General features: G+C 43.1%; 7 protein-coding genes and 1 non-coding gene across 16 annotated transcripts; 2 read left to right on the forward strand and 6 right to left on the reverse strand.

The window, feature by feature from the left end:
* The first annotated feature begins 1,396 nt into the window (after nt 1-1,396).
* On the forward strand, nt 1,397-15,133 carry hdac6 (histone deacetylase 6). The gene is made up of 28 exons (XM_049017245.1): nt 1,397-1,485; nt 2,481-2,599; nt 2,995-3,108; nt 3,611-3,693; nt 4,142-4,229; nt 4,344-4,384; nt 4,735-4,831; nt 4,936-5,033; nt 6,199-6,303; nt 6,455-6,523; nt 7,316-7,442; nt 7,652-7,717; nt 7,818-7,877; nt 8,151-8,240; nt 8,538-8,644; nt 8,828-8,895; nt 8,979-9,123; nt 9,660-9,788; nt 10,482-10,650; nt 10,745-10,947; nt 11,632-11,824; nt 11,963-12,112; nt 12,259-12,433; nt 12,637-13,046; nt 13,148-13,288; nt 13,484-13,630; nt 13,929-14,057; nt 14,196-15,133. The coding sequence occupies exons 2-28, from the start codon at nt 2,516-2,518 to the stop codon at nt 14,271-14,273; spliced, it is 3,366 nt and encodes a 1,121-aa protein (XP_048873202.1). The 5' UTR covers nt 1,397-1,485; nt 2,481-2,515; the 3' UTR covers nt 14,274-15,133.
* A 137-nt stretch (nt 15,134-15,270) lies between these two features.
* lhfpl4b (LHFPL tetraspan subfamily member 4b) lies at nt 15,271-20,011 on the forward strand. 3 transcript variants are annotated; one of them, XM_049017243.1, is made up of 4 exons: nt 15,271-17,759; nt 18,158-18,385; nt 18,593-18,644; nt 19,952-20,011. In XM_049017243.1, exons 1-3 carry the CDS (start codon nt 17,279-17,281, stop codon nt 18,616-18,618), a joined length of 735 nt encoding a protein of 244 aa, XP_048873200.1. In that variant the 5' UTR covers nt 15,271-17,278; the 3' UTR covers nt 18,619-18,644; nt 19,952-20,011. The 3 variants fall into 3 exon arrangements, with proteins under 3 accessions (XP_048873200.1, XP_048873201.1, XP_048873199.1); XM_049017244.1 differs by lacking the exon at nt 19,952-20,011 and having other exon boundaries at nt 15,271-17,137; nt 17,334-17,759; nt 18,593-19,111; XM_049017242.1 differs by lacking the exon at nt 19,952-20,011 and having other exon boundaries at nt 18,593-19,111.
* Nucleotides 20,012-22,137: 2,126 nt separating this feature from the next.
* On the reverse strand, nt 22,138-30,290 carry pcsk1nl (proprotein convertase subtilisin/kexin type 1 inhibitor, like). The gene is made up of 3 exons (XM_049017900.1): nt 30,070-30,290; nt 23,734-24,299; nt 22,138-23,240 (listed from the first exon to the last, which is right to left on the reverse strand). The coding sequence occupies exons 1-3, from the start codon at nt 30,151-30,153 to the stop codon at nt 22,862-22,864; spliced, it is 1,029 nt and encodes a 342-aa protein (XP_048873857.1). The 5' UTR covers nt 30,154-30,290; the 3' UTR covers nt 22,138-22,861.
* Nucleotides 30,291-31,335: 1,045 nt separating this feature from the next.
* Nucleotides 31,336-31,408, reverse strand: trnak-uuu (transfer RNA lysine (anticodon UUU)). Its single transcript has one exon. It is a non-coding gene; the product is annotated as a tRNA-Lys (tRNA).
* A 3,595-nt stretch (nt 31,409-35,003) lies between these two features.
* LOC125745087 (prickle planar cell polarity protein 3-like) lies at nt 35,004-58,860 on the reverse strand. Of its 6 annotated transcripts, none has more exons than XM_049017579.1 (11): nt 58,426-58,860; nt 53,363-53,445; nt 41,937-42,120; nt 41,392-41,505; nt 41,177-41,314; nt 40,870-41,073; nt 39,984-40,170; nt 38,434-38,766; nt 37,859-38,134; nt 37,171-37,515; nt 35,004-36,299 (listed from the first exon to the last, which is right to left on the reverse strand). In XM_049017579.1, the coding sequence occupies exons 1-11, from the start codon at nt 58,465-58,467 to the stop codon at nt 35,839-35,841; spliced, it is 2,367 nt and encodes a 788-aa protein (XP_048873536.1). In that variant the 5' UTR covers nt 58,468-58,860; the 3' UTR covers nt 35,004-35,838. The 6 variants fall into 6 exon arrangements, with proteins under 6 accessions (XP_048873536.1, XP_048873535.1, XP_048873539.1 ...); XM_049017578.1 differs by having other exon boundaries at nt 53,363-53,448; nt 58,426-58,859; XM_049017582.1 differs by lacking the exons at nt 53,363-53,445; nt 58,426-58,860 and adding exons at nt 46,951-46,981; nt 47,311-47,332.
* A 3,354-nt stretch (nt 58,861-62,214) lies between these two features.
* Nucleotides 62,215-74,892, reverse strand: LOC125745093 (proteolipid protein 2-like). Its single transcript, XM_049017589.1, has 5 exons — nt 74,488-74,892; nt 64,546-64,701; nt 64,342-64,440; nt 63,897-63,992; nt 62,215-63,185 (listed from the first exon to the last, which is right to left on the reverse strand). Exons 1-5 carry the CDS (start codon nt 74,584-74,586, stop codon nt 63,177-63,179), a joined length of 459 nt encoding a protein of 152 aa, XP_048873546.1. The 5' UTR covers nt 74,587-74,892; the 3' UTR covers nt 62,215-63,176.
* A 5,415-nt stretch (nt 74,893-80,307) lies between these two features.
* On the reverse strand, nt 80,308-99,275 carry sypa (synaptophysin a). Its single transcript, XM_049017442.1, has 7 exons — nt 99,053-99,275; nt 97,390-97,455; nt 86,050-86,174; nt 85,379-85,577; nt 85,028-85,219; nt 84,009-84,344; nt 80,308-82,389 (listed from the first exon to the last, which is right to left on the reverse strand). Exons 1-6 carry the CDS (start codon nt 99,068-99,070, stop codon nt 84,039-84,041), a joined length of 906 nt encoding a protein of 301 aa, XP_048873399.1. The 5' UTR covers nt 99,071-99,275; the 3' UTR covers nt 80,308-82,389; nt 84,009-84,038.
* Nucleotides 99,276-100,253: 978 nt separating this feature from the next.
* Nucleotides 100,254-135,112, reverse strand: cacna1fb (calcium channel, voltage-dependent, L type, alpha 1F subunit). Of its 2 annotated transcripts, none has more exons than XM_049017441.1 (48): nt 134,728-135,112; nt 128,671-129,019; nt 127,736-127,841; nt 125,102-125,241; nt 124,158-124,300; nt 123,002-123,154; nt 122,276-122,472; nt 122,074-122,177; nt 121,838-121,989; nt 121,653-121,727; nt 121,043-121,124; nt 119,542-119,568; nt 118,980-119,140; nt 118,683-118,908; nt 118,316-118,523; nt 117,510-117,630; nt 117,230-117,305; nt 116,940-116,976; nt 116,781-116,841; nt 116,563-116,668; nt 116,052-116,181; nt 114,835-114,894; nt 114,418-114,524; nt 113,823-113,910; nt 112,888-112,995; nt 112,490-112,542; nt 112,088-112,234; nt 111,723-111,924; nt 111,255-111,413; nt 111,048-111,158; nt 110,759-110,842; nt 109,579-109,707; nt 109,421-109,486; nt 107,873-107,964; nt 107,593-107,752; nt 107,312-107,439; nt 107,099-107,195; nt 105,289-105,391; nt 104,964-105,065; nt 104,667-104,794; nt 104,024-104,149; nt 103,404-103,699; nt 103,165-103,191; nt 102,692-102,829; nt 102,323-102,477; nt 102,123-102,235; nt 101,699-102,034; nt 100,254-101,466 (listed from the first exon to the last, which is right to left on the reverse strand). In XM_049017441.1, exons 1-48 carry the CDS (start codon nt 134,747-134,749, stop codon nt 101,194-101,196), a joined length of 6,264 nt encoding a protein of 2,087 aa, XP_048873398.1. In that variant the 5' UTR covers nt 134,750-135,112; the 3' UTR covers nt 100,254-101,193. The 2 variants fall into 2 exon arrangements, with proteins under 2 accessions (XP_048873398.1, XP_048873397.1); XM_049017440.1 differs by having other exon boundaries at nt 103,165-103,194.
* Nucleotides 135,113-138,330: the final 3,218 nt, after the last annotated feature.

Genomic DNA, 138,330 nt, shown 5'->3' on the forward strand with positions numbered 1-138,330 from the left:
AAGACCTCCAGGACTGGTAGCTTAATTAAATCCTGTGTATCAAGTCATGCTCTTTATAATAAATTCATGTAATTAGTGCTGGTAGCTTTTGTTGGTGTTCGTGCAAGGTGTGTAATGGTTAACAATTTTGCTTCGATTTTTGAACCCTGGGGATTTATTTAAATCTACACAGGTCTTTGGAATAAAATCAAGCGGTATGTAATATAATAGGCAGGTATCATGGTCAACATTTTCAAGGGATTGGGGATTATTAAGAAGCTATTCAAGATTAGGAAAAAAAACTCCTGAATTGATCTGGATTTTACCTGAATATTTCAAAATTAGTTAGTGGTAGTGTTAGTGGTATAATATTCTAATTGACTGGTTATCAGCAAGACATCTATTAAATCATAATATTCACCATTGCCAAAATTCTTATTTGGTGTGATTTACAAATTAAGAATGTATGAATCAGAATACAATAGTGCCTATTAAAGAGAGTTTTTTTTTTTTTAAAAAAGATTATTTCATCAGCATCACTACAACATACCGAGTGAGTGGGCAATGTGACATTTCTGAGGAGGAATGAATGAAGAGTAAAGCAGTATTCACAGGCTAAAGAACACAGAATACACAAAAAACACCAAATGAAAACTTTAAAGGACACAACATCCGACACGCTGCTTGATACAGAAAGTACAGTAGGCTTGTAAATACAATCAGTGCAGATAAGAAGCATGAATAAACAGGCATGGAAACACAGACAAACTGACACAAATGAAACAATAGAGACAGGAAGACATTTACATCATATGATATCAACAAGACAGCATATATTCTAATAAAAGTGGGGGCATAAGAGATGGAGAAAAGGAACTGAAACTGAAAATTAATAATTAATGTTATATTACATTACTAAAACTGCAAAGGCCTGTTTTGGGAACACTAATGTGAGTTAGGTGGCGTACTGCATTAGCTGTTGAACACCTGAAGCTGAACTGTTCCAATACATTAATAAGTTATGCCAACCAGGGACACTAAACATACCCATGGAAATGTGGCTTGATATCAGAACTAAAACATCTGCAGGTTCCTAGTGTTTGTTAAGTCTCCGATGTTTTCCTGTAAACTCACTATTGGTGTGAACCTGTAGCAAAGTTTATTCTACTCATAATGAATTTTCCTTTTTATGTTTTAAGTCTTTCTTACATCCGTGTCATTCCGTTGTACAAATTTTTACAAATTGCCACAGTCAACAAAATTAGCGCAAGCTAATAGCCGTGGCCTCTAGAAACTACTAACTATACGTAATATAAGAGTACACATTTTTTGCAACATACCGACACATTTACCAAGTGTTGTTGAACTGTGCATATTCATAACTGCGCTCCGTCTTTTCACGTCACGTTTCGTTGACGTCATCGATAAGCGCCTTTGAGCAAAGGGGCGTATCTACTGCGACCTATTTTCAATTTGAGCGCTCGGGCAGCGCTGTAATACATTAAAGTAAGTAATAGTTACAGCTTCAGCTATATGAAATATACACACCGCTTCTTCAGGAATATTATTACATTAATAGATTATTTACCAGGTTGTTTAGAGCTTCGGGGGCCTCTTTATGGTAGAAGGTGTAACTTATATAAAATCGGCACAATGTGTATTATCTGCCAGATTATCTCAGAAATCTGCAAGTAAAGTGTCATGTGTAAAATGATTAGACATATAATTATTACTAAACATTAATTAAACACGCGGTTGCCTGATCTTATATGTAGCATGTACATATTTAAAAACTATATTGCAGTTATACAGGCTATATTCATCTGATGTAGTGCCCTTTGTCTTGCTGTCTTTTGTAATATAGTCAGTTGACAGTGGTTTATCAGCGGGTTAAAATAATCAAAATTTTACCGATTTTATAGTAAGACTTATTAGCTATTTGTTAATGTATACTAAACTAAATATTATTGCAGCTGTTTAAAAATGCTATGTAATCTACACCTACCGTAACGGTTTTTTCCATTGGCAGACTTGTATTTATTTGCCATTATAACAATACGATTGCTCATGTCATAATTTAGCTTCTTTTTAGATTTGCATGTTGTTCGTTTAGGTAAAATATCAACCTTGGTGCCAGTTCATATACAGTACAATCATCCTTCGAGCATTGTGACTTAATGCTTTGAGTCGCTGTAAAAATACAGATTTTCTTTTGTGTATAGGTACTCTCTGAATAATAAATAATGAACAGAAATTGTAATAATGGCGATATCTTTTATATATCTTATAGGCTAATATATGTCCTCTTAATAGGTTGTCTTCAGATTTTTAATTTGGAAATGAAATTTATCCCATCTGTCAGCCGTTTTACTTGAATACTATTGAAAATGCATTGAAATCTGCAAGACTGTGGCTTTTGAGGCTCAAGATGGCCACTCCTGCCCTAGCGACACAATAATAATAATAATAATAATAATAATATAAAAACTTTTTCATTGCAGAGATTTTTGCAACGTCTGGAAGTTATAGCTTTAGCATGGATTCTCCCCCTAACCCCTCAAAATCAAGATCCCTTAGAGGGCCGTCCTGTTCCCCTAAATCACCGGACTCCAAGTCCAAAGTAAGCTGTCTCCCCGGCCGAATTGCTGCAAGTGTTTCATCCGCAGCAATGATGAACATTTATTAAATATAACAGACACTTAATACTATTGGATAGGATCTCTCTGCAGTGGAATAATATGCCAGATGAAAAAAGGAAAACTGTAAGCTAAGAGCCCTTCAATGTATAATTGTTTTATGCTCCTGTAGACTTTGCTCCGAATGGTCTGGCACTTGTTAACAGACTCCTGTTCTTTGAACACAGACGTGCAGAGGTCCTGTTCAGAAAACATGACTTTTCCTGTGCTGTTAACATAGTTATTAAGTTATCGTCACTCGTTTGCTGACTGGCAGCATCTGTGCTGCTTGTCAGCGTGCTCCTTGCTCAACTCATACGTGTGAAACTGGTCTCCTTAGAAGAAGAGCAGCAAACCCAGCAGCAAGAAGACCAGCCTCCAGGAGGCCAAGAAGAAAGGAAGGATGGAGCAGAGCAGAGGAGAAGAGGAGATGGCGAATCAGCTCAAAAACCTGGTATCTGTGCAGCATTTCTTTATGAAGGGGAGGTCTGACTGAGGGACCATTTAGCCGGGGGATTGGCAGCAGATTTGACGCGGTTAATGAATCCTTTCTAGTATAAAAACATGTAATGAAACCAGTTGTTGGATTGGGGTGGTGTGCTGCTCAGTGATTTTGGGATCTGCACCCATATCTCCAAAGTTGAGAGTTCTTGTGTGGGAATAGCGCTAAGAGGTCTAGCTTTCAGCTTCGGGTTGTTTTACCCCCTTTGTGTTAAAGCTGCCCATCAGATACACACAAATTCCTGATCATAACAAGGTCTTGCAAATCCAGCAGGGGAACTGCTACACAGATGTACGCATGAACAGTAAGAAGCTGCTGCTTCCTGCTCTCTATTCAGCGTTCCATTTCTAAAAGATACGACTGATTTTCAAGGATGAAATTTAAGGAACGATTGGCTGGTTGTTTCACTGCCTGAACTGAAGCTGATGTGAGATCCGCGTTTCTTGCTTCTCAGGACCTGAACAGCAAGCTGAAAGCCACAGGCACCGGTCTCGCTTACAGCGACGTCTTTGCCCGCCCCTGCTGCCTTTGGGACAGGTACTGCTGTCACAACACATTCTTTAAGTTGAAGTTTTACCATCTTGGACATTAGTAAAGCAAAATATTCTTTATTTCTACTGAACATGAGTTATTAAGCACTATTTATGATACTGTTTAGCTTTTTGGTGTGCTATATAATTATACAACCACTTATATACCTCACTTATCGACCATCCACAAATATGATGGCAATAAAAAATTTGACTTGAATAATCTTGTAAAAACGGGTCTGGTGTATATTGGGCACTAAGCTGACATTCAGTGCTCGCAGTTGATGTGTTGAATGCAGGGTCTGAGATCTGAGTGACTCTGACGAGGGCCAAATCGTTACGGTCAGACGACTGGGTCAGAACATCTCAGAAACTGCAAGGCTTGTGAAATAGCAGCGATGACCTTAGATAGATGCTGACCTTGTTAACCTGGCCTTACGGTGCGTGCTCCTCAGCGGCCACCCTGAGTGTCCTGAGAGGGTGACGGCTATAATGGAGAAGCTGGGGAGACAGGGGCTGCTGTCTCGCTGTATCCAAGTGGAGGTACGTCCATCACAGGGGGCCGGCGGCAGCTTTACAGTCCTCTGATCGGCCCTCTGATCGGCCCTCTGATCGGCCCTCTGATCGGCTGAGTCTTGCTTGTTTTCTGTCTTTCAGGCAAGGCCTGCGACAGACCAGGACCTTCTACTTATCCACACGTAAGTCCATTCATAGGCAGGTGTCTGGTGCCTCTTTCGTAGGGCAATCTGTGTGTAAAATCTGCTTTTTTTGTGAAGGAAATGGGACCGGGGCTTGGAGGACAGGGTGGGGCTGTTTTCAGCACCTTTGAGATGAGCTTGGCAGGCAAACTGATCTTTTGCCATTTAACTTAAAATGAGCCAAATCATAAGCCACCAGAGTCTGACCATTGCTGCTGGTCCATCTTTTCAGACACACTCAGCAAGCTCTGCGCGTTACTCTGGAAACAGCTGTCTAGAGTGGCAAAACACTGTTCCCCTCTGCGTCTTTCACGGCATGTTAACCATGTGCTACTCTCTGCCCTGAGTAGAAAGCAGTATGTTGAGCTGATGAAATCCACCCAGAAGATGTCTGAGAGCGAGCTCATGTCTCTCTCCAAAACCTATGACTCTGTCTACCTGCATCCTGTGAGTCTTTGCCCCGCCCCCGGCTGGTTGTTCCGCTTGTTGGGTGACTCTCATGCACTGCCGGTCTGTCCGAGACATGTGATGTCCCGTGTCCCCGCTTGTAGGAATCCTTCCACTCTGCCACAGTGGCAGTGGGCGCTGTCCTGCAGCTCACTGACAAAGTGCTGAACTCGGAACTGAGAAACGGCTTTGCTGTCACCAGGTAGGATGGAGCAGACTGTCTGTTTGTTTTAAATGACAATTCAGATGTTATCGATCGTATTGATTCAGGAAAATCAGTTTGCGTTAGGAGTGTAACTTTACACAACATTCACGGTTCAGTGCAAACCTTGGTTTTGAAAGCCCTTTTTAGTGCAGTTTTGGTACAGCAGGGAAAATGTCTTTTGAAATTATTTATTATTAAAACTGCAAACGCAAGCACAATCAGGAACAATTGTAAGTCAAAGGCAGTGTGCCTGTCAACGACTCTGAATAACAAAACCTGAGACACTTATTTGCACATTGTAAAAGTAAATGTGTAAAAACATTTAGAAATTAAAAATATTACATGATACATGAATCATAATGAACTGAATCCCACCTAAATCCTGTGTTCTCTGCTGCTGAGAACGGTAACATATCTGTAGCGAGACACACCCCTACAGCTGCCGTTGCTGTTTTTATCCCAGTCTGAATTTCCTGACAAAAGCGCCTTAAATGGCACAGACAGACTAACATGCAGGGGCTGTTCTGCCTTCCGGTCACACTCAAATGATGTCACCCGGATGATGTCGTCTCAAGTGAGTTAGCATTTGTGTTTACAGCAACATATTGGGTTGGTCTCTCTCCAAATACACACACACACACACACACACACACACACACATATATATATATATATATATATATATATATATATATATATATATATATATATATATATATATATACACATAATGTTCCCAAACTGCCCACTATGACTGACTGTAACCAGCATTAGCCGTAACCAACTCTCAGCTAAAATTAGCATATTTTTTTCTGTGTTGACCATCTGTTTGTGAATTTAGGTCGAGAAATGTATTAACATGTTTTGCAGTGTGTGCTGAACTGAAAATGATGCATGTGAATGGCACACGATGAATACGTGTGCTGTTACAGGCCTGGTTTGCATGTGTTTAAATGTTAGCATTGTTACAGAAATGATGAATATTAACTTTCAGGAGGCGCATGCTAAATGTTACGTGGTGCTGAATACAAAGCTGAATGAGGATTTTATAGATGATATTTGATGCTCTGTTATCCTTTTAAAAACATTAGATCCTTCTGCTGTTCTGAAGCTGTTCACTTTAATAAATACCTGTTGTGGCTGCCCCTCCCCCCACTCCCAGACCACCTGGTCACCATGCACAGACAGACAAGATGAACGGTTACTGCATGTTCAACAGCCTGGCCATTGCGGCTCGATATGCACAGACTCAGCACGGCCTGGAGCGGTGAGCGTGAAGGACACATCCGCCTCGCAGTCTCTCCCTCGCCTACCTGCTGTTTGTTTCTCCTCTGATCTTCATCATGAGAAGGTAATGATCCAGTTCTTAGAGCCCATGACAGCGTGCGCCGAGCTCAGCTGTGTGTTTTTCTGCCCAGGGTTCTGATTGTGGACTGGGATGTGCACCACGGCCAGGGAATCCAGTACAGCTTTCAGGAGGACCCCAGGTACAGAGACAGACGCCGCTGCCTGTTTTTACCCACTAAAACTGACCAGGAGGAATAATTCTAAACATGGAAAAAATTAAGAGACCACTCAGTAATTTTAAACAAGGATTTTTAAATCCTGGTTTAGTCATGGTTCTGCTGGCATTCATAGGTTCAAAATTTCTAAGATAGCAGTATATAAGAACAAGGTGAAGCAGGAGACACTGAGAATGATCAGAAACCGGCCAGGAAAAGGGCAGAAGCCTTCTAATGGCAGGGATGACTGTCATCTTATCAGACAGTTTCTCACGAATCAAAGGATGACATCAAGTGAGCTTCAAAAGGAATGGGAAGCAAGTGCAGGTGTGAAGTGCACTGCAAGGACAAGTTCATTTCAGGCTCCTAGAAGCAGGAATGAAGTCCCATAAAGCAAGGAAGAAGCCCTTCATTAATGAGAAACAGAGAAGAACCAGGCTGCAGTTTGCAAATACATATATAACTCACAGACACACACCCGAAAAATGAGTGAAACAAAAAATTGTGCTGTGGTCTCTTAATTTTTCCGTTGCTGTATCTATGGAACATCATTAATAAAACAGTGATTGCTGAAAGGGATTCTTATAGACACTCTTCTTTATGCTGTACTTGTGTTCTTGGTTTTAAAACTCTACTGTGTTTTGCTACATGCATGATGGCGTATGTTTCCTTGAAGGTAACACCAACAGGGCGTGGGCTTCTTAGACGCGCTGCAGGTCTGTGTGTGACTGAGCCACTTGGGCTGCGTGTGTGACAGTGTCTGCTTTCTCTCCACAGTGTGCTGTACTTCTCAATGCACAGATATGAGGGAGGTGCCTTCTGGCCCCACCTACCCGAATCTGATAGTGGGGCGCTGGGCTCTGGGGCCGGTGAGGGCTATACCATCAACCTACCATGGAACAAGGTGCATGGAACTCTGCACTCCTGCCTGCTCTTTTCATCCCCTGCTTTACAAGATATTTCTCTTATACGAAGCACATCTCTTCCTTATATGTCGATGTTCATAGTTCTAAATCAGTTAGTACTCTATAAAACATGCTACAAGTCCACCTGTTCCCTGCTGTACCTGTCAATGGCGCTGTACTCATTCATGGCTCCTTTTTCACCCTGTAGACCGGTGTAAAGGATGCAGACTATATCGCTGCCTTCCAGCAACTGCTCCTGCCTGTGGCGTATGAGGTATCGCATCACTGCAGACTAGACGTTTTTGAACGTTGACGTAATTGAAAACTTGCAAGCTGTTTGTAGACGGTCCCTAACAGGCTTGTCGTCTATGTAGTTTCGGCCTCAGCTGGTCCTCGTGGCGGCTGGCTTCGACTGTGTGGCAGGGGATCCTAAGGCAAGTTCTGACTTTTCTTCGCGCACAACTTTGACGCCACTTTTAGGAGAGGATGGTCTGATCTGCAGTGTAGATGCCATCGATATGGTAGTAGAACACAGATTAATTGCTTTATGAGATGCCTGTTTGCATCCTTCTGCTTAGCAACAAAAGAGAATAAATTAATATATAGCACTGTACTTTTTGTGGCAGTGTTTAGAAACAGGAAATCAGTGTTGCTGTAACTCTACCTGCTTCACTGCTGACTGTGTCTTTTCTGTCTGTTTCCCCCAGGGAGAGATGTCTGCTAGCCCACAATGCTTTGCCATATTAACGCACCTGTTGCAGGGTCTTGCCCAGGGCAGACTCATCCTGGCACTGGAGGTACTAGAAGTTCACAGAAAGAGAATTTTCAACCCATGTCTGCACACTCAACCAATCCAAGAGGACAAACCACAGATCCCTAACTTAAAATTCACTGCCACGTCCAATCAGATTTGTGCGATAGACATTGATTAGCGTTAATTACAGAGTGCACTGCATGCTTGATCATAGCGTTAATTTAGACCTGTACTTGATATAGAACATGGTCAACATTTGGGTCGCAGTGCGAAAAGGTTGAGAACCACTGCTATAATGGGCTGCGCAAGCTGGTCTCTGACTGTAGCCCTGTTTGGTCAGGGTGGGTATAACCCTCAGGCCACCGCAGACGGGGTGTGTGCCTGCGTCAGTTCGCTGCTTGGAGAGTCCTGCCCCCGCCTGGTGCCACCGAGAGCCCCCAGTGATAGGTGAGCATTCATAGAACAGCTGGATGCTAACTGCCATTACTATTAATGCGTTTTACAGAAGATTCGGTTCTAACATGTTGTTTGCCCACTGACTGGTGTATCGTATGTAAAGTTCCTGCTTCCCATGACTGCTGTTCATGTGCGGCACGTGCTCTCTGCTCCCCGTGTCTGTGACTCTCCCAGTGCCCTCAAGTCCATCTCGCAGACCATCTCTTCACTGTATCCCTTCTGGACCAGCCTGCAGATACTGGGTATGTGTTCAGTGCCGCTTGGGGTTAAGCTTCTTTTCCATTCGGCTTCCTGATCGTCTGGGGTCGACTGTGTCTGTCCGCAGAAGGTGGCCCGATGTGTGAGGAGATGAGCCCCATTGAGCTGGGTTTGGTGGAGCCCTCTGGTGAGGGCCTTGTGGAGAACCCTGCACAGATCACAGGGCTGGTGTATGACCAGAGGATGATGGAGCACCACAACATGTGGGACAGGTGAACTGAGGAGTGCCATCCCCAGGGCAGTCATTATTCAGGCACACTGTAGGAAACACCGCGATATGGGATCAAAGCAAAATCTAGTGCGTCGGTTACTTTTGTGTGTGTGGATTCATTCCTTAGTATTATTGGTACTAATACGAATAGTTTGTTGAATTATCACGACGTGCAGGACACTGTTGCTAAAAAATAAACAGCTGATGAAAGGGTCTAGCTTCAGACGCCTGTAGAGTGGAGCTCCTCCACTGGGATCACATGATCTATAAGGACATAAAGTGGAGCTCCGGTTAGGGTTAGGATTAAGCTTAAATTTAAGATTAGGGTTAGGATTAAGCTTAGGGTTAGGATTAAGTTTAAGGTTAGGGTTAGGATTAAGCTTAAGGTTAGGGTTCATTCACTGTAACACAGAGTTGTCTGCAGTTGGACCCTTCTCACAGCTGATGAATCTCCCTGGGTCACATGTTGTCTAGCTGGCCATCGTAGCGCCACCGGGTATCTTAAACCTGAGCTTTTAAACCTCTGCACCCATGCAGCCATCACCCGGAGCTACCGCAGAGGATCTCCCGCATATTCTCCCGACACAAGGAACTGGGCCTTGTTTCCCGTTGCCTACGGATCCCGGCGCGCCTTGCCACGGAGGAGGAGCTGGCCACGTGTCATAGGTAGAGTGGGAGCCGGTCATCGGTACCCTTGGAAACGGCTGTGTGTTGATGCATTTCTCCTGCTGTGTTGATTCAGCCTGATTCAGCCTATTTTGATAATATTGCATCAGATTCATCTTCTTTGATGTATTTTTGTGCTCCCAGTTTCCGCTTATTATCAGTTTACTTTTCTGTTTGCCTCATTATTCTGATTATGGATGAAATGATTTCCAGTTTCATGGTAAAATTCTAAATGTTTAGTATTACCGATTCAGATTTAAATTATCATGAAAACTGTGCCTGATTATTGTCCTTTGAAAAACTCAAGGTAAATACTGTCCAGCATCAAAGAAAGTTAGTAACGGTCTCCTTTGTGTCAGTTAAAACATGGCAGAAGGCAGTGACAGCACTCCAAAGCTTTTTAATGTGCATTTGATGTGGTTTTCATGTGTTTTCATGAAAGGTATTGCCTACGGTTTTATTTTAATGTTCATGCAAACAAAAATCGGACAGTCCTACTAATTTTATTTCTCGTTTTTGATATAAAACTTGGTGAAATAATTTCAGTTTGTGCATCGGTCCTTTTTCAAAACAGTTTAGCAAAACTGCGATGATACTGATCACCGTGATATTTTTCGTCACCATACTCGTGATGTTAAATTTTCAAACTGCTCCGTCTCTAATTCTGATCCACGTTCCCCCTTTTTCTCCCAGCCTGGAGCATATAGCTAAGATCAAGTCAACAGAGGGGATGAAGCCCAGAGACTTGCATAGGCTGGGGGATGAGTACAACTCAATCTACATCAGCAATGAGAGCTACAGATGTGCCCTGCTGGCAGCTGGAGCTTGTTTCAACTCAGCCGAGGCTGTGCTCACTGGAAAGGTCCTTAATCTTGCGTTAATCCATACCTGTCATGTCGGCCTGCGGGACCTTGGGCAGCGAATGCCTGTGGTGTGCTGTCCCTGTTTGTGTCCAGGTGAGGAACGCAGCGGCCATCGTGCGCCCCCCCGGCCACCACGCCGAGAGAGATGCAGCCTGCGGCTTCTGCTTCTTCAACACGGCGGCTCTGACTGCGCGCTACGCCCAGGCCTTCGCTAAGAAGCCCCTCAGGGTCCTCATCCTGGACTGGGACCTGCACCATGGCAACGGCACCCAGCACATCTTTGAGGACGACGATAGGTAGGACAGCAGCTCGGCCGATGTGCTGGCAGGCAGGGGGCATGGCGTTTAGCTCTGTGGACAACCCCCCCCCCCCCCCCCCCCCCCAGCTGTGGTGACGGATCTCAAGCTGAAGCTCCAGCAGAGTGTCCGTCCGGGTAGACAGATAATAAATAGTCAGCTGCTTTACACTGTACAGTGTAAATGAATGCATGTGTCATGTTGCAGTTTGAGCTGCACGGAATGTTAGCAGTGATCAGCAGATATGAGTCTGAGGTTCAGCTGCCAGTCAGTGCAGTGGCTTGGAAAGATCCTGGTTGATTTAGAGAGCGTGGAGAATATGTGAATTATTGGAGTCCTACACTGGGTAGTGCTTTACTCAGATTGGATGCATGCAATATTAAGTCATTGTCGGTCAAACCAAAATATTATGGAACTCAGTAATTTGGAATAAAGTTAACAAAAGCATAACTTGGTCATCATTAGTGATCGTCGTACCAGTACAGTCAGGTGCCAAGAAACACTGAGGTTAGGTAAATCTGCTATCTGTTTAACTATCGATCTGTGTACATGGTCATGTAGGCGGCTCGTGCGTTGGTGGTAAGTCGGGATTCAGCCTAAAAGGAGCTCCGTCGCTTGTCTTTCCTTCTTTGCATTGCTGACGTAAAGGGGGGTGTTTCCCTCCTCGTTCTCTCTGCCGCTCAGTGTGCTGTACATTTCGCTGCACCGCTACGACAACGGCCTCTTCTTCCCCTCCTCTGATGATGCCGACTTCGACAAGGTCGGCAGAGGAAACGGCCGCGGCTTCAACGTCAACATTCCCTGGAGCGGCGGGAAGATGGGCGACTCGGAGTACCTGGCGGCCTTCCACGCGGTGGTGATGCCCATCGCCAGACAAGTACGACAGGCAGACTCGTGAAGGGGACGCCCCTGAGTGGCAGTAACCGGGACGTGCCTGGTTACTGTCACTGCTGCTGTTTCTGCCCCTTTGTGTCTGTTTGTACGTGACGTAGCTCCTCACTGTATCCCCCGCCAGTTTGACCCAGAACTGGTGCTGTTGTCTGCGGGTTTCGATGCGGCCCGTGGTGACCCCCTGGGCGGATACCATGTGACTCCCGAGGGATACGCCCACCTTACGCACCTGCTTATGAGTCTGGCTGCTGGTAGAATTATACTCATACTAGAGGTAAGGTGTTCTGTGCATAGACACTGCGTAATACCCTCACTGGCCTTACCATGTTCACAGTATATGTAGGTGTGAATGTGCTTTTGGGGAGCAGATTAGCATTAGAGCTAAATTTCATATTCCCCCTTTTCTTCTGTCTGCCGCAGGGGGGCTACAACCTGACTTCCATTTCCGAGTCTATGTCAATGTGCACCAGCACGCTGCTGGGGGACAGCCTCCCCCTGCTGCCTCCGCTGGCACCCCCACATCCCAATGCCGCCGTCACAATCAACCGTGTTCTGCGCTCTCACGCCCTCTACTGGAGTTCTTTGAGAATACAAAGTGAGTGGGAATTTTGCAACAAGGGGTAGTTCCTTGAACTGGCATTTAGTCAGTTGGAATTAGCACCACCCATGAAAATGTCCGGATCGTTGTCTGGACCTCTGGATGGTACTCCTCTTATAGATGTTCGATTTGCTGCCCGTTATATCAGAGATTTAGCTGCTAATCTGGGACAATATTCTGAGCATGATTTTTGTTTGTAGTTCCAGAGTCTCTGCGCTTGTCTGCACCTTCGGCCAAAGCAAAGGGCAAACGAGTCTCAGGTGGCAGAGACAAGAGGCCTCAGCGACAGGAGACCCCAGCCAAAGGTTCTGAACAGGGTGCTCCTCCTGTGAGTCCGGCAGCAGCTGAAGCAATGGAACCAGTGCAACCCAGCGCTGCCCATCAGGAGGAAGGTCTTCAGGACATCACAGTCGGCCTTGTGTCTTTGAACTTAGACAACAGCACCTCCAGCCCAGCCTCTATGCCTATAGGGGGAGCCAGGCGGAAGGTGAGGCCTGGTTCCCAGGAAAACCCAGTTAAAGGGCCACCATCCGCCCAGGTGACCCCAGAAAAGAAAGAAGCCATGGAAACCGTCAGTTCTACCCCTCCGAAGGACAAGGTGATTATGCCAGTGAGTAATTCGGTCCTTAGGAAGTGTACATTCTGTCCATGGCACAAGTTTTGCGAATGATGTCTTGAAAACATTGTTCTTTGCGTTTCTGTTGGGCTCAGCTGGTCGATGAACCAGCCATGGTTACTGTTGCCAAGGGAAACCAAGAGCCTGGCGAATCGGACGAGGCGTCTGGTTGGTCGAAGTTGCCGAAGGATCAGGCAGTCTTTGAGCTCTTCACTGGAGGCCTGGAGACAGATGAGGTGGGGGGTTATTTACATCCTTTAAATGACAAGTTAGACACATTCGAGCCATTTTCTGCTTCTTTAAAAGCCAACAAGGGAAAATAAAGTGTTATTCCGAACCTCAGCTGACTTCCTCAAACCTGCCTTTTTGCAACCTGTTGAGGCTCCCCTACAGAACAGTGTCTGAGCTGGTGTTTTTCCATCCCTCTCCAGGGTACGATGTATGTGGTGGACCCCTTGCCATGGTGCCCTCACCTAGAGATGGTCAGGCCGGTGCCCAGTGGGGGGATCGATGTGTTCCTGCCTTGTGAAGACTGTGGTTCGGATGCAGAAAACTGGGTCTGCCTCAGCTGCTACAAGGTGCGTGATCCGCAGGCCCCGTCACGGCTGCAGTGCTTGTTGTGTTCAGGATGCACTGCTCCGGTCCGCACTCCAGTGCTTGTTGTGTTTTGGATGCACTGCTCCGGTCCGCACTGCAGTGCTTGTTGTGTTCGGGTGCACTGCTCCGGTCCGCGCTGCAGTGATTGTTGTGTTCGGGTGCACTGCTCCGGTCCACACTGCAGTGCACAATGTGACTGCCTTCACGGTGAGATGTGTCAGTAGAGGTCCACTCTTTTGATCCTGCGGTGTTCCTTTTTCTTCTGTCTGTTTGTGGCAGGTGCTCTGTGGCCGGTATGTCAATCAGCATATGGTGACCCACGGCCTGGTGTCAGAACACCCTGTGGTCCTCAGCTTTGCAGACCTGTCTGTATGGTGCTACAGCTGCGAGGCTTATGTTCACAACAAGGTGATGGGAGACGAGAGGCGTGTTCATATTGCCCAGCTGAAGATTGTCGCTGAGAGGTGTCCGAAGCCTTCATTTCATCTTCTCTTATCTCTTCTCCCCTTAATTTGCTGTTCTCTGCTTCTGTTCTCCACGGTGCAGGTGCTGTACGAGGCAAAAAACGCCGCCCATCATGTCAAGTTTGGAGAGGGCATTCCTTATACGGGAGAGAGTCACTGAGATTACAGAGAAGAGCTTGTGGAGAGGCGGACAGCGGGGGGGCGGCAGGGGTCGATGTGCTCACAGAGGGGCAGCCTGGTTTGGCAGGGAGACGGGCAAAGGGAACCCTTCCAGCAAAGAGCCACATCTGCCATTTTCGGATCTCACTTGGGCTACCTCTCCACTGGCACACACACACACACACACACACACCATATCATCATGGGGTTTCTGCCATCATTTCGGTGCTAAAATCTGAAGTTTGCTGCCAAAGTTGAGGAGCATTATCAACACCCTCAGCTGTGAAGTCACTGTTGCACAAAGGCACAATGACTATAACTGCTCACATCCAGTTATTGCTTGAACTGCAATCGCATTCTGTCCGTTCTTTAGTCTTTAGAGTAAACTGGTGAATGCTCTGGCCTTGGGGCCCAAACCAGCAACAGAAAATCATTTCTTATAATCTCATAACTGTCACCTTGATGGCTCTCACCGACTGCTGGATACCTTTTTTTAACATATTTTGCAGAGCTCAGCTGAATCTTCTTAAATGTATTTATGTTCGTTCTTACAAGCTTATCCTGTTTGGTGCATATGTTTCATTTCTGAGGAGAGTGTGACATCTTGATGCAAAAATATGGTGCAATAATACCTTTTCTACACGTTTTCTTAAAGCAATTTATAACTGTGTCTTTAATATCACCTTTCAGTATTTCTAATGCACACTGTTGTAGTATTAAGTACTATCTTGTGTTGTACTATTCATTACTACCTTGTATTTTGTAATGTAATGTTTGTAATGTTTTGCCATTCATGCGTTTTCATGATTTTCAATCTCGGTTTGATTTTTATTGCACAAATACAGCTGGTCACATCTCCTATTTTGCTGTTCCGAACAGACTCCTCCCTGATATCTGTGTGCTTCCCTCAGCTGTATTGTACAATTTAGTGGGTATTTCCTTCACAGACCTTTTACTGCCGTGGCCAAAGGTCTTTTCTCGCTGATTCCAAGGGGTTTTCCTTAGGAGGTCATTATGAGTTGCCTTTGCACAGATCTGCGGTTCAACATGGTCCTAATTTGGCACATTTAACGTTAGTTATCATTTTGGACATTAATCATGCCTCTTTATTGAATTTTGTGAAGAATAATGCAGTATGTAGTTGTGAAGCCTTAATGGAGCTTGATAGCTTATTCTGAATCTCACAATGCTGCAGAAATGGGCAGAGCATGGAGTACCATCAGCGTTACCTTTATCAATGTAAAACAAAATATGTATTTAATTGAAAGGGTTTACGGCCTGGTAATAAAGCCTATATACTGTAAAGGGCAGATGCACATGCATCTAGTGTCTAGCATATGGACTGACCGTCATGGGAGATCCTCTGGGATCAGTACTTGCCCAGTGCAGGCTTGTGTGGAGAAAGGAGAGCATCCCAGGATGCACAGCGCGATAGGTGTGGCGGCCGTCCATCCTGGGGCACCCTCATGTCATGTGGTGTGTGTGGGGATGCTTATACAAGCTGGAGAACCTGGAAGAACCCTGTGCATTTCACATGGACTGCAAAGGTGGCCCCTACTGAGTGGGAGGTGAGCTGCAAGCCGCCAGCCTCCAGCCAGTGTGAGGACACAGAGCTGCTGTAGGTCACATGGGAATCTTGGTGCAAAACACATCTGATATCTGGAACAATTGGAGAAATTGACACTGTTCCCCGTTCTCAATCAGCGAGAATTCGGGGGGGAGGGGGGCATTGGCACGTCTCTCAATTGTAATGTCATTTCAATTGCCAAACCACTTAAGACAAATTTTGACAATTATTAAATATTTATGGAATATTCTGTACATTTATAGTGAATTAGATTTTTTTACATGCACATCACAGCCATCTTAAAATAGTGTATGTAGAAAAAAAAATAATTGCAGACCTTACAAGAAATATTTTTAAAAAGAAGTTTTAAAATGATGACTAATATCATTATCCCTCGGGATACAGGTTTTCAAACCCGCTTCACTAATTACCCTGCTCTGATTCCTGTGTGGTGTGAAAATGATTCATTTCCAGGCATTTGCCTCAGGTCTCGCATCGTTCTTACCTAGGAAATACTGGATCCCCCTAGTGCTGAGAACGTCTGGTTCCATACCCCATACCCAGGTTATGTTTTTCTTCCATAAATGCTTTTCTTTACCCTGACCATTCCGCCAAAGTGCTTTTAATAACGTTTTTACTTGCTGCATTCGGTGTCAGATTACTGATGAATAAAAAAAACGGATTTAATGGAGGAAATTAATGTCTGTTCAGCTGGGGGATGCAGCGGCTGCGGTGTTATTGCAGGCAAGAGGATGTGACTCAACCTTGATTTATTCCTGCGGCATCTGTCTGTCCCCCCTCCATCTCCTCAGTCCGCCCCTCCCCGCCTGGCAGCTGTGTGGATGCAGCATCATCTCCATTTCCGTAGCACCCTCCCCCCCCCCGGTCTGTCCTGCGTGTGAGGTGAGACACTGCAGGGCTGCCTATGAATCCTCCTTTCTCCGTGTTTCTCCAGTTTTGTTTTCACTCCACATCACTGCACAGCACTGGAATGATGTGATGAGCGACCTCCACCGCTGAGGGGCCGAGAGGTCCTCCCTCTCTCTCCCCCCTCTTCCCTGCTCCCTCCCCCCTCCTCTTCCCTCCTCCCTCGTCGTTTTCACATGTGCCTACGATCCATCTCTCCCGCCGCGCTGCTGCTCGCGGCCTGCAGCCGTATCACTGAATCCAGCTGGCGAAATCCCGACTTCTTGCGCCTTTTACTTTTTGGTGCCTCCCATCTCCAGGTGTTTTTCTATTCTCCTTTTCTGACTTGAGGTCCTGCTCCTTCCAGCAGGAACACAGAGACACAACCAGAGGTACTATTGGGGTGATTCACCATTGGATCGACTGCCTGTCTCTGAATCGTTTTGTTGGAGACATATTGCATTATATCTAATGTTTTACTCTAAACAACTGAGGTCCTGCATTGTTGGGATAATCTCATTTCTTATGGATGGATGCAGCTTTCGTTCTCTCTCAGAGTGACCTTGTGCGTTGACTGCCATTCCACAGGCACCATCATGCAGCCCCAGATGGTGGAGGTGGCTCGCCTCTACCAGACGGAGTTCATCCGCAGCGCGCGGGCCGTGGGAGCACTCTGGGCCGTCTGCACCCTCTGCTTCGCCGTCATCGAGGTGGTCATTCTGGTACAGCCCTCCTGGGTGGGCACCCGCGAGCTCCACTATGAAGGCGGGGCGTCACCCCCCCCAGCAGGCACTCTGGGCCTGTTCGAGGTGTGCCTGGAGTCGGACTGGCCGGTGCCTGAGTGCCGGGGGTCCCTGGCCACGCTGACGCCGCTGCCTGCCTTCCAGTCGCCGGCCGTGCTGGTCTGCATCTCGCTGACCATGGTGTGGGTCAGTGTCGGCTGCCTCGTGCTCTTCCGCTTCTGCAATGCAGCCACCGTGTACAAGATCTGTGCGTGGCTGCAGCTCACGGCTGGTGAGAAGACTGGGAGTCACTCTGGGGGTCACTCTGGCGGTCACTCTGAGGATTGCATTGGGAGTCGCTTTGGGAGTCACTATGGGGATCGCTCATTTGAGGGTCTAGGATCACTTTGGCTGGGGGGGCGTAACCAGTTTGTGTAGGTTAAATGTGTAGTACTCCTCCCACCCATCCACTGTCCATCCATCTGCCATCACGGCTGATCTCTTACTGCTAATCCAGGGTTGTGCTGAGTCTATCCTAGGAATCAGAGGGTACAAATTATGGTTTGTGAATTAATAAAATGTTATAATTTGTGCGATTTACAGGGCAGTATAACAATTTGCCATATTCTGATTACAGCACTAAATTAGCTTTTTGGATAAATAACGCCCTCCTTCCTCGCTCTCCCGCAGGCTTCTGCCTGGCTCTGGCTTGTGTCCTCTTCCCCGACTCCTGGGACTGTTCAGAGATGCGAGGCTTGTGTGGGGAGGGGGTGTCCAGCTTCTCACCTGGGAACTGTACTGTGCACTGGGGCTTCGTGCTGGCCATGCTGGGAGTGCTGGATGCCGCCATATTGGCCACCCTGGCCTTCGTGCTCGGAAATCGTCAGGACGCCCTGCTGCCCCAGTACGGCAAGGATGGTGAGGGCCTCAGTACACTTCATGTGGGCTTGGGGGCCACATGCCAAGGGACGGGGCTCTGCTCGGGCCCCAGATGAGAGATCGGAGTGTAAACAGCCAGCTAGTTGGCATATTGACTCGTGGATGCAATTTGGTGCATTCTGCCGACCTCCTATTGACTTCTAAGTGTGAGCAAGTCTGTGACACTTGTTCTATTTGTTTCTCTAGTGACAGGACTGCTGTTGCCACGGTGAGAGCTGAGGGCCCTTGCAGAGCCTAGGTAAGACTGCAACTTAGTGTGTCGGCTCTCTTATAGAAACCACAGGTTGCGTTTTATATTCTTGCTGGTAAAATTCATCTTAGTTCCTTGTTTGGAAGGGAAAGCAGTAGTACACTGGAAACAAATAGCGTGACAAAACAGTAACCAATCTGGTGTCAGTGCTGGGACTGGAAGTGTTTAACAGGTCAAGGGTTCAGTGGGTATGTTCCACTGTCAAAGCCGAAGCCAAATAAATTCACATAAAGCTAATGGTCAGATGCTCAAGATTTACATTGTGCTTCCATGAAGTTTCATAATATGACCGGATTCTGAAATGCAGTGTCTCACAAAAAATGGCAGGATATATATTCCCAGTGCTTTCATTAAGAGAGCCATCAAATTGTCAACAGTGGATTATCCTTTTTACTCAGGAGTTAAGTGAAATTGATCAATATTGATTTATCAAATCTATACCTTTCAAAATAAGTATGAAATATTAGGTAAAGCTTTACATTAACTGTACAATCATAATGCTTTTATAATGTATTTGGAGAATAATGTACATTATGAACATACTATAATTCATATTATATTACAGTATAATGTTTATTATTAATATATATTAAAGCTCTTAAGATATGTTAGGATGTTAAGGTATACTTATAAGCTGCTTATGAATGTGCTATGAATGCATTATGAAGGTGCACTGAATGTTCTATGAATGCATTATGAAGGTGCACTGAATGTTCTATGAATGCATTATTAAGGTGCAGTTAATGTAAAGCGTTACCATCCATCCATCCATTTTCCAAACCGGTTATCCTTCTGGGTCGCGGGGAGTCCGGAGCCTATTCCGCAAGCAATGGGCATGAGGCAGGGAACAACCCAGGACGGGGGGCAGCGTAAAGCGTTAACACTTATTAGAATTGAGTGTCTGGAGTTTGTAGAGTATTATTTTAATGTTATTTTATAATTTTGAATATTTAGTGAGTAAAATGTTGATTGCCCAGAATGAGGTCTCTATGAATGCACTTTTTAATTTTAATTTTTTATTCATGAAGGCAATTAAATTTGTAAAATAAGCAGCTGTTTCTTGGTCGATTTACGGCTAGAATTTCATGGGTGTGTAGTACTGACGTTTGCATGAGGTATTATTAGGATGCTTATTGCCTAACTGTGTGTCAGTGTCATTTCCATTCCACTTTGAATGAGCAGATCCTTCACATGCTGCTGACCCGGCTCTCTGCCTCCATCACACTCCTCTGCACCCACCCCTGCTGCCTCTTATTTCCCCCTGGGTGTCATCATTTTCCTCTTGAGTTTTTCAGATGGAGGCTCACCGTTGATGTCACTCAATTCTTTACTTGGAGAAACAGGAGGAGAAATAGTCCTATAACGCCCCCCCCCCCCCCCCCCCGAAGCATGACATCATCTGTATTACCTAGTTATATAATGTCTCAGAATGGATACTGTTGCTTGGCAACAGCATCTCTATTTTTTTTCTCGGGCTGAGAGACAGCCGTATTTCTTGAGCTTTATGGTCTGCTGTGCTTTGTTTCCACCCTGCAGAGTAGAACATCATCAACAGCCCTCCTGTTTATCTAGAGTAAATTGATTGTTGTTTTGTTCCTTTCAATGTTAATCTTTTTTTAGAATGTGCACAGCAAATCAGCCGAAACAGCAGGACACATTCTTCGGTTGAAGTTGTGGGTATATATTTTCATACAGAGTATACTGTCTATTCAGCTTAAGTTGTTTTTTTTGAAGGATACTGCATTTTTTTGTGCAGCTGTTGTGATTTTCATTATTTCATGTCTTCCGATATGTAACTTGCTTGAAATTAGAAGATGATTGCTGTTGTACTTTGTATGATACAACTCTATACTTGTCGTTGTTTAATATGACAAGGATAAAAGGAGTATGTAATTAGTCTACACAATGGATGTTTAATTACTGGATGGATTTTAACAGGTTAAACTCAGCTCACTAATTATAGGGATTTAAACAAAAAGATACCATAGACTGTAATCATAGTCCAATTACTCCCTGTCTGATGGAAGAAATCATAGATTCTGTTGCTCTTGGCAGCCGTTTTGTTTGATATGGTGCTTATGTTTGCTATCCACACTATTCAACCCAATTTCTATGTCATTATAGCATTATAGTACAGTCGTATGTGTTGTCATGGCCTTTTCAGTGATGGGTGTACAGCACCAGTGAAGAATGGACAGTGATCATGGATCATTCTCATTATTTCAATATCTAGATATTCATTTTTTTTTTTGTTTTGTGGCACCTGTAAAATTTTGAAGGGACCGTGTTGTAAGAATAATTCTGTAAATATCGGCCAAGTCTCCATTAAAACAGGTGAAAACACATCATTTGTCCGGCATTTATTTTCCTTGTTTTTGTGCGATAACATCATCACTCTGCAGAATCAGCATGCTTGCAACTAAAGGCCATTTATTTACCTCACATTTAACAGAAAACAGCAGTGTCAGTCAAAAGCAAATTGGATCGAGAACGGCAAACGGAAAGTCATAAATAGCATGTCATCACAATATACAGTGATCCAGTCTGTGGAGAATTTACGAAATATCTTTTTTCCTCCAGAACGTCAGATTGCACAATTATTTCAAAAAGCCACAATAACTGGAACGATTGACTTTCTGTCCACAAAACCACAACAACAGAATGAGGAGAAGGGGATCTGAGTAGGACGGACACGGACAGCTCTCCGAATTAAAGATGCAATATAGATGTGGCGTCGGTAACTGTGTGAGAAAGCAGTGGGGAAACATCGCATTTCGGGAGAACAGCGCAGGGCAGGATCGACTCTGAATACATTTACTCACAATAAATTCAAGGGCCAGCAAGGTAACTGGAGGAAGCATTGTCATGTTGATGCCACCTTACAAGGTCTTTCATTATCTATCTCGCTGAGAACTTTCCGGAAACCATTAAGCGATCAGCAAAAGAAGCATGTGGTACAATGGCTCCCATGTCGTTGCCTGCTAATGCGTGAGATTATTTTACTGTCTGACAGTACATTGGATGCAGTGTGTTGACCCTAATGGGTTTGGTGTGTTATTCTTGACTGGACCATATAATATCTCTGTCTCATTACTATTTCCTGACTAGAGTGTGAAAATCGACAGGTTGAATTTGGCGTTTAATCTCACCGCTGTGCAGCAAAGATCAGGTAAGAACAGGGATGGTTTATTTAACACTTGGTTTTAATTGTAAGAACTTAGTACCATAAGCACAGCAAGATATCTGCGCTGTGATCTTTATAGTGAGACCTGATCCTGTATTATACTGCCACATAATACAGTGGAATATTCTATGGTGATTTAATAGTGTGACGATAATCAATTGAAATAACTTTTTGGCTCATGAGAAACAGACCTGCATGTGCGGCGATCATCAATAAGCGAAACAGCACCAGGCAGAACCCACAGTGTAAACTCCATAGGAACTGAGGGCAAGCATCCAGACTAAACTGAATGCCCCCAAAGGACATTGCATCCCACAATCCCATTCTGCCATGGTAGTGCGACTGAGATGGATTTGCAGAGCGTGTTTAGCACAGGGAGAGACAAATGTGACACTCACCTCACTTGCTGCTGAGAGATCTGCTAGTGGAACAGGTGCCAGGACTGTCAGATAGTTTCACATTTTGATCAACGGTGAGGGACATCATTAAATGGGCATTTTGGATGGAATTTTAATTTTGGACGAAACAACGCATTCGACAGATCAAAACCATTTAGATAACAATGTAATTTATCTGAACCGCCCTTCAATGTCATATCATACCCGCTTAGGGCACAGCTTGATGGATCATATGGACAAAACTAACAGAGGACCTGCACCACTTTACACAACTGAATTTCACATTTAATGTAATGATAATAAAAGCTTGATTATTTCCAAGGATCACTTACAGTAAGAAACTCTCTTGATCCTACTGGCCAGTTTTCCCTTCAAAGTCAGACAGTTCATTTCCTTCTCAGCTGTTTACTGGTTTTAGACTGCGATGGATATTGTCAGATGAATTTATTCTCAGATAAATAAAAAGAAGAAACACACAACAAATGCAGAGGCTAACTTATCCTGGAGCAGACAGCTTTGACTATCTCCTTGTAAGCTGATACTTTGTGTGTGGATGTCGGTGTACTGTGTATGTGTGTGTGGTATTACATTAGCCACACGCGCCCGCTTCTCCCACATCTGCTTTACTCTGGCAGGTACTGTAGGATGTGCTGGGCCAGCACACTTGGGTCATACGTCAGGGCTCGCCTCTTGCGGCTGTGTTTCACCTGCGGCAGGTCGCCGTCGATTCGCTTCATTCTCTGCAGGCCCCGTGAGGCCCCGCCAGCCGCGGCCGACGCCATCTTGTCCTCCTGGTCCTCCAGCCTCTTCACTCGGAACAGCGATGGTTCCGAGTTGGGGGGCTGCAGTGGCACAGAATCGACCGAGCGGCGGGATCGTTTTGGGGCCATGACCCCCGGGGCCCCCGCACTCACAGCCGCCAGGTCCCGCTTGGCCAGGCGGGCAGGGCCGCCCTGTGGGGCTTCGGACGCAAGAGTGGACAGGACTCTTCCGACGAGATATCTGGATAAATAATGAAAAGCAAAACGGGCAGAATTTGCATTGATATCACCAAATTTCCCAGCATGCAACGCTATAAGGAAACACGCCTTTCTTCTTTTCCAGACATGGTTGTGGATGCGAGAAAATTATATGCAGTTCTGGGATCCCCATTAATTTCACTTTTTTTCATTTTCACTGACTGTCTTGCGACAAGTAATGATTCACTGTCACCCACAAACTGCCCCATTGCCTTTTCTTTTTTTTACCAGAGTACAAACTGGTAAAGAGCATTGAGGCTTCTGCCATTGTCATATGTCATGACATCATGACAAAGAAACCAAGTATCAAATCCGCTTGGTTACAAGTATACTCACTTATTGGCTTACCAACTCAGAAGGATTAGACTATTTGATATAGAGACACTTCCTGATTCGATAATCAAAAAGCACTGCGTGTTGTTCTTACAGTCGACGTATTAATGTACAAAGGGCCTCAGAGGAATGTGCCTCCGTACCTGAGGGCCTCTTCGTCTCTCTCCTCTGTTCCTGCCTCTCCACGGCTCTCCTGCAGCTTGTTCCCACTGGGAGTGAGCCCAGCCTGCAGCAGCCTCTCCTGCCGGTAGCGATTTAGCAGAGCCTGAGTCAGCTGAGGGTCCAGGAGGCCTTGCCAAGAGGCTTGGGGCTTAGTCATGCTCACGCTCGGCTCTGTCTCATCATAGTCAGGTGGGTAGGGTCCCTGGAGATCTCCGCCTTCTTCGTCCTCTTCCTCTCCCCCTTTTCCAGCCCTCTGGGCATTACCTTCCCCTTCACTGAGGAGCCGGAGCAAGCCGGCCAGGTACGCCGCCTCCTGGTCCCGCCTTCGGTCATCCTCGACCAATCGCTGTAGGGCCTGCCCTAAGCTTTGCCCTCGCCAGCCATCCGGCTGGTAGAGGAGCTCATTGCCTTGGCCCTCCATACCAGCCCCCGGTGGATATGACATCATTTGGGCTTCGTAAGGCAGAGAATCACGAAGCTCACGACGGAGGCGCAGGACCCCAGCTGAACCATCCAGATTTCGCCCCCCATGTGTGCTAGAGAGTGGCTGAGACAAAGAGCAAGAGAGTGAGACTTGTGCATTAGCGTCACAAGAAGACCAGACTTGATACAAAACTCCCTTTAAAATGGGATTAACAAAATGCCAAAAGAAACCAGCTGGTTTTTTACTGACTGTTGGTCCAAATATCCACAATCCAGATGGAAAATAAACAATGAACATCTATATTTTCATTAGCGGAAACTTCATTTTAGGATTAGGAAATCACAAGTTGAGAAGGTTTCTGCTTCATATTGTAAGTAGTATGTGGCGTGTATGTGACTATGGCTTATATGCATGGACCAGTCAGTGTGACCTCAACACACATGCATCAGCCAGCGAAATCAACTGTGCGCTTAATCACAATGAATCCCTGCAGTTAAGGTTGAAGACTGTGCTGCAGCCTACTGCTCAAACTGAAGTAAACTGCAGCACTGCACTCAAAAGCTCACCTGCCTTATGGCTTCTTTTAAGTAAGTGAATGCAGTGTCCTGAATAGCTGGTGTCACTGTCTGGCCCACAGACTGCGGATGTCATTCAGCACTGACCTCTTTAAATGTGTCCCAGTGTGAAGTCTGGAAGTAACACTACCCCCGCGTGTTTGTAAACAAGTCACTTACAAAGGCCCCACGTGCACGCATACACACACACACACACACACACACACAACACATATATAATGTTCTTTGGTAGCCACTTGGAATTTATGCTCAATGCTGAGGGCACCTTGAGATGCTCAGTACCTTGGCTGGCAATGAGCGATGCTCTCCTGAATCTGTGTGGGTCCTGAGCATCCGTAGCTTATCAGTCTCGTTATTTGGACTTGTGGTGCAGTTCTTCCGGACAAACACCCCAGATAAGGTGGGATATTTTTTTAGCCTTGGATTAATAATGCAGAGCCCTTGTTTGGGAACCACTTTGTGTGTGTGCGCTCCAGCTCATCTGTCAATGGTTCTGCTTATAAACAGTTTTGTGTACAATGGGTGAAGCCTTCTGCCATCTAACCACCCCCATGTCCATCTCAAATCTCCTACTGTTGCAGCGAGTTGTCTCCTCAAAGTCTCTCTTCATAGAGAGGAAGAGGAAGTCTCCTGAGCCTGTCTGGGCTGTTTTTCTACACGAGGAAGAAGGAATCAAGGCAGTGTGATTACAGCGCGTGGCCAGGTGCAGATCGATGGGTGGAGCCACTGAGGGCTAACCTGGCCCTCTGTGTGATTGGCCTACATGCGACACCGTTGCCTTTCCTGGGCAGCTCAGTCGGTTTAATTAAAAATCACATGAATGATGGAGGAGGGGGTTCCATCCCACCAAATCTGTCTTCTCAGCTTTGGATGACTCAGAGGTGTGAGATTCATTAGACAGATTTACAGATTTAGACAGCTCCTACTGTCACTGTCCTAACTGTCACTGGGATGAGCTTCATCAACAAATCAAGTAAGAAAAAAGGTATAAAAACTGGTGTGCGTTTTTTTACACGTACACATACACAATAAGGAACATATCCACTTCACCGCAGAGGGAGTCAGAAGATGCTTAATCATTCACATGACTGCAGACACGGGGGATCTCTGCCAGTATTTGTCTAACAGGACCCCTAACGGTGACTCATACTGTCATTCGCTGGCATTTGTGAATTAACACAAGCTGGCTGTCTTCAGCCGTGAGGCTGAGGCGAGCGTCTGAAGGAGACGCGGAGGAGAGATAAATGGCTACTGGTGCCGACCGCGAGGGAGCTGCGGGGTGCAGAGAGAAAAAAAACGGAGCGAACGGGCGATTGTGAAACAGGCAAGGAATCGGCTGAAGGTGGTGGTACAGGATGGGAGCACCTGGAAGCTGAGGAGCACCTGGAAGCTGAGGAGCACCTGGAAGCTGAGAAGCACCTGGAAGCTGAGCTCTGGGAAAATGGTCAATGAGTAGTAATGACCTGAAAGCCAAAGGCTGAGCCTCCAAAGCATAGGACAGGTAGTAGATACCAAGTGGCCCTCCTGGCCCTCCTCTCTCCTAATCCCCAGGTGACCTTTTCAGATAAATTAAGGGGGGACGAGGAGCACGATTGCAACAAGCCCCCTGTTACGTTTATTGAGCAGGCACACCAGTTCCTCACAGGGAAAGGTCCTTTTCAACAAAAGAAGACCATATAAAGCCAAGACTAATGGGCAAATGTACAATGGAGGGCCGGTGACTCGTGGTGTTGCGACATTAATCAGACTTGGGTTTCGCATTCACTAGTATCTCTGTGCCTCCCCTCCGCATGTCATCCTTTGTCTTTCAGACTTTTCCGACTCGGTGTGTGAGGTTATTATGCAGCTGTGAAGCTTCTGTCTGTCCTCTATCTTTCTTTCTACCAACTCTCTGCCCTGGGAGTAACTGACATCCCCCAGTCCGGCCCACAATAAGCCCATTGCCATCATTGGGTGGAGTTTTGCCCGTGGGCAGTTAAGGGGCATCCTGTTGTAGGTGTTTAACAATGGCTGACATGTGCGAGTGCAGGAATAGCGTGTGCTGCTGCTGTGTGTGTGTGTGTGTGTGTCTGTGTGTGTGAGTCAGCGAGCTGCTGAGTCATCGTGGCGCATTATGACATGGAAGCCCCAACACATCCTAGCATGTGGCCGTCGGGCGTGCGGACTGTCCACCTGAGTCAGGCAGCAGCCTCGGCCCTCTGCCGCCTACCACCTCTCCCTCCCCCCGCCGCCCCCACTCACACCCCCGCTGAAGTGATACGGGGGCGTGGCCACATGCTCCCAAACACTGAGATATGCCACCTTTTCCATTAGCAGACTGCTCCCCCTAGGACTCTGTGCAGCTGATTCGTATTGGACTTCATTAAGAGCTACTAATGTTCCTCCCACTTCAAGGGACATTTTGTGACAGTGGAACACAGCAAAGGGACATTGAATTAGCGCAGAGTGGTTATAAAAGTTGTACAGATGGGTAAACATTTTCTGAAAGATGGAGTTTTCTAATGACCTTCAGACACAGCAATCAACCTGCCCAAGAAGTTACTGATTTTTGGCTTTTGAATTACTTAGACTAATTAAATTAATTTGCAATTGCTGTTCCTAAGGGACACATTATTCTATATGTACTGTATTTCATCCATTACACCTCATTCTCCTCTAGCATCTATTAATATTGCATGTGCGAATTTTTCCAGTGACATTGCTTTGTGCGGCTGAAATGCGCCTTGTTCTTTACTAGTCGACGTTTATTAATATCTTTACTGGTGTGTCCGCTCCTGTCTACCTAGCACGGGTCGGAGACTCCGACTTGCTGATTATAGCCTACTTTCCCATCAGTCAAGAGTTAAAAATAGCTATCTAAGAAAAATCCTCCCTCTCGCAACTCAGCATTTTATACACTTCATTTTGAGATACAATGGCTGGAGGTGGGTTCCTTAATATGCCGTATAAGGCAGCACCTGCCTAAGAATAGCAGCCTAAATACTACTGTGGAGTATATATACTTTCCCTTTAGTAGCAGCACGATTTCCTACAGCCTAATTAGTTGCTCATTGTCAGAAGCAGTAGGGAAGCATTCATATTAAACTCACAAGCAACTCAGAATGAAGAACAGCTTTTAATTTCAGCTGCATTAATATACAGAGGCTACTTGCTGCACTGTCAAAGGTTTTTGAAAGTGAGTTCAAGAGGATCCAGCAGCACTGCAAAGACGACATAATGTGATCATAAGTATGTAGACTGACTGAGATAGATGCAGTGCCATGGATTAAAGGTCCTGCCTTTGCACGGCTCAGGTCTGAATGCTGCTGGAGTGGGACCTATGAGAGCAGAAGGTGTGCCGATGTTGATGGCGATGGTCGGCCTCAGAAGCCGGTTGCCATGGCAGCGTTCCTCTCCAGTTCCCAGCAGTGTGTCCCTCGCTAATTGAATAGTGCTGCCTCAGGTATTGATTTCACAGAACCTTGAGTTCCAAAGACCAGGCTTTATGCTACATTTGGAAAACGCTGGCAGCTAGCTGAGCATCACTGCCCCACAGCACATGCTGTGACGGTCTTAAATCTGCAACAACAGCACAAATTGGTAATGTGCTCATAGGAATACACCATGGTATACAATGGATTGCTATGTGTCTGCTATGTATTTGTTGCTGTGTATGTATGGAAGTAACTGTCCATGGTCCTGAAAAAGACAACCTGAATTATGTGGCCATTATTCCTGCTATTCACTGAAAACAAATAAAATATCTCCTATTTAAGGGCATATTAGTTATGAGTCCCATAGGGGCTATACAGTACTGCACCATACTGATGTATAATGAGCCCCGAGAAGTTTATTGTTGATTGAAAACTGAAAATGACTGTCTCAGAATCGAAAGATACTAAATGTACTATAATTACTGGGGAAAATAGTATAACATAGGGATGCAGAGAAGATGAAGCAGCTTCCCTTTTCTGTTCTTTGGGAACCTGCCAGAGCCAGAAGCCATAATGGGATGAAGACCATCAGCCACGACAAGATGCAGGGGACCAGAGTCAGAGGGAGAGGAGAGCTGGGCGTGAGCTGACTGCAAAGTCAGACGCCCACCATGGCTTCCTCTTCACCCCCCGTTCTGAAAGAAACACACATCTGCCTCTCTGTCCCTCCCTTGTTTTTTTTTGTTTTTTTTTCATAGCACATGTTGCTCAGCGAATACATCTTACTCCAGGAGCAGATAAACAAAAACAAACAAAACAGAAAAACAAAAAAATGTTTGCAAAAAATATAAAACATACGCAAAACAGAGAGATGCAATGATTGATCTGCAGCCTCTAAAAAAAAAACATTCTCACCACTCATGTGATGTTATTGTTTCAAAGACCTATAAGACGATAATTTAATCAGAACAGTGTATTACATGACACATACACATGAACGTGGCATTGGCGTGCATTTGGTGTGATGTGAACAGCTACTCGAGTGAATCCTTTCTTTTGAGGCGAAATACAAGGCTGCCAAGGGGCTTCTGGAAAAGGACAAACGCAACGCTGTCCCTAGTGGCCATTAGGTGCACGAGTGTTTATATGGCTGAGGCACACAGCTTGGCTGAGCCCTTTTTAAGTGTGACCCACTACTGAGGTTGAGTGCACATATTTACCAGACGGTCCTTAATCTCTCCATGTAATGACTGTATCAAACATAAACTGACATATAGCTTTATTTAGGCACCACTTCTGTATCTTACCCTTCACCAGTATAGCTACATCCCTACTCCAACACAGATATGCACACACACAAGCACAATCACCTGTCTTGCTTCCTCTGTTTAATCAGCGCTGACTCCCATAACACTAAGATTCTGATCAAAGTCCATCCCACTCTTGTCATCTGTCAAATCTGTTGTTGCCTGGCAATAGCAATGGGTGCACCCACCTTCATGAGACAGTCTCCTCACCGCTCTGTACCAGACAGACCCATAACATGATCACAAAATGGTACATGTTCACCATTTTTATATATACTGCACCCCTTTAATGCAACTGAATGACAGTAAGTGGTAGCTGCGCATACAGACAGGAACAGACAGCATGACTAAACTGTCCATGAAGTGCTTATGGCAGTTTTCATGTCTCATCTACTGCAGAAAAACAGTTCTGCTTCCTCTCACACCATTCTCATCCCACGTAACACCAGGGAAGTATTTTCACCGGCAGCAAAAAGGGCTGGATCTCTCCCCATCAGCTGCGCATTGTTGTCATGCCACCTCTGTGCCCTTATGACGGAGACATCTGGGTAAGCAGAGCGTGTCGGCGGGCATGGCTCCCAGAGCAGTCCCTCCTTACCTTGGCTTCCAGGCGTTGCGCTGGGGCGAGCAGGAGGGCAAGCTGGAACAGGAGGAAAGCTGCGCTGGTCAGAGGGCCCGACATCCTGGAGGAGAGAATGAGGCTGCCCCAGTTCAGACAGAGAATGAAGTGTTAGCAAGGCAGATGGAGACGGGCAGAGATACAGGCAGCAGGAGGGGGTGTGGTCTGAGGACAGAGTGTGTGGTGTGTGCGTGCGTGCGTCTGTGTGTGTGGGGGGGCTTGGGCTCGGTAGATGAGACCAGAAAGCAGTGAGAAAGGCAGGGATCATTAAGATCGCGTCATGGATAAAAGAAAACAGGAAAAATGTAGCTACAGATAAATTGAATTAAGCTTCTTACAGTAAGTGCCTGTAAATGAAGACTGAAACCCACAAATTATTTTCAGGAAGTAGTAATATGAAACATTTTCATAACGATATAAGAATAATGCAAAATACACATAAATAAAAATAACGCATAACGTTTCTTAAGCAATTTGTTGTTGTTGCTTACATTAAAACCTTTAACGGCTTATTTTATCTTTGACTACATACGGCGGATGTTTAATTTTTAACTGTAACGTTCTGTAACCGCAGCTTAATGCGCTCTGCGCTATTCAGGCATCCAATCACGTCAACCTTTAAAAAAAAAGATTTTGTGAATGCAGTAGAGCCATTTAAAGTTATGTACCACGGTGCATTGCCACCTAACGATGTATGCTACAGCAGCTCACAGGCGCGAGACTTCATCCAGTAATGCAAATCACCTAAAAGGCTTTAGAGTCTCGACCTTTTATTTTTACTTTTTACATTTTCTATATATCGTTACATCGTTTCCTAAATAAAGTGAACAAACACCACGGGGAGACAACAAAAAGGAGCCAACTATATTTTTACTGTGATGCGAAGACAAAATCACTCTACACCGCAGTAGACAGGAAGCTAATTATAGGCTAAATCTCATCAGAACAGCCTACAGCAAATTTTCCGTACCTAACTCATTCCTCTTTTTTCCATAGCCACCCCCAAACACTTCTGCGTCAAAATTTAATGAAAATACCCAAACCCCCGATTCTTGAAGAACCCCGAGAGCAGGGTTAGTGGAAAATCCATAGTAACGTTGCAAATTCAAAATTCAAAATGGTTAAAATTTTTTAAAATAGTTGTGCGTGAGAACCCACGGGTATTTATACCACGTGTTGTATTAAATTAATATTTATGTGTATTAAGAGCAGTACAGGAATAACTAAAAAAAAAAAAAAAGCATACGCCCGAACAGGGACTTGAACCCTGGACCCTCAGATTAAAAGTCTGATGCTCTACCGACTGAGCTATCCGGGCTCTATTCAGGGTGGGATTTTAACATGTAGTAGTAATTATGCAGACTTTTATGAACGCCATTTATTATATTTTTAAATTATATATATATATATATGTATACATATTAAAGCTCACAGGGTTGCCAACTTTGGTCGGCTGCCTGGCGTGAGATTTTCAATTCGAGACAAGTCTGCACACACGTGCACACGCATTTGTATGTCTGTAACAGTTTTTTTCCCATGTAAATAGTCTGTAGGGTTTGCAAACTACCCCAAAGCTCGTTAAAAGCTTCCATCATGTTGGTAATTAAAGTAGACGCTAGTAAATCAATCGTGTAAAATGTATCCAGAACTGTGCGTACATCGCTGCGCGAGTGCAGCAGGCATTCGTCCGCTGAAGCGCACAATGACGTCAAACGTGTCATAAACGTTCGAGCGGACATGTCCGCTAGTACGCGTACGGAGAAGTGAATCAGAATAGACAAGTAGGTATGGAAAATGGATGGGTATGTCACAGGCTTTGGCAGAAAACAATGCAGGCTTTTACTCAGGGATAGAAATATTTTGCTTACTATAATATGACAAAACGGACAAGTACATATTCACCATCTTAGAAAATAAATATGGCTAACAGGGATGACGATATGCTTACCTCTGTAAGACAATATGTTCACAACCGTGATAAAATAAAAATACAAAAAAAAACAAAGTATGGCTTTCTAGAACTGCCTTTACTTTTCATTTACACATATAAGTTTTTACCACAAATTTCAAATAATAAATAAAATTTCCCCATTCAGTTTCAGACGTTAGGCAAAGACTCATACACATTTATTCCGCTGTCATTTAGTGACACAAAAGGAAACCATAAGCATTTAACGAGCATAAATACACTCGCCACGTTTGTAAAAAATCAAACGAAATAAGTAAAGAGGAGAAAAGCGAACAAGAACTGGTCATGGAAAGACATTTATCTTCCGCTATATATTTTCAATGTTCCCATACTTACATATAAGACACTTAAAGGTCTAGCTCCTGCCTGACAAAATCACTTCAAGGTTATAAGCTGCATCATCCACTCAGATCACAGAATTCAGGTTTCTGCCTTCCCACATCTCCCATACTATATTAAGTAAAATTATGCGGCTAAGCAACGGGACTAACATTAATTTTCAGCAATTATTTCAACATGCAGGAATCATAGAAAGTAAATTTAAACAAAATAAGTCAAAGCGATGAAAAGGTAGGTTAGGCTACATAAGATAAATCTATGGCTAACCACACATTACTGGGTGAGTCCACCAAACCTGAATGTCATCTTTTAATACTGTATGTTGTTGCATTGCATTCATGTTCTGGTGATATTTAAGTTCTGATTTGCAAAACTGACAGATGACTGCATTTCCACCAGCCTGGAGAAGTTCACCCTGGATACCATAGCTCCCAGCATCCTTCCCTACCCCCAGCTGGTTCACCAATGTGCAATCTCAGTAAGATTGAGTGGTTCACAGTGACTCACAGGATCAGCTTCAAGAACAATGGACCCAGACACGTCCAACATCCTAGCTGGAGGATCCACTTTAAAAAGCTGCTCAAAGTAGCAGGCCCAGGGGGTCAAAACTGCTAACATGGCAAAACGTAAATTAATTTTTTAGGGCGAAACAAAAATGCACGAGTAATTTAGTGTCCTACAGTTTTAGAACCACAGACCTACAGTATACAATGTTCCTGGGAAGTTTTATGAAAATTCAAGGAATTCGTTTAGATGGCAGATCTATGGTTGTGTTCACAAGATGGCAGCTGCAGGCTTTATTTGTGCTCTTGGCTGCCCTCTGCTGGCAGTTCCAATTTTGGCCTCTGTCCTTAAAGTTAAAATTTTAATTCTGATCAGGTGCACATTTTTAGGTGTAGATTTTCATCTGTACCATATAATGTTTTGTGAAGTGGTAAAAAGACCCATAAAAGATCAAACAGTATAGTAATAATGACAAAAATTTGATCCTGTTCACAAGGATAAGCATCCAATAATCTCATTCTTCTCTTTGCTAGCACTAAGCACAGTTGCTTCAATTTTAATGCCATTTGTCTCAAAATCTAAGGTTGTCCAGGTCTTCACCCATACACTATTTCTGAAAAGTTTGGAAAAGGTCAACTAAAAAAAAATTTTAATTATCATGCTGAAGATCAAATGTCTGAGCTGGCCTTGTCTTTGTTATCGCTATGCTTCTATTTTGGTGCAACTTGTCTCAAAATTTGTTCAGGTCCACATCTTCAATCTTACAACATGCCTGCAAAGGTTGAAAAAGATCTGTGAAAAACTTTTTGAGTTATCTTGGTTACGGGATCAAATATCTGACACTACCCCCTTTTTCGTTTTGCCATCACTATGGGTGAGTTTTGGGGTGATCTGTCTCAAAATTTGATCGCTTTCAGTTTGGAAACAAATATGCTGCAAAGTTTGAAAAAGATCCATCAAAAATTTTTTGAGTTATCATCTTAATGGTATCAAATGTTAAAACTGCCGAATGACCATATGTCTTCCCAGGGGTCTATTTATTTAATGAGAAACAAAATTATTAATAACATTCACGTAAAACAATTTTTCAATTAATACATTTTTTTTTTAATATTACAACCTTACAAGAGTTAGATCTGTGTCTTTAAGGACTGCATGTTTAAACCTAATGCCATGCCATACCTGCCAACATTCCAGTTTTTCCCTGGTTTCTCCTGTATTTCAAGGCCATTTCCCAGTGTCCTCCTGTTTTGCTGTTTTCGCCAGGAAAACTCTCATAATTGGCATGGTCCTCAAACTATACTACTGTAAGTGCATGCTGGGTAATTGTAAATAGCCCTTTGTTTTGGTTATTGTTAATACTTGTGTTTTTGATTGTTGTGTATGTGTTTGCCTGTGTCTTGTGTGAACCCTGTATGATCCTCACGTGTCTCTAGTTATTGTGTAAATTACCCACCGTATGTCTACCTTATTGTCCGGTGTCTGACCTCCCTGCTTTTCCCCAGTATGTATGGTTCCAACGCTTGTTTGGTGCCTGTGTTAGGCTTTTTAAGGGCTGAACAAAAGCATTCTTTTCTCCTTCAAGCAAGCCTCCTCATTTTTCGCTGCTGCAATGCCAGAGTGCCAGAACTACACTATGAATAAGTTTTGAATGTTTGTCTGATGTAACCCAAGTGTCTAGGACAATCTAGACACAGAGTCCACATACCAGGCCTACAATTTCAACCGAACTGTCACTGCAACCCACAACCCGATTCAAGGGTTGCAGTGTTTCTATCATAAATTGATGTTTGTCATAACATAAATGAAAATAAAATCATAAAGTAATCTAGTTATTTTTTTTACATACTCATCCTAAGTTATTTGCTTATCCACCCTTCACCCCCTGCTCCCACCATCCCAATATCTTATGCCCAGAACCGTATCACTGCAATACGGTCTGCAGTGATGGTATAGTAGTTAGCACTCTGTGTTGTGGTCACAGCAACCCTGGTCCAAATCTGGGGCACAGCAAATTATATACAAGTTATTGCAATGACCTGCTTGATTGCCGTGATTTTTCTTGTTATAGACTCAGTTGAATAGAACCAGAACCAGCAAGTATATCTTAACATTTATTGAAGAGTATGAAAAACAGGAAATACTGTAATAAGTTACTTTGAATTTTCACTTATAGCAGACATACGTTTTGCACACACCAAGCCCGCACTGAAATTTAAATGTCTTAAATTTCTGTGTTCTCAGCATCTTTGTGACAATCACGTTACAGTTTTTCTTCAAGTTTCAATTAAATGCAAGTGCTTTCCCATCTTCAAACATGGAAATCAGCGTATGTGACACAAAAGTGGTTCTGTTATAAAAGCTACAATGTACATGTTACTATTTACCTTCTCTGAATCATTCTCTGCAGAATACTTTGTGGATATGTTGTAGCATGTCCTGCTTAATCTTGACCTTCAACAGTAGGAAAATGGATGGGTGACTGTGTTATTTACAATTCAACGTGAATAGAAATTTGGTAGAAACCGATTACAATAAAATCATGTTCTATGAGTATAAAGCTCTTAAGTGTGGGTCATGAACTTTGAAGAAATCTTGAATTTGTAGAAAGCACCTTTATAACTTAATTTTACTGAAGATAATGTCAATACCATACCCTATTAAAGTGTGAAATGTGAAAACGTAAAAATCATTTTAAAAATTAGATTTTTGAATTTGATTCTTCGTGTCTGAACAAGATATGTCTGTTGGGCATTGTTCAGAATATTTTTTTAATTTACCGGACGTTAGGACTTTTTTGTGTAATACATAAATTGATTAATTAATTTGCTGCTAAAATATATGGATGGCTTTTCAGTGAAATCTCCTGGCTTCTTAAGGGGTCGATGTCACAATGCTTTACAGAGAAAGCAGAGGTGGGGATTAACCTCTGGGAGTCATGAGAGGATGCAGTTCTTATCTTTCCCACTGAAGCTGTGGGTCCTTCCCTGTTCCCTCCTCTTGTTAGAGTTCTGCAAGCCATCATCTGTTTCTCCACGTTTCCCTCTTTCCCTCTCCCTCACCCCTGCTTGGCTTCGACACAGCTGCGGGGGTAGTGGGATCGGCTGACCCAGGAAGTAGCCCTCTTCCTCAGACTCAGAGGAGGAGGAGCAGGTGGAGCAGCAGTCTTCATGCTTAAAGTATCCAGGGTAGAGGGAGAGGGGTGGAGTCTCCGGGATGCTGCAGCCCTTCTGAAGCTCTCCCCGCCAGTCCAGAGAGTCCAAACGTGGCCTGTCAGTCTGCCCCCGTCGGAACCGCGTCTCGGTACCAATGGTGACAGCGCAATCGGAGGCAAGGTGCTCCCGCTGGCAGCTCTGCGGTCCTCGTCGGTAACTACGATGTGGGAACGGGCCGTCCACTGGGAGGTGTGCAATCAGAGTGGCGTCGGGACCATGAGGGCCAAGATCGCCGGAGTATAAATCAAAATGACGTACAACAAATTAAGAGGACAAGACAACACCAGGGAAAAGGCAGTAGCAACAAAGGGAAAACAAAGAGAACAGTCATTAAAAATCAGAACTGACATTTCCTTGTTTCGTAATAGACATGAAACGTTAGTAAAGAAATATAGAATACAGTTATGTGAAAAACTAAGTACACCCCACGTAAAGTTTTGCATTTTTCAACATATTTCAACATCATCTTTGTTTCAACTATATTGATACAACAAATGACATGCACCATTTATATTATGCAGTCCATTGTACAACTGAAATAATCGTAAATATAAATTTTGTGTGCGTATTTGTGAATGTTGTTCATGAAGATACCTTTGTAATGCGTTATAATGGTCAGTATAAGCCATTATAATGCACTATGAAGGTATTTATAGCGCATTTTAGATGAGAGCTTCATAGAACTTTCATGAGGCTTAATAAATGAGGCTATCGTGTGTTTTGCCTTTTAATAAATAGTTATAGCCATATTTATAATACCTTATGAATGCGTTGTAATGCATTATGAAGGTATCTATAATGCCTTATACATGGGTGCTTTAAATGTTACCTAAATGTTTTATCAATTATTGCAAAATCAAATTTTCATTTTTTTGTTATGTCATTTATATATATAGATACTGTTTAAATGAAGATATAATCTTGTTATGTCCACATATATTAAAAAAGAGGGACCTTTACATACTTACTTTTTCACATGAATTGACATTAATGAAACTCTAAATGATACACCTTCTATAAATGAATTAATTCAAAAGGGTGTTATGTTCTTACCAAAGAGATCCATCTGAGGTGGGAAACTCGACTGGATCGAGTGTCTTTGGAAATGCAACTTTCTTCTAAAACCTCCAGACACCACCTGGCCCTGGTCTCCTTGCTGAAGCACCTCTTCCTCTTCCTGAGTCTTCTCTTCATTATCTTCCACCACGTAGCTGCAGCTGTCTGGTTCTTTGAAGCAGACCCTGCTGGTTCCGGTGCGAGCCAGTTGGGTCCCAGGGGTTGTGGGCTTGGGTTCAGCAGTTGTGGTCTTTGCTTGGCAACACTGGGAGTAGCCAGGGAGGTTAGCAGGAGAGAGAGGACCACCCACATCTGGCACAGAGTATTGCTGGGGTGACAACTCTGGAACAGGGAGCGGTGACAATTAGGAAAAAAATAGTTTCCATAGAAGTTCATTCAAGATTAAACCAGTGATATTACTGGACTGATAGGACCATGTACACATCACATTTAACCAAGATTAAACCAGAGATATCCCTGGACTGAGAGGACCATGTCCACATCACATTTAACCAAGATTAAACCAGTGATATTACTGGACTGATAGAACCATGTCCACATCACATTTAACCAAGATTAAACTAGTGATATTACTGGACTGATAGGACCATGGCCACATCACATTTAGTATTATATCATTTTCCTAAGAGCATTGTTATCTGTTCAGTGTCCCTTGTGAACATACCAGTGTCCCTCTGCTCTGCCTCACTGCCCCAGCTCCTTGCAGTTGTTGTCCCTCTCGATGTGCTGTTTGGGTAGAAGTGCTCCAGAAGCGATTGCTCTAGCTCCCGCTCTGCGGCCTTGGCCTGATTCTTGTTGCCGGTGGTTACGCTTACTGGCTCGGGATGCTGGTCACGGGCGGGCTGGCTGAGGGGATCTGGGGAAGGCGTGGTTCTGCTGTGTCCATTGGGTAAGGTGTCTGCATTCTCCAAAGTCTGCTGCGGTGGGAAGCCAGGGAGACCTGAGAACAGGAGAGAGATAACATGACGGCAAACTGGAAGCTTCTAATAGACCATAATGAAACTCAACACCCTCTTGCTCTCATATTCACCTAATATACACACACTGGTCACTTTATTTGTATTCATCTATTTATTGTCAATCAACTATATTTATTGCACTATATTGCTGTATATGCATTATATGATACATGAAATGTGTTTTTTTTCAGTCTTCTGACACTAGAGGGCACTTTAGCGCTTTATATAATGTCTGCTCGTTGATTTCTCACACACATTCCTCGCTTTCACATTCCCATACCTCTGTCTTCCAATTCCCCATTCCCGCTGGTCTTCCCGGGTGCCACTGAGGGTTCGTATTTTGTTCTGGGCTGTGGATGGGTCTGTGGTTTTGCTTCTGCACTGGCAGCTAGGAGAACTTTGGGCTTGGACAGGCTGCCCTGGAAGGCTGAGTCACAGGAGTCAGAGTTGTTGGGATCCTCCCCCAGGGAACAGGGGCGGGAGCAGAAAATGAGACCTCCGCGTGGAAGGAAGGGTCTGCCCAGCAGGGGGAGCTGGCAGTGGGCACAGCAGAAGCACGACTCTGTGGCATGCCAGTGCTGGCCCTCGTACGTCATCTGGCCCTGGTCAATGCCTGGAGGGCAGACAAAACAATAGGTGCATATTTACACTTGGAACCAGAGGATTTACTTTGATGAGAATGTTTTTTTTTTTGGAATGAGAGCTTCTTAACTTCTTAACCAGACCATTCACTAAATGTCTTGATTTTTTGCAGCTGAAAGTACAGTAGTACACAAAATCAGCATTCTGTGCAGTGGATGTCACAGCACAATGCACAATGATCCCCTATTTGCTGATATGTAATTCTATACTTGTATCATAGTCAAGTATTGTTGTATTACTTTCAGCTACAATATGATGCACATTGCTTGCGTGTCGACTTTCAGCTTAAGGGCGAACATAAACCTGCCTCGTGTTCCATCTGGGAAAGAAGAAAATGATGGGTGGGATTATCATGCACTGTCAGTCACCAACTGACCTATCACTCTTCTCATTGGTTACTTGGTTGTTTTCCATTGGTTCAGATCAGGCAGTGACTGACAGAGCCTGGCTCCTCCTACCACCAGCCTGTGTAGCCAGTCTGCATTTGGTACATTCACCGAGCATATGGCAAATGAGACAAAGTATTTAGACTAGCATATTAACATCGCCGCTGGAATTTCGTTCCCATCATGTGTCAACATGTTAAGAATGACAATAAATAAACCCTGAGCCCTCAATCGCTCACTACTCCCTAAAAATTGCACTATATAGTGCACCTGCCATTCTGAAGTGTTTTTTTGTTCTCAACAGCAAATCATAGGTACTGTATAGCAAACAATAAAATGCACACTAAGTACTGCAAATGTTGCGCAGAGGTTGCGTATTCGCATGCTCCCTGTGTACCATAATGCAGTGCAAAGGTGACATATGTTGTACAAACAGCGCATTTTTTAAATAATAAAAAAAAAACTTAAGCCACCTCTGCAAAGAAGTTGACACTTCAGTTTTAAATAATATTATTATTATTCATGGTAATAATAATAATATTAATGATGAAAATAAATTATAGGCATAGACATCCATATCCACTTCATCTCTGCTAGTTTTCAACACGGGGTCTTTAAATTAAGCTTCTGAAACCATTGTCTTGTTTCACTAATTCCCCATATTGTGCATTACACAGATTCTCCAGGCACAGGGCACACAGCCACAGCTTTCACTTAAATGATGCTGTGAGTGCAGAGGAGCCCTCCCAGGCTGCTACCCTTCCATCTCCCGCCACTTGAGGGCAGCGCTGAGAGGCCATACCTATGTTCTCCCCGCAGGTGTCGCAGTACTCGGTGTAGAGCGACTCGTAACAGGAGCAGCAGTAGGGCCGGCTCTCCCGCATGATGTAGCGCCGACCGCCCAGTGTCACCTCGCACTCGAAGCAGCAGAAATGCCGCATATGCCAGTGACGACCCTCGGCCTCCGTGCACTCGTCCGCCAGGATGATCTGGATACGAGAGAGGGGCAGGGTGACAAAGAGCTTCGGCAAGATGGGGCACAGGAACTCTGTGAGAAGCTCGCCACAAGTATCCATTAAAGTTTTCAAAGAAAATGTAGTAAAGGGGAATATGTGACACGAGCAGAATTGCATCAGTTCTGATTCCATTCAGTGCCAGATTAGAACTGCTCTCCTGCTTCATCTCCATCTCACTTCATTAATCCTGTCTGGTCAGAGCCCAAAATGAGGAGGACAGGAACTGCTGAACCAGCATCAGAATACTGTATAAGCAAAGCCAAGCCACCACACAGACCTGACCTGAAAAATGGTCCCCACAATGTAATACAGGCACAATCCACACACACTCATGCACACAGCCAAATCTTAGTGTTTTAATGCGTCATGGTAACAGACAGGTGGCTCATGCCTGACCAGCTTCACGATGATCTAGAGCAGCAGGCCTGTAGTCAGAAATAAATCTCATGGGGAGGGGGGTCCGAAAACCATACCCTCAGTAGGGTTGGGAGTGGGGGGTGGTAGACTTTTCGGAGTTAAATACAAATTTTGGGAGGGGTTTAAACCAGAGCAGTATAATCAGATTATGACTGAGTCCAGATTTAAACAAACTGATTGGATGATTTTAATCTTTATTATCTAAAAAACGTGGACATTCAACTTGCAATAAATACGTGGCGTGTGAACGCCCACCTCGTCACAGGCCTGGCACCGCGGTTTCAGCTGCTCGGCGTGGTGCCGCCCGCAGTACACCTTGCCGTCCTGGTAGAAGTAGATGAGGTCCACCAGCAGCTCGTGGCAGTGGGCGCACAGGAAGCACTGGGGGTGCCAACAGGCGCCCAGCCCCGCCCTGCTGGCGAACACCGCGATGTCACCGCCCCGGATCTGCCTGCCACACTAAGACAAGGGGGAGGAGACCACATGAGCACCTCCCCCCCAAGAACTGCCACTCATCATCCCCTAGGCTCTTTCGCGACGGCTGTCTGACGCCGCTCCTCACCTGCTGACAGACGGCACCCGTCATGGTAACGGGAAAAATCCTGACGGAGCCCCTGCCTAGGTTCTCCCTCTTCCTCTTCTGACTGAAGAGCCGCAGTTCCTTCTTCTCCTCCTCTTCCAGGGAGTTACAGTACTGGGGCTGGACACACACAATTACAAGAGGGATACCGATGCTGTGGACGTGTGTGCATACATGTGAGTTTTGGTGCCCCCTACCTCGCTGTCGTGGGCCGGCAGCTGGTGGAGGAGCTGCTTGATCCGGTAGCGCTCCCCAGGGCTGTTTACGTATGGGACCCTGTCCTCAGGAATACAGCTGAAATACTGATACACCTGTAGGGGGTGTATGGAAGATTGAGTTCGTGTCAAGGTGCAGGATCGTAACCCCACACCCCGCTGGGACCCTGCTGACACCACACATGCATGCACCGCCAGGCGACAGAGGGAGCGTGCGGCTTCCATGAAAAATTCATGGCTGCTTTTGGGTTGTTAAGGGGCCCAGCTGGCAGTCAGAGATGCACTGAAGGTGGCTGTTACAGCTCTGAGGAGATGCTGGAGGTGATCTGGGGCAGACAGGGGCAGCGAACACATGCTGCATGGCATCTGAAATGTCCCAGGAAAGCAAACCATCGACTTATGTCTGACTCCCAGCGGAAGTGCGGCCCTTTCCACATGCCACCTGCCTAGAACTCCCCCTGTCCCATCCCACTCTTCCTGCACTCCCACTTTCCATTTCCCCCAGCGAATGGACCTCGGGCTCTGACCTGCTCTGGTTTTAGTCCAGGTGGGACCCAGGAGTATTCTTCGGAGGCACACCCAGAGTCATCGTCGGAGATGGAGTGCCGCTGAAAGTCGAACACCAGCTTGGTCATCATCCTCTCCAGCTGGCCCGGTGCGGGCCGAACAGCATGCTCCTCACGCACGCACTTACAGTGGATGCAGATCTTCCTGCGGGGGGGGGGGGGGGGGGGGCCTTCAGTTGGTATGCATCCAGTAGATCAGCGCAACAATGGAAAGAGTGAGAGTGACAGGCACTGAAGAAGATTCACAGAAATGGAGCATGACTACAGCTGCATTTCATTCTGCCCAGAAGAGGAAAACAGAAACTGGGTGAGAGAGACGGAGAGCGAGAGGCTGGAAAAGTGGAGGGTTCAAGTTCCACCAGCCGAAAAAGAGGCAGCTTGTTTGATTTAGTAACTAGAACTCAACAGTCAATGAGGGAATTCCAGGGTAGGAAGGGTCGTGAGATCAGGGAGGACCTGTGATACAGCACACACACACACACACACAGACACACACACAGACTCACACACACACACACACACACAGACACACACACAGACTCACACACACACACACGCACAGACTCTCTCACACACACACACACACACACACACACACACACACACACACACACACACACACACACAGACACACACAGACACGCACACAGACTCACACACAGACTCTCTCTCACACACACACACACACTCTCACACACACACACACACTCTCACACACACACACAGACTCACACACACACACACACACACACAGACTCACACACACACACACAGACTCACACACACACACACACAGACTCACACACACACACACAGACTCACACATACACAGGCTCACACACGCGCACACACAGACTCATGCACAGACTCTCTCACACACACACACACACACACACACACACACACACACACACAGACTCACGTGCATACACATGTACACATACAAACACATGCACACAAACATACACATATACACAAAGAGACATACATGCGCATATGCACACACACAGACACACACAGCACTTGACTGTACTACTGATATTATAATATAATATAATATAATATAATAGGTTGAAGCCTTTGATAAAATTTAATAGGTTGAGTTCCTCCTCCTACCAGTGTCCTTCTTGTAAACCTTTAGTTTAAAAAATGGCTTTCGGGGATCTTTGAAGACCCATAAAAGTCTCCTTAACATTCACATTCACATGAAAAGCTCCTTCCATACTGCAAGCCTCACAGTTACAGAGCTAATACTCGCACTAGTGGCAAACATACAAAGTTGAGCAGCATGAGTCGATCTGTAAAACACAAAGACAAAAAGACTTCAGCTGATCAGCTGCCAACTGCTGCTGGACGTAGATCCAACAGGACGAAGTCTAATGTAAACAACATCCCAATTATATTTTTTTGGGTGACCTCCATTTCATCTGCACTTCGTGAGATCTCCAATCTTCATTCCAGACCCAAAGCATGACGCAATTTAGCAGCTTGAGCACATTACGCGACACGTTTCCGTGTGACACTTTCCCCTCTCCGTCACTGCAATGCTCATCAGACACAGAATGCCTGCCATCTGAAACGAATGTGGACTGACGCTGGTGCATGTCTGTCACCGTGACCAAAGAAAACGCTCCTGCAGGGACTCACCCACGTTTGCATGGACCTGCACACCTCACACAACCGTCTGAATGCTGAGAAGGCTGACACTTCACGCGTGATTTGGAACGCCTCCACTACACAGACCTTAGGCAGGATGTTTGGCGATTTTCAGAAATGTAAAGAAAACAGGCTGAACAACCTACAGTGAACATCATACACAGTGCAAAAAAAAAATAATCACCCTGCCTGAAAAAGACAAGAGGTTCGAGGAGAAAACAAGGAGGTTCATGAAAGGGACCCTAATAGCTTTTTTTTAAACTTTAGATACCACTGGAGTGTTTTCACAGTGACACGCTCTCCCAGATCAGTGTCTCTGTGTCAGGAAGTGAGCCAGCCAGAATCTCTGGGCTCTCCACTCCACAATTGGGTCTGAATTGGCTGAAGCCTTTTTGGAGAGGCACCCTCTGATTGCATAACAGTGGGCCATTTCAGCAGTTGTGGCACAAGGCCCCATGTCGAGACATAGATAGGAACAAAGCAGCTTTACTCCGGCTTTTCATCCCTGTTGGACTGCACTCTCAGTACAAACCCCACACCTTCCTGCCACTCTCTAGGGAACTCCCACCATATTCACACTAGACAAAGGCCACCAAATGCAGCCACAACAGTCAAAGCCTGATGGAAAAGGACCCAGTGGTGCAGCAGGCAGCACAGTCAGCTCAGACCTCTGCGGAGCGAGGTCTCACACCCCTCTGTGCATGCTCCTCTGTGCATGCTCCCTCTGTGTTCTGCTCCGAACACATGCTGTTTGGCATTTCTAAATTTCCCACGGAGTGTGTGCCCTGCAGCATGGACTGGTATCCCGTTTAGGGTGTTCTAATGCCTTATGCTGCATAACATAAGGTCCATGCCTCTGCAATCCTGTACTGGAAAAGTAAATAGAAATTGCATGAACAAAGCAATGGATAGTTCAGGTCCAGAAGGTGAAAATCCAGACCAAGATTTTGTTCCAACCAACCAGTTGAGTATGAAGAATCACAGTCACAGAGTACTTAACAGGTTGGTTGAAAAAAAATCTTGGTCTGGATTTTTATTTTCGGGACCTGAACTATCCACCTCTGGATGGACATAATCTTATGCATCACCTGTATAAACAAGGAAAATGTTAAAAGCAAGGCTGGAACAAATAATGACAAACACAATAGATCAGGACAGGTTATGCCCAAGTCTATTCTTTATTCTTGCTATCTATAATCCATTTTCTATGACCTTGTCCTTGACACTGACAATGGCCCAGGAGGCTATATGATGATCACACAGCTTGGAATTAATATTTATACTCCTATTGGGGTGCATAAATGCCTATTTATTAAAGGAACACACAATTAAAAAAAATTCACAGTCATCAGTCATTATGAGACTGACAGTGAGATGGAAAGACTGCGGGATTTCAAATGAGTTAGACCGGGCCCCATCCCTGGCTCTCATTCAGGCAGAGTAAAGGCTCCTAGCTAGGAGGTGACAGTGAGATAACGCAAAGGCCTTTCCGCCTCCCTTATCTCCTTTCACTTCCTGTGTTCCACTCATCTGGCCACATTCTGCACGCTTGTGCTTAAAAACACTGTTCCCTCTCGCTGCCCTATAATGTGAAGACACAGAGTACTCTCTAACTTACTAGAAGGTGCTATTTGTGGCCTGAAAAACATACAGCAAACATGCTGCCTTCCCAAATACAGGACATGGCAATGAACAACAGGCAGAGCAGAAGATCCCTCTGTAATTTTTCATGGGTCTTGCATCCTACAGACAAAGACGCCTCAGAACTCAGTTTGCTTACAAGCTTCCACATTCCCAGAGCAGACATGGCACCTGGCCTCAGTCAAACCATGCGGCAAATAAAGCTTCAGATTATCTCCGGCGTTACATCTGTACACTTCCCAGCCGCCAAATCTGTTAATGTAATAAGGTCAAGATACAACCCCAATTCTCAACCTAGAAGTTGATAACAGGTTACAACCAAATTGCATCATCATCATCATCATCATCATCACTTCAGTGTACCTTCAACACAAGCAGGAATAAACCCCTTAAACCATCAAGCAAAAGTAAAGAATACAAAACACAACAAGCAGATTAGTTAAAATGTACACAGGAGCTGTTTTAATCTTTCGCATTAAACTGAAATACAGACGCTCATCTACTTGCTAACGAGATACGTTCCGAACAGATGCTCGTAACTTGAAATGTTCGTAAGTCATTTTTCGACATCATTCTAAGGGTATACGCAAGAACAAAGAGCTAGGATGCTGGGAGTACGCACGCTACGCTGCTGTGCAGCGGGAGTAGCGGCCAGAAGTCGTACTGGACGGAATTGGCGTGCAGAAAAAAAAATTGAGGTTGCGGACAGGAAACGGGAGCCCAACGAACACAATTTGGACTTACAGTCCTCTTCGTTCGTATGTCTGAAAGCTCGTAAGTTGAAAGTTTGTAAGTAGAGGAGCACCTGCATAAGCAAAACCTATCAACAATTAAACATATGTTTATTTTACATAGCAGACCCTTTTACCCAAAATAACATACAATTATATAGAGAAACAATTGAAAAAGCAGGGTCAGACAGTCCTTGGAGCAATTGGTTTTAAGGCCCGTGCTCAGGTGAAACTACTCTGCAGTCCACAGGGCTTGAACCAGCAACCCTCTGAGTTCAAATCCACAGAGTCACACACCGCCCCATACAGTCATTTATGGGCTGAGTCAAGTATGGGCTCAACTTAAACCAAAACAAAGACACTAAACAAAGCCAACACTGCAGATGACGGGTGGAGGGACTGAAACTCTGTTTAAAATCTGTCCAACCCTTTGCCTACATTTCAAACACTTTGGTAGCGACGTGAAACAAATAAAACCCACCGTTCCAGGTCAGGCTTCTCTCTCCTAGAAGCAAGACAGACAAGCAGCCGGGGAAGAAAATCTGGATGGGAGCCAATGGCAAAGGTGTGAAGAGCCAGTCTTCCACAGTGTATACAATTAATCACAAAATGTAGGTCTTAGCTACTCGGTTACATAGCAACCAGATGACGGCGCTCCAGGGACAACCTGAGTTCTGGTACATATCACAGGAACTTCAAATTATCTGTATCGCTGGCACTGATCACAGATGCAGCCCAACGGATTGTAGGTTCCTAAGTTAATTGGCAACAAGTCATTTGTGATCTTTGGCATTATGATCTAACGACAAACTTTCCAAACATGCCAGGCAACTCCAATTTCAGTCACTCAGAAATCTATAATGTTATATTCTGATGCTATATATATTGTTACATATCCTTAATAACATCCCAAAAAGCAAGTAGGAAAAGCAAAGAAACAGTCTTACCTTCTTCAGTAGAAATACCGTCCTTTCTAAGCTGAAAACAGAATGGATTTGTTGGATTGTTCTAGGCTCTATCTAAAACTGTCTGCTGTGGTTTATAAAAAAAACATCTCAGTTACATTCAACAGTCAGGAAGTAAGGTAAAGAACTTTGTACAGAAATCCAGCTGAATGTCTTCTGGGGCATCTAAGCTACGTAACTGCATCCCAACAGAGACCAGGAGAAAATAAGTTTTAGCACTAGCTTTTCTCAAAGCTGAACGAAAGCCCACATGGCTTTTTATGTATCATCTTCCTTGATAAAACACCTAAAAACTTATTTTAAGTTGAAGGTTCTTATTGACCCATTTTGCCATGGTAATACCTCCAGCTGTCACAGATCACAGCAGAACTCGGTGTCCTTCTTGCTCTGTCACTCTGCTCTCTCCTTTTTTAAACTGACACTGCGCTGACATACAATGGACAATGCCCACCCCCAGCGGTCTGTCCCACCCTCTCTCTCTCTCTCTCTCTCCCCCTCCCTCCTTCTCTCTCTCTCTCACACACACACCCATACACAAACTCTTAGGGGCAGAATAACTATTTACTGAATCACAAAGCTCGGCAGCACAATGGGTACAACCGACATGACAGCTACTCTGTACCAAGAGAGCCTAAAAGCACTGTATCCCTGCATAGCTGCTAAAACGCTTCATTAATATGCTCCGGTTTCTTGAGCCACGTAACCTCGTCCACCTTCCACTTTGCCCAGCAGTGGCAAGTCTTTCACCAATATTCACCCTGTCAGCATTTAGCGCTCTCCAGAACCACGCGACCTTCACACAAATGAGATTCAACTTGAAAAAAGGTTAAAGTTAAGGTGTCACTAACGTACACCTGAGTGTTTGAACCAATTATACATATAACTTGTCCCTTTGAAACTAGTGCTTCCATTTCTGAGAACGTGGCTGCTGATATATAAATTAATTGTCAGGCAAAGACCGTCAGGCAAGTAACTCGGCCCTGAACAAGAGCTCGATAAAGGAGAGTAAACGAGGGACAGGGACGTTGAAAACCTCCTTCAGGGAGAGCGAGGCTCTGCTCGCTTCCTTGCTCATCACACTGTCAATCACACTGCAGCCACCTGCCAATCAGGAGCCTCACACGAAGAGCCCATTGTCAGTGTGTGTGTCAGGTACCCAAGCCTGTTCATCTCCCATCTCTCCTCTTCATCAGCGCATCCCTCTCCTTCACCTCCCGCAGACCTCCCCCCTTGTCCGCCCGCGTTACTCTCTGCCCGCTGTCCTGTCACTCATGTGCCTCCTCTCGTAAGACAGATGGGAGCTGGGTTTCGGGTCAGGCGCTGCTGATGCACAATTAAATGAATGATAATGCCCTGTCGCTCCCAGTCATTATTTGTCCTAATAAGCCCGCTGAAAGCACAGAACACAATGCTGCTTAATGTGGCAGCGACCACCTTGGATGCAGGAGGCCGGGGAAGGTTTTACAAAATGTAATATTTCTTTAAATGAGCACACGGATGATAGACTAACATTTACATTTTAGATCGAAGGTCCCTTCCACCATTTGCCAGGATTTTAATCCATGTTCTTTCTCTAGTTCGGGACGTTCATACCTTTCCCGCGCTGGCAGCCTCATCATATGTACATACAGTAAACAGCTTTAAACGTCAGAACTATTGCTGTTGATCTGCCTGCTCACACGCAGCTGTAATAGAAATAAAATGGAGGGTTATGTTAATTTCTCCCTACCTTCTTTGGTGATGGTGGCGCTAACGTATCAGAGTGTCCCCTCCCCCCACACCGATCTGAGCTAATTGGACCTGCAGTCCTGGGCGGGTCACCGCTAACTCAATCGGTCCCTCCGCACGTCTCCGCTGCGCTCCGCACTGGGCCGTCTGGCTGCGTATTTACAAAGATTGATGAGCGGCTGTGACACCGCCAGTCGCCCACTGATGGGGTGATTTACTGCCATCTCCCACTGACTGTGCAGAAGACGAGCAGATGCGGCCCGAATTATAATAATTAAAAAGAGGAGCTTTGCCCCCCCCATGAAGTGTGTCTAGAATGTCTTAATGTCCCGGTAGAAGGAGCCCATTTCTAATCCAGATTCCCCAACACCCCCCCCCCCAAGGTCTATAGGCTGATTTTGTCTGATATGCTGAGTGAGACACTCACAACCGCCAACTCTGCCATACTGCTGGAAGTTCGATACATCACCCCCTTGCCGAGAAACATACCGCAAGCTGGGAAAGTCACGTGCGCTAACAGTAAAGTCAACAATGCTGGAAAAACCCAGAGTGCAAAGCGATACATGTGGCACAAATCTCAAGTGCTGCTTGTGTCCCGCCCCAAGTACCAAGCAAGACTCACACAAAATGCTCTCCACCCCCCCCCCCCCAGTCACTGCTATTGTACACAGAAGCTACAAGGCCAAGCAAGGCCACACAAGGACAAATGACAAGGGGTCATGCTGGATTTATTTGTTCTCCCAAAATAAAAAAAAATAAGTTGAAAACAAAAGGATTGTGTTGGTTTTGGCCAGACTATTTCCTCCATAGCAATTAAGAAACATAATTCACACAGGCTAACAGCGGACACACTACACAAACTGCCGGCGGTTTCTAGCAAGAACCTGCAACATGCCCACTTTACGGGGCTTTAGAAGTTAGTGTCCTGCAGTAACCCTTCCTACAGCAGTGAATGTGGACTCTGAGGTGCTGCTGGTCAGTCTCTCTCTCTGACGCACAGATACATGCTTACATCTTTCGCTTTCTGCAAACAGGAGCCCCAAAAATCGGCAAATGCCAGAATAAACATTTTCTGCATCCAGAAACATTGCAGTGTTTTTTTTTTTTTTTTTTAAGCCAAAGCGGCTTTTCATCGATAATAACCAACAAAAAAAAAAAACTATCTTTGGCCACCAAGCATTTGACAGCATTTGTGTGAGTTGACCTCAATGAGTGACAGATGAATAGAAACCTGCTGTATGTGTGGGGAGGGGCCTAGTATTCCAGGGTTTGGTCTCACTAGACCAGGAAGATCTCTTGACCTTGAGCCATTAATGAATGACTTACCATGGTTTTACCATTAACAGGCAACTGAACCACTTTTCTGTACAAATATACTCAGATTCCTTTCGTTTGGAAAGGCGAGGCTACCCCCTTTTTTCCAAACAAAAATCATGCTACCATTAAATACAAATAAAAACTACTTTTCAAAGCATGGCACTGGCTTGTATAAGTAATTGGACAGATAGATGGATACTGATTTATTGTATTGATATTTATAAATGAAATATAGGATGCATAATTTACTGAAAACCATCAGTGCTGAGATGTATGGGCGACAGAGCTCTGTCATACTTCTGTAAACGGTGTCCGAGGTTTATTTTTAGACAAACTGACTCTCTAACGCGTGCCTTGAGAGGAAAGTCACATTTGACTCAGTGTAATTAAAAAATTAGACCGGCAAGCCTCAGCCCGAGGCTCCCTACACGGATGCAATGGCGGCACGCATCGACGCGGCACTCCGGTTACCCCACACGACCGTCTCTGCCCTGTCTTCTCTTTCAGTCGCTATCATAACTGGACACGTGCATATTTCTATTACTATGCCATCTAACGTTGTGTTTATTCTTCTGGTCTTTGGGGACCCCCAGACGGTACAAGTTTTAGTCCCTCCCTCCGTCCCAGTTCCCTACCAGTTGGGAAATTTTTGCACCCATGGGTGTTTAACCCAATGCCTCTGCTGCGCATTCTGACGTCAGAATGCGTATCGCAACATGAACTGTGATAATTACAGTGCTGGCTTAAGAGCAGCAGGAATCTCAAACCAAAGTGTAAAAAAGAAAAGAAAAAAATAGGCCCTGAAACACTCACAGAAGATTACACCCCCCCCCCCTGCTATTATTAGGCTAAAGTGGTAAAACAGGCTGACAAATCTATCACATCGGATCTAATGGCAGCAGGGGCTTGGGGGGGGAGTTAATCCTGTTAGTGTAGTGTGAGGGCATTAGAGAGGCGGGCAGCCAGAGTGACAGGAAGGTGGGGTATGCCGGAAAAAAGAAAGAAAGAGAATATTGAGGCATTCTGAAGTGTGAAAGGGCCACCGCATGGCAATGACACGCGGCAGTAAAGAGTGAATGATTTAGCTTGGTGTGGTGAAGACCGGAGCAGCACGGGTCTCACACTGCACTGATTGGGCAGACAGAGAATGATGAGGGGGCCAGGAGGAGGGGCCCGCTGCTGGCCCACTAACTCAATCACAGCAGCGTCTGTATCGAGTCTCTGCAGATCACAGCTGCATCTACCGGACTCCTGCATGCTGCTGAAGCACATGTACACACGCAAGTGCACATATACAGGTATGCGTACACACACACACACACACACACAGACAGATCTGTACTTTATGGGGATGGTCCATTCATTTCTATGTGCATAACCCTACCATAAGTAACCAAACAAAATACAAGACTTTCAGCATTTTTACTTTTTTGATTGCAGTCACAGATTTTTATAATACTGATTTTCCCCTTGTGGAGACCGAAAAAATGGTCCCCCACTACAGGTTATTGTCATAAATAACAGGTTATTGTCACATTTCGTCTCCACAATGTAATGTATATCTGACCCACGTATACATGAAGGTGCACACGCACACACACACACACACACACACACACACACACACACACACACACACACAAATGTAAGTACACTCATACATGTATACACACATTTTCAAAGAACTTTGAATGCAGTATTTTTATTACACCATTCTCAAGTCAATCCCCATTTGCTCTCACAACAAACACCAACTATTTTGTATGTCTGATGTAAATTGTGCCACAATAGTGAATTGGGGATGATTTATTCATAATCATATTGCGCAAACATTTTTTTCTTTGAAAAAACTGCACAGCACCTCTTATAGAAAGGCTGTTGCCAGGTTCAATTCTAAATGCTTACTTAACACCGTGTGAGCGATTACTTACTCTGGAACATGCATTAAACCATAAGGACTGTCACTTGGACGGTAGCCCAAGTTCACGGCTGTCACCGTTAAAGCCAGAGCTCTTCAGAATTAAATGAATTTACTTAATGAATTAACACTGTAAACAAACACCATTTGAAATAACTGTCAGCTGTTATATAAATATATTTCAAGGTATCATTAAGAAAAGATTAAGCCTATGGTTTGTATAGCACAAAACAACGTATGGCTAAAAACCTGAGAGACTGTATGAGGACCAGGCATTTATTAAAAGTAAATGAGAGTTCATAATATTGTACAAACAATGAAAGCAGTGGATCAACTCACACATGACAGACAATAAAACCATTTCAAAGATATTGGCTCAGTCAGAACCATCACAATAAAACCCTCACTTGCAATACGAAACCTAACTGGAGTTTATGAGAAGAAATTGGCAGCTCTAAACGTACACAGGTCTGCTAAAGAAGCAGGGATCCAACACAAAGAAAGACGTAAAATGCCAAACACAAAGCACAGCGGGGTTGGGGAGGGGAGGACCCGGCGTGTCACACACAGGCGCCACCTCCCTCCGCACCCCTCCGGCTCTCTGCCCGCACACCCCTGCCGCTGGCTTAGGCGAGACCACAGATCACCCAGACTCAGCCTTGTGCCGGTGCTGAGTCGCCGCCAACACAGAAACCTAATAATAATTTCAACAGGTGTGAAATGAGGACCGGCTGTAGCCGGGATCTCGAGGTGTTGCGGGCCTTATACCAGGAGTATCTGCATGTCAGCTTCCACTCACAAGTGTCACTAAGTCCCACAAAGAGCGAGCGGTAATAGTAAGACAAGGAGGCATTCGATTTATTGGTAACAGATCTGATGGAGATCCAAGAATATAGCTGGTGTTCAGTGCGGCGCTTCCCAGCTGGCTCTGGTCAGCGGGTCTGGGCTATAAAGAGCCAACTGGGCTGGAAGAGCGGACAAAGGAATGGAGGAGGGAGGGGGCAGGATTTTTAGGAGAAGCAAGATATTTCAAGAGATTTTTGTTTAAAAAGCAGTTTCCATGCAGTTCCTACAATATCAGAGGAACCCCTGACACGACCAGGCACATAATGGCAGAACATGTGACGCATGACACCAAACGTACAAAACTGAACTAGAGATAAAATCTGATGAAAATGAAAAAGGGACCAAAATTACTCACTAAAGTGACAGTGGTCCTCACTGGAAAAATATACTGGGCCAACCCTGGAAATACACCACTTACTTGGATCTTACCCTGCCTCACTTGGAGAAGGAGCAGAATAAAAGCACAGGGATGTGTGTTATATTTCAGCATCACTACTTATGTTTGTAACTCAGCTTCCAGCTGATGGCAGAATTCCCACCGTACCAAATGTGACAGTGAGCGAGGGGGACCGACGTGGGTCGTACCTCCAGCCGTGCATGCGGAAGCCTGGGCACTGGTCACCACACCGGTTACAGGGCTGCCCCCAGTCTGGGTCCTCATCTCCTGCCTGCTGGAGTGACAGTGCAGAAGTCCATTAGTCAGTTTGCCAATGCTGGCGTTACCACGGCAGCAGCCAATCACTGGCTGGTCAGTACTCTGTTACAAACACAATGCAGTGAGTCAACAATTCAGAAGGAATTCTTTTTTCACAAACAGTATGAATCCAGCTTTTGGGGACAGCATCATGGTTACTGGTATACTTTGGGCACAATCAACTGCACATAGTCATGACTTAGCTGAAGACAATCAACCTGTAAATTTTTTTTTATTATGAATTATTTAAATTCATTTTTATATTTTTTATTCCCAAAAATATACTTTGAGTATTTAAGGAGCCAGACCTTCTCCACAATGTAGTTTCTGAAAACGATTAATCCAACACACCGAACAATTATTATTATTAAAACCGTCATGCATAGGTTGCTTCGGCAGCAAGAGTAAGACAGACTTGCAACAGATTAATATACTTTTCCAAGATGAAAAAAAAGCGTAGTCTTTTAAATTTTGAATGCATTGTCAGAACCTTTGAATATGTGCATGCTTAACTGTATGTTTGACCTCGCATTAAAAATGGCAGCAGGGATCAACTCAAAAATGACATCAGGATGACAAAGAACAACAATGACTGCCATCGTGATAAAAAAAAAAAACAAAGTACCAAATACGTCAAAGAGAAATCCTGAAAAAGTCTTTCTCCCCCTTATCACCTCCGTTAAAAGCCTGCAATGCTTATGGAATGTTTCGTGGTTTTATTACATCCTGCGTCCCCCAAACCCTGCAGAAAGTTCAGCAGCTCACTGAGCAGGCAAAGCCGAGGCTGCACACTGTGCTGTTTGTGTCAGCGCCTGTGTGGCGAGCGAGCTGGAAGAGCAGCCTGCCCCATTTGCCTGCCAGGGGATCAGCTTCTGAGCGCTGCTGGTGCGGGGGGGGGGGGGGGGGGGGGGGGGGGGGGCACGGCCATAATGAAGAGCTTTGGGGAAAAGCATGACACTTAGCCCACAAAGCCTCCAGTAATCACAATGACGGCTAGACTGTAAATCGCCATTTAAACATTTGTCAGGGCACTAAAATCAGTGCAACATGATCAGCCTTTCCCATTGTTGTATCAAAACCGTGAACCATCCATCCATCCATTTTCCCAAACCACTTAATCCCAACTGGGGTCGTGGGGGGGTACTGGAGCCCACTCGGGAACAATGGGCACAGGCAGGAGCAAAACCGTGATGGTGCCCTATTTTACCGGTGCTTCCACCGTTTCGCCTGGGTTGTGTGGGAACCAACAGGGCCTCATGTCTAAACCTGGCAATACATGTGTGCCGGAGCCAGGCTCTGCGTGTGCTGCTGCAAACCCGTCTTTATGCAGAGGCAGGAAAAACACCTCACCTAACAAGCATCGGAAGCAGTAGCCAAATACGGTGACCAAATAATGACATCAAAAGGAGTACATGTTACTTACTCAGAGCTACACAATCTGTACTCTAGTCCTACCGTAAACATGTTCAATGGGGTGTTACCTTTAGTTTGGCTTCAAGTCAATGCTAGTGACTGAATGAATATCTACTTAGCGTACTGTCAAAACACACAACTTCCCATTTCAACGATTAATTTATGGTGAGAAACAAGTGCTATCAGGTATTTTCTACTTCTTTTGTTTCACAGCCAAATTTAAATTGCTATATATCATACCTGCTATGGAATGAAGGTACATTGCTTCTACCTGCCTTTCAGGTTTTCAGGTTTAATTAGCCCCAAACATCGTTCACCTCCGCAAAGTAAAGGTTACGTAAGAGACAAATCGGCACCGCAGGAGGTGAACAGCTGGACCAAATCAAAGTACCTCACTGTCTTCCTGATGACCTTGCAGTTTTAATCACAAAGACACAATGGAAGTTCTGTCTCAAACCAGAGACTCACCAAACATTTCCGACATCCCAGACCTATCCTGCTTGCAAACAACAACAAGTTGGGTGCTGCAGGATTATAAATCACTCAGAAGAGAGCCTGCTCATACAGGCAGACCCACGACAGCTCAGAGTCGCTCGGAGAAACAGATGGTTGCTACCCTTCCATAAAGGTATAAATTTTGTGTCACCGGATTGACTGTTCACATCAGGGAGAACTCCGACACTAAAAGTGCACAAAGAAGGTTTCCAGAACCGGATAGGCTAGTTTAAAGTGTGAAAACACAGACTCTGGTACTCTGTAGAAGTGCTAATATCAGCCGAGAAGATTTAGAAAAACATATTGCTGCTGACTTTAAAGACACAACACGAGGAGGTAAATTTGTAAAGCTAACATTACACCCTTCTCTCTCCAGTTCACTCTGCATACCCCCAGTTCTAGGTCCAGCCATGGCCTGCTCTCCCCTCTCTTCCGAGCAGCTCCTCAGAAACTGGGTCTTATCCCTTTACTGAAAAGGACGGTCAATGACAATCTGTAAGCAGCCTGTCGGTGCTCCAGTAATGACACACAAAGGACACTTTCTCAACACTGTACTGCACCATAGTACAAAAAAGCATCACTTAAATGTGAGCTGCCCAGCTTCTTAATTAGCCCACCTCATTATTCTAGACCTTTACTGCCCTCCAGAGCCAGACCTGATGACAAACTAATTCACACTCAAGGTTCAGATGACCGAATGATTCGGCATATCCTGTACGATTGCTGATTAAGGTCCAGCAGGCTGTAATAATTCAGCTGCTGTTTCTGGAGGTTACTGAACAGCTCTGTAGTCATAAAAATCCCAAATGCTGAAACTTAATTAGACGCGTTCTAACCAAACAGAGGTTTCGCACCGCCTCACCCACGAGCCAAATCAAACGCGGCACGGGAAACTTTTTTAACTCTAAAATTACTTTTAAATTCAACAGTTAAAAGAGGGACGTCTTTAAAGTGGTGGGGGAAGCAAGCTGAAATGGAACACTTAAAAATGTGTGAGGTCTTTTAAGGAAGGACAGTGAGTTCATGAGATTGTATATTTACCTTTCACACAGTACTTAGATATTAACTGACAAATTAATTCTTAAGCATTGTCTTAATTATGAAACACTAAATGAACAAACCACACCAAGGCATTCCATAAAAGAGCCTGTGCCAATGTTTAGTAGTGCAGATGAAATCCACACTCTGGCAGCTGCGGCAAGAGGTCTGAAGATAGCAAAGATTCTGAAATTTTGAAAATGTACTAAGCGTCATTCTTTCTGTGCTTAGGAAAAAACCATTTCCAAATCGTAATTTGACTGATTACACTAATTAGCTGGACATTTTCCAAACGCTTTAAGAAGTTCATTTAATTCTCCTGCAATTCACAGTCTGAGGATCACTAAACAAGCATTTGATCAGAGAACACACCTTCACAACACAGCCACAAGTAATAGATGACACTGCTTCAGTAATTTATACTGACCAAAGAGAGATCCACATCTGGAAATTTGTAATGCTTTAAGTCAATGAGATGCCAGATGTTAAAAGGAAATCAACAGCTAAAATATCACATCTCCTTTCAGTTAAGCCTATAATATATAACCAGGAAATTCAACAATATTTTTATTTATCATTATTGGGGCGGGGGGGGGGGGGGGGGGGGGGGGGGTTGAAAAGGGAGTCCACTACTACTATCTGTGAGCTCTGCCAAGACCCTGCAAGAACTTTTTACTGGGTGAGTGATTTGTTAAGGGCAGTAACTCAACATGACGATATTTCCAGCAGGCCAGTTCCTTTCAGACGAGAGCATGCAAGGGGCACCTGGTGTTGCTGATGACTGCTTTCCACCATCGAACCTGATAAACTGGCAGCTGAATGGGTCACGCACTGCACTGCTCCCTTATAGGAGACATCATGGATCAAACTGATCCCTCTTCCCTCTGGTGTTTGACTTAAACAGTGCTACAGGGTGGATCTGGAGCCTGGAAAAGGGCCACACTAGCGCAGAGCAGCCTTTGAGAGAAGCTCTGGTACTGAGACAGTGAAAGCGAGATGGACTTGCTATCATATCACTATTTCTGACCTGTTTAATAATACATGAGTCAAAAGCTTAAGGAGTTAATTAGACTTGATTTTTATGATAATTGAAAAACTCCATCCATCTATGCATACAATTTCTATGGCCACTTTTCATATGCAGGGTCGTGGGGGCACAGAGCCTATCCCAGAATCTATGAGCACAAAGCAGTTAGAGCGAAAAACTAAGTTATTACTAATTCCCAAGAAGCATATACCGGATATATTCATAGTTACAACCTCCATTTAACTTTTGATTCCTAAAAATGTTTAATAATAAAATAACATATTTATTAGTACGAATTCGCCTGCTGTCATTAATGAAATCCGATGATACAGCGCACAATTACAAATGTCCGTAATTTTATCGGATGCAAAATATTAGACCTGCGCTGGCAGATGGGGACGGGGCAGCGGAAGGGCGTCCGCCGTGCAGGTGATCGCTTAGGAGAGGGAGAAACGCCTCTCCTTTATCAACACGGTCACATTAGCAGGGCAGCTAAACATGATCCAAATGCATACAGAAGAAAAGGGGAAAATATAGGTTAGGCTACGGAAAACTGTTACTGCGGCTACTGATGGAAGCAACATATATAGGAAACACGCATACATGAGCTCCAAACGACCACTCTTCGGATATAGTAATAATAATATTAAGAAGAATCGCATATTCCATCAAGTGATATGACGTTCGTCTCTTAAAGAGACCCCAACTCCAACGGCAAGTTAACTTTCTAAGCAACATGATTTTCCCGTATTACCATATTGATACGGGTCTACAGATAAGAAGCGAATTTTAAAACCAGCATGCAACTTTCCCGAATGATAAAAGTTCAGTGTTCAGTCGTGGTAAGTTAGTGTCTTCGAAGAATTTTCATTAATTCTAAAAGTTAATACTAAGATTTATCATACACGAAAAAAAATCACAATATAAACGTATATTAAAACCAGCGTCATAAAAGTGCATAAAATGGAAATAAATACTTACCGAACGATTGGAGCGTCTCTTTTTGGATCCACGCGTGAACATGACAGGGGGGGCTTCCAAGGACGAGGCGCTTAGCTCGGCAGCTAGCTATCCGGCTAAGTACTGCACGCTTACCGTCAAAAGAAACACTGCGCTGGCATTAAAGGTGAGAACCGCGCCGAGGAATCAGTCTGATAAAGGGAGAACTACCAAACTTCCATCTGACATTCTGTAAGTAAATAAGGTACGAAATGTAAGAATGTCTGGGGGACAATGGGGGGAAAAGAATCGCCTGGGACTCGCGTATCACCAAGTTGTTTCGGAGTGACTCACATGCACGAAAGTTACACCTATTGTCCGAAGCGGCGTACTTTTACAGTGCCGTACACGACGCTCAGGCCGTGCCCCCGCCCCCCGGCGCCCCGCGCAGAACGCTCGCTCCCGGCCGGAGTTGGGTTACCGAGCGCCGCCGACTCGGGCGGGCGGAGCTCTTATTTTAAAGGCACAAAAACCCGACTGGTGCGGGGATGCCGGTGTCACCTGGCATCCCGGAGCGGCCGTGCGCCGATGGGCACGAGCCACGATTCAATGAATATGTAAGCAGTAACTAATGAGTTAATAAAAAACTACGTTGGAGATGGATCATTCCATATACCATATTAGTAAATTATTGTGGTATATTAAACAATATCTGTTATTATTAGGCGCTGTCACGTTGATGATGTTGACTCCTGGAGACCACATAGATGGTATTTCTCCAGAATGTCCTGTCTTCTGTTTTGGTCTTCAGGTTTCCCAACGTGTTGCTCACTGTGGTGATACCTCAGTGCATCCACCTTGTTGCTGGTTGGTCTATTTTTCTTTGGCTTTTCAAGGCGCTGGCCTTCTCCAGTGCACTGGGTCTGCTTATAATACGTCAAAAACTAGATGGACGCCGAATCCTATTGCACAGCATTTGTTGGTCCATCTCACAATAAGCGTGTCTCTCTATGTGTGCTCAACTTATGGTGCCTGTCTCTAACTGGTACTTCAGCAGAGATCAGCAACCCCAGGCCTTCATGCTTTGCACTCTGCTATTCATTGCGATCAGTGACTTAATTATTTAGGATCAGCCATTGAACTGACTGGCACCTCATGCAATATAAGGTGACTTCACATAAGCTGTGGGCTAGTATGATGGTTAAGAAGGCAGCCAAAGCTACATGCCAGTTTAAATATGGAACCTCCTCAATTATTCCATTTCACAATAGCTTCCCCAAATAGTTTTGTAAGAAGTACATCTGTATAAGTAGGGCATTTCTAACTTACACAGGATTGTCCTATGACTTGGCTCTCTACCCAGCATTGAAGAGGGAGGTACTCAGCTCCCACACAAGCAGCCTCTGTTGCCACCTTGTGGATATCTGTGACTCATTTTAACTTGGGAAAGCTTGAATGAACAGTATAAATCGATTGTGTTCCTCTGCCTTGATCTTTAGGTTTCCCAGTGCTGTTTTCATTGATGTGATGCTTGAGTCCATCCACCTTGAACACCGCAAACACTTATGAAATCATAATTTACTTTACATAGCTATGCATTAGCTGTGGTTGCACTGACCTAATGTAACCTGATTTAAAAGCGGATTGCTATTGTATTGAATACAATAAACTATCAATCCTTCAACCCATAGTTTGTCAGTCTGCTTTTGCTGGTGAATGTTGCAATGGCAGCACACCTATGAGGTGAGACCATACTTCAGTTTCTGTAAGTTCAGTTACTCCAGTTCATTTTGTAGAGACATAATTCCTCCAGCATCTCTTGGACCTGCCATGAGGCCTCCACATGACATCCTTCAGAGACTAAACAGATTAAACATTAAACCAATACATATTGGTTCCAAGATTTTGGAAAATTGTCTAATACCGAAAAGCAAAATGAGAGCAGAATGGAGTCAATTATCTTTCTTTGTTGTTGTTTGTTTGATTGGGGTTCCCTAGGGGGCTTTGTTGGCACCCGTAGCTTTAATATTGTTCTAATTACTCCAGTGATCTCCCTGATTTGTGCTCTAATGTTCAAACACAATGATGCTCAAAGCATAGTCTTGTTTTACTCTGGAAGTCAACAAGGCTCTGTGCAAAGCTGCCTAGAGACACCTGCAAACTACATGAATGCCATGATTAATTATCAGGTTGGTTCTAAGAAGTAAAATACCATTACAAGAAGGTTGGGACAATAATCAGTTGCTAAAGATTTAAGATAAAAGTCAACTAATATCCATTGTTCTATACTTAAGAAGTACTTTCAGAGCATTGGCTTGAGTTCACTTTGCAAACTTACTGATCAATGTTTCATCAAATAAAATGTTTCATGGTACAGCTCCACTGATGCTGAAAGAACTATGTTGTACTCTGTATAACGAACATTAGTCAAGTAATTACTACACAAATTTTGTATGCGTTATACAACAGCAATTTGCTGAATTTAGTCTATTTGTTTTGTCAATTCAGAGTAGCTTGTGCTTTGTATCACTTGTCCTGGGATGGCATATTAAATTTAACTTGTGGCTAATTACAAGATGGGGAACTACCTATTTGTTGTCAAATAAACATTGTAAACAAATACTCAGTTGGTAATAAGTAGTCAAAACTTTAGTTAACATGAACACATTAAGATTTTGTGTAACTAAAAGATAAAAAATAAATGATGTGCCGGAATAAACTCTAAACACTAAAAATGGGATGATCATCATTTAAAATTAAGTCAACAAAGTATGGGAAGATCCATTTTGATTGATGGTGTTAATTATATACTTTACATTACCTAAGCCTGACAGATCATATGATGACACTCAAGGGCATTGTTAAAGATATTGGGCCCCCCATTCCAAAACAACCCAGTTATTTTCCAAATTTTTTAGGGCCCGATATGTTCATGAATGAATTACATCATTATTAGAGAAGCACTGATGCGACATTCAGATGTTACGGGAACCTGTTTTGACCTATTAGACATATTGGGTATTGGCCATAAGTGACCGATCCACATACTTATTTAGTTTTCGGCAGTAAAAAGATAGTTGCTGTTTCTTGTTAAATTAATTTGTACCATCAATTGCACGACAGCTCTTTCCCATTTTAGATTTGTTTTTTTTTTTTTGCAGCAATCTCAACACTAACGCTGCCACTCTGGTAGTGAGCGCGGTGACCTCCGCCTGCTGTGACGTCACCTACATACCTTTTCACAAAGTTTTGAGAGGTACAGGCAGCGTTTAGTGGAAAATCCCACTAAACAGATCGCACGCGATTGTGTGTGACAAAGAAATATGAAAAAAAGCAATAGACGAATAGGGAGTCGCTATCTTGGGCTGTTTTGCACACGCGCTACAGCTTGTGATACAGGAGGGGCTGTTATCGCGACGAAGTGTAAGTGACGCTGTTGTCAGGGGCAGGAAAATAATGGAGCATTTTAAGCATTGGCCACGTGCATATACTCTATTGGAAGATATTCAAATTGAACTGCAAATGCTTCAAAACGCTTAAAACAAGACGTACAAACGATGTGGAACAATATGTTACGTATGTTTCTAGTAGCATAATTAGAGGTTTTTCGGATTTTCAGCTGTATTTATTAGTTTAGAAATATTAATTATATATTAAGTGTTAATATTTATATATTCGTTTAATATATTAAAGTATCAAAGTTACAAAGAACGTATCAGAATTTATATCAGTATAGGCAGTTGTGTATAAAATCGGATCTGAAAAAACGTGGATTGGCCCCTATCTAATCATATTCGTATCATATACAAAGCAAAACAGACGCATACAAACTGGATTTCAAAACCATGTTATTATCCAGACTACAGTAATTTGATCGTATTCTATGTGAATTATAAATCTTTAAACAAAAAAACAAAATTTTCAAAAACACATGAACAAGGTTCTAGAACACACAACTCTTCTTCTGTGCATAAAAAGACCACTGACAGACAAGGTACGTTGCTGTAAAAATGTAGAGTAAAAAGACAATAAGTACAATATTTTGTATCCTTTCTCGAACCAAACAATGTAAAATGGTCAAAATATATGCTTTTATGCACAGGAGTCAGAATAACAAAACTTATATCACGGCATTGTTGAATTCTTGAACCTGACTGGTTTGAATGGTGTTTAATTTTCTACAACTGTACACATAGTGCCAACCAGGCAAATTACACAAGTAAATTTATATGGGATTATAATCCTGAATTCTAATTAATGTTACTTAAATTCCAGATGTGGGGGACATTTCACATTACAAGAAAATATATGGAAATGTTTTATCTTTGGAGCAAGAAAGTATTTCTATAGTTGTATTAATTAATGAGTTTTCAAGTCGTTACTGTGAAAATAATGTCCCATGTTACACCAAATGTGCTGTGACCGTGGTATAAGAGGGTTAAGGAACTCCATGTCGTGCATTATTGAGCTTGTCATACATTATTCTGTACATAATACGCCTGGATATAAAACAAAGGGACTGAGACAAGGTCTATACAAACTACAACAGCAGGAAGCAGCCTTCAGGCTAGTGAAGACATACATTGTTCAAACATTTAAATATACATGGAGTATCTCTCTGAAAGTTTGGCATGATTCCCTTCAGGTTAAGGATAATTGTAACCATTCCATTCTGCTAACTACTACTATATACTATTCTAAGCACCAGTCTCTGTCCATTTTGTGTCCATCGTCAGCTGTGGTTTTGCCATCTGTTGTTTTGTCCATGTTGTTTTTTCAAATGGGTGTTTAATTTATGGCACCTGTAAAAGAAAAAAAAAAAAGGTCTTTAAAATGCTGAGTCATTTCTGCTGCCCTTACTGATTTAATGGTGCATATTACCTATTTGAGTGCTGGGGTGTGTATGCTTTAGTAAATTTGCTATGTCAGACATTGTTGTGCTTTATTGGAAGGTCAAATCAGCTACACTGGACTTGGGGGGCGCACGTAACAAATCGTAGAGACTGCGGAGTGTACATTTAAATTTGCTAATATATTCAAAGGCAAACGAAAAACTGCTTTAAAATTCTTGACCGACAACAATTACATCCCTCGAAAAACTGACGGTTAGCAATCAATATTAGATGGATGGACTTGGATTAAATATTCACCTTCATCAGGGACATGCTGTCGGCTAAAATGGCAAGAGTGTATATTTTAAAACTAACCAGGTAAAGAGGCTAATGATAGCATCAGTCACCCAAAGAACATTGGCTTCGTCCAAATTCAGGGGCTGCATCCTTCAAAGGCTGCATTTGAAGACCGAATGTGTCACAGCAGCAGGACGAGTCCGTCCCATTTCGAAGTCCCCTTCATATGCAACCTAGAGATGTATTATTCTTTTGCCAAAATCCCAAGATTCACTGCATGAACCTTTGAAGGACACAGCCTACAAAGGCTACCAAGACCGCGTCTTTCGAAGGATGCAATCTCTGAATTTGGACACAGCCATTGAAACCACACACCATCCATACCGTGGTAGCTGTGTATTGCTGACGACTGCTCTTCAGGACCACGAAAGTGAGGTAAGTATCATATGCAAATAAGACAGTAGCCAGCAAGCCGAATACCTGGGAGAGAGAAGAACAATCAGCATGTTTACTGGACGACTTCCCCTCTCTGCATATGTTTCAGGGAAAAGAGGCTTAGTCGCCCTAAAAACCCCAGTTAGGCTGTGGTGGTGAATCTCCACCAGGCGATTCTGAGGGCCAGACTGCTTTCCCTACTGCGTTTCCTTATCATGGTCAGGAGTACAAAGGTCACGCCCATTTGAAGGAAGTGGGCCTTGGGGAAGGGAGCAGCCAGTAATGTAGAGAATGGATTACATATGTTCAGGACAGGAGCAGGCAGAAACAGGTATGCTGAAGTCATGTTATGTGCCTGGCTGTTTAGGGCCAGGGGACAGTAGTAAACTCTTACCCCACCAATTAAAAGGGCCACATCTTTCCATCCACTGATCACACAGATGAGAGAGGTGATAAGGTAGAGGACAAAACCGGCCACAGCTCTTAAGAAGTCCTGCAGGGAAAATGAGAGTGTGTCCTTCCCTTTTGGTCTATGCAACATTTTAAACAGGCAGGCATCAAAGTAATTGTTGCACCTTTCCAACGAAGAACAACTTACACTCCAGATCCAGCTGACGAATGGCATCTGCTTGTTCCAATCCATCATAAAGACAAAGAAGAAGATGCCGGCGAACACCATCTCAATGGCGGCCACAGTCACATAGCCAGAATATATTGAGGCTGAGTAGCAGATGAGAATCACCAGGCTGATGATCTGAGAAAGAGGAAGAGAGGGAGAGTAAGCAAATCCATATTCATCTCCCTATTACACACAAAGCCGTATTCTATTGTCAAAATGCCGCCAGTAGCATTTTTTGAGTTCCTCTCTGTCTGGGTTACTCTGCCTCACCATTAATCTTCATTATATATCTTCTCTCAGATATTATACTGAAAAGTAAAATCGGCTCAACTGAAATACCGTAATTACCAGATAAATTTTTAAGGGCGGTTTTCCACCGCACCAGGTACCATACTTTTTGTACGGTACTTTTGGCACTTTCCCTTTTCCATTGACTTCCGGTTGAGTACCAGTACCAAAAGTTCCAGTACCTGAAGTGCCAAACCAATTGGGGTATTTTTTTGGTACTTCGGTAGTTAAGGTTGGGACTTGAAATGCTTTCTTTGTCGACTGGCTATGCGAGTAGCCTCAAACACAATACAACAGCCGTCTTCAAAAGAGTCGTGAAATCAACGATAAATGATAAAAAAAATAAAAAAATAGTCAATGTAAAAGGTGATGTGAACCCGGAGCTCACCCCTGAAAAGCCCTGGGAATAAGGCAGGGTTCACCCTAGACATGATGCCAATCAATCACAGGGCAAACAAACACAGACACACAATCACACACTATGGGAAATTTACAGATACCAATTCCTCCTACAGGAGGAAAGGGTAATGTAATTTATTTTATATATTGGGTATAGCTAGATAAAACCAGGCAGGACCCACATTTGCCTCCAGAACCACTGAGGGTAGACAAGTTGAGAAGAACCAGGGAACCAAGTCAGAGAAGAACCTTGCTACAGTCTCTGCAAGTTAGCGCTACTGCACGGAATTCGCACTGCCTGCATGTATGATGTAGTTGCTTCACAGAGTCACGCTAGGCTTGGGCAGCATTACGTAAATGTGGTATGTGGGTATGAGGCAATATTTAAAAATAATGGGAGATAAAATTGGCCAAGGGTGGGCAGGGGGGGGGGGTGAATTCCTTGTTCAGGGAAATATATCATGGGGAAAAGCCCCCACCCTCCCCAGTCAATGAAATTTATTTTCAAGATTTCAAAATACTGGAATAGCATTGAAAGTACCATCAAAATACCATATACTTTAGTATAATGTCGGGCAGTACGATGGTATAAAAATAAATTTGAAACCGGCAAAGCATAATTCACATAATCAAGTGTCATTGAGGTCTAAAACCTAAATGTGACCCTCCAGCATAAAACCGTACGGAAGTCGCATGGCCGCATTTTTAGATATTTGAGGATTTTTTTGTGCTCTTTCATTGGATACCATAATCCTAATTTCACACACAAAGAGCTTCGTTCCTTTTGATCTCGAGCAGAGCACGCGGGTAACGGGGACGTTAAAGTGCCGCGAGCGCTAGAAGCTGCCACGCGCTCTGAGATCTACGGTTCCTCACACGACGACCATCGATAATCAGCCGACGGGGAACGTGCGGCTCGCGCCCGGAGCGCTTTCCTGACACGTGCCCCCGCCCACCCCTCTGCGCAGTACGGGTGGCACGTCCCCCCCCCCCCCCCGCTGTGTTAGACAGCAGGTGTCGCTGAACTCGGGGGTTACCTTCCCTCTTAATTGCGACCCTCCAGCACAAAACTGTACACTTGGGTCAAAAATTTGAAATTAGGATTATGGTATCAAATGAAAAAGCACAAGAAAATCCTCAAAAAATATCTAAAAATACGGCCATGCGACTTCCGTACGGTTTTGTGCTGGAGGGTCACAAATATCCTGGGAGCTAAGTTGAGGTTGTATAAAATCAACATTACTTCAGAAGTCTCTCAAGTTATGTCATTGACATCAGTTTCCTTACAGGTTTGTGGAGCTCAAAGATCAGTCGATTATCAGTATCTGAAACATTTTTTTAAAAATGTATCAGTTATACTTATTGGCCAAAACTTTCACATTGGTGGACCATTAATATTTATACAACATTTGAGAATTTATACACAGCAAAGTGAAAAATATATGGTGTTATAAGCAAGTTATAACTACCAAGACAATGCTTAGCAACTTAAGTTACCATGGCAATAGTCTGCAGTGCTAACAGGATACAGTCAACTGGAAAACTGAGTGACTGGTGGCCACAGCAAGAGTAGAGGTTTCATACTGAAGAACCACTTTATTGCGGACTGTGGAATCTCCAAAGCCACACATTCAGAATTGTGTAAAGATGATCTGAAGTGTTTCATTCCATCCTTCCATGCATTTATACACCTCTAAAAAGTTCTGAATCTACACCGGCCACCTAAACCTGACCACACTGAGAAGGGGGTTGCATTAATATAGGACATACCTCAATATAGTGCAGTAAACACTAGTTTATTTGTGTGAAAGCAGGGTAATTTGGCTAATCTCTGTGACAGGAAATAAAAGTGAACTCCCCTAAGACAAGCATTTGCAACGGTTGTACAAACAAATACAATGGAAATATACTGCATTAAGTAACTATACACTTTCCTATAGTGCATGTAGTCATATACACATCTTTGCCATACATCTAGCTGCAAAATGTTTGAGGATCACATAAGGAAGGCTGCATAAATCACCTCCAGCTTTTACCTTTTTCAGTTCATGAGATACATATTCTAAAACATTCACTGTGACTGTCAAAGCACATACATGTGAAAGCCAATGTATTAATTTATGTTACAACCATCTGGACTGCACTTTTCTTTTAAAAGAAAAAGAATAATTAAACTTTTGTGCAAAGGATGTGCAGTAAACCTGGCATGATACGGTGTGTAAGGAGGACAGTATTTCCGCACACATTCCAATAACTGCCCTGAGCTAACAGATACACACGTTTCACATGGACAGACCATAATGACTCTTGTTCTGAGTCTATCCTTTAGCCGGCACACCTTTGACACTCACATGCACCGGTTCCACCCAATGTACTAATCATTTACATGGTGTTTCGCAATTGTAGGGCAAAAAATTAATTATAGCCACTGAAACTAACAGGAGCAGATCCAAAGAAACTGTCCATCTCTACTCTAAATCGAATGAATGTGTCTGAGGAATACCAGCAAATTGTGACAGAATGACTGAACAATGATCAACAGAAACAGAAGCTATGGTTACATTCACATATCAGCAACTAGACAGTTTACCGTTAACAAGGAGCAGTGGACCAGGAACACAAAGCAGAATCCATTGGCAAGGTCTGCCTAAAACGGGATGCACCAGGCTGTGGACCATGTGCTGTAAACCATGCATTGGTTACCAAATGCGTGCAACAATGACCATGTGCTCTAGGTGAACCAAGACCAGCCCTGAGGTAGGAAGAAGTCAAAGATCCATTGACATTAGAAAGACAATCTAAGCATTACCACAGAGAGCACTTGTATCTCGTAGGTGGCAGAACTAAAGTCGCATATAATGCTTTTCCACTGCCACCAGCAACTGAGCTGTACCCAGCCCGTACCATGAACTGCCAGTTTTCCACTGCAAAGTAAGCACGCCAAACCCAGCCCATACCCGAGTCTGCTAATAGGTGTGACCAAACTGAGCTGTTTGAATCACCACTAGGGCTGTTGCCGTGTAATCGTGAATACACGGCACATGCACAATAACCAGTAGGGCTTCAGATGACAGGTGAAACATCTGTCCAGATACTGGCTTTTTGGTAGTTTATGGACATTTACTTACACCTACAGTTTGATACGCAGATCAATAGCATGCCTAAGATATTAATGAGATTCGTATTGTGAGGCCCAGAAGTCAGTAGTCTGTATAAATTCAGCGTATCCTTATGCTAATTAAGTTTAGCTGCCACGTGCTATGCTTCTAGTAAATCATAGAGGTGATAAGCACAGAAGTGGCACTGAAGAAAACAGCGACAGCTACAACATCTTTTAAAAAAGGAGATATTGTGGACAAACAGGATAAAAAAAAAAAAGATGCCGGTGGCATGGTGGTACTTTTTGCAGTTTCAAGTCTAACACGTTAAACATAGAGATACAAATTCATACAGATCACTAACTTTTGGGCATCACAATATGCATCCCACGAATATCTTAGGCACGCTAATAAATTGCTTCCCAAACTGTGGGCGTAAGCAAACGTCTGTATAGTAGCCGGCATCTGGACAAATGATTCACTCATCATCTAAAGCCCTGCTGATAATTGCGCATGTACCATATAACAGCCCTAGTCACCACCATATGATTGGTTGAAAGTGCTGTGATACCAGTGACCTGCGTCAATAAACATATATTAATAATCATCAGTAGTACAATGTACTACAGAACAGCTAAATGGATTCATAATGCAAATTTACACAACCACATGCTAAATTCATTTAGAACAGTGGTTCTCAAAGGGACTGGGTGTCCCTCGCTTTAAACAGGAACTAAAAGTATTGAATAACAGCAGTGGTTCTCAAACTCGGTCCTCGGGACTCACTGCCCTGCTTGTTTTCCAGCTATCCCTGCCCTACACACTGCTGATTACCTGGATCAGGTGTGTTCAGTCAATCAGAAGCTGAAAGACAGCTGGGACTTGTGTGTGGGGCAGGGATAGCAGGAAAACAAGCAAGGCAGTGGGGCCCAAGGACCGAGTTTGAGAACCACTGATTTAGAACTGATTGTCATTGTTGACACACCACAGCACACAGTGCACAACAATGAAATGTGTCCTCTGCATTTAACCCATATGTGACATAGCAGGGGGCAGCTATTTCAGCACCCGGGGAGCTGTGCTTGGGGGGCGCAGTACCTTGCTCAAGGTACTTCAGTGGTGCCTTGCTGGTCAGGGATTCAAACCTGCAACCTTTCAATTACAAGTGCATTAAGCCACCACTACCCATATACCTTTATTGTCCCCGTGGGGAAATAATTTTTACGCCTCCCTCAACTTGCTCTTTTTTGTTGAGTAAGGTATTTGCAAAGGGCAGCCACCTGTTGGGGCCTCCAGGGATCTGGGGGTTAAGGGCCTCGCTTAAGGACCCGCAGAGGGGCTGAGGCTGGGTTTGAACCGGTGACCTTGTGATTACAGGCACACAAGTTTAGTCCAGAGCCACATGCTGCAAAACAAAATTCGTGTTTGACACTAACATAACATAGTGAATCCTATGAATGTGCTATCAGAAATCAGCACAAAGCAAAACATTTGCACGTGTCCACTGTGTGAACTGTATACATGTGTCTCTTCGGTTTTACATCACTGTTGCTCTCCAAACCCGGCAACACTATTACCGAGCCAACCCATCATATGTGGAAAACCAAAGCGAGCTGGAACTGAGCTGCAAGTAGTCTCTCTTTGCAGTACAGCTCGGATACTGTATGCCAGTGAAAAATCGCCAATAACCCCCATGTGCACCTTGGTTTACTCCAATAACTTTTACCTGCAATGATCCTGTGGTGGTTATGATGACACACCTCAGGGGTCATGGTGCTCTGCTTGTTCTTGCATTTCCTTTGTGCTTGCTTCTACTCTATAATATTTCCTGTGCAACAATTTGCATGTTCTTCATCAAACCAAATGAAAAACAGGAACTAAACCAAATAAGCTCCCTAGTACTAAACACATGTATTATGACACAAACCCCAACGTTACAAGGCACTGATAAGGGTTTAGACTTCCATTCTTTGCATGACAGTGCAAGACAAACTTTACTTTGTTAAATATGGCTGTCTCAATCCGGTCTGCAAGATACAGTCATGGCCAAAAATATTGGTACCCCTGTATTTATGTCAGAAAACGCACCAATACCAAAGCATTTGTAATTTCAAAAGTGGTGTGTTTTCTGACATAAATGCAGGGGTGCCAATATTTTTAACCATGACTGTAGGTATTCAACCCAAAGCACACCAGAGTTGGATCAATAACAAAATTTTGGCTTTAATACCAATACTAGCTGCAGTACCTCAATATCAACATCAATCTGATTTTCTAAATAGGTTTTAGATAAAAAATTTTTTGTTCATAAACCTTCCGTTTTAAGACCAATGACATAAACTGACAAAAGAAAAATACTGTTAGACATAGTGGAGTGGAAAAGGTTCTCCGCTTTATTGGACCCATGCACATAGAGACGGAAGCAACGGGCACGAGGCAGGGAACAACCCAGGATGGGGGGCCAGCCCATCACAGGACACACTCACACACCATTCACACACACATGCACACCTACGGGCAATTTAGCAAGTCCAATTAGCCTCAGCATGTTTTTCGACTGTGGGGGGAAACCGGAGTACCCGGAGGAAACCCCACGACGACATGGGGAGAACATGCAAACTCCACACACATGTGACCCAGGTGGAGACTCGAACCCGGGTCCCAGAGGTGTGAGGCAACAGTGCTAACCACTGCACCACCATGCCGCCCTTGGCATCATATATTTTTGACTTTTATATAATCATTACACCCTGGAAAAATAACGGTTCAAATAAATCATTAAAAGCCCAAAATTAATATGACATTCATGCCCCTGATGAGTGGCCACAACTGTGTATTAATCTAAAAAAGGAATAATTAAACTACAAAGCTAGGTAAGGTTTAGCTAAACTTAAACTCCCTGCACTATAATGTCATAACAGAACTGAAAACAAGAAAAGGCCTGATCTTAATCTAGCTGACTAACGGAACAGGCAGCAAACTCAAAATGTTTTTAATGACCGGACTCGGGAAACATACATAAACAAACACAGACTTAAATACACAGGACTATGACAGCAATTTGAAACAGCTGATCACAGAGAGATTCCACAGGAGGTAGATGAGGGGGCATGGCACATGGGAGGATTGGATGAGCAGGTCATGACAGTTTCAAAGGGAATAAACTTTGCAAATGGGATTCGCATCTTGTAAAGGTACAGTACAGTATGTACATAAAAAGGAACGTTTCCATAAGAAAGCCACCTTTTTTAAGGTATTCTTTAAAACTGATTTATATTGTATGTCTTTCCCCAAAAACACAGTAGAATCTTCATCAACTAAAATTATCTTACCAATTTTACACTTAAAAGCATGAAAACTTTTAAATCACAAGAAAATTAAACACAAACACTTCTGTAGGGCTTCGAGGATTCCGCAGATGTGAGAAAATAATCACGGACGCAAAAGTTTGGTTCCAATGAAATTTTCGCGGATCTGTGAATTCGCGAATCACGAAGCGCAAATGCACGAGGGCTTACTGTAATCATTGCACAAATGCAAAATACAATAAACTCACAAGTAGATGTCTAACACGGAAAACATTGCGGTTGTGAGTTAGTTACGGCTACAGCTGGTTGCAGTCATAATCGGTTTAGGAAAGTTTTTGCTTTCCAGTAAGTTACACTAGCACCAGAAAGAGGATATGCCAAGTTGATAAGCCCAAGCCACATTAGATATGCTGCTGGAAACACATTCAACATGCTAACTCATTTGAGACGACATCATCCTAGTGCGTGTACGACTGGAGCAGGGCAGAAACAGCCCCTGCAAGTTAGTTTCCCCGTGGTATCTAAGGCGTCTTTGCCAGGAAATTAAGGAAATTGCATTTACTGCTACAGTTACTTTCAAAACAAATTCTGTTTTCGCTGCTGTACTGAAGTTGCCCCAAACCATGAAAAATAACCTGAGGTTTGTACTAAACCGGGAATTCTGTGTACAGTTACACGCCAGGTAAAGTGGTATTCGACACATACTCACTCACTCCAAACGTTCAGGGTGTTTAATGAGCCTCCTTATAACCTACTGGACTGTATTGCTTCTGTAACACCTGAAATTTCATCTGGGATCACGGAACGTCCTTCCTTCCCTCCCTCTCTATGTATTCATCCTTATCTGCGGAGGTGCAGCCACAGGACAGGCAGGGCAGGGCAGGCAATGGCCTGGGGCCCCGAGCTGGGAAGTGGCCCCTGAGGACGGCCAACTACATAGTACACTGCAACAACAAATCTGCTTTATTTGTGTACACTGTTTATCAGAAAAGCGAAACCAAAGGTCATGTGTTTATTAAATTCTCTTTGAATATTTTATAAATTTACACTTCACGGTAAAATAAAAGTAAGAAGAAAGAAATTTTGGAGGGAGAGCTGAAGGGCCCAAAGGAGTTCTTTGCCAAGGGCTCCCAAAGCCCCTAGAATCTCCTCTGTATCTGTATCTGCACCCAAAGATCCAATGCATTATGTTACAACATGTTACAACCTCCAGCAGCGCATGACACCCCAGACCCCACCTCAATTCACCTATCATTCAACACTGGCTGTATGGAGAAGATTCTTTTTTCCTCTGTTACAGAATGGGACACTCTCAGTTAAAGAAAAAAAAACTATTTACCTCAGAATTATACCTGAGGCTCAAACACAGCATGTAATTACAGATATTGCTTCTAAAAATTGAACCACTATGGTCACTCAAGCCGTCATGTACACATTTACTCCATACTATGAGCCCATGGTAGGGTTTTGTGCTGAGTGAAACTGTTACCAGACGGTCAGCAGAATCAGTGGCTGGGTTTGGAAATAGCTCACCCGTTGGCATAGAATGTCAGGAAGCAATCCTCTAAATTCGGATGTGTCACTTACGTTATTTACAGAGCATTATTATAATCTGTATTCTATATCCCACTATGTCACAAAAGGAGATCTGTTGTACTACAATAGTATTTGGACTGTTTTTGTACCTCATTTCATAAACAACAAGCATTCAATTTAATCTACTAGGTTACAGAGAAGCATAGATCTTAACTACACAATTCTACCATTCAGCACTGAAAACTGGCGGCATGTAAAAATGGTTCAAGAGTAGTGAGTGATCACATTCACTTGCTGTAATGTATGTGATTCTCCAGAACGGAAAAGAAAAGCTGCCAGCCAGAGCAGCAGCATGAACGTGAAAGTGACTCATACATCTTTCCACTGAAAGGGGGACTTTCCATTCCTAAACTGCCCACCTTGGCCAGCTGCAGCATTTACCCAAAAGGAAGCCTTTCAATCTGAAATTGCGGCTGTAAATTCACGTGGCCCATGTTCTGCCCATTTCAGCTCCCTTCCTTTTCCCATCACACGTGTGTTCTAGGAAAACCAAATAAAGCTAGGAACAGTACCAGTGGAAATCCTGCAGACACATTTAATAAAAAGACAAGGCTCCACTTCGGAGCCCCCACAATACGTGACAGAAACGCTAATGGTTACATAAATATTAGAAAATAGTTTGATGTCAGTGATTACTTCAAAATCTAAAAATAGCATAATTCAGAGGTTTAAGTAAGGATCTATGAATCGTGTTTAATGTTGTGGCCTTCCTTCTAATATGATATGATTTCCTTATGAAATGCTATTTGAACGTTTGATATTTTGGTGACCTCCGGGAAACTTTCCATCTGAATACAACACGAAAGAACTTTAAAACGCTCCAGTGCCAAAACCACACCCTGCCAATAACGATACGACCGCTTTTCCTGCAGTTACTCTATCTGTGCAGGCGTACTGCTTTTTAACCTTATTCTCGTTATTTACTACTTTTGCTATACAAGAAAAATATTTTCGCTTGAAACTAAGGAAGATGCTATGAAATAGGTATACTTTCGCACCGAAACAGCATTTAGGGAGATGCTTCGTAATTCATCTACACAAATTTCACTCTATGAATGCGCTACCAGAGCTTTTCAATACTGACTTGTGTCGTGTTATTGGCCTATTTTTTATTCTGCTGCTTCGTAAAAATGTAATAAATGGATCCAACAAGCAAGCCATTTTAACCCAACGAAAGAAGAAAAAGTTTTTTCACTGTTATAAAGGATACAGCAAGTCGGTAGCCTACTTACAGTTTCTGCGAGCAGAATACGTCCTTTTCTAGTCCGCGAGTAGGTGATGAATCTGTCCTTAAGGCTCGCTGAATTGTTAGGTTCTGTGCTGTCTGCCATTGTTCGGCTCTCTTAACCGTTTCGAATCAACTAATCGCACTACACTCTATATACAACAGTGTAAAAACTGAACACTGAAGTAGCCTGAATCTACAAGCCAAATTTAAAACGACGCAGCGAATTAGAGCTTAACTAAAACTTGTCTGGAGATTTAGAAAAAAAAACATGCATATATAAATATTAAAATGAAACGAGACAGAATTGCCAAACTTCTTATCGACTTAACGTTAAAAGCTTGATCAAAAAAACATGGAGTTCGCGAATCCTCCCCCTCTTCGCAACCGAAGAAACTCTAAGTGGCGTTGGCAACCACGCCTTCAGGGAGGAGCACTGGAGGCATTGGGCAGATAAAAAAAAAGATTTTAATAAGTTCTCCAGCACCGTGCTGTTACCATAAGTACACGTATAGTTATAACTAACAGCTTTAATTATTAGCATAAATAATCATACTGACCTCTTGATGAATCTGGATAATATGACTCGAATAGGATTGCACGAATGTGGGTAAAATATCCATCAATCTCTCTTTATTATTATTATTACAAATTTTGACCAATATTCAAATTTGGCAGCACCAAAGCTAAATACATCCATCCATCCATCCATCCATCCATCCATCCATCCATCCATTTTCCAAACCGCTTATCCTACTGGGTCGCGGGGAAAGCTAAATACATTACTACTGAAATAATAGAATTGATTGTACTCGACGATCAGACATTTTTTGTAGTGGGGAACTAGGGATCTAGTCGACTCACTTATAAGAGGTCTCAAAGTACCGCCCGCAGCATGTTCATAATTCAGTCATTACTAAATCTGGCCCACACATCGATCTTTAGATTTCTACAGAAAAAGAAACAATGTAACATCATTGCACTAATCTGCGTCGGCAAACGCACCAAGTTGCTCACGGAAAGACATGCAAAAAATAGTGTGCACATAGCAAGTAATTCAGCATTTGAATACATGAATAAGACGTATGAATATACTTGATGTCTTAAAGGAGCAGTTCAACTAAGCACTTGTCGAACATTTACTCACGGCCTCTGGCACACTCATCTAAACGATTTTGAAGGTGGTAAAATTATTGGATTTAGATGGTGGTGACTGCAGCACAGCCAGCCTCCTGGGTGGGTAAATAAAACATACGGTGAATGGCAATTCTCTGGGCAAAATTACCTTGTTAATAAGGAAGGTTAAACTAGAATAGCCAGACTTGTGACCAATTAAAGGTGGTGTATAGGTGCAGAAATAACATCAGTGGTGTGCAGATAGGCATCAGTGAATGTAAAATCTCTTGGAAGGTTGAAGAGTAGAAAAAAATAGTTATTGATGTAAACTGCATAACTTCAGGTATCAATACTGCCTCATTTCGTTATAAGTTACAGGCTGCTGGTGGTGAGGGTATAATATGTGTTTACTCCAATGTCATGTAAAGTAGCTAGAACTCAAACCTAAAATACACTTTAAATTACAATGGTGACAACGAAAACACTACTGAGATTATTTACTCTAGGCAGCAATATGTTATTGCAGTCTTACTCATATCTGTATCTTGAACATTAAAGGAGGATGTCTTGCTGCAGCTATTACCAGCTGGCTTTGTTGTGACAACAGGAGAAAGTGATCATAACAAAATTCTGCTGTTTCCAAGAAAACATTTTCTGTTTATGGTGATATGTAGTGCTGCCTCAATAACTCGATAAAACTCTATTACTCGATTATTAAAAGGCTTCAATTATTTTTTTTCTAATCAATTACTGTGGTCAAACTATCCACGCTTTACCGATACACGGTCAAATCATCCGTGTTTTAAATGTGTGTTGCACGCATATACATGACATTACGGTAGCAGCTCGCGTTTAGGAAAATATCACTCTATACCAGTGGTTTCCAACCTTTTTTAACTCACGGCCCACACAGCCAAACACATATGTTTCCGCGGCCCACTGCAAAAGAATTTAAACGATCCCGCTTTTTGTGTCGGGTTAACTAAGTACTCGGAAGAAAGGCTGTTATTTGTCTTTATTGAATAAACTGGTAATGTATTGAATAAACGGAATAAATGATATATCAAATTATGATTTTTTTGATTTTGACTAGACATTTTTTTATTATATTAACAATATTACAATTTCTATTAATAATAATTGGCGACCCCCTGCAATACCGTCGCGGCCCACAGGTTGAAAACCACTGCTCTATACGATCGCGCATAAGAAAAGGGTGAATACTTATATGTACGACGTACAGGATGTACTTAAATCAGGGACGGATTGTGTGGGCCCCTGGGCAAAACGTTCGCGAGCCCCCCCCCCCCCCCCCCCCACCACCACCACCACCACAATTCAAGGGCCCTTGGCAGCCAAACGCCCTCCCTATAGGGTCAGGGGCCCTTGTAGGCAGAGGATCAAAGAATGTAGGCCCTCTAAAATAGACAATGAAAATACATTGTTGATAAGCGTTGCAAATTGTTTTGGGCTTGGGGCCCCACGGGCCCCCTGCACCCCAAGGGCCCCTGGGCAGTGGCCCCGCTGGCCCGGTCCGTAATCCATCCCTGTCTTAAATACAATTAAATTCTTACTTTCCCATAATGTATTTAACTTTCCCATAATGTGTTCAACTTTTACTATACCATTTTCAATTTCAAGGTACTTTGAAAACCGTTATTTTGTTTTATGAGCCAAGTTTGACAGGCCATGTCTCAGAATTTTCGCATAATTTACAAACAAGTCATAGAGCATCTGAAAGGCAGTGTCCAAGGCTATTTCTAGTCCAAATCTGGTTTTACTGTTTTACTGTAACCTTTTCAAAAATACACTTTAAAATCCATGTTATTTTGGGTTTGAGAGCTTTCGCACCGAAACAGCATTTAGGGAGATGCTTCTTAATTCATCTACACAAATCTCACACGAAGCTCAGAATCCACAGAATATACATATAATTGAATTTTTTACACATAGTGTAAGAGGACAAAGTAGTCAAGAGATACTGAGAGAAAAAAGACAATTCCAAATTAGTGGACAGAGAACAGTGCAAAACAAAAAGAGTGCAAATGACCTGAGAAGTATTTCAAGTACAGACGCTCGTCTACTTACGAACTTTCAACTTACGAACTTTCAGACATACGGATGAAAAGGACTTAAATCCAAATTGTTTTCATTGGGCTCCCGTTTCCTGTCCGCAACATCATTTGCTTTTTTTGCAGGCCAGTTCCGCGACGAACGACTTACAAACATTTCAAGTTACGAACGGCCGTTCGGAACGTATCTCATCCGTAAGTAGATGAGCGTCTGTACAGTGGCAGTAATCGCTAACAGCTTTCTGGTACGGAAGCATAGTGCAAAATAAGATTGTTTTGTGCAATATGTTTTTTGTGCAAATACAGTATAAATACAATATCATATCTGTTTGCTAATACAATATAAATACAGTATAATGTTTGTGTGAAAATACAGTCTGGATGCAGTTTAGTATCAGTATAATATTAGAGAGTGTAGCAGCAATCAGTTTAAAATGTAAAAATAAAAAATAGTGTAGGTCAGGTGGGTTAAGAGAGGGTTGACGTAAATTGGAGGACCCTGGGGGACAGCATAGTGTTACCACTCTGGAGTTGCCCATGGTGAGATGCAGAAGTGGGTCTACTTATAGCCCCCCATTTCGGTGCCAGTGAGTTGGAGTTCACCACGGTGAATGACAGGGTCGCTTCCCTTTGACATTCAAGTTGGGGGATGGGCTCTGACTGTTGTCTCTGCATGTACACTGAATAGCAGTTTAGAGTATCCGGCCTTCTTTGAGACCTTCGATGGGGTGCTGGAAGGTGAACAGTTATTGTACTTCTGTGCTAACCCCATCAAGCTTGGCTTAAAAAAAAACAAAAAAATTGTGAATTTCAATGTACATTTTCTTGAAATAGTACAGTACATGTTGAGCAAATTTTGATTAGAAATAGCCTTGGACCTTGCCTTTCAAAAGCTCTATGACTTCTGAGAAATGGTCTGTCAAACTTGGGTCGTGTAACACAAAATAACGTATTCAAAGTGCATTTTCTTGAAAATGGTTTATATAATAGATATACTGTACTATACTCAAGGAATGAAACAGGAGAAATGGCGCATGAGGGAGGTGCACTGCAGCAGTCACACCACCAGAGTCTTGAGGTATGCATAGGAAAACATTTTTGCTGCTCTTCAATTCTTTGGAGTGTTCAGATATTTACTCTTCACATTTATAAGATTTGCCTCAAATTGTTAAAATGTTCTCTTACTTTTTATTTTCAATGATGTGATCAGAAATTTCAGAGCAGTTGCTGAATGGTTGGGAAAAAATCTACATCTGCTTAGGAGCAAAAAACTGACAGCACAAATTCTTTGCACTGCTTGTCGTTGCATGCACGTTGTCGATAAGAATGATAAAGTAAGGGCCCCATTTTATTTCACATTCAAAACCACAGAAGACATGGACTTATTCATGTCAAAGGTTAAGAACTACACAGATGTTAGGGTATCATGGCTCGTTATTGTCTGTCAGCGACAGGATGGTTTGGGAATTTTTTCAGGCAAGCGTCCATCAAGTTATATTCCTGCTAGGGCGTAAATGTTTGTTTTGTTTTTTTTGTCTCTCTGTTATTCCTTGTACTGCATACTGTTTGAAAGCATGGTTAGAATTCGGATTGTACAGAAATAGACTCCTACCAGAAGCAAAAAAAAATGCAATATTGAAAAAAAATCTAAACTTTTGGAATTGTGGATCCTTATGAAATCCCCAAAGAGGAATGGATTTGTGACCCCAAAGACTTACCTTCCCTCATGGTTACTTATATCTTTAATTATCTTGTAAGGCAGGGCAGGGGCAGGCAGGGCAGGATCAGGAAGGTTCAGGAGCAGGCAGGGCAGGGGCAGGCAAGGTAGGAGCAGGCAGGGCAGGATCAGGCAGGGCAGGGGCGGGCAGGGCAGGATCAGGCAGTGCAGGGACAGGCAGGGCAGGGGCAGGCAGGGCAGGATCAGGCAGGGCAGGGGCAGGCAAGGTAGGAGCAGGCAGGGCAGGATCAGGCAGGGCAGGGGCGGGCAGGGCAGGATCAGGCAGTGCAGGGACAGGCAGGGCAGGGGCGGGCAGGGCAGGATCAGGCAGGGCAGGGGCAGGCAGGGCAGGGGCGGGCAGGGCAGGATCAGGCAGTGCAGGGGCAGGCAGGGCAGGGGCGGGCAGGGCAGGATCAGGCAGTGCAGGGGCGGGCAGGGCAGGGGCGGGCAGGGCAGGATCAGGCAGTGCAGGGGCAGGCAGGGCAGGAGCGGGCAGGGCAGGATCAGGCAGTGCAGGGGCAGGCAGGGCAGGGGCGGGCAGGGCAGGATCAGGCAGTGCAGGGGCAGGCAGGGCAGGGGCGGGCAGGGCAGGATCAGGCAGGGCAGGGGCAGGCAGGGCAGGGGCGGGCAGGGCAGGATCAGGCAGTGCAGGGGCAGGCAGGGCAGGGCAGGATCAGGCAGGGCAGGGGCAGGATCGGGCAGGATCAGGCAGGGCAGGGGCGGGATCGGGAAGGATCAGGCAGGGCAGGATCAGGACAGAACATACAGCATATGGTTCATGAAGCATCAGCCTGCTATGCATTCGGAAGATCCTGAGTTTGCCTTGCTTCGGGTAAGTGGTTCTGTGATACAGACAGATGTTCATTTTGGATAAGTAACAGAAAGAATGACCTTAATGAAAAAGCATAAAAAAGACATTAAATATCAACAGACTAAATATTTATTTATTTTTTTCAACATGAATTCCATAATACAACAAAACTGTGAGTTTTCTTTATGGTCATAATCATTGTCATCATCATCATCATCATCATCATCATAGTCATTGTAATCATCATCATTAATTCTAAGAATATATCATACACAAGAATTACAGCACTACCCAGAGGCATTGAGTGGATCACAAGACATACCATACACCACTAACAACAGAGTAATCGAATAGCATATCAGTAAGAGATTGAAAGGAGGGAGAGAAGAATAAAGAGAGAAGGAAATGCATACAGAAAGCCCAGCCCTCCCACAATATAAAACCTTGATTTGCCAGAAGCGGAAGTGTGCAGTAAGAATGTTGTTTATATCACTCTGAATCTGTGGCCATATTGACGTCAATCCCATCATGCACTGAAACATGTATGCTCACTACAACAACTTTTATCTAGAATCCAGAATAATAAGAGCGGCAATACGAACATATATAATCTAGTTAATGTGTAAATCTTCAGAAGATGATTGCAACGCTGCTGGTAGTCCATACAGTTCTGTATATTGGATCCTAATCACACTCTCTTCAGTGTCTGATACCTGGTGTACAATATGGTCATACTTACAGAACATAGCAAAGCAGGGTGCAGATATTAGATGGTAATTTACTCAGCAACAATATATTGATTTAAAAAATATACATGGACCAGTCCAACAATCTTTGTAATTCACCGTAAGACTTAGTAAGACAGTAAGTGTGAGCTTTAATGATCCGAATGGTGAAATAAATAATTAGTTTTATGCACTTAGACCGCAGTAATGATATGCAGCATTGATTACTGATTTAAAGTAAGTATTTACTTATATATATTTATGTAAATAATATTTTACACTTTTGTGGTGACGATTTTCTGACTGTCCATGCAATGTTTAAGGCTATGTACCAACCAACCTCATGTAGAAAGACTACAGTATCTCAGTATTGCAACTCCAGGCCTGATCTGGCAATCATAACATTAAAATGATAGAAAATAGAAATATATTTATTACTACATACATTAAAAGTTTTTGTATATACAATTTATGTAGTCTAACTGACTATGCATGCATTGGCCACACTTATTTAAAGGAACCACGCAGCCACAGTACATGTTACTGAAATGACACACCTCTGGATGAGAACTGTTAGAATGTGAAAAAAAATTAACTGCACCAGATTTTAAAACATATTTTGATCACGATCTCTTATTTCAGTAATATGTGCATATGAATTCTATGTGTCTCATTCTGCTGCACATCCAATGTTCAAATACTGCAGTAAGGATTTAAAATTCACATAAAGCAAGTGTTTTTCTTTGTGCATCTCTGCATATGAGAGTACAGGTATGAGTATTATTTAAACGCCTTTTTGGCAGACATGATTTACACAATGCAACAAATAAACCAGAAGTCATGGTGTAAAAAAGCAGAAACTATAAATATAAAAACTGAAATCAAGCATCAAAGGTACGATGCAGTCCTATTAAATGCAGCATATTGCAAATTCATGTTAGTCATGGTAAACGTACTCTTATCAGATAACATAATATTAATATCAAAAAACAAACGGACAATAGACACATTTTTCCTTTTAAAAATTAATCTCATCTTAGAATAAACGAAGACAGAAAAATAAAACAGATGAAACAAGAAGTGCAAATCAGTGAAGTTATTACCAGCGTAGAGTACAGGCAAAGTTCTCAATAGTCATTTGACTGTTTATTATTATGAGTATTTAACAATTATCGTTATTAATATCTTTCTCATCCGTAACATCTCAGTATTTAGGTGATTTCACCATTTTTTAAAATGTATATATTTTTTCCACGTGAATACGCCACAATAAGAAAACACAAAGAAAACACACTTACTCTTCCAGTCCCCTATCCCTCGGGTCTGTGTTCTCAGCCCTCAGCCTTTCTCCCTTCCTCCCTCCCTTCCTCTTTATGTCAACAAAAAAAGCAAATATAGACAAACAGATAGGAGTGTGGAAATATGAGTATGGTTCAGGCAACTCCTCAAATCACACTGTCAGCTCCTTCTGTGAAAACACAAGGACAGAAAATACGCAAAACATCCAGTTTATTGAAATGGAAAATGTGGTGAAAGGGGGTAATTATACAGATAATTATTAAGAGTTATTCAGCCAAACACAATAATGAATGTAAATTACAATGTTACATTTATACCCCCAGTGTTAAACTTTTCATTACTGCACTGCCTTCATGTTACATGACCAAAATTCAAGCTGGTTCTGTAAACATTTATTCTAACAACCTTGCCAACACTAACAATCCTCATAAATCATATCACATTTTAATTTGTAAACTAATTTTGTGAGATGACACCTCAGCTATGCTGTCAGGCCTCAGATGCCATTACAGCCTAATAAAATTTGTATGGAAAATTGTCCTAAATAGTATAAGTAACTATTGATTAAGGTATGGAAAATGCAGGTTTCAGATGTAACCTACATACATTCATATGGAAAACCCCTGTATGTGTTTTAAGTTTACTAATTAGATGTTGTTTTTATTATTTTGTTTATAATATAAAAGATATTGTAAAGAAAAAAATAAAATACTATTCAAATATAGGCAGGGCTGGCTCTACCTTTCCAGAGGCCCTAGACAAAGCAGCCCCCCCCCCCCCGCCCAGAAAACTGATGGTTATTTAACTTCCTCCTCAACACAGGTAATTAGTAGGGGGGCCAAGGTAACTGCCTACTCTGCTTACAGATAGAGTCGACCCTGATTGGACAGCAATCCCTTGATTTACAAAGATAAGGCATCGTGAAAAATCTTCAAGCTGAAAACTGAATTCCCGTTCATTTTATTGGTAATTATACCTAAGGCTTCCAAAGCCCCAAACAATGAGCAGATTTTCTTTGCTATTTACCATAAACGTGCAGTTTACCTATATTTTTATCTCTTTCGTACCAGCTCTTCTTGCAAAATATATTTTGTAACTGCTTACACAAAACAGATTCTTCAGTCATAACATTTTAATTTACTGTCAGTTACTTCAGTGCTTTAATTCAACTATTAATACAAAACATTCTTTAAGGGGCAAGATTGCATTGATCAATAGATATCACTTTGCATGAGACACATGCTGACACACACTGGTAGAAAGCAGTCTTGCATCACATATTAATATACAGTACATACCTTCTCTTATGCCATCCATTGGCATAATGATGTACAGCCTACAAATTAGTTATGTGAACTTAACAGTTTCCATGGCTAGTGCTAAAAATGGTTTAGCTGGAGAAAATCAAATTGGCCTTCCATTATTAATCAGAAAACTTTCATACATTGATATGGTTGCACTAAAAAGAGACTGTCGTTATAACAAATGTTTGTATATTGAACATTTGTAAATCAAGGGATGACTGTGGTTAAAATAAAGGCTGTTTATTGCTTACCAGATATGTATTAATCACATGATTCCATTATGAATCACTTAAAAGACATTTAAAAAAAATTTTGCAGTGCAAATCCATATTTATCTGCTGAATTTCATTGTCAAAGTTAACCTGAAATCTAATACCTGAAAGCTGCAAATCTTAAGTTAACCTTTTAAGTTTATTTTTCCAATGATAACTTGAGAATGTTCTAAAATGGGCACTGTAAAAATGTAAGCTGTCATTTTACTCACCAGCCATGGGTTGCTGCACTGTTGCTAAGCTCACATCTTGTTGGCAAAGGAGGTTGGTGCCCCCTGCTGGCCATAACCTCCTTGTCCGTAGTCCCCACCCTGAGGGTAGCCTTGCTGGTTGTACTCCGGCTGGTATCCTCCCTGGGAGCCGGCGTAGGGATCCTGATGAGAATAGCTATCCTGCTCGTATCCTCCTCCCTGTTGGCCAAAAGATTCAGGGGCCGGCTGTTTCTCCTGGGCTGGGGGTTGACGCATAAAAGGGGCAATAATTCCTGTTTCCTTGAACACAAACCAAAGGTTTCCGGCCCAGAGAATCAAGTTCAGGAAGCCGAACACCTGCAAAGTGAAAACAATATGTTAGCTTTAACACGTTGTCACTGAATTTAATTATATCTGGATTGGAATGTAAAGAACTAGATTAATATACAGACGCTCCTCTACTTACGATGAGATACGTTCCGAACGGGCGTTCGTAACTTAAAACGTTCGTAAGCCGTTATTCAACATCTTTTTAAGGCTATACGCAAGTACAAAGGACTAGGATGCTGGGAGTACGCACGCTACGCTGCTGCACGGCGGGAGTAGCGGCTAGAAGTTGTACTGGGTGGAACTGGCCCGCAGGAAAAAAAATTGATGTTTCGGACAGGAAACGGGAGCCTAATGAACACAATTTGGACTTACGGTTCTCTTCGTTCGTATGTCTGAAAGTTCGTAAGTTGAAAGTTCGTAAGTAGAGGAGCGTCTGTACACTTGCAATTAAAAAAAACAAACAGTCATATACTCCAAACATACAGTTTACTGCCAAAATTGCAGAAACACCAAAACAAGATGTCTACACAGAGTTCTATACCATCACAAACCAAAATAACACCATTTAAGATTAATGACGTATGTTAAGAAGTAGGTGAAAACATTGACTTTCCAGCTTAAATGGGTATTTACCCATGGATTCAGTGTTTGGATGTATTGTTAGCGAAAGCAGGGAGAAAATGGCACAATCAGCAAAAGCGGAGACTTACTACAGAGGTGTTGAGGCCGGACATGACGGGGTCATGGACCTCACGACAGCGATTCTCTTCTTTTTCACAGGCAGAAATTAGGGTGACGACTCGTTCAGGGTCAGTGGCTGTCTTGACGTCAGAGAGGCCTTTGGCCCAGGCTGCTGAACTCACCAGCCACATGAATGTAAATACACAGGTCACTCCGAAGTCCTAAAACAGCATGTAGATGACACACCATCGTCTGTTAAGGCACATCATCGCACAGTCTTACACACTGACCTCATCTCATAAAAAAGACGCAAACTTCAGGCGGTGCACCTTTCATCTCTCAAACACACACTGCAAAACAAATTTGGTGGCACAACTCACGATCAAAGGGCCCTTGTTGTTCTCACGGTACTTCTCAAACATGAAGACGTAAATCGCCAAGGCGGCCATTGAGTACAGGAAGGCGAACACACCGATGGTGACAAAAAACTCTGCAGAGGATGAGTAATCACCCACGAGGAACAAGCGCTCCGGTGGGCCTCCTTTGCAGGTTGGGGCATCAAAATACACTTGGTGGAGCCTGGGGTGGAGCAGAGAGGTCAGCTTCTATATGCCATATCGTCAAATCAACCTACGAACGATCTTTCACATAGGAGCGTACTAGTTCTGCCAGTCGATTAAAATCATTTAATCGCATATTTGGATGCAATCAATGATGATTAATCACACATTTAAAATAACGTATATACCATTCGTAGGCTGCAATGATAAGTTCATCACCGCAGTGTGCACCCAAGTATATACATATAACATTTTGACGTGTTTATTTACTCTGCTTAAAACAAAACGTTGTTGACTGTCTGAATCAGTGACATTTTGCTCCATGGTACTCATACCTCTTTCAACTGTGGGAGAAGAAAACTGGGCAATTAAATGGTATTTTATTTTTAACGTGTTTAGATTTTTAATTAATCGCATGCATTTACAAGCTAACAGCCCTTGAACATAAGCTACCTATATCTGTGCCTGAGACGGAACATGGCGCCACTGACCTGAATGGGTACTCAAACTCCACTTCGATGCTGAGGTCACTCTCAGTCCTGTTCTTACACTCCACACTCATCTTAAACATCCCAGAGTAGCTGCCACATGTGGCAAAAGCAAAGATCGAAAACACCTAACATGAAGACAAAGAGAGACTGTTTGTAGTTTGCTTCTCATTTCATTCAGGAAAACAATATTGCTGAAATGACGTCGTCATGGCAACAACAGGCTACAGAAAGACGCGCAAAATGTAACTGCAGTTTGGAGTGACCGAAATTTTGTTTTCTGTGAAATATAGTTTTCTTCATCACTTCCATCATCGCTTCTTTTTGTGGGTTTGAAGCAGATCAGTCAACTGCTTGAGAATGGCTGTTTAACCGGTTTTAGTGATGCTCAAATTCAGATGCACTAAAGCTACCTTAGAGGCCATGCTACATTGTGAAACTGCATTACACTATGGGAATACATAAATACTCTGTGATTGCCCATTTACTGATATAGGCAGAGAATTGTCCACATTTTTCAAGAAAGCTGACCCAAATGTGACAGGAAGAAAACATACTTATGAGGATTTTCATGTCCTGACAACAATTTGTTGTTGCAGGCTTACAGTTGATTTGAATATATGTAAGACAATGCTAAAGCAATATGAACAAATCAAATGCACTTAATTGTGGCTATGATAAAATATCTGCATTTCTTGTTGCAGTCACCATTAAACCAAAAAAAAAAAAAAATTGAATTCTCAACATCTTATTAAATCTGCTTGATTTACTCACACAGATTGGTTCCTGCAACTCACAGTGAATCCATTTATTAATCTTACTTCGGAGCTCAACCATATGTCACTCTGTATTACTTGATTTACTGTAGCGTTGCCACCCCATACCATGAACATATTATACTTCTAACGTCTTCTGAACAACCGAAGATTACAAAAAAAAAAAAAAAACGTAACGCACCACAATACACACAGACATAAGCGTGTCAGCACAATAAATCACTTTTTCCGGAAAGTAAGTATTCGGTCAGAAAGGCTTCACAATTTTCACACTAATACTACCAATGATAATATGAAAGTAACAGGTCATACATTGATCAGTATGTAAAATGATTGATTTTCAGTTATTTGTTGCCAGGTCAGGTCTACCTCTCTCCTCAGCAAGAATTAACGTCAATTAGAGAACCGATATTGAGTCTACGTGTTAGTGTTAGTGCAAAAGGATTTGTAAGATAATAATAATTACTGTTTATATGCATTTATATGGACTGAAATTTTAGAAAAACTGTTATTTCTATGTTATACCACTAGGGTTAAGGTTTTAAAGTAGAATTAAGTTTGAATTGTATAAACTTTTGTACTTGTTCAAATTCCTCCCAAAACTAAATATAAATACGCACAACATAACAATAGCAGTATTTACAGTGAAGCCCCATTGCAGTGAAGTTAGACATCACTTTAAAGAGCAAAGGCAATGCTAGATTTCATGCAAGACATGGCAGTGAAGTTGAAGCAGTAAAATAGGCAAGGAAAGTTAATTTATAGAGCACATTATACACAAGGGTCATTCAATGGGCTTTACAGAAACAATATTAAAATGTCAAAATTTAAAAAAGAAAAACTAAAAAAATAAAGAAAAATAAAGATTAACGAGAAAAAAAAATTTAAAACGATTTTTAAAATCAGGCAGAGTAAAATATAGAAATTTTACAATATTGCAACAACTCAGCCCTCCAGTGTGGGAAAAGCAACAGAGAAAAGTGCAGTTTTTAGCATATCATCATCCTCACCTCCAGAGGGTGGTAGTGTGCAGATATCTTATGCAAGTTCGCGAACCGCAACAGCTAATGAATACCGATATATTAAAAATTAAATCAAATGTCAGTAGCACTGTCCTCTAAACTAAATACCGGAAACACATGCGAACGCATCCTTCCAATCAATCATGCCTTCAGTTCCACCAGATCTGTGACTCTGTTTTGAACTGACAGCAGGAAATGCATGTAAGCATATCCTAAGAGTCACAAGTTACTCACAACTAACTCTTTGTTTGAAGATGTGTGACTGCGACTGAAGATGAGCCGCGTCAAAGAACTTATTCAGCTTATCAAGAGTCAAAAATTCATCACATTCTTTAGGCGCTTTCGTACAAGAACAGCAAAGCACTCAGACATAAAAGTGACCTGTTCTTGCTACAAAAGGTTGTGAGAGTCAGTCTTAATTTGAAAGAACAGAGTCAATAAACATTTGAATACTAATTAATAATTCTATGGATATCATGAGTGTCACATTTAAAACAAATCAACAAATAAATAATAATAGTCAGGTTATGAGTACTACTCATTTAAAGTACAACATTTATATCGTAAGCAAGGGGTTTGTTTTAGTTAGAGTAATAATCATAATCTTACAGTTGTTCTGGTACAAATCAAAGAGTGCATATACATATATATGAGGATCATTTGGCGATGAACCTGTGCTATTCTGAAGTGAAGACAATGTCTATGGTGGGGTGATATGAAGGGGTGGAAGTATGTCACCCAGTAACGCACACAGACAGATAAGCACATTGAAAGATGCCTCACTGAAAAAGGAAAATGATGCAGAAAATGGCAGTATTGTTGTCTATTTAAGCTGAAATGTCCGTTGACTGTATGGGCTATTTATAAACATTACTGATAGTTGTTTCACAATGGAAATCGGCCAGCTAAAGCACTTCTACTTCATGAAGATGGAATATCGATGTGAGAATATCAGCTCAGCTTCCCTTGATTTAATAGCAGCCCTTATCCCGCTTGTATATTGTCAAAACGGTGTGTTAAAGTACCACCTTATCCTCTGAGCTTTAAGGCCGATGGGAGAATTACTGCAATTTCATTAATCAGTGCGAAAGTGCATGGAATTAAAATCACTGAGTTCCTCAATTGTGCATGACATGTTCACGTTAGGGGCGGCATGGTGGTGCAGTGGTTAGCACTGTTGCCTCACACCTCTGGGACCCAGGTTCGAGTCTCCGCCTGTGTGGAGTTTGCATGTTCTCCCCATGTCGTCGTGGGGTTTCCTCCGGGTACTCTGGTTTCCCCCCACGGTCCAAAGACATGCTGAGGCTAATTTGAGTTGCTAAATTGCATGTGTGAGTGTCTAGTGTGTGAGTGTGCCTTGCGATGGGCTGGCCCCCCCATCCTGGGTTGTTCCCTGCCTTGTGCCCATTGCTTCTGGGATAGGCTCCGGACCCCCCACGACCCAGTAGGATAAGTGGTTTGGAAAATGGATGGATGGATGTTCACGTTATTGCAGATTGTACAGTATCTGCTTAACTTCTAAACGGTTTATTTAATACAGGTTACCAAACATAAATGGGTGTCCCTCTCTTTAAACAGGAACTAAAAGTATTGTATTACGGTACTGTTTTATTAATGCATCCTGCATTTTGGCCTCCCTTATATGCATAAAAATCTCTGGCCAGGGACCTTGACAATTTCCCTGCCTCACTGTGAACATGCAATGTCAATAATCTGGTTGATGAAATTAAAATACAGTGTACAGGAGGCAGTTGTTTCGGAATCGTGCAGTACCATAGCAATTGCTGGTTGTGGGAGTCGCAGTTGTTGGTACCAAAAAGCTGCTGGGGAATGTCGTTTCAGGCAGCTCATCCTATTCCAGTGGGGAGGCAGATGCAAAAACACTGCACAGATTAATGGAGTGATTCTATTGGCCAGACAGTTGTGCAGAGATAAGTAAGTTATGTGTTAAGACTGCCAACTAGCTAATCCTGGGGCTATACCAGAAGTGCCATCGCATGCACTCCCTCGCTTTGATGAAGATCTCCTTTGAAAGAATTAGGATACACTTCTTTGGGCCACAGGACAGAAGCTCACTAGAACATTAGTCAGCCTGGACTTCATGACACAGTACCTCAGTGCCTCTATTTTGTATTTCAGACTATTGCAAAGGCACTGTTCTGATTTTTCTCTATTTTTTTTTTTTTTATTAAATGAAAATTTGTTTGCAAGGATAATTAAAAAAAATGGGACATAAAAGTTACTTTATCTGTCTGGTGAAATTATTGTACATGAATTTCTGAGGACCTCATCAAAGAAAAATGAGGGAGAAGGCTTGTGTGAAACTAAAATACACCTTGGACCTCAGAGGAAAAGTCACAATTAGCATCACAAGAGTATTGATTCAGAACAGACAGAAAAATGCAGACCCAACAGGAGGAAACTCACTCAACAGACGATGTGTGAAAAAGAGATTAATGTACGGTAACCCCTTCAAATTTGCCATTTGTGTCACTGGTTATTAGCGTGTTCGCAGTGAACAAGCCCTTGTTCTGAAGCAGTTACCTTGGCATCCTTGGTACTAATGTGCCATATTTGTATCACTGTGTTGCCTTATAATGTGGTCTTTTTGGATAAAATCATAATATACAGTAACATTTTTAATATTATTTTTTATAGGTACATTACCAGGTGCTGGATAGACTACAAACAGGAAGAATGGCAGGAAGCTCCGTCTGTCTGCATCCCAAGTCTAGAATGCCGACATCATCAAAATCATTCCCTGGTATTACCTAATTACCATAACAAACACATTATAAATTTTGCAGACTGGCCAGCCTGCTCACAGACCTTACATAAAAGGGATTCCTCAGATGCAGTCCAACGGACAGAATTCCCCCAATACCTGTTACTAATGTACAAATGGGTTTCTCCAGGTTGAGATTGCCTGTATGCTTCAACACTCTGCTCAGCACCAAAATATGAGTTCAAAATACGTTTGTTTATTTTCTTCTGTATTTTCATAAGACTAATTGGCAGACTTTGTGTTATTTGTGGCACTGCCCAAAAGCCATCTCCACATCCCACTGCTGCTGAAACCTGGTTCTTCCAGCTGTGCTCCTCTGCGCTTGCTGGTTCTCCACACCTGTATCAGGTTATAGTTAAGGTAATATTGCATATAGTAATATATTTACATGGAAACTTGAGTATAGTGTCTGATTACTTTTTCTTAATGACCAGTACTGCAGTAACAGTGAGGCTACTTGTAGGTGGTCCTTAGTCCTTCTGTCCACTTTATCTCTCTCTTATAATTGGAGTTGCTAAATTGCCCGTAGTTGTGCATGTGTGAGTGTGCCCTTTTGTATATGTGTCTAGTGTGTGAGTATATCCTTTTGTCTTATGCATGGAACGAGGAACTGAAGCGGTTTTATTTGCCAATAGACTGTAGAAGGCATCGGACTGGAGAAAGCGGTAAAACCGCAGATATCCGTGGTAATCTGCGAGAATGGGGAAAGCAGTGTGCGTACCCTCCAGTTAAAACTAGAATGTTTAATCTAGATTACAAAATTTTGATTGAATTTTAATAGACATTCTATATAAAAAGACAGATAACAAGACACAGAACAAATGGTTGTACAAATGGTAACAATAGATTTGTAACAATGTAACATTGTAACAATGGTAACAATAAGTGTTCTCACCCCAAACACCACCTGGTGGCTGTCAAGTGAGTAATTTAATGATTAAGATATTTAAAGACAAATATGGACATATTTAATTTTACAATGTACTGTTGGTGTGTTTGATGAACGTGAGGATGGAGTGGGGATGGTTTTCGTACACGCAGGGACAGGATGGGGATGAGGATAAATATCATCACTGTGCAGCTCTCTAGTAGTCTGACTCAGTTAATATTTAGATCTTCTCAGACAGGAGAATAAAGCTGCTCGTTCCAGCAATCAATCGGGTGACCCAGGCATTATCAGATGGTGATAGATTTCAGTGACAGCTCAATTGTTTAATCGACAATACAGTCTTACTGTTGAGGCACCTATCGCTGTGTCAGAGCTGCACTTGATTTTAAAATCAAACAGCTACAGATGCTGACTGACTTTTTCCACTAGCAATGGAACTTGTTGCGGCAACAGACAAAGAACAGACCTCAAGTCACAGACTCTGGTGAAGGCTCCGGTTTATGACATTCATAACATTATACCAACTGTGTGTTGCCAGTTCTGTATGTCTTTTTTATGTTTATTAATTATTCATTTCAGTCAATTTCCCAGAACCACTTATGCAGTGTGGTGAACCTATCCCTGGAGCCACATGCCAAACACCATTTGGAAGCAGTAAACTATCTATAACTGCACTGGAATATGGATCAAACACAAATGCATAGGGCTGAAATCCAGCTCGCAAGCCTTTGAACTATGTCATCCAAATATAACTTTAATATTTTAATATTTAAAAGGTTCCCTTGTTTATGTGAACAAAATCCCCTTGGTCCTGACAGCATATAGTAAAGTACAAAATCCTTACATGACAGTAATATTTATTTGTGCCTATTTCTGTGTGTGGTTAGTCTCAGTGAACTCAGATTATCACCTATGGATAGAAAGATAAGGCACAAAGACGCCAGAGTGTAGAGTATGTAATTAAACAGGAATGACCACCCCCGTTTAAACATGAATATGATGGCAACATGTTATTTGGCTTCAACTAAATGTTAAAATCCATTATTTTCAGTAACACACCACGTGACAGAGACATGGCTCATTAATGATGTTTCTTACTTAGCAGGCAAAATGTAATGTGTAAAATCCAGCATTGATGCAAAGTTAAGATCGACTGTGATTTGAAGAAGAGGAGTTACCCCCTCGTCCTCTTTGTGGTGCTAATCTTCACTAGGATAGCTCGAAGCAATTCCGCAGCAAAAATTTGCATGAGCACTCACAAAGGAAGAATTCAGTCACAGTTTTACCAGAAGCTAGATGCCCACTGGAAGACCATACCAGAAAGGTCTTTATTTAGTTCAACCAGGCTCTGTGTTATATATGGCTAATGTGGAATATGAGCTAAGCATTCCACATTAGCATTTATTAATAGCATTAAATTGATAGCATAACACTTTTATAAAAGCGTTATTCAATATTAATACAGGTTCATAATATTAATATAATATACTGCTGAATTAAACGGTGAGATGGGATCATAAAATGAACGGGAGTTAAAGTTGTGGTGAATATGCAAGCTAGAGAGCCAGACCGTGTCGAAAGAGGTCAACAATGATGACTATTTACAGAGTGAAAATAAAGGACAGGCTCTTAAAGGCCAGCAGAGGGCTGCTGTGCCATTGGATCATTCAACGATGGCACGACCATCAATAAAACACAACCTGAGTCATGAATGCCACATTCAAAACAACCCACATTGCTAATAACCGCTAAACAGATGGATGCCTGGCACAAAAATACCAAACGGAACAAAAGTCCCATCATTTCAATTCAGAAGTTTTGTATTTAAACTCTGAACAAATGTTGTAATATGAATAAAATGATAAGGAATTGAGCAGCACGGTGTTCCGGTGGTTGGCACTGCTGCCTCACACCTCCTCTGGGACCAAAGTTCAAGTCTCTGCCATTGCTCGCCGTGTGGCGTTTGCATGTTCTCTATGTGTCATCATGGGGTTTCCTGTGGGTTCTGCCATTGCTCGCCGTGTGGCGTTTGCATGTTCTCTATGTGTCGTCATGGGGTTTCCTGTGGGTTCCGTCATTGCTCGACGTGTGGCGTTTGCATGTTCTCTATGTGTCGTCATGGGTTTTCCTCTGGGTACTCCAGCTTCCCCCCACAGTCCAAAAACATGGACAATCAGAGTTATCAAATTGCCCGCAGTGAGTATGCCCTGTGATCAGATTGTCACTCCATCCTGCGTCGTTCCTTTGCTTGTGCCCATAGGCTCTGGACCCCCTGTGACACTGAATGGTTAAAGGAAACAGATGGATGTAAAGAATTTTCACTGTCATGCAGTATTACAGTGTGGTCTGGAACAATCCTATGTTTTGCTGTAACAAGGTTATACTGCTATCCTCTCGGGCTGTCCAGCAATACTCCTCTTCTTCGACTGGCTTTCGGATGAGGCACCCTGACACTTAAAATCTATTATTAGGGGAAGCGGGGAACTATCCCATAATAAAGATATTATTCTCAGTTTGCCAGTGCTTGATAGTTCACTTGCATATGATTTGCATTCAAATTACTAGGCACCAACAATATCTATATTTATTTAGCACATGCTTTAGTCCAAAGTGACATACAAGTGAGAGAACAGGGTCAGCCAGTCCCCAGAGTAATTGGGGTTAAGGGCCCCCCAGTGAAATCATTCTGCCAGTCTTGCACCTTTAGATCCTGGGTACAGAGTGCTAACCCTGAGGGTATACACTGCCCTATACAGTAACATGCACCACACCCCCAAATCCTGATTTCATGTCATACTCACACACACTATGGGCATTTTAGAGACTCTGATCCACTTAAATGGAACTTTTTGGATGAAACAGTCCCTGGGACCTGTACTACGAAGTGGGGTTACTGGCTTATCAGGGTAACTTGTCAGATTTAAGGTTGTCTGGGCAAAATGTAAGTGAACGAATATGAAGTCCATTTAAACTGTGGTACCTTAGATCCGACAAGTTACCCCGATAAGCCAGTAACCCGCTTCGTAGTACAGGCTACTGCTGGGGGAAACAAGCCCACAGCCATAAAGGCATGAGACTCCTGCTCTGCATTGCTTTGCGTAACGCTTCCGGCCTCCATGTCCCTGACCCTGATCACAGGACACTGACCCGACTCGGATCTGACTCATCGCATTATTATTATTATTATTATTATTGTTGTTGTTGTTGTTATTGTTTACTTTATTGGGTTTCATTATCTGCCTGATTCTGTGTTTGTATGAACAGTTTTCTTGTGATTCCCTCAGTCTTACTCATTTATATACATAGCTTACATACATGCATACATACATACATACATGCATACACACATACATACATACACACATACATACATACACACACATACATACATGCATACATACACACACATACATACATACATACACATACATACACACACATACATACATACACACATACATACATATATACACATACATACATACATACATACATACACACATGCATACACACATACATACATATATACATACATGTACACATACATACACATATGCATACACACACACACATACATGCATGCATACACACATATAATTTTGCTTCTCTGAAATTACTCCAAACAGCAGACATGAAGAACCCCCTACAGAAGGTGGAATGATATGAAGCACATGGCTAAAACACCTACAGATTTTTGGAAAGTCTTTTACAAAAGCAGGGGTGATGTAGGATGTGCAAAGCTGGCAGTCTGGCAGCTGTATAGCCAAGGGTGCTAAAGAAGTGTGCATCTGCTTAATAATACGTCGCCAGATTCCGTCACTGATCTCAACATTTAAATTTTGTTCCCATGTTGATCTGGTTTTATTCTGCATGATGTTATTGATCATTGAAATCCTGCCTTTTATGTAAGGATCCATTTCTAAAATACAATCTATCGCACATTTAGATGTCTGAAGGGGGAAAGAAAAATATTTCATACAAAGCTACGGGCCTGCAGATATCAAAAATATGTGTCTTTGGGATATTATGGTTACTCCATAGTGTATCAAATGAAGCAAAAGTACCATCACTAAACAAATCCCGAATAAAAAATAAGCAGTTGTCCTGCCAAGTTTTGAAAGCTGTGTCTATCTGAGAAGGTGGGAGTAGATGGTTATCACAGATGGTTGAAGTTAATAGGTAGGGGACTGTTATGAAGAGTTACTGGAGATATAGAATGATACGACTCTAGTTCCATAGTAACCCAAGCTGGGCCTTCTCTTGACTTATGTGCCGAAATCCAATGGCTTAGTTTAACAAGATTGGCAGACCAGTAGTACAACATAAAACTGGGTAAACCTTGCCCTCCTGCTGATTTTGGTAACTCCAAATAGACCATCTTCATACATGGCATTGATTTATTCCTTATGAAGTTAGTTATGTAGCTATTCAATTGGTTAAACCAGCTTTTGCTTAACTGGACAGGAATAATTTGAAATACATATGAAAAGCGAGGTAATACAATATTAATTCTACCCACTAATGAAAGGGGAAGCAATGACCGTCTGTTAAAATCTGACTTGGTGCGTTCCAATAATACCTTGAAGTTATAGTCATAGAGATCTTTATATGTTTGTATGAAATTGATACCCAAGTAAAAAAATGACCGGCACACTAACTTAAATGGAAAAATGTTACAATCTATGTTAATCGCTGGCTTATTTATAGGAAAAAGCAAACTTTTATAAATATTATGATAATAAACGAATGAGGAAGAATGATAGTATGAGAATAAACAAATGAGGAACAATGAGAGTATGGTAAACAAATGGGGAAGAATAATAGTATGATAATAAACAAATGCAGAAGATTAAGATTATGGGAATAAACAAATGAGAAACAATAACATTATGAGAATAAACAAATGAGGCAGAATGAGTATATGAGAATAAACGAATGAGGAAGAATGGTAGTATGAGAATAAACAAATGAGGCAGAACAAGAGTATGATAATAAACAAATGAGGAAGAATAAGACTATGGGAATAAACACATGAGGAAGAATAAGAGTATGAGAATAAATGAATGAGGAAGAATAAGAGTATAGGAATAAACAAATGAAGAATAAGAGTATGAGAATAAACGAACGAGGAAGAATAAGAGTATGGGAATAAATAAATGAGGCACAATAAGAGTATGAGAATAAACAAATGAGGAAGAATAAGAGTATGGGAATAAACGAATGAGGCAGAATAAGAGCATAGGAATAAACAAATGAGGAAGAATAAGAGTATGGGAATAAACGAATGAGGCAGAATAAGAGTATGAGTAATGCTCACTCAGTACATTATAAATAAAGTAAATCAATGCTTTCATCCAGTTCTCGTCATACACCCCAAGTCTCTTGTGACATCGTGGCATTTTGCTGCAGATCATGTTCATCTTGTAAGAAATTCCAGCTCTAGTGGGAATAATAAGGCCACCCTGCCAAGCTCTGTGGGAGCCGCTGGCAGTGAGCAAAGCATCTAGTTTCAGGACTGTAACAGCACTGCGCTTGTGTAAGAGTGTCTGTTACATAATATGCAAGAAAGATTAGTAAAAACAATAGTGATATCAAGGATTATAGTCCACTCAGTCCAAAGGCTACTCATTTTTTACATCTCAGCCATTTATTTGTAAACATTCCGCTCTGCCCATCCAAGATCAGCTCCCAGTCTTTGGGATTCCGTATAATGTTGAACAGCAGAATCTTGGAGGAACTGAATAGACTTGAGTAATCTTGGGACTTAAGTGGATATGTATTGCTTGTAAATTCATCAAACAGGACACATTAATATGTAGATCTAGCTGAGCACCCACCATAATTCCTTCCCCCAGTATGATAAAGACTTACCCATTCCAGTGCTTTCATGAACCCCAAGGGCACTTTGAGGATCCTGAACTGCCCAGAGGCAACCAACTGTCAACACCAAAATTAAGTTAGTATGGATTCACAATTTCATTAATCAAAACAAGGCAAAGGACAATGCTTTCTTTAAAATTGTTAGGCTCTATTCGTAACATATAATGTGCAATAGGTGCTGTTTAATGAAAGTAAAACGATATCAAATAAACACACATCACCGAAATATATACTATCAATTTCTCTTTCCAAAGGAAAATAGCGACGATTCAACGTGATTGAGGCTGCTGAGTGATGGCGAGCTCATTAAAATAAAAGCTAATAGAATAGAATAAAAAAATAGAATAAAAGCTGCCGACATTCTTCAGTTTAATTCAAGTCAAATTCGCAGTTAGCAAACAGCAGCTCTGCCATCGACTCTGAGGCGTTTTAGATCTAACATAAAAAGGTCGCTTTAAACAAAACGGTAGCGCCGTAACAACCCTATGGCAACCTTAATGTGACCAGGAAAAAGACACCTATAGAGAGCAGATATACAGTAAGCAAGCTCCTGGAATATGATATAAACGCTTTTCAGAACCAATGCTTCCATGCCCAATGGTTATACAATGGTCTAACTGTACAATAGTGTATCACGGTGTCCATCTAATTTCTTTGCGGATGACGTAGAAGGTGCGACTGAATCACAGTTATCCCAGGAGAGTTACGCCCATCTAAGTCTGTCAGTCTTATTCGCCACCATTTAAAAAAACAATACACACAGATTTATTGCATCTCCCCTTGTTTAATGTTGTCTAATTTTATTTGCTGCAATGCAAAGCACACCATCATTGGCTGACTGCGTATTTTATATCAGTACATTTAATTTTGCCCATAGCATACAAGGCTTTTTATCGTTGGATAAAGGCGTTTAATCGATTGAGGCACGTATACAATTTTGTGCTGAATCCTCACACTGTCACATTTCCAATTATCATCCCGGCAAAACAACAAGGTATCTGCATGAGTAACATAGCCGCTGCCGCAGCATGTTACATCGCGATTTATGAAAATCCTGTACTATGAGTAAAACAGCTAGCATTATGAAGGTAGAATATTGGCATATTTGATTTTGGACTATATCTTTTACTGCATTTGCATATTCTGCTTTAAGGTATTTATTTCGAACAGATGATCTTTTTTATATTATCAGAACAGTCTATATATATATACACACATCAGAACACTCGATTTTTTTCCTTGTTATATTCGTTTATAGTATCAAATAGTATTAACATATGTATTATTCGCTAAACCTAATAGACGCGTATTATATAAATAAATATGTTTATATAGTAAGCATGTTATCTATATATATATATATCTCCTCATAATAATCATTTTTATATATGAAGTAGAGTGCAATACTATCCAATTTGGTAATACATTTCATTTCGACGTTCATCGCGTTTTCAGCCTAACTAGACTAGGCTTTTACGGCACATACGAACCGGGCATTTCAACACAGATACAATATATGCTCCACATTATTTTTTCATCAAGTAGTTCCACAGGGCAATTAGTACGTATAAAATATATAATTTAACGTATATGTGTGACATGTTATAATCCCAGGCAAAGAAATATCTGAAATGAAATATAATTGTAACCCTACCTGATTTACTATATCCATTTTGTAGCCGCCTGCTTGGAGATTAGACGATGGGCAGAGTGGAGGGAGGCTGTTTTCGTATCCGGAATAGCCCACGGGGGGAAGGGAAGGAGTCAGTAACAGCTATATTGCGTCACAAGCTGTTTTAAAACGACAAAAGGCAACAGCCGAATGGAGCATCCTACAGAAAAAGACCCAACAATCGTCTTAGATACTGGAAACAAGAGCGGGACATCGCCCACTACCCAGCCAATGATAATAAAGCTTTATTCTACGTAGGTATTGGGGGAGTAGCCATTTCCTGTTACGTAACACAAGATAGCTTGAGTGTGCATGCAGGGGCTTTATTGGTCAAATTGTTTACATTTTTTGCAACATTGATTGATGAACAAAATGATTATTAAAAGTGTTGTGGTGCCAGTGATAAAACATTCAATGTATCCAGTGTGTGTAGTTCATATTAGTATTATTTTTTTTACAATAGCAGTGCTAGCATCCTACTGCCATGTGGCCTTATTACAGGGGATATAGATTTAGACACTAGTTCCTGTCAACTAATTTCTGGCAGTGTTATAGGCAGCAGATATGTAATTGGTTAGGTAGGATGACGTTTGATGTAGACTAACACTACACTGCTTTCTACTGCACATGTCTGATGCCATTTAAGATCACGAAACACCTGAAACTGTATGGATGAAGACCTAGACCTCCTCTTAGAGTAAAGGGCTTAGGAGAGAGCTTCCATCCTCCAAAACAGACATACTGACTCAATTTTAAGCGTTAGCTTCCAACCAAACAATGGCTAAAAAAAATCTAATGTTATTTATTTCGGGTATATCAATGGAATACTTAAAAACTGTAATAGAACATGCGGAACTTCTTTTGAGAAGCATGTTGTTCGTGAATTGTTGTCAGTCAACAGTAGAGATTAGAATTTTTAGTTAAATTCATTCAAGAGAGTAGGAAAAGCTGGAATGGCACGGGGGGGGCGCTTCAGAGGATCCTGGATATTTCCAAAGGCCGCTTGCCCATAAGTCACTTACAGATGCCTGGGAAATGCTGATAACTGAGCCGAATACGATGCAGATCGATAGAGCTTTGACAGGCAAAACATTAGGACGGATACAGCATGCAAACAAGGCCAATGGTATACAAACTCATGACAACATGAATCGGTGGAAACCGTTTGTTCTCGTTTCTTATTTACAAATATAATGGCATCTCACAAGTACATCAAAAACATCTTACAGAAGGTACTTTACAGAGCAGTTTACCAATTTCACGTATGCATCTACAATTCTCCAAATGAACAAGGATTCATTAACGGCACTCCTTTTAAATGAACAGTTCTTCAGTTCTAACTACCATGTCACACTGTCACATTTCCTTTCTTTTTTACGGAGGGTTTTATGAATTTTTCAGACAATAAAAAGTTTAAAGGGAGGTGTTCCTTTGACTCCATTTTATCCACATGAAAAAACTGTAGCTGAAGGTATGCATATGAATGTTTTTAACACGTTCCAGGTAAAAGACTTTCCATTAGTTTTCCGGTACATCAATTCTTCAGTTTCAGTAAAAGAGCACGAATATGCTTCTTATAGACAAAACGTTATGTAAACGTTATGGAACTGGCATTTGCACCCTCCAAATCTCTAGGGTTCCTGATGGCATTTTAACATGGTGTAGTTTGCTACAGTGTGTGGGAAAACCAAACAGAAAGGTAAAGTCCACTACAGAAAAACTGTTATAACTTAATACAATACACTAAGAAATGGAATAGAGCAGGGGTGCAGGAATGAAGGACCCTCAGGAGTCACGAGGTGTCTGTCTGTGCTCTGCTGGGCTTGTTACCCGTCAGTGCCAGAGCCCCTGCAATGACCGATTCAGCTTTGATGAAAAGATAAGACAACGTACTCATGCACAAATATGAGGTGCAGTGGAGCATTGATAAAAGATCCATTTTGGGACATTAATCCTCACAAAAATGTGCTATATAGTGAGTGTAGCTCATGCTACATTCTTCCAGGTTAATCTGATACACTCTATGCTCATCCATCCTTTCCACCCTTCTCAGTTCCTCTTCCCTCTCTGCCTGTACGTGACACTCGGCTGATCCTGGGCCAGCTCCTCCGCCCGGCCGACTCTCAGAATGAAGTGACACATGTCATCTCATCAGCCAGCTCCTCCTCGTCTCGGCTCCTCACGGGTTCGTCATCGCTGTACAGGGCTCCAGCATCTGAGTGGGTCAGGAGCCCCCCTGTGGCACCCCCGTCGGACCCTCCGCGGCTCAGGAGGTCGCTGGCGGCGCTCTCCATCTCATCGATGGTCATCTGACAGGCATCAGCGATTTCCCTCTTGGCAAAGGCCACGAATTTGGGATCCTTGGCATAAATACCAAGCCCTTCCGAGATCAGGACCTGGGCAGGGGGTGATATCACATTTTTAACACACGGCTGACAAAGTGTGATTTATAAATGCATCAGATATGTAGCTGCATTCCTCACATTTGAAATAAACCCGCACCGATCAGCACTGTGAATGTTTCTTTTTCCTATGATATCTGACCTTCTTCTTCTTGAATAGCTGCCGTAAAGGCATTTCCTCAGCAGGTTTAATACAGGAAAGAATTTTAATGAAGACGCTTCTCACCGCCTCCACCAGACTGTCTGCACTGCCTCTCTTGTCCCTGCAGTGTGGGCTGAGCTGACCCGGCACCCGCAAGGTGGCGTAGGTCCGGTAGGGCTGTGACCCACTTGTTCCGCCAGGGCCGCAGTACCAGCCGGGCCTGGCCGGGTCAGAATGGCTGGCCTCACCCCCCTTCTTGTTGCCCCACACTAAGGGCCCACCCCCCACACTGTCGTCCTCCACCAGGATCAGGGGGGCGTAGAGCAGGCGGCTGCGCCGAGGGCTGGCGTTGGCCCATGAGGACGTGGAGCTGGCGGAAGAACGTGTGCTGCTGCGGCGGGACTCGTAGCTGCCGTACATCTGTGGGGGGAGAGGTGGGGGGGGGGGGTCATCAGACAGAGGAATGGGGTCCGAACTTGGCTTAGTTTGACGAACGCTGTAACTGCACCTGTGCGCGAGCCTGGTGGGGCGGAGAGTTTTGGTGGTAGGTGCCTGGGATGGGAAGGTCGTCGGCACTGCCCTGGCGCCGTAGACACTGGATGCTGAAAGCAGGCCTGCGTCCTGAGTGATAGGGGGGAGTCATGCTGAATGTGGGGAGGGCGCGGCAGACTTTGGCTGAATGAGTAGCAGACAACGGCAGGCCGGTACCAGTGGGTGTGGCTGGAAGCAGGCGTCGCCGAGCTGGCTGCTGGCAGTCTCCGTAGCCATAGTGAGTGACGTGCGGCTTCTGTCCAGGCACCTGTGCATTGTACTCATGCCCACGGTGCCCAGGGTGCATGCATGGAGTGTCAGGGTACTGCTGCCTGAAATGGGAGCCGACAGCCGGAAACTCAGATCCCATGCAAGGTTGGTGCATACAGTTGTGTGATACAGTTGTCATGGGAACTGCCAATAATGTGACATTCATTGAATTAACATTTTAACAGACGTTTACAAATATTAGACTACAAATACTGAGCGTCCAATCATGAGGAGTTACTTGTGCCGTGGTCTGGCCCCCGTTCGTGATCTCCGTACCTGTCCCGGAAGACTGCGCTCCCCGCCTCCTCATCCCTGCCGTAGTAGCCCCGCTCCCCTGGGCACTCCTCCCATCTGGCTTCCTGCGAGCTGCCATGCCTTCGACCAGGAGTGACGCAAGCATCCTCAGAGTCTCTCCTGAGCAAAAGGAGGATGGAGATTGAGGTAACGAGGACGAAAAGGAAATGAGTAGGCAGCACGAGAAGAGCGAGGTGTACAGGATGGCATTAAATAGAACAGTGGAGCTGAAGTAGGGCGTTTATCATTTATTTTTAATCAGTAGAAAGTAAAAGTGAGTTCAGTTACATGCTGAAATAAGGGGACGCACAGATATATACGTTACTCACAGTGATGCCATAACCAAGGACAGAAAATCAAGATATATAACAACTAGAGGAGATTTATCCTAAATGGAATGGCCCCAATTTAAATGGTAGTACTGATGAAGAATGGAATAGTGGTGATAATCTTACCTGAAGCTTCTATTGTAGTACTGCACTCTGCTGTTCAAAAGCACAAGGAAAAAGTACAGCTTCAGCAAAAAGGACAGCAAACTACAGCAAACACATTAGCTTGTGAAATGGGGAGTTATCTAGACTAACATTTTGGTCACGTTTGCGTGTTTTCCTGCATGTTATTCTGCTACATGGTCCTGCCCCTGCTTGTGTGTGACGCCTTTCCCATCAGCCCCTGACACTGGTGATAAACTCGCCTGTTGAGCGTGTCTTTAGGTGGCCGATTCGTCCTGTTTCTGGTGGAAGCGCGCCGACGGTGCGAGGGAACCTTGCGGTTCTCCATACCTCTGGGCTCTTCTGATTCCACCACCGCATTTCCATTGGGCTCTTTTGACAAGGCTGCCATAGAGGTTTGATGGGCCAGGCTATTAGAGAGCCCTCCCCCCCATGGTCCACCTGAGAACGGGGTGGGGGAGCTGGGAGAGGGCGGGGCCACAGAACCACGTCTGTTCTGAGAGGCGGGGTCGGTGTGGCCAGAAAACATGCCGCTACTCTGTAGGGAGCAAGACAGGCTAGTTAAATGTTATTATCATTCAACTCTCCCTGCTTTCCTACCCAGCAGCAAACATTTCTTTACGCATACTTCATATTACATAATTGTGTTCCCCCTATGGTTAAATGTGATTTATTGCAATGTACTAAAGGAAAATAGAGCAATCTCAGGTAGGAAGATCGATCTATGGATATTTAAGTGCAAAGTACCATTGGTCTAACTGGAGGCAATCTGTCTTATTGCCAAAGGAGAGAATTATGATGGGGGCGGAGTAAGGGCGTGGCCAGCCAGGGCGACATTTAATATGGTCGTTATACTAATGACCTTATAATGAATTTCATCCTCCTCCTGGTCTTCCTCGAGCCCTTCCTCTTCCTCCTCTTCCTCGAGATCGCACGACATGGCCAGTCTCATCTCTGGTCCCAGGTCCTGAAGTGTACGCAGCCCTGCCTGACACAGATATATGCAGAAGTGGGGGGGGGGGGGGGGGCACAGTATATATGCTGTACTGTACACCCACGCGCAGCCTGACCATCAATGTGGACATACACACTCCAGTGGATTAATAAGCTGACAGAAACACGGGGTCCAGTGAGATACACACTGCACTCAGCGGTGCACCGAACAGCCCGTTAGGGCACAGAGCAAACTGCCATCACCATAAAAATAAAACGTCTCAGTAATCCACACAATAACACAACACCAAAGCAAGGAATGGTCATGGGACAGGCAGAGACAGAAAATGTTCTCACTTATAAATATATACTGTATGTGTACACAGATATACGATTGTAAGCAGGTTAAGCAGGACTGTTTAATTGTTTATTTACCTCAGAATAAGTAATACAACTTACGCCAAGACAGAGCACATTTCCAAGTGTGTGCGTCACGTGCCGTCAAAACGTATATAACTGCATGTACTAGACTATTCCAGTGAAGAAAAACACAGACAAAATAGCGCATGTACCTGTAGGGCAGAGGAGTTATTGGTGTTGGGCTCTGCCAGCACCCCTTTCTCTTTCCGTTTACGGAACTTTCTGAAGTAATCCTGGATTAGGAAAGTGGCGTAGAATTTACCCACTGTTACCTCCTCCTCTGTAAGAGAGACAGGACGTCAGTGCACTCACGGGGGATTAATCTGCGGTGAGGTTTGAGGGGAAGACATGCATGACAGGGATGGAAAGGTTTAAATAAAGAGAAAGGTGAATTCTCTTCATGAATGCTGATCTGGGGCAGTCAGATATAAAAAGGTGTCGTGTCTCACCATCCGGAGGGGGAATGACCTCATCTAGAATTTTGGGTTTCATGCGTTTCCATATTTTCTTGATGATTAACCTCAGCTCTTCATTCTCCTGATCAGGGTTTCCTGTTTGGGATTGATTTTAGCACAACAGCCAAAAAGAACAGACAATATTACTAGACAGCTATGGAGACTATATAGTTGTTAACGGGATTGCTGAATTTGCCAAAATTGTCATGCACATCAACATGATGTGAGAAAGCATCCATGCATTCAGTATCAGTTGTATCTGGCAATGGAACCGGAGATGAGCCCCGCGGTGGAGGACAAGCGTAGCCCTATGGCTGACCTTCTGCTTTAATCTTCAGCGCAGTTCTGACCAGAGCAAACAGAGTGGCATTGAAGGTTACTGTGCCGTCGCTGTTCAGCGGCATATTCATGGCTACCAACCTCTGCCAGGGAGAAGGGGATGGAAAAAAAGAGGCAGACAACAGCCCATAAAGAAAAAAAAAGATAAATATCTACCCAGAGAAGACCTTGCCACAGTACACATAGAGAGGTATATAATAGTTTTACAGGGTTTAATACAGTACTGCTAGACAGGTTGTGAACCCCAAATGCAGTTCTGGTCCTTTGGCCATGGTGGAGGTGGTGGGTCACAGCCCTACCAGATCTATGCTTCCTTAAGGGTGCCAGGCCAGAGAAGTTGAGTTTTCATCGCTTAATCAAATCCTGATGGAGGAACACACTTCATTATGTCAGTCGAAGACGTACGACGCTGTGCGTGTAGCTCAATAAGCAAAGGCTGGTGCCAACAATGCAAGGGTTGTGGGTTTGAATCTCCAGGGCTGCATGTATGATTGCAATCACTTTGGATAAAATCATCAGACAAATGTCAGCATATAAGTAACTGCATACCACATTAACCAATCAAAGACAGTGGCTGAATTAAATGCTTCAATATAAAGGTTCAGAACTCAGTTTGGGTTGATTTTGAACAGCACTAATTCTCATATACTGTAGGATGTGCTGGAGATTCCATGGGACCTATCAGCCTTCTTTTCAGCAGCTGACTTCCATGTTCATATCTCTATGACACAGCATTAGCATTAACCACAGGTTAGCCAGGTGGAAACATGTCCTGCCTTTTTTAAAACACCATTTCATACATTTCTGTAGGAATGTCTAAAATTGGCCTTTCCTCAAAATTTTTTAGAAGTTAGAGATCAATTGTCATTGTTGACACACAACAGCACAATGTGTTCTCTGCATTTAACGCATATGTGACAATGTGACATAACAGGGCATAGCAGCTAATTCAGCGCCCGGGGAGCAGTACCTTGCTCAGGGTACCTCAGTGGTGCCTTGCTGGTCAGGGATTCAAACCTGCGATTGTTCAATTACAAGCGTGTTTACCTAACCATTAAGCCATCACTGACAAATAAACTCCCCCCAGTGGAGTGGGGTTGTGTTTGTGGCTGCTTTGGGCCTAGTTGACGCACCATCATTAAGAAAATCATAAATTCATGAGTCATACTGAAACACGGTGGAAGAATCAAGCCGCCTATTTGCTGCATGAAACATGGGTCTCACAGCATGATAGCAACACTAATCACTCCCGATGAAGAGAGTTTGACATTTGGAATAATATCTCATCAAATTCAAAAGAGGTCTGAGGCATAGCGGCTCACTGGTTAGAACTGTTGTCTTACACTGTCAGACTTGGGGGGTTTAAATCCTCCTGCTATTTATGGAGTTTGAATGTTCTCCCCATATCACGAAGGGTTCCTCCTGCAGTCTCAAGTGAGCAAACTGGCATCTTTAAATAACATTTAGTGTATATGTGTTCTTTAATGGAACAGCATCCCATCCCGGGTGTACTCCTTCCTTGTGTCCCATGCTGTTCATACAGTATCCCATTACAGATAAGTGGGTAGAAGAGGCATTTAGTCTGCATCTCTCATTCCAATCAAATACAGGATTATAGGGCTACACAAGGGTTCACAAACTTTCGAACAGCACCGGTGGCGAACCAAATACTAACATAGATAGTAAAATCCTCTTTCATATTGTTAGGCACCATTATTTCTGTGGTTTTGCTCTCTTCTTGGGGGCTGTTTACGATACTGTTTCTGTGCTCGAACTTAGTCGGCACGTACCTTGCAGGCAACACGATGTGGACAAAGCTTTCCAAAACCCAGGGGGGGCTGGATTCTCCGCAGCAGAGCCACCACATCCAAGTGTTTAATGCGTCCCCTGAAAAAAATCGACAAAGCACAGCTCAGGAAGCTCACATTACTACTATGCCAACCTCCACACTGCAGAGAGAAAGAAAGAGAGAGAGAGAGAGAGAGAGAGAGAAGGATTCTCACTTAGCTTCAGGGTCATATTCAGACCAGATCCTTTTGAATTCATCTAGGTGATGGGGACCCAGAATGGACCAATCACGGGTCAAGTAATCAAAGTTGTCCATGATAACGGCGACAAACAGGTTAATAATCTGGGAAAGAGTGAAACAGGAGAAACCAGGGAAGGGGGGCACCTGTTAGGGATGCACTTGCACACACATGGGCTTCACACTGCTTTGCTCAGAGGCTTGAATGAAAAGGGGCCCCGAACACCCGCCCACCCTCCCTGCACGGCTCATATCCACCAGGAAGGCGCAGAGCATGAAGAAGCTGATGAAATAGACGATGGCAAAGTTGCTGCCGCAGCTGAACTCCTCTCCGTGCTCGAAGTCCGACTCTGGGTCGCAGCGCTTCCCTGGCAGGCTGGCCAGCATGATCTCCTGCCAGGCCTCCCCTGTGGCACACCTGTTGGCCACCAGGGGGCAGACTCCGTCTGAGCAGTGCTTGTTATTCTGGCCTTGTGTGCACGTATTATTTGTATAAATATCCATACCGTGGCGGCATGCTCCCCCGAACCCTGCACACCTGAAGAGCAATAGCACAGCCTGTGGAAAGGTCTGGAAGTTGTTGTTCCTGTTGATGTGTGTGTGGTCCTGCATGGCAATCTTTCCAAAAGTCTGGGGGAGGGGGGGGGGGATCAATCAAAAACAGCAGTGACTTTTTAGGCTGAAGGCAATAAAAGTGCATGTATTTGAACAGTATGCAGATATGGCTTGATAAAAAACCTTAAAAAGCAGGTAAATCTGGGGTGGGCAGTCGTATCCAGAAAGGGCCGCTGTGTGTGCAGGTTTTCACTGTAACTCCCTAATTAGATTATTGATTAGAGGACTGATTGGCAGAAGAGTTCTCACACCTAGGTTTGAACAGCGCACCTAAAGGTTATCCCAAAAGCCTGAATACCAGTGTTTCCCAACCCGGTCCTCGAGGACCCGCAGACAGTCCACGTTTTTGCTCCCTCTCAGCTGCTGGTACGTGGACTGTCTGGCAGGGAGCTGGGAGGGAGCAAAAACGTGGACTGTCTGCGGGAAGAACCAGATTGGAACACACTGCTGTTGACCCTTAGCAGATATGATTGGTTAGTCCTGAATTTAATATTTGTCATGTATACTCCACAACATTAGCAAAAACTAAAGAATTAAAGTTCTAAGATGACTATTATATGTACTGTAGGTCAGACTGTAGAAATACATGTTCCTCGCATTGTCTGACCTAGACACATGCTTTGGCTCTCTTGCTGTGTGAAAAGTGGAGAGTAAATTCACCATCTGGTCTGTGTGATTGTTTCATCTCATACACATAAAACAGGTCCTTAAAATAAAAACAGGCCATGTTAAAGACTAAGAGCAATATATTCCTGGCCTTCAGCTCACTGATTTCCAGCGACAGTCTCCAATAGTAACAAGTGGAAATGTGATTTCAAGATTGAAATATATTAGGACATCAATAGCAATTACTTTTTCATTAGAACCAGTTAACTGCAGGGACTCTATGGGAATACTTTCCTCTGATTTCTACAAAATTTTTCTTTCATTTTCTTCGCCTACGTGGGACATTTAGTATTCTCAGAGGGTCATGTTAACCAGTAATGCCCCAAGGTTGGGAAAATTTGGACGATTTAATGTATTCAAACACCACAGGTAAAAATATAAAACTTCCTATTCATCATTATATTATGATGTTTCCTGCCACGTCTGTTGAGAGTTAACTAACATAGAAAAGGTCATTGGTATATCTATAAATGATTTACTTAAGCTACATTTTAACAGAGTCATTGACTTCTTGAGAAACAGTTCTTTAGAACACACTGTTTACATGGTTAGCTTTTGCTCTAAAGAGTCAAAAATATGTTAACAAAATGGAAACTAATCTGATTCAATTAAAATACAAAAAGTCTATTTTCAGTTTCTGATACTTTTTATCTAATAGGATAATAAAATATGTACAGTCATATTCTTCTATGAAACTATGGCACTTGTCATCTATTCACAAAAGATCATAAACACAAGACTGTTTTTCAAAGGATCTAAACTGCAAACAATATCATTCAGTAAAAGCCAACAAGCAGGTACCCACCTGCATGCCGATGACAGCGTAGATGAAGAAGATCATAGCGATGAGGAGAGCGACGTAGGGCAAGGCCTGCGTCAGAGAAACAACATACACCAATAGCAGGACCACCTGACCGCGAAGTGGTGTATTTCACGGAGCCCAGACTTGCAACGAGCGCTGACCTGAAGTGACTTGAGGAACGTCCAGAGCAGCGTGCGGATGCCCTCCCCTTTGCTGAGCAGTTTGACCAGCCGCATCACTCTGAACAGACGGAAGAATGTGATGGAGACTCTTGAGCTGTCCTCGGAACTCTGCGGGGAAAGGGAGGGACACGCAGGGGCAGGGAAAGACACACAGAGGGAATTGCACATACTGATCAATACTCATCGTGTATATATATAGTATTCATATTTAAATATTATTAAGTATTACATATAACTTTTGTTCTGAAAGACTGACAGACAGTGGGGTGACAATGAAGAGGTTTAAGCCATATGCCTCTCCATCCAAAGAATGTACTAATGCATTCTCTGATTACCTGTCACATGGCCTGCATGCTAAGGAGCGAAAAGGGCTTTCAAATGATGAAGGTGATGATATGACGAAGAACATAATGATGGTGGGATGAAGTGTGCATGTATAGATCAAGGAGCAGCATCTTCTCCACTGCAACATGAACATGGGAAGAGCATGTAAACTCCACAGAAGGAGGTGAGATCTGAACCCCCATCTTGGAGGTGTGAGGCAGCTGTGTTAATGAGACACCATTATACAACAGTCCTTACATATACATATTAGGGATGGTAAGATTCCCAGTTTTGCATCAGTACACCGGCATGAAAGTTCGCAATGCGATTGCCCCAATTAAATTATTGTCTAGAAATGTGACAAATCGCTTTTGACCAATAATTTTATGTTGAGATTGATTCCTTCTGTATAAAAATGTTTCTGTATCTGTACCATATTGAATTGCACAGCATGATATCCTTTTGCATTGCATCGTATTTTGTTGTATCACATTGTGTCGAATCAGGAATGAATTCAGGAATGATTCAGATCGTATCACATTAGTAGTTGTTTCATATGCATCTTTATTATATTATATCGAGAAGTGTCACATCAGCCTCAGTGATGGAGAGGCAAACCCCTAATACACATACTGTATTTACTGAACAGTATATAAGTTTGTTTCTAAACTGCTTAAATGTCTGCTTTTAGAGCACCTTTAACAATGCATCCATTATGAACAACACACCTATAGATTGCTTCAAAATTGATTTGATGTCATGATGCTGTTCACGGAAGTGCACTAAATATTCCCCATGCAAGTGGTGAAATCACCATGCGTATCTCCAAACTTACGCTAAACTCTGTCACCACAATATCCACCACACTGCCCACCACGATGAGTGCATCGAAGGAGTTCCAGGCGTCGGTGAAGTAATGCTGCATGAAAAAAAGGAGAGTCGTGTCATTCACGGGCTCATCAAGGAACGACAAAGAGAGGAACGATATAAGCTTCAGAGTATGTCCGCAGGTACCACTCCTTGGTTGACTGGTCCGTATTTTAATGGCCATAGAAGCTTGACTGTAAGAGTGTATTTCTGAGTAAGCGTGACAGGATGGGAGATGATCAACAGTAGAATCTCACCCGGAACCTTAGTGCCAAAATCTTAAGCACCATCTCCACAGTGAAGAGTCCCGTGAAAACCATGTTGAGGATGTCCATGGTGTAACTGAATATTTTTGACTGCTCATAGTGCTGGGAAATTTAAAAAGAGAATGTATTACTGTCTTGTGCTCAGAAACACTTGTAATTATGTCTGGTTGGGAGGAGTCAGACAATAGCATCCGTTACCTGCACTGCCAGAGTCACAGTATTCAGCAGGATCAGGACGAACATGATGTACTCAAACACGGTCGAGTTGACGATAGACCAAAACTTGTACTGGATGGGGTTCTTTGGTATGTACAGTTTCAGAGGCTGGGCTTTCAGGGCATATTCCACGCACTGCCTCTGAGACGCACAGAGGAACAATATGCATTAATACAATGACAAGAAGAAACCTAAATTAATAAATCAAAATGTCTAGTATAGGGTTTCCCAATTCCGGTCCCGGAGGGCCAGTGTGCAACACAGTTGGCAGGTTTCCCTGCTCAAACACACCTTACTCAGCTCACCATCCAATCGCCGAGTTTTGTAGGTGGAAAACACCCTCACTGACTTTCAAGCAGTGATTTCCAGAATAATATTATGTGCTTTTCTTTTCAAATGACTGAATTTGCAATATTTCTACGGATTTATTCACCTACTCGTTGGACCAACCTGGTTCTTGTCCAGCTCACAGTTCTTGTATTCCTGCTCTCCCTGCTCACGAAAGGTGATGATGACGAAACCGACGAAGATGTTCATCATGAAAAAAGCAATGATGATGATGTAGACGATGAAGAAAATGGAGATCTCCACCCGGTAGTTGTAGATGGGGCCAGTGTTCTCGCCGTTGGCATCAATAGCCTTGTACAGAAGGCTGAAAGAGTTGGAGACCCGAGGTCAGCAAGAACAGAGTAAACGAGATGCTTCTGCCTTCTGCTGAGTGTGACACAGATAACAAGAACCTCTCTCATATATTAGAAAGCGAGCTTCTGCAAAGCTTTGCAGACTTCAAGGGTGTGTGAAGAGATGACACTCACGCAGGCCAGCCCTCGAAGGTGGAGACGGTGAAGAGAGCCATCATGCCCATCAGGACGTTGTCGAAGTTGAAGTCACTGTTGTGCCACAGTCTCTCCTTCACCATGGGCTGAGTCACATCGCCGTCTTTGTACACAACAAAGGTGCCCCTGAGGGACACACAGACATGACACAGCACACACACGCCCACTTGTCTGAACATACCACTCTCCGAACCACCGACATCAGTAACTGGATAATCTAGTGTTTCTGGGGGAGGTTTTGTGCCCAAGTGGAAAAAATATGAGCATTTATTATTTTCTATTCCATGAGCCTGTTGATGCTCCTGTTGATTAAGTCTTTCAACTGAGGGAGAAATATGGAAAAGAGGTGAATGAAGAAGAAACAGAAGACGGTTTGCTCACTTGCATTGCTCTGGAGTATGTTTTGCCTCATCATTGCAGCGATAAAATTTTCCCTAAAAAAAAAAAAAGTTTGACACAAAAAGACACAAGTTTGCAGCACAGACACTGAGCACAGTATGTACAGTGTACCTGTCCACTCAGGACAGAACTACACAGTATGTACAGTGTACCTGTCCACTCAGGACAGAACTACACAGTATGTACAGTGTACCTGTCCACTCAGGACAGAACTTTACAATTTAAAGCAACTGTATCAAAAACAGCGCAGTCATTTTCATTCATAAAAAAAATGATGTCACAATGCACTAATCCAATAGCAGCATTCACAGGCAGGATGACAGCGATTAAAAAACCACAAATCGGTCATAGTCATGTGACAACAGCGGCAGACGGATTACCTTAAAAAGCTGCACTCCGATGCAAGCGAACATAAACTGCAGCAGCGTCGTCACGATCATAATGTTCCCAATGGTCCTGATGGCCACAAACACACACTGCACCACATGCTGTCAACACACCGGCATGGACAGCTGTTAGAGACGGCGAGGAGGAGAGCTGCACGGTGCAGAGGGGCTGTATAGATACACCTGGACACTTAACATAAGTCCCCATTGCTTTTATTCTGCTCATTAATTAGTATATTTATTCACATCCTTGTGCAGCACGCATTGTTTAGCACTCATTTATTTTTTTATCACACAATAATTTACACAACAGCACAATGTAAATTTTATATAGAGGGTAAAAAAACTCACAAGGACAACACAAAAAAACACATATCAACACATCTGCAGGCAAATTCCCACTCAAACTCTGTAGTCATGCGCACACAGATTCATGTGCACACACACAGATTCATGTGCACACACACAGATTCATGTGCACACATACAGATTCATGTGCACACAGATTCACATGCACCTGCACACAGATTCACATGCACCTGCACACAGATTCACATGTACACACACACACAGGTTCATGTGCACCTGCATACAGATTCACATGTACACACACACACGGATTCATATGCGCATGGATTCACATGCACACGCACATGGATTCGCGTGCACACACGCTGATTCACATGCACACGGATTCACATTCTCATGCACACAGATTCACATGCACACACATGGATCCACACGCACACAGATTCACATGTACACACACACGCTGATTCACATGCACACAGATTCACATTCTCATGCACACGGATTCACATTCTCATGCACACAGATTCACATGCACACACATGGATCCACATGCACACAGATTCACATGCACACACATGGATCCACATGCACACACATTCACATGCACACGCACACACCTTCAGTCCCTTTGCTCTGTTGATGGCTCTCAGAGGCCTGAGCACTCGGAGGACTCTGAGTATCTTCACTACGGAGATGGCGCTCGAGCTGCCGGGAAGGAAGACCATCAGATTACAACAGAACAGAATGCAATAGCAACACTGCATCCTGAGTACAGTACCACAAACATCAGCAGTGTATCACATTAGTCATTTTTCTCTTTAAACAACTGCACTGCATTCTCCAAAATTTCTTTTGTCAATGTACACTTTGTGTGCGTCCATATTCACAATATTAATCCCCATCCCAGGGCCAAATATCAGTAACTAGAAATGATTTCAAATGCACTGCATCTGTTTGTCCACCAGAGGTCAAGCAAAGGCTTATAAAAAGCTATTCCTGAATCCCAAAGTCTTTTTCAAAGGCATGATGAATTGCAATAGAAAGCTTTATATAAAGAGCTTAATTTAAATTTGATTAAACTTAGCATAGATGACACTAATAAGCAGATATCAAAAGCCTTGTCTATAATGAAAACCGCAGTGTAATTTCTCAGTTTACGCACTGTTTGTGCGTGTCAGGCCATGACAGAAGAGCTTTGTTTTAGGGACTCACTGCAGGAAGAAGGACATTAGTGACACACTGACAACAAGAAGGTCCAGGAGGTTGAACCAGTTCCTGCAGAAAGACCCCTGATGGAGGAATGCGCCATGTACGGTCATCTAGGAAGGAGGCAGAGGGCAAAAACTCAGCCTTCACAGATCAAATGGTAACAAGTATTTAGGAACCTAAAGAGGGAGCTGTCATTAATTCACCAGGACAGATCTCTGTTTCTAGTCAAAACACCCGTGACTTCTGATACTTAATTCACAGTACGGGCAGGAATTCCCTTTGACAGTGGTTTTAACCAGGATGTCAGACCACTTGGTTTTTATTTACAACTCCGATCCATCGCTGTGCCATGAACTGACAGCACTTTTGGGTACAAAAGCAAACCACAGAGTTTTCATCATGCGAAGGACTCTGGCATACCTTCAGTATGATTTCCACTGTGAAAATGGATGTGAAGGCGTAGTCCGCATAGCCTAAAACCTGCAAAGTAAAAAAATGGGCTAATTAAGCTGACAGGCCTGCCCGATCTGAGACAGCCAGCTATGATTGCATGGTACAGGACGATAATTCGTCAGCTGCCAGTAATTGGTATGTCCTCCATGACAAATGTGTAATCAGGGCAGCTGCTGACCTAAATAGTTGCCATGGACTATGGACTCTGGTCAACCACATTCGCAAGCAGCAGAATGTTATAAAGCTATATGCATAGTCCCAGGACCAGACTATACTGAAGGGGAATACAGTTTGCTATATACAGTGTTTCTTGGTCAGAAGACTGCAAGACTAAGGACGACTCCTTCAAGGTCATGCAGCATCCATTGAGATCATGACTAGTTTGTGCTTAGATAGAGAATAAAACGTTCCCCAAAAACACTGCTTGTTTAACATAAGCTGTATAAAAATGAATTTCTCCTTATTTTCCATTTTATCATTTTTAATTGGTCATAAAAACAAAAATACCTCCAAAAACCACTCACAGTTCCCCATAATAAAATTACATAATAACACCTGCGGTCACTTATTATATTAAAATAAAATGTTTATTCATGACCCTATTCATAAATCATAGGTAAGATCATTATAGTCAGGGCATGCTTAGGGATCGCGATGCACCAAATGGTCTCTGATTCAATTAATGAAAAGGGATTATTGCTAAAAAAAATGCAGTTGACATAAGTAAATAGTGATGAGCTGGGCGTTCAGGGGAAACTACGGTATGTTACATGTGCTGAGCCAAACTGCCTGTTAAAAGATTTCAGGAACAATGCACTGTGGGAAATTTTTACATAAAGATTGAGTCTGAAGAAGTGCAAGTTAATTATCTGAAACAGGCATGAATTTGTGCAGCTCATATAAATGAAAACTGAAGAGATGCTATTAAAGTACTTGCTGAAATACTCTGGATATGGGTAATAGATTTGTAATGGCCTCAAGCGTTCTTGGATTTCTTTTTGCCAGTAGTATTGCTCACTTCCTCAAACTATTTGTTTCAGCTGCTAAATCCGCTACGGCAACAGCCTCAAGCTTTGACCTGTCGACAGTCATCATAAAATTGCCTCTAGCTGTGCTGTTGGGAATTGCAACCACATCTCCAGCTCTCATTGGTCATGATAAATCAGTGATTCTTTGTGACTTACATTGTTCCTAAAGGAGTGGGCCCTAATTGGATCTTCTGCAGCCAGAGAGATGCTGCTGAGGATGATGAAGACCAGGATGAGGTTGGTGAAGATGTGGTGATGGATCAAGGTGTGACAGGCAACTCGGATCCTTAAGGCATGACAGCAACACAGTCAGTTAAGCGCCGTTCCTTACTTATGATTGTTCCATAATTTCATCAGTAGCCTATCTGCAGGATAAGGTAGACATGTAGAATATTATGGTTTTTGGGGCAGAAATGTAGAGTAGCATAATGTGTAATGCTAAGGCGTATGCAGCAGTGATTCCCCGTCCGGTCCTCGGGGACACACAGACAGTCCGCATTTTTGCTCAGCGGGAGCTGGGAGGGAGCAAAAATGTGGACTGTCTGGCATAGAGCGTGGACGGAGCAAAAACATGGACCGACTGTAGGTCCCTGCGGACCAGATTGGGAAACACGGGTCTAGCGCATTCATACTGTTATACAGAACAGCAGACACAGCAATTACTCACGGGTTGGTTTTGCTGAGACAGAAGAAAGCACTTCCCTCTGGAATAGGGAGGACTTTCTCTTTGGGGGGAGCAAAGTCAGCCACATTTATCTGTACCCCCCTGTCTTCTAACAGGGACCAAAAGAAGATCAATTAGTATTTTAAACTAGGATTTTAATTTGCTTCCTTTAAATAATACTTGAAATGCCAGAAATCACACTAAAGGATGTTTTCACTAACCCCCCTCATCACCCTCTTCAGGTTCCTCCTCCTCCTCCTCCTCCTCCTCATCAACCTCAACCTGGACAAGAGGTAGAGAGCGCTCGTGTGAAGAAGACACTAACAGCTGACAGAAAAAGGTTCGGCCAGAACTGCAGAAAAATGACATGGTAGCTATACCTTCACTTCTCCATTCTCTGCCCCCACTTTCTTATCTCTGCAAAAAAAAAAAAAAAAAGCACCAGTTACTTTTTTGGCAAACAGTGGCAGCGGTTCTGGATGTGCTTACACTGCATCCATGTCCATATTAGGGTGTCAGCCTCTGTGGCTCCAAGCAGGATGTGAGTCTCTGTGACTTCAGACCTCTCACTCAGTCACACTCCCCTCAAGTACAGTATGTGCAAGGCAATTAGTGTGTATACTCATTCGACACACCACACACTTCCTGTGCACACCCTCTCCTTCCTTACTCCTTTTTATTGTCATCGCAGTCACCTCCCGCCAGGTTGTCCACGGCAATGGCCAAGAAGACATTAAGTAGGATGTCTAGCCGATGGCGAAAATCGGAAAATATCCTTCCAGAAAAAGAAACTGAAGACACGAGAAAGAAAAAGACACTGACAGCCATTCGAGAGCCTAACAACCAAGAGAATGATGGACAAGGGACACTGGGAACTGGGGAGGGAGAGAGAGAGAGAGAGAGAGAGCTGTAGCCTTCACAGGCCAGCAGCACCTCCACCTGAAGGATACAGTTACCGCAGATGAAGAGGATGACAAAGTATAGGCAGACGATCATGCCAGGGAAGTGTGGGCCTCCATAAGCCGTGATCCCATCATACATCACAACATTCCAGTCCTCTCCTGTGAGAATCTATAGGTAGAGAAGCTATCGATATTCCCATTCCAATAAGAGCACAAGCATTTTTCAGCATATACACTGATGAGCCAAAACATTATGATCTCCCCTATGTTAAACAAATAACGTTGACCATCTAGTAAAAACGGACTGTGTCAAAGCTTGGGATACATTAGACAGTAAGCTAACATTCCATACTTGTGGTCAACATGTTGAAAGCAGAAGAAATGGTTTGACAAAGAGAGCAAGGAGTCCTGTTGCCTATCGGGCTACTTTGCCACAGGCTAGTCAGATCGGTCATGCTGACCTCTGCTCACCATCAGAAATGCCTACAATCAGCTTAAAAGTCTCGGATCTGGAACTTGGAGCAATGCAAGAATGTTGCTGGGTTCGATGTTTCCTATTTTCTGTTGCATCATGTGGACGGCTGGGTACACAGCTAGTACCTGTACAACACACTGGACTGAAGTCCCTTCCTCAGCTACACAATCCTCTACTGTATACTGCATGGCTGGATGCCCTGTGTGTCATCACACAGTACTCCAGTGATCATCATCAAAATGCATCCCAGACCTTGACACTCACCATTTTTACAAGATTCAATTCACATGTGAGTGGTCATAATGAACTGAGTCATCATTGCACAGACAGCGATCAACGGCAACAGCAATGGCTTTGGTGTGAAAAGGGAAGCTGTTACCTGGAAACAGGTGAGCAGTGCCTGAGGAAAGGTGTCAAAGGTGCTGCGTTTAGTCTGTGCTTCATCGAAGTTGAACTTGCCACCGAAGAGCTGCATACCCAACAAGGCGAAGATGATGAGGAAGAGGAAGAGCAGCAGCAGCAAGGAGGCGATGGACTTCATGGAGTTGAGGAGGGAGGCCACCAGGTTTGACAGGGCATTCCAGTGTCTCGGGGGAAGATGCAAACAGCTTTAAGTACAGCTCACTTGTGAAGTAACACTTCGACACTCAATGATGGTCAACATTTTCTCTGGGGACAGCCGTACCCTTGATAAGAGCTGCATAATAACAGATACAGTGGGGGGCAGAGATGAGGGCTTTCCATACCGTGTGACCTTAAATATCCTCAGAAGTCGCACACAGCGTAGCACAGAGATCCCCAAGGGGGGCATGATCTCCAGCTCCACCAGGATCGTCTCCGCAATGCCCCCACACACCACAAAGCAGTCGAACCGGTTGAAGAAAGCCACGAAGTAGCCCTGCAGCCCAAGGCTATACATCTTCAGCAGCATTTCCAAGGTGAAGAGCGAAAGCAGCACTTTGTTGGCGATGTCTGCAGGGATAGGCGGAAGGTGAGGTGAGCTGCAGGACGGGGTAGCGGCGGCCCGAAAGAGAGGCACGCACCTTGGACCTGCGTGAGCCAGTCAGGTTGGTTGTAGTGCTCCGAGGCGCTGGTGACCGTGTTCAGGAAGACGAGCAGCAGCACCAGCCAGTAGAAGCTGACGGACTTGACAGCCACACGACAGTTCCTGCGGCACACGCGGTTCCAGCGACGCAGCGTGCGACTGAGACGAAAGGTGGGGAAGGGTTCGAGCAACTCACACAGCAATCGAAACCATCGCTAAGGAAAGTTGCATGAATACTAAACTACTCCAGGAAAGCCTTAAACAAAGAATGTACTTCTGTCACCGATATGTATTTCTGTTCTACATACTTTTAAAATAATAATTACATTTCCAAATAAAGGTTCCTATTTTCCCATTATCTGTAGCAAAACATTTATTACAAACAAGACTCATCTGACCACTGGACACTCAACAGTGATCGTAGCAACAGCCTGAGGATCCAGAAAATTCCACCTGCAGTTTACTGACACCTCCAGATCAAAATGAGACAGATCCTGTTTTAACAAAGCAATGACCAAAAACACACACGGTCTTAAGAAATGTATGCTTTACGTACTCACCAGAGACGATTTTTCATTATCTTGGTGCTGAAATATGCACAGATAACAAAGAAAAATTATATAACCAAAACATTTTTTATTCCGTTTACATTTTTCCAAAGTTCTACAGGGCTAATAACATAATATGTACATATAGCTGTTTTAACTTGCTGACCAGTTTATTACTATCCCTCTGGGATCGAGGGGTAGGGAGCACACTCTCACTGACTGGGGCATGGTCACACATTTCATTCAATATCAACTTAATTCATGGCAAATAAATTATTTCTTATACTCATCTTTATTTTAATGTACTTTGTAAATATGTCAGATTTATGTGAAGTTTGTAATTTGACATCAAAGTATAGACATTGCAAAATGCAGTTTGGAACACTTGTAGAAACATTATAAAAGTACATAGTAAACAATGGTGGAAGTTTGTTTTGATCCCAGATATCTGATCACCAAAGTCTTGGCTACATGAAAATGACTAAATGGTGTAGCTGCAACATTCAGTTGGTTAAATAAATAAGAAAAACTGAACTCATGTCACTATTTCTGGCTCCTTCCATTGAATATGTAGCAGCTTTCATGTGTCTGCATGAGCCATTCACACCTGGCCACACACCCCCCCCCCCCCCTTTTTATTGCGCTGATGGGGATGTATCTGAATCGCGTTTCACTGTTGCGTTGTTCATCTAATTACCAAGTGAAAGTGATTTGAATATGCAGAAATGCGGTTATTTAGATCTTCAGGTAAGGACGGCGCTACACGCCCCCGATGCAGGTAAAACAAAGAAAGGTGACATGGTTTACATTTTTGCAGATTTAACCTAATTTTAAAAACTTTAATACTTCCGACAATCGATTTAGTCAGCGGTTTTTTCATGTTTCTACAATAAGATTTCAGCGAGTTATGAACTGAAATAGACGAGAAGGATACGCGGCATCGAGGACGATGCGTCGAGTCCAGAGGGTTAATTACAGTGAGAGCGAGACAGAGGTCAGGTGATGTGCAGTGAGTTAGTGGAACAGGGGACAGGTGATGTGTGATGAGAGAGTGAGACAGAGGTCAGGTGATGTGCACTGAGTTAGTGGGACAGGTGATGCACGATGAGAGAGTGAGACAGAGGTCAGATGATGTGTAGTGAGAGGGTGAGACAGAGGTCAGATGATGTGTGGTGTGACAGTGAGACAGAGGTTAGGTGATGTGCAATGAGAGAGTGAAACAGACGTCAGAAGATGTGTGGCAAGAGGTTGGTGCAGTGATCAGGTCATGTACAGTGAGAGAGTGGGACAGAGGTCAGGTGATGCGTGATGAGAGAGTGGAAAAGAGGTCCACTAATGTGCGGCAAGAGGGTGGGACAGAGGTCAGATGATGTGCAGCAAGATGGTGGGACAGAGGTCAGGTGGTGTGTGGTGACAAAATTGGACAGAGGTCAAGTTATGTATGGTGAGAGAGTGGGACAGGTCAGATGATGTATGGTGAAAGAGTGAGAGTATAGTGAGAATGCAGTATTACCAGCAGGCTGCGCAGCAGTCCGTGTGCTCCTCCTCTATATTTTCTGTGGTCTCAGATGCTGTCTCACTGGCAGGGAGACTCGCTGAGGCAGATGTACAAAGAGAAAGAAGGGAAGCGGACACTGAGCAGCTACTGCTGTACTCAAGCAGATCAAGCATCACCTCAAAAGAGAGGAATTACATTAGAGATGTGTGAACATGCCCTGACTGTCACCTGACAAACTATAAATTCACCTAGACATGCAAGAAGCATTTGAAGGCATAAACGCTGGAATCTATGGAGCTCAAAAGGCAAAGAGATAAAAGTGCAGATGCTTGCAGTCATTGAAAGGGGCAAGTTGAATATTAAAAAAACATTTAAATGAAATATTTTTGGGAACCACTAGTATGAATACAGAGAGAGCATTAACAGCCATATAAACAAACAGGAATACAACAAAAAAGTTACAAATACATAATAACAAAAGGACACAGAGACTCAGGGGTGCTGCTAGAGATTTCGGACCCCATGATAGTACATGTATGTCATATTGGGCACCCAATTACATTCCAAATTTTTAGGTCCCACTTGGAATCATCCTTTACGGTGCCCCTGCACAGTCATGACATACCGTGTGTTTCACTGGAATGACTGAACCAACCGAATTTTCCCCTCTTCTTGTCAGACAAGTCGCCCAGAGTGACACCTGGGGGGAGAGCTGTATTATTGCAGTGGCACAACAGTAACAACAAGGTGAAAACAGATGGTCCACAGAATAGCAAAGCACTAGGACACCCTTCTTTCTATGCAGCTCACGTCTGTTTCCATCCTCATCCTCCTCGTCGATGTCCTCTGCTTGTGTGATCCAGTCCATGTAGCCGCACAGGTCCTCCTCCATCTGCTGCCTCTCCCGCAGCTTCTGGAAGTCTCCACGTGCCTTTGCCTTCTCCCTCTCCTTGGAGAATTCTCTGTGCATATCGTGGACAGGACGCCGGGTCACAGATACACTGAGACAAGCACACGCTAGGGGAATCCACTGTCATGTTACGGACCCACTGAGCACGCCCAGGACGAGGTTAAGGACAAAGAAGGAGCCGAAGATGACCAGGCTGACAAAGTACACCCAGGGTAACTCGAACCCGATGGCGTCATTCATCTGCAGGGAGACAGAAACCACGGCGGGGGCGAGGGGTGAAGTCCAGGCAGAGAAACCAGCATGTTTCACATTCTCGACCGCACAGGCTGTGGCATTACCCAGTAAAGCACGTCGGTCCAGCCTTCCATGGTGATGCACTGAAAGACGGTTAACATGGCAAAGAAGAAGTTATCAAAGTTGGTTATGCCCCCGTTGGGGCCTTCCCACTTGCCCCTGCACTCTGAGCTGTTCACCACACACTGCCGACCGTGGCCAGCAAAGGCACAGGGCACCGGCTCGTCTCCCACGAAGATGTCTGAGGGACAGAGTGTGGGAAGAGTGTTCAAGGAATCATCCGGGCAAATCAGCATTATGACCAATGCAAAACCAACATGTCTCATAAAAATAAAGCCTTCTGTGGTAATTACAAGCATTACCAACATTCACATTACATGCATCATAAACAATTCTCTCACCCACCCTTTTTCATGTTACCTTACTAAAATTCAACTATAATTTAAAAGAGAATACATACATTATGCATCATTTGAAAATACATTCCCACATATTCCCCCTTCTTCATATGTATTTTGAAGCAAAATAAAAATGACCGCATCAAATCCAGAAAATACAGAATCTGGAAGGAATACAAAAGAAAACGTCTTGTGCTTTACTAATGCAAAGGACACTCAGAATGTTTATTGTAATTCCAACAAATAACATTTTACTTTATTGTTGAAAATATCTAATGGTGCATGAGTAAGAGACCCTGGTGAACATCTGGGTCTCAGCCTGACTACCCTGGCCATCAAATAGTGTTGGACCATGCTGCCGGGCTCTGGCACCTGTGCCAATGTAGTAACAGGTCCTGTGCATCCTGCCGATGAAGAGCTCCAGCCCGATGATGGCGTAGATGATGATGACGAAGAGGACCAGCAGGGCGATGTGCAGCAGAGGCACCATGGCCTTCATGATGGAATTCAACACGATCTGGAGACCTGCAGAGGTGCGGCCCTTTTGTGAGGTAGGGACACCGCATACCCATACGCAGCGACGCATGCACATGCAAGCACATGCCCTTAGAATTCATAAAGACCCACATGACACCTGCCATGTTTCGAGCAGCGGCTCATTCCAGCTTACGGTCCACATGGATTATATCCACTCATCATGCATGCAAATGCACTGAATTTTACATGCAGCTATAAAAAAACGGTCATGATGTAGATCAGCCTTTCTCAATTTAGGCATGAACAAACACTTAGTATGATATTTCTGCATAGTTTTACTTGATTTAAGAAGTATGTTGCTCAAATCAAATAACCAATAATCTCCTAAATTCTGAAACAGAGGCTGAAAACGGGCACAGTTTTGACAAAATTTCACTACATACAGTGTAAAACACATACAGCAGGATAGCTTTCTTTTTTTTAATCTTTACTTTTGCATATTTTATATATTTCTATAATTTTAGTAGGACTGGACAACTGATCGATTTTAAATTTTTATTACAATTTTGGATTCCAACAATGATCAAAACAAAATAGTCAAGATAAAATATTATTGCACTATTTTATTTTGCAATGATGCTCCTGTTTTGTCTCGTGTTATAAATCCAACACAGTCCTTTTCAACTCATTTTAAATCGTTTCTCAGTTAAATTGTATTTAGAGTTCAAGGAAATCCAAACTGTTAAAAATAAATTCAATAAATGCATGATATTTCCAAAATCAATGCGTAATCCTAATATCAACCAAAATGATCGTTATTATGATTTTTGCCATAAGTGAGCAGCCCTAATTTTCTTGCATTATTTTTATTCTGTTATTCTTCTGCCTTGTTTGTTGCACTGGAGCAGCAGCAGTTTCACTGCACTGCTGCTGCGCCGGTACATTCATGCATGTGACAGACTCAGGAACCAAATGAAGGCACTGTGTGTTTTCACTTTGGTGATACGGCCTCGTTTGTGGTGCAGTGATCACAGGGGGTGAGGGGACTCACTGGGCACGCCTGACACAAGCCTGAGGGGCCTGAGCACCCTGAAGGCTCGCAGCGCTTTCACATCCAGCCCCCCCGGCTTCCCTGCCATGTGGGGCACCTCCCCAGGTTTGTGGGTCACCGTCTCCAGGAGCACACTGAACAGCCTGCCAAGCACACGCACTTCAGTGACAGGAACACGGCCTGGCTCCACACCTGCTTCACAGATATCCACATTTGACCTTGTCCACAGGGGCTGCATATTACTCAGACATGTGCCTTAAAAAAATACATCCAAAAATCTGTGTTAAGGACTAAATATTCTCTGGAAACCTCTTGTACAGCTGACAGGCATGACATGTCCGAGTCCTGTGAGTAAAAAAGAACAAGGACAGGGCACTGGCTCTTAAATGTGTGTCTGCATGCAAACAGACGATTGTATTGTATTGTATTCATATCTTTCATTCGTTTCTATGGGAAAAACCCTAATCCCAACATGAAACCTTAACCCCTACCCAGCCCTAACCTTAACCATAAGTAGCCAAACAAAATACGAGACTTTTTTAGTTTTTTTGTTTGCAGTCACAGATTTTTTCTAAAATGTAGTTTCCACAAGGTCGAAATAACAGGTTTTTATCACATTTAGTCCCCAGAAAGTGATGTATTCGTAGCCCACACACATACACACACATACACACAAATAGAACGACAGTGTGCTTGTGAGAGAACAAGAATGAGGTGTTTTTCCGTGCAAACTGACCAGATCAGATAACCCCCAAGAAGGAGTGTAAAAAGTTGAAGATGGAGCAGAGGATAGGGAGGGAAAACGGGTGAAGAGGAAGAGGAGATGAAGGGCCACAAACGGTGAAAGACAAAGGCAGAGCGAGAAGAGCAGGAATCAAGGAAAGTGAAAATACAGGAAACCGGAGGAGAGCGTAAAAAGCGAGAGCGCGAGGGAGCCGGCGTACCCGACAATGACAATGACGAAATCCAGCAGGTTCCAGCCATTTCGGATGTATGAGCTGGGGTGCATAACTAAGCCATATGCCAGGATCTTCAGGAAAGTCTCCACTGTGAAGATGATGAGAAACACATACTCCACTTGCTCCTGTATACAGAGACAGACAGAGCAATAAACTGCTACTGTAGACACTATTTGCTTCACCTATTTCTGTTTAATGTATATTTTAACCAGAAAATGACGAATAGGACAATATGAAGACAGCACACCAGCTGGCTGCAGGACAGTAATATAGGAATTTAAAGATAATCTGACTGGCAAAGCTGACAAGGGCACTGATACATGACGGACATTATGATGCTGTTATGTGTTGCACTTCCAAGCACACTGAGTGCACAAATGTGTGAATTTTACTGCAATTAAACATCTATTTACATTAACCATGCGAAGAGATGGCTCTGAGTGGAATCCAAATCCCAAACTAAAATAAGGAGAGTAACTTGATAGACTGACACAGTTATGTGAAAATCGCGTGAGAACCCAGGGGATTTTTAAATGGGTGAACTGAATTTGTAAGCGTTTCAAAGGATTACAGTGCCAATCTGTCATCATCTTTCACTCCACCGCCCTGTACAGATTGGCATGTTGCCCCAGACCGAAAACTCGGGGGCGCACATACAGACACACACAGACAGAGACACAGACAGACACACATACACAGGAAAGACAAATGGGAAAATAACAGATAATGGATAAATAATGTTTTATGCACCAGTCTGGGCAAATTATTCCAAAACTATGCATACTTATTTAGATATACAGTATAGCATGTTGACATGACATAATGTCATTCATATTAATTTCACCATAACAAGTTTTGTAACTAGTGCTACATTTTAAAATATAGACAAACAAGCCACTGTTATCTACAGTAGTTATGTTATGTATGTGTATATGGATAAACTGGCAAAGGCCAGCAAAAAGAGTATATTTCATATGAGAATTACAATGCAATATACAGGCAATATACAGGTAGTAATTACAATGCAATGTTCATGCACAAGTCGTTCAACATGGGACTAAAGAAAATCTATAGTGTATAATATATATGAAAAATGTGTGAAAACATTCTAAGAAAACAGACTGGTAATTGCACAAGAGCGCAGTTGCTTATAGCAGTCATTCTTGTAGTGCTCCTTGCCAAGCCATTCACAGACATTCTCAAATTAGCAGTGAAAATCTGAAAAGAAAATAGCAAAAGTGAAAGGAGGGAGAAGGCAGCACAGTCACAGGGACGCACAGTGAGAACACAGGCCGAATCAGGCAGAAACACAACTGCAGCAATCATGAATATTTGCGCATGGTTGCCCCTCCCCCCACACGCCGAAACTCTACCTTTAAGCACAGTACACATGGTCTCTGAGCAGGGGAGAAAAAGGGGCGGCAAGGGATAGGGCGACGGAGTGGGGGATGGGGGGTGTAAGCTGCTTATCAGGACCAAGAGCATTTAGAGCATCCGTACAAACAGAAAGAACATTACGGTCTCTTTCAACCTCTCATTCCCTACCTCTTTCTCTATGCTATTTCTGCTACTAATTCATTCTTTCTATTTTTACCATCTGCTCTGACCAGCCCAGCTTACTGGCTCCAAGGCGACTGTAGTCACAAACTTCCAAGTCTTTTGTCTCTTTAGTACATGCAAAACTATGGACCCAGCCCCATCTATGGACTCAGCCCCATCTATGGACCCAGCCCCATCAAGCCATCATGTAACCCACTGACTTAGACCCACTGAGGTCATGTTAGCTGTGCCAGGAATGCTGTCTAGGCAGACAACAGAAATCGAAGGCTGGGCCTTCAGCTCGCACTCATCAGGGGAAACTGCATCAGTGCTCCTCACTGGAGCTCAGTTCCCATACATCAACAAGAACACATACACAGACACACAGAGCACTGCACGAACACCCCTTTGTACCCATTTCCTTCTACAAAGAAGGTGGAGAGAAAGACCGAGACAAAAAGAACAGAGTAGGGAGCTTCCAGGGATTCCAAGGACCCATAAAAGATACTTCCCAAGGCGTTTGACAGTCTCATCATCAATTATGTGTACCGCCAATGGCTAAATAAAGAAACCACTGGATTTAAATAGAGACAATGGCAGCAATTTATAATGGGAAACATTTTCTATTAACACAGTTCTACTAAGGATGTGGGTAAATGGGAGTAAGACCCAAGATTTATAGTCTGCAAAGCGCTCATTCGGTCTCTGTCCGTGGTCCTGATCACCCATAACTGCATTTATCCCGGGCAGCACAGGGCGCAGTGCAGGGGAATACCAGGATGCCAGTCAATTGCAGATGCCTCACATACACACACTCGCCTAAATAATCATACATTATAGACATTGCCTGGAATACGCTGCAGGCCTCACCAATCTGTACTGGATTAGCGCTTGGAAGATGGATGGTTGGACATGCGCTTATTCAGTGAACATAGATGACAGACACAGAAAAGCACGCAGGACATGGTGACGGGGGGAGGTCTGGAGCCTATCAGATAACATCTCAGGGCACAAGGCAAGGGAACACATTTGTATTCTGAGGGTGTTACACCCGGTGCTAACGAAAAGCCACAAACTCACCAGGTCATGGTTAGTAGCATTGGAGTCATCCTCGGGGAAGGGCTTGGACACACCAAGAGCCACGCAGTTGGCGAAGATAGCTAGGAGGATGAATACATCAAAAGGTCTGCATGACATCGGCTAAGGAATGCGGAAGGGGCCGGAACATTGTTATCTTTCGTTAATGTATCTTGTAATGTTAGCTGACAATCTGCACAAGCATGTCTTTGCACTTCATGCACAAGATGGCAAACTTGAACGCAAACCAGTTAAAACGATCTCATTAAATTTTTTGAGTGTGACTTTTCTATTCCTGACGATAAAAAAATAAAACTGCTCCTGTGCGAGAACAGAAGAAATAAGCTACACAATAAACGAAGCCTACAAGTGTTTAAATAGAGGATCGCTCAAATTTACAGTTGGGCTTTTTTGTAAAGACTTTTGTCCATCATCTTTGTGTTCTTTGCACTGCTTTCAACTAAAATTCGTATTTTTTTGTTTTTGGCTATCTTCCATCTAGTCTTGATTAATGTTAGCTTTGCGTGCTAAGCCTCCTGTCCAGTGTGTATGTCTACACTGTGTCCTACGCTGTCTGGGGCAGGTGGAAGCCGGTGGGGGCTTTAGCCTTTCCCGGGCAGCATAAGGCATAAGGCAGGGCTGGGGTCCACACTGGACGGGGTGCCAGTCCATCTCATGGCACACAGACTCACACACTACGAGCAATTTAAAGATACTGTACCCATTAGCATGTATAACTGCATGACTTTGGACAGGATGGGGATAAATACTCCACACGCACACAGAGGAGAGAACTCGAGGTGTTTAGCAACAGTGCTACACACTCAACCACCAAGCCCACATAGAACATAAAACATAAAAACACAATAAACCAAGCAGCATTCATGTTGTGAATGAGTTACAACTACAGGCAGAGTGGCTATTGAAGGGGAGGATACTTCCACTCCACAATGGACAGGGCAGCCCGCCGGACAGGGTTGCTGAGCCTGAGGCAGAAGAGGGCACGGGGGGCTCGCTGCACTGTGTTGCAGCCCTGAATCTGCTTCTTGGCATGCTGGCTTTTCTTGCGCTGGGTGGCTGTGGAGCTGCTGGTGGAGTTCAGTGTGTCTGTCCTCTTCATCCTCGTCCCTTCATTCCCCTCCGTGTCCTCAGAGTCCTGCCATGGTGAGTCCTTGTCCTTGTCTTCACCTCTGTCCTCTTCTTCCTCCTCCTCTTCCTCTTCATCCTCCTCCTCCAATCCACCCCCCTCTGCACCGCTGGGGTTTGAATACTCATCCTGGGCATCATCTAAGGGACAGAGCACACCGCAAGTGACTAACATCGGGTGGACCGTTTCAATGAAGCTACACTTATTGCAGGACCAGTACTGATGCTATGGAAGAGATTTCTTGCAAAAAGAAAATGAAAATTATAACGATTACCTGCCGTACTGATGCAGAGTAAAACTGTGCTCTATTTAAGGAACAATGCAAAAAAGAAGCACTGAAAATTTTAAAATATTTTTAAAAAAACCCTTTAAAATGGTTAAAATGGTTGTCTTTTAAGGCAATCTCAAACAAAAGGAGCAAAAACCCCTATTTTTTTTTCAGTTAATTGTCTTATGTAACAATCACATCACATCATACATGCAGATTTAGAACGTCACAGGGCAACGTAATACAGAGCACTGATAATAACGATAAAATAATAATCCAAATACAATGAGGGATCCTAACGCAGGTTTTAAATGACTACGACACATTATGTTTTTTTTGTTTTTTTTTCATTTTCCATCAGAAATATTTTAGTAAAATGCAAAAAATTGCAGAACATTGTCCAGCCATTACAAACTCCCCTTCATGTTGTATACCCAAGGCCGACAGGGACAGTTTTTTCTCCAAAATAAATATGAATAGTGACTAATTCATATAATTAAACCCCGGAGTTTACAGTAAGCACCCATTTTCGTCATTTTGCCCTGTGAACCAGAATCCATGAAATATCACATTAGAAATGGTGAATAACTAAGCTCGTCTCTGACAACATGTACGCTCTGCTAAGAAAAACTCATTTAGAATTCAGAGCAGCTTAGGTAAGCAGACGAATGACTAGACTTTGACGACAAGGCTTCAAGTATATTTGTTTAAGGATCGTCACGGTGTGAAGGGGAAAAATAGTAATATTACGTCCACCCACCAAGCAAGACTGCGTACCCAAAATATGGTCACATTAATATTATTTGTACTTTAATTATTATAAAACCATTTAAAGCAATGAAAATGTAGAGCAACTCTAAGAACAGCCCAACGGGAGGAAAACCGGTCCAATGAGGCAGGCGGACAGATCAGAGAGACGGCTGAGCAGTGAGGGTCTCCGGGGGACACGGCGGTTCAGCATGGAGGTAAGAGGTGCGGTGCAGCTGAGGGCAGCTGTGACCTACTTCTGGGTGGGAGTGGCAAGACTGCGTTCTGGGCTGGCGTTCTGTGTGTTAGTGCCTGTGGATCCGCTCAGCACCCAGCCCATCGATGGCACCCAGTGGAGCAAAGGCAAGGTTAGAGCAAAAAGACAGAGAGATGATGGCACTGCCCATTATTAAACGGCAGCGTATGGGTCGAGTGGCATCGAGGGGAATCCTTTTAGAAAATAATGGAATGATGTTCTGTTAAGACTCTTTAAGGACCATTAATCTGGGTACAGGTACAAAAATATTTATATATATCAAGAGCACATTTTTATTGGATCGCTGGGTCTTTACGCAGGAGTTAAAAGTAGCACCTAAGAGTAATGGTGCATTTCCTACCGACTAGACCCATGAGAATGAGGGGAAGTGGGAGGACAGAAGGCTCTGCAGGAGTCAGGAATCATTGATTTACTAGATTTTAAAAGAGTCGTTTTACTAAATGAAGGTGGCATGCTGGTTCAGTGGTTATCTCCAGGGCTGGGGGCTGAAATCCTTCCGCTGTTTTGTGTGTGTGTGTGTGTGTGTGTGTTTGCACGTTCTCCCTGTGTCATTTCAGTTGCCTCTGGCTACTCTGGTTTCCTCTTGTGATCCAAAGACAGGTTAGGCTAATTGAGGTCTCTAAGCCAATGTTTCTCAACCTGGTTCTCGAGGAGCCCCCAGATAGTCCATGTTTTTGCACCCTCTCTCCCTTAGGAGGGAGCAAAAATGTGAATTGTCTGGGAGGGAGCAAAAAAAGTGGATCTTCTGGGGGGGTCCCTGAGGACCAGATTGAGAAAGACCGATCTAAACTGCCCATAGTGTATGTAGGAGGTGTGTGTGACTGTGTGTAATGGACTGGTATCCCCTCCAGGGTATAAACCAACCTTCTACTCTTTGCTGTGTGGAATAAGCTCCACACACAACCCCCTTCCTCACAATCCTGACTAGGATAAGCATTTTGAAGCTGGAAGAATGGTTTACTAAATATGATCCATGTATAAAGCAGCAACCAGAACACCCATTTTCCCAGCATTATGAAAACAAACGCACATCTGAGTGATGACTGCACAAATGAGGGATTGGACAGAATGAGCAACTGCAGCACCATATTCTTAAAGGGACAGAGCTGGGCATTGTCATCCCATGATGGCTCAGAAATGAGAAATTACTTTATGCTCCACATAAAGAGACAGACAACAAAAATGGATAATATTATATAAAAAGGTGAACATGGTGTATATTTAACCTGCTCACTGTGGAGCGACTGCATCCTGCCAGTATTTCTTACGTTTTTATTTATTTTGCAGATAGATTAATCCATAACGATGCACAACTGACAGCACAGGGTCACACAGTCCCAGAAGCAATTGGCACTTACAGTAAGGGCCTTGCTCAGGGGCCCAACAGTGGAATAACTCCAGTGACCCTGGGATTTGAACCCTGCATCGAAGCAGCAGGCTAACCAGCCAAACCACATACCACCCAGATCTTTGGGGCTCAATAATGCTTAATGCTCTTATATATATGAATTATTCCAGTGTGCAGACAGGCCTATCCAAACCAGTATTTATCATATAGCTTTATGATACCGGTCTAGCTTTCAATCATATGTCTGACATTCTCCTGAGAAAGACTACATTTCTTGAAAATAAATTATTTGACTGTTGTTAAGCAAATTAGACAATAAGCATGTGATAAGCATAAACTTTTGTACAATGTCAGTAACACAGGTACCGTAAAATTTGTGGCTTAATTTTCATCAAAATGATTTATATTCTTTCAATTTATAATGTGTCAGTTTGGAATTAGGATGGCAGCCGTTAGCTGATAGCAGATAAAGAAGCTACATTTCTAGACCACTTTGGTGTAAATGAAAGAATTGTGTTCATTTGGACTTACTGATTCCATATTACAATGCGTCTCGTGTCCTGTCTGCAACATAATTTTTTTGCCTGCGCGCCAGTTCCGCCCAGTACGACTTCTGGCCGCTACTCCCGCCGCGCAGCAGCGTAGTGTGCGTACTCCCAGCATCCTAGTTCTTAGTACTTGCGTATACCCTTAAAATGATGTTGAATGATGACTTATGAAAATTTTAAGTTACAAACGGCCGTTCGGAACGTATCTCATTCGTAAGTAAGCCTGTATTGTGATAATACAGGATGCTGTGATGTCCATGCAGGCTCAAAATCCAACTCACTTAGTAAAGATGTAATTCTGTGCCTCAATATAGGAAACTTTGTCTCCAGGGAAATTCTTTTAATGTGTGTAGAGATGGACATGTTTTTCGCCCAGGTAAGTTGTATGCAGGGTTACCAACTCTCACGCATCTGGTGCGACTCTCCCGCTTTCGGACTCACGCTCATGCAAGAAATCTTACCGAAAATAATCATAATATTAGCTACACCAAAAACTCTGAAGTGGTTTGCAATCCCTGCAGACTATATACAATGTAATAAAACTAAAAAAAAAAAAAAAAAACACGTAAATGCATGTGCAGACTTGTCTCGAATTTAAAATCTCATGCCAGCCAGCTGATTAAAGTTGGCAACCCTGCGCATGAAGGCAATGTTTCAAAAGAGAAGGACGACTCTGACAGTCTGCAAAGGACAGGATAGGCTGCAAACAAGCATGCACTTTGAGAGAACTTCAATGGCACTCAATTTAAGATGAAAGCATTTCTTCTACCAGTACTATTCCGCAAACCAGAAAAATGCAGAAATTTTTTATTACACTTTAACCATATGTTTCCAGCAATTAACCTAGTAATCAGTTTTGTCCCAAATGCCAGAAAACAACCGAGAATGCACCTGTATGGAAGCAGTCAGTTGCCATTGGTTTGACATCACAGAATGCCATGGACACCCAGACAGTCAATCCGGAACCTTCCATCAACATGTTACCACCCAGTATTTTACAAAAATCCACTAATTATTCAGCTTGTTCCAACGTGACTTCTTATGTTATTAACTTACTTATGAACATGGTCTTTTTGTTTTCTGAAATATCTTTGCTAGCTAGCTGCATTAAAACAACATTCTTATATCAGCATGTGCATCAACTGTACCAAAAAGCTGGAAAAGCATAAAATAATATAAACAGTTTGTCCTTTGAGTGCTATGTGATGTTTTCACTATACTCATTGGAGCAGAACAATGAGCGAATGACTGAAGCTGTATATTTTCTTTCATGGAGGGGAATAACCCTACTATCAAATGAGCAACACCCCACAAATGGGTTTTAGTAAGAAATCTAAGAATCTAGCTCCCACGACATTAGCACCTATCGATGAAATAGACAAAACACCTTCCAGGTTTAGCCTCATTTAGGGTGGATGTGTGGTGGTAATTTCAAACCAGGAGTCTGTCTCTTTGTGGGACATGTATGGGTCTGCTTATCAATATTATGAATTTGCTGGAATGTCCTTCCTCCCCATCCCTTAAAAATCGAACCAACACCGCAGTGAATAGTCACAGTAAATGGAGCAGACTGTGAAATGTACAACTGGGGCCACAGACATGAATAAAGAAGGATGAAGGCCATGACCTTAACATAAAATCACCCGTTTATGCAAAGAGGTTTATCAAACATGCGCTGCTGCAAAGCCGCCAGGAGTTAAAAGTATGGGGAAAAAATGGAATACTTAGGATTGTTAGTGCGGTAATTGTGCTGCAACCTTTGTAGAATTAACTGAGACCACGAGGAGGATCTTGCAATAGTAATATAAGAAACAGACTGTGTTGTTAAAGAAGATATAGTGAATCCTAATTTTGAAGGTTTATTCTGTGTCCAAATATTATCTCTATTATATTACGTGATTAGTCTCGGCCATATCATAGTAACTAAAGGATTTTTGCTATGAAGCTTATTTATAAAAATCAAGTGAAAAAGTCAATAATATAATATATATATTATATGTGTGCGTGTATGTACATAAGCCTATGCTACTAATGCTTTATTGCGCGTGATCTGTTGATTCATGGTCTGGTGGATTTCGTGCATGCGTTGGAAAGCTTTAACATGTTTTTAAATTCACAAAAACAATTACACTTTATAACAGAAGAAAGAAGCACGATTTATAAATTTCGCAAATACATCTGTAGTAGTACATTAAAGTTATTCAGTCAACATATGCATAACCATTTACCAGTCTAAACAAATACAGAAAAATACTGCCCATTTATGGATGCGCCTTGAGAGTTAAGGAATGAAATCTATAGAACAGTAAGATAAATACAGAAGACGTATTAGGAAAACTGTGAAAGTCAAAAGTAGTAGCATGACATTAAGTATTATTTTAATCTGAACCCGAAGACCTTCACGTGATATCTGAGTTATTATTAAAACCAAATGTAACAGCAGGGATCATTAAACTGGAAATAACAAGACGGGTTACTAATCTTTACGCAAACGCCCCGATGACCATAACCCTAAACCCGGAGGACCAGACCATTTGTTCAATTATCTCGTGCATGTTTGCCTTTCAGTTTAACTGACAATTTTAAACAAATATATTGAAATCTAATATAAATTTTTAAATAGACAAATTATAAGCACGAAATGGTATAGAGGGTCTTACTTTTTCGGTTTTCGTCGTACATGTCGGAGCTTCACAGCTGGACTGTTACCTCACGGTGAAAAATGCATGATCTTCTTCACTTCAGTTTTCTGTAGTTTCCCAGCTCTGGAAGGTGCTCTAAGCTTTTCCAACTTTCCACGAGAAGCATAGCTGTTTAAATCTTTTTTTGGTGGCTTTTAATAGACTCCTAATTGCATTTCAATGTAAATATTCCCAATTAGCATCCATTAAATGAAAAGGGAAATTAATCTACTACGCGGTTTCATCAGAATTGTGGATTTTTTTTTATGGATGAGAGGCGTACTTATTTTTGGTTCTCTTCTAAAGGCACCCAAACGTTTTAACAAACGTATTTTCCTGTTCTGTTCTCTATGTGTCTTCTCCTCTTAACCATCAATTCAGGATTAGAGAAAAATTGAGTCGTTTAAAGGGGATGGTAGCCTAGAAACTTATTAAAGGGAGGGGGGCGGCACGGGAGCCAGCTAAATGAGATGGCGACAGAAATATCGTGTTACACACTGTAGCTCTGTGTAAATGAAAAAATACTATTAAATTAATATTAGAATTATTTTGTATTAGACTTGCATCACAATTTGTAACACAGAAATGCACATATACAACAAAATGGACAAGCAAAAAAAAAAGTAGTATTTTATTTAATTACACCTACACACAAATCAGTTAGTTTGTTCTTTTTGAAGGGATCTTTAAAATACAAAATAAAGAAAAGCTCAGATTTCCGTGTCAGCTCGTATTTCATGTTCAATTCTCCACAAATACATCATTTAACATTGTTCTTTGTTCGCTCAAGTGAGTTTTTCCCTCTAGCGGTAAAATTGGGTCACTACTTTTCATAACAGTACAGAGTTTGGGTAAGTAGATAACGTGTCTTTTATTATACTGATTTTAGCAGCAGAATTTATTAGTAGTATGGACTTGCACGAGTAGTCATTAACCACTTTTATATCATCTAATCCATTCGTTTGAATGCCAATAGGAAAAGGAATACCTGAGTCACCCGTACCTGTATTAATGATAAATGATTCAAAACACACAGAGGAGCGCTCCTATACTTACGAATGAGATACGTTCCAAACGGCCGTTTGTAACTTGAAAAGTCGTTATTCAACATCATTTCACTGAAAATATATCAACATATCAGTACTTTATAATGAAAGTGTACTTTAAGCCACACTACCTGGCCACAAGTATGTCGATACCTTACCATGACACCTACAGGGTATGTGTATGCTGAGCCAGGGGCACTAATATGGTGTTGGTCGCCCCTTTGCTGCTATAGTATCCTACGCTTGATTTTCCACTCAATTTTTGGAGTGTGACTGTAGGAATGTGAGCCCACTCAGCCACAACAGCATTAGTGAGGCTGAGCATTGATGTCAGGCGAGTAGTTCTGACTTATAGTAGGCTTTCCAATTTATCCCGTAGGTGTTCTGTGGGATTGAGGTCTGGCCCTTGTGCAGGCCAGCCAAGTGGTTCCACACCTATCTTGCCAAAGGCATTTTGAAAAGCAGCACTATTCCCGGATTTTTGGCAATAAAATTTGCCAACTGGGTTATGGGGGTGCGGTTGGAGTCCCAGCTAATTTTGTCATAAGAATTTCACAATACTATAGTATGTCTTATTAGCATAAAACCGCCCAAGCCTTGACCAATAACTTTAAACCTGTTCATAAAAGTTTACCTGTTGAACTACACCGCTTGTATTTGTACTTGTATTTGTACTTGTATTTGTGCAATACATTTGCCCTCTCCTGGTCTGGTGGAATATCACTGCTGTATTCATGCACTGACTGCAACCATCTGCATCCGCAGTCAAATGTAGTATGAACACAAACTGCTGTGCGCGTGACCACCCGCAGTCTGACCACGCGCAGTCTGAAAACGTACGGAAGCCGCATGGAACAGTAAAGTATGAACTAGGCTTAAAGCTGCCCTCCTGGCATTGCATGCAATCTTTGCTTCCCTTTGGGAGACAGGAGTCATTCCAACTGACGGGAACTGACTTGCTGTCCCTAATTGCACTGTAGAAACTATAAGGGGATAACACAGCTCTCGGTGCCAGGCAAGGCCCTTGCTAGGGTCATCCTCAACAGTATCCATGACCACTTGGTTACCTACCAGCGACCAGAACAGTCTCATTTTACATCTATGTAGTCTACCACTGACCATATCCTGGCAAAGAAGGTTCTCATTGAGCACAAGGACAAATATCTGGCAGGGTTTCTTTGCAGCATTTGTTGATTTTTTTAAAGTGGTTGACTCAGTTGTTTATGCTGCTGTGAGGGACATCCTGAGACTTTGTGGGATCCCCCTGAACTTGCTTGACTGTACACTGGTACTGTGAATGTTATTTAGAGTGGAGACAAAACCTCCGTGTTCTTTCCAGTGGAACCTGGGGTTTGTTAGGTGGGTGTTCTTGTTCCTACTTTGTTCAGTGTTTGCATGGACTGGGTGTTCAGCAGGATCATGGGATCCAGAGGCTGTGGGGCATCTGTTGGTGAATAAAGATTTACTGATCTTGACCTGGCTGACGATGTTGTGATCTTTGCTGAGTCAAAGGAAGATCTGAACGGGGATCTCAGGAGACTGAGCGAAGAGTCTGCGTGTCTCGGCTTGCATCTATCCTGGATCAAATCCAAGACCTCTTGGACACAGCTGTCAGCAATGTCTGTAGAGAGAGGATCGACTTTCATTTACCTTGACAACAACATCATCTTGTGAAGTCAGTGGACGGATTGGGAGCACATAGGGGGGTCATGAGGTCACTAGAAAGGGGTGTGTGGAACTCCCGATATCTTTATAAGAGGATGAAGGTCCAGGTCTTTAGAGTCCTGTCTTGCTGTATGGTTGTGAGACATGGACGCTATCCAGTGACCTGAGACAAAGACTGCACTCCTTCGGTACTGTGTCTCTTTGGAGAATCCTTGGGTATCGTTGGTTTGACTTTGTGAAGAACGAACGGTTGCTCGAAGAGTCCAGAATGAGGCACATTACCTGCATTGTGAGGGAGCATCAGTTATGGCACTACGGCCATGTGGCGACATTTTTATTCTGTGGAAAATGAAAAATCAATCTACTAGGGTCGGTACATTTAGACCTCTTAAAACTGGTGAATGAGCCAACGAAAACCCTAATTCTCCACTACAGTAGAATGCAATCATCCCTATTATTTCAGGAGAAGCTCAAGTGCTTATAACTTAAGTATGTTAACCCATAGCCTATATTGTGCATCTCTACATATTGTTTGTTCCATCCTCATAAAGGCAGTATGTAATGCTAAATCCATCCATCCATCCATTTTCCAAACCCCTTATCCTACTGGGTCGCGGGGGGTCCGGAGCCTATTCCCGGAAGCAATGGGAATGAGGCAGGGAACAACCCAGGATGGGGGGCCAGCCCATCGCTGGGCACACTCACACACCATTCACTCTCACATGCATTCCTACGCGCAATTCAGCAAGTCCAATTAGCCTCAGCATGTTTTTGGACTGTGGGGGGGATACCGGAGTACCCGGAGGAAACCCCACGACGACATGCGGAGAACATGCAAACTCCACACACATGTGACCCAGGCAGAGCCTTG

This window comes from Brienomyrus brachyistius, chromosome 6 (genome assembly GCF_023856365.1).
Source record: "Brienomyrus brachyistius isolate T26 chromosome 6, BBRACH_0.4, whole genome shotgun sequence".
NCBI lineage: Eukaryota > Metazoa > Chordata > Actinopteri > Osteoglossiformes > Mormyridae > Brienomyrus > Brienomyrus brachyistius.

Excerpts from the sequence above, each read along its gene's own strand:
- hdac6 (XM_049017245.1), top strand. The coding sequence starts at position 2,516 with ATGGATTCTCCCCCTAACCCCTCAAAATCAAGATCCCTTAGAGGGCCG. Across the intron at positions 8,896-8,978 it reads GACCAGCCTGCAGATACTGG|AAGGTGGCCCGATGTGTGAG; the intron begins GTATGTGTTCAG and ends GTCTGTCCGCAG. Across the intron at positions 13,289-13,483 it reads GAGGCCTGGAGACAGATGAG|GGTACGATGTATGTGGTGGA; the intron begins GTGGGGGGTTAT and ends ATCCCTCTCCAG.
- lhfpl4b (XM_049017243.1), top strand. The coding sequence starts at position 17,279 with ATGCAGCTTTCGTTCTCTCTCAGAGTGACCTTGTGCGTTGACTGCCAT. Across the intron at positions 17,760-18,157 it reads GTGGCTGCAGCTCACGGCTG|GCTTCTGCCTGGCTCTGGCT; the intron begins GTGAGAAGACTG and ends GCTCTCCCGCAG. Across the intron at positions 18,386-18,592 it reads GCCCCAGTACGGCAAGGATG|TGACAGGACTGCTGTTGCCA; the intron begins GTGAGGGCCTCA and ends TTGTTTCTCTAG.
- pcsk1nl (XM_049017900.1), bottom strand. The coding sequence starts at position 30,153 with ATGTCGGGCCCTCTGACCAGCGCAGCTTTCCTCCTGTTCCAGCTTGCC. Across the intron at positions 24,300-30,069 it reads CGCAACGCCTGGAAGCCAAG|CCACTCTCTAGCACACATGG; the intron begins GTAAGGAGGGAC and ends TCTTTGTCTCAG. Across the intron at positions 23,241-23,733 it reads AGAGACGAAGAGGCCCTCAG|ATATCTCGTCGGAAGAGTCC; the intron begins GTACGGAGGCAC and ends TTATTTATCCAG.
- LOC125745087 (XM_049017578.1), bottom strand. The coding sequence starts at position 58,467 with ATGTTCACGCGTGGATCCAAAAAGAGACGCTCCAATCGTTCG. Across the intron at positions 53,449-58,425 it reads AGAGACGCTCCAATCGTTCG|CAGGCAGGAGATGAGGACCC; the intron begins GTAAGTATTTAT and ends CTGTCACTCCAG. Across the intron at positions 38,767-39,983 it reads CACCTGCGGGGAGAACATAG|GCATTGACCAGGGCCAGATG; the intron begins GTATGGCCTCTC and ends TCTGCCCTCCAG.
- LOC125745093 (XM_049017589.1), bottom strand. The coding sequence starts at position 74,586 with ATGGCAGACAGCACAGAACCTAACAATTCAGCGAGCCTTAAGGACAGA. Across the intron at positions 64,441-64,545 it reads TCGTCAGCTGGATCTGGAGT|GACTTCTTAAGAGCTGTGGC; the intron begins GTAAGTTGTTCT and ends TTTTCCCTGCAG. Across the intron at positions 63,993-64,341 it reads TGGCCCTTTTAATTGGTGGG|GTATTCGGCTTGCTGGCTAC; the intron begins GTAAGAGTTTAC and ends TCTCTCTCCCAG.
- sypa (XM_049017442.1), bottom strand. Across the intron at positions 85,578-86,049 it reads GAGTTTGAGTACCCATTCAG|GCTCCACCAAGTGTATTTTG; the intron begins GTCAGTGGCGCC and ends GCTCCACCCCAG. Across the intron at positions 84,345-85,027 it reads CCGGCCTCAACACCTCTGTA|GTGTTCGGCTTCCTGAACTT; the intron begins GTAAGTCTCCGC and ends TTCACTTTGCAG.
- cacna1fb (XM_049017440.1), bottom strand. The coding sequence starts at position 134,749 with ATGTACGACGAAAACCGAAAAA. Across the intron at positions 129,020-134,727 it reads GTACGACGAAAACCGAAAAA|ATGATGCCCAGGATGAGTAT; the intron begins GTAAGACCCTCT and ends TCTGTCCCTTAG. Across the intron at positions 127,842-128,670 it reads CTGTCCATTGTGGAGTGGAA|ACCTTTTGATGTATTCATCC; the intron begins GTATCCTCCCCT and ends GATGTCATGCAG.